The sequence below is a fragment of the Heptranchias perlo genome, chromosome 21, assembly GCF_035084215.1.
Source record: "Heptranchias perlo isolate sHepPer1 chromosome 21, sHepPer1.hap1, whole genome shotgun sequence".
NCBI lineage: Eukaryota > Metazoa > Chordata > Chondrichthyes > Hexanchiformes > Hexanchidae > Heptranchias > Heptranchias perlo.
In genome coordinates this window covers 45,818,247-45,962,425 of record NC_090345.1, presented here as the reverse complement: position 1 = coordinate 45,962,425, position 144,179 = coordinate 45,818,247, and the positions used below count along the sequence as shown (strand labels likewise).

At 45.3% G+C, this 144,179-nt stretch overlaps 1 protein-coding gene across 1 annotated transcript; it reads right to left on the bottom strand.

Moving 5' to 3' along the window:
* Window positions 1-88,939: 88,939 nt before the first annotated feature.
* Window positions 88,940-143,674, bottom strand: slc22a15 (solute carrier family 22 member 15). The gene is made up of 12 exons (XM_068002616.1): window positions 143,565-143,674; window positions 130,966-131,112; window positions 126,853-126,985; window positions 125,862-126,026; window positions 124,293-124,422; window positions 117,478-117,699; window positions 115,828-115,968; window positions 102,342-102,427; window positions 101,998-102,118; window positions 95,076-95,148; window positions 92,323-92,487; window positions 88,940-91,972 (listed from the first exon to the last, which is right to left on the bottom strand). Exons 1-12 carry the CDS (start codon window positions 143,646-143,648, stop codon window positions 91,940-91,942), a joined length of 1,500 nt encoding a protein of 499 aa, XP_067858717.1. The 5' UTR covers window positions 143,649-143,674; the 3' UTR covers window positions 88,940-91,939.
* Window positions 143,675-144,179: the final 505 nt, after the last annotated feature.

Genomic DNA, 144,179 nt, shown 5'->3' with positions numbered 1-144,179 from the left:
AGCTTTAGGATAATAACATTTTAAAGACGCAGTCAAAGGAAATGAATATATTAACTTTACATCAACATAAAACCAGCACTTTATATTCCTGAACAGATACCAGAGTGTTTCACAAAGCAGTTCGAAAGAAGGGCAGATTTGCATCATGCATTACTTGCTGAGTCAGTACTGACCAGATAGACAGCAATACAAGTCAATACATGACAATGAAAAGCATCAAGGAAATTATTTCACAAATATTAATTCAGTTAGTTCTGTGGGATTGTTCTTTGGTTCTCTAAAATAAGCTGAATAGCACGGGTTAAATCCGTTGGCAACATAGGCTCGGTGACAGCCCACAAAAGGTGGGTTACGATTTCTGTCTGAACTGAATTCTAACAAAAGGGTAAAAATTCGGTGAAGCTGCAGGTCAAACACGGAGCCTGGCTTGGTGGGAGCGCAGACCGCAGGAGTGGGACAGTGGAGGTCAGCGCACCTGATTGGTGGTTCACCCAATTTTCCGGTCACTCGATTAAAGACAGACTTGCATTTATATAGAACCTTTCACAACTTCAGGATATCCTAAAGCGCTTTATAGCCAATGAAGTACTTTTCAAGTGTAGTCACAGTTGTAATATAGGAAATGCAGCAGTCAATTTGCGCACAGCAAGGTCCCACAAACAGCAATGAAATACATGACCAGTGATGTTGGTTGAGGAATAAATATTGACCAGGACACTGGCAAACTCCTCTGCTCTTCTTCGAAATGGAATAACAGAAAGGTTACAACATGGAAGGAGGCCATTCGGCCCATCGAGTCCGTGCCGGCTCTATGCAAGAGCAATCCAGCTAGTCCCACTCCCCCACCCTATCCTCGTAGCCCTGCAAATGTTTTCCTTTCAAGTACTTATCCAGTTCCCTTTTGAAGGCCACGATTGAATCTTCCTCCACCACTCGTCCCTGGCTGTGCATTCCAGATCCTAACCTCATGCCGCATAAAAAAGTTTTTCCTCATGTTGCCTTTGGTTCTTTTGCCAATCACCTTAAATCAATGTCCTCTGGTTCTTGACCCTTCTGCCAATGGGAACAGTTTCTCTCTATCTATTCTGTCTAGACCCTTCATGATTTTAAATATCTCTATCAAATCTCCTCACAACCTTCTCTGTTCCAAGGAGAACAACCCCAGCTTCTCCCAGTCTATCCATGTAACTAAAGTCCCTCATCCCTGGAATCATTCTAGTAAATCTTTTCTGCACCCTCACTAAGGCCTTCACATCTTACCTAAAGTGCGGTGCCCAGAACTGGACACAATACTGCAGCTGTGGTCGAACCAGTGTTTTATAAAGGTTCATCATTACTGCCTTGCTTTTGTACTCTATGCCTCAATTTATAAAGCACCATGGGATCTTTAACATCCACCTGAAAGGGAGACAGGGCCTCAGTTTGACATCTCATCCAAAAAGACAGCACCTCCAACAGTGCAGCACTCCCCTGAAGTATCAGCATAGATTTTGTGCTTAAGTCTCTGGAGTGGGACCGGAACCCACAACCTCTTAGAAGCAAGAGTGCTTCCCACTGAACCACAGAACACTGGGAGTAGTGGGAATCAGGCGTGCTGACCTCCACCCCCCGATACTCCAATCTAGTCACGTGTACTGGCAGCGCGGCCTTGCTGAAAGGGTTTACACCCCCCAAAAAATGAATCTACTCTTTCTCTTTTCAGATGCTGTGTGTTTCCAGTATGTTCCGTTTTTTATTTCAGATTTCCAATGCTTGCAATATTTTTTTTATCCCCACAAATCTTAATTTTATTTTAATTTTAGAAGAACGGACACTTCAGTCAGACTCAGGAGATATAAATCACAGCTGCACCCCACATTATCTCCCAGTGGCTGCGTTTATTTTATCTTAAATGCCCAGCTCCCGTTGTCTGCATCTGATTTCCAATAATCAAATTAAGGTCACATGCTGGTTATCCTTTTCACCGACATCAACCTACATTCTGGATCGATTGGCCAAACTCTCTTTAGATGCTCTCGGTTGATGCATTTGTAGTGCTAAACTTCATTCCTTATTCAACAATAATATTTCACAGCCAAGGGGGCACTTTGTGAATCGACTGGATACAACCCCATCTTTTATCTTCTCTTTCATTTTGCTTCAATTCTTATCAGTAAATAGACAAACATCTCCATGAGAGATAACTCCCAACAAGGAGTACCTCATAACATTGTTATGTCCACAGCAAGCCAGAGGACATGTTAAACCTAAATATAGTCATCAACTATATTTATTAATATTCCAACAAATAAATCTTCTTCATAAAGTACAGTCGGAATTACTGGGAGGCTGTAAATATGCCTTTCAAGCAAACTGGGAAAATATGGTAGTAACTGTAAAGACCTCCAGCTGTCAACAGCTTACGGTGACCAGTTTAAACTTTACCCAAAATAATTTAATGGTTTTCTTGTCTATGGAAACAGCTCACAGCATGAACGATAACCCTTTGAAGCTTAATATGCAAGTGTTCCCTAAAGACAAAAGGGATTGTGAACTCTCAATTATATGGATCAGGAAGGGTCATTTGTCACATTTCAGCTCATCCATCTAGAAAAGCCCACATTTCCCCCCACCCCCATTGCAGCATCCAGCTGCTTTCTAAACAACCCCAAGGTTTTAGCTTCCATGACCCGACTGAAGTTTCCTCCAAGCGTTAATCATGCTCTGCCTGTAGAACAACTTCCTGACATTGGTCCGAAATTTACCCTCCACAGTTTGAACCTGTGTCTCTCTCCCAACCCACTTGTCCTAGCATTCCTTCAACTAGTGTTCCAGATTTACCTTTCCAAAATTGATTAATATCTTACATGCCTCTGTAAGGTCACCTCTCAGCCACCTCCTTTCAAGATGTGGAGATGCCGGTGATGGACTGGGGTTGACAATTGTAAACAATTTTACAACACCAAGTTATAGTCCAGCAATTTTATTTTAAATTCACAAGCTTTCGGAGATTTTCTCCTTCCTCAGGCAAATGTTTCAAGAGCTCCTTGAAGCCTACGCATTTATACATATTGAACAATACATGGTGTTTACAGACTGCCCCTGCAACTGCCCGTTGCCAAGGCAATCACCGTGTTCAGACAGAGAGGTGTCATCTGCAGAACCCCCGAATACACATTCAACAAAAAAACAAACAGGGAAAAAAAACAGAGAAAAAAAAACACAGAGAGAGGCAGAAACATCCGGAAGGCAGAGAGAGCCAGCAAATGACCCATTATATTAAAAACAGATAACATTTGTTCGCTGGTGGGGTAACGTGTAGCGTGACATGAACCCAAGATCCCGGTTGAGGCCGTCCTCATGGGTGCGGAACTTGGCTATCAATTTCTGCTCGACGATTTTGCGTTGTCGTGTGTCTCGAAGGCCGCCTTGGAGTACGCTTACCCGAAGGTCGGTGGATGAATGTCCATGACTGCTGAAGTGTTCCCCGACTGGGAGGGAACCCTCCTGTTTGGCGATTGTTGCGCGGTGTCCGTTCATCCGTTGTCGCAGTGTCTGCATGGTCTCGCCAATGTACCATGCTCTGGGGCATCCTTTCCTGCAACGTATGAGGTAGACAACGTTGGCCGAGTCACAGGAGTATGAACCATGCACCTGGTGGGTGGTGTCATCTCGTGTGATGGTGGTATCTGTGTCGATGATCTGGCATGTCTTGCAGAGGTTACCGTGGCAGGGTTGTGTGGCGTCGTGGACGCTGTTCTCTTGAAAGCTAGGTAGTTTGCTGCGAACGATGGTCTGTTTGAGGTTGGGTGGCTGTTTAAAGGCGAGTAGTGGAGGTGTGGGGATGGCCATAGCGAGGTGTTTGTCCTCATTGATGACATGTTGAAGGCTGCGGAGAACATGGCGTAGTTTCTCCGCTCCGGGGAAGTACTGGACGACAAAGGGTACTCTGTTGGTTGCGTCCCGTGTTAGTCTCCTGAGGAGGTCTATGCGATTTTTTGCTGTGGCCCGTCGGAACTGTCGATCGATGAGTCGAGCGTCATATCCCGTTCTTACTAGGGCGTCTTTCAGCGTCTGTAGGTGTCCATCGCGTTCCTCCTCGTCTGAGCAGACCCTGTGTATTCGCAGGGCCTGTCCATAGGGGATGGCCTCTTTGACGTGGTTAGGGTGGAAGCTGGAAAAGTGGAGCATCGTGAGGTTGTCCGTGGGCTTGCGGTAGAGTGAGGTGCTGAGGTGCCCGTCTTTGATGGAGATTCGTGTGTCCAAGAAAGAAACTGATTCTGAGGAGTAGTCCATGGTGAGCTTGATGGTGGGATGGAACTTGTTGATGTTATCGTGTAGTCTCTTTAGTGATTCCTTGCCGTGGGTCCATAGAAAGAAAATGTCGTCGATGTATCTGGTGTATAGTGTTGGTTGGAGGTCTTGTGCAGTGAAGAAGTCCTGCTCGAACTTGTGCATGAAAATGTTGGCGTATTGGGGTGCGAATTTGGTCCCCATGGCTGTTCCGTGTGTTTGGGTAAAGAACTGGTTATCGAAGGTGAAGACATTGTGATCCAGGATGAAGCGGATGAGTTGTAGGATGGCTTCCGGAGATTGGCTGTTGTTGGTGTTGAGTATTGATGCTGTCGCAGCGATGCCGTCATCGTGGGGGATACTGGTGTATAGTGCCGAGACGTCCATCGTGGTGAGAAGTGTTCCTGGTTCAACTGGTCCGTGGGTACTGAGTTTTTGTAGGAAGTCTGTAGTGTCACGACAGAAGCTGGGGGTTCCCTGTACGATGGGTTTCAGGATGCCCTCGATGTATCCAGAGAGGTTCTCACACAGGGTTCCGTTGCCTGATACGATGGGACGTCCGGGTGTGTTGGCTTTGTGTATCTTTGGGAGGCAGTAGAAGTCTCCCACGCGGGGATTACGTGGGATGAGAATGCGTAGGATGCTTTGAAGGTCTGGATCGAAGGCTAAGAGCCCGAGATTCTCTAGTCTTTCATCGGTCCTCTCTGAAACTAGAGATCAGTTTTGCGACTCTTCCCTGGACAGCCTAGAGGGCTTGAATATTGCCCTTGGGTGTTGGTGATGAAAACTGGATGGGTGAAGTCTGACCAGAGCACTGTGCCGTTTCAGCATGATGTCCTCTAACTTGTACTTCACTGATTTAGCAACATCATGAGGCGATATATTACTGTATTGTTGCTGCCCCCACAGTGACAGGCCATGTTTCAGGTTTCAGGTTCTTCGATTTCTCACCCGTGATCTTCGGCATGTTCACTTTAACGGGCAAAGATGTTGCAGGTTCTTGAACGCAGAAGCAGAATACCTTCTCCATTAATTTCACCCGTAGCTAGTTCATCGCCATTCAGCCTTGGCTCAGTGGGTAACACTCTTGCCTCTGAGTCAGAAGGTCATGGGTTCAAGTTCCACTCCAGAGACTCGAGCACAAAATCTAGACTGACACTCCCAGTGCAGTACTGAGGGAGCGCTACACTGTTAGAGGTGTTGTCTTTTGGATGAGATGTTAAACCGAGGCCCCATCTGCCCTCTCAGGTGGACATAAACGATCTCATGATATTTTCAAGAAGAGCAGGGGAGTTCTCCCCAGTGTCCTGGCCAATATTTATCCCTCAACCAACATCACTGAAAATAGATTATCTGGTCATTATCACATTGTTGTTTGTGGGATCTTGCTCTATGCAAATTGTGCATTTCTTTTTTACTTTCATGGAGTATATGCCTCATCTATTTTTTGTTCCAAAAGGCGGTACCTTGGACTTATCTATGTTGAAATATATCTGTCACTGATCCAACCATTTAAAGATTTTTGTAGATCATTGGATGATCATTCAGCCTTGATTGCCATCCCCATTCTAATGTTGTTCACAAGTCTGACCGATTTGTATTGAGTTCCTGAATCCAAGTTGTTGATGGATATTAGAAACAGAAGGAGGCTGCGGCACCAATCCCTGCGGCACTCCACTTCGAACTTCCAAAACCCCCAAACAAGAACCCACCGCTTCTTTTCCTTCAGTTATCCAGAGCCAGGTTTAACTCACTAAATGCTTTCTGCAAATTATAAGGTTGTTCAAATTCACTTCCTCCAAAAACTCAAGGAGGTTGGTCAGACAGGATCTCTCCCTTCTGAATCCATGTTAGCTGCTACTTATTAGGCTACTATTGTACAGATAGTCATGAAGTTTGCTTCTAAGAATTAATTCCATTTTTGATGCGAGACTAATGGGTCAGTTTTGTCACCTTTTTTGCTAGCTTGTTTCTAATCCATAGGGCCTCCCAAGCAATAACAATAACTTGCATTTATAACGCAGAAAGCATCCCCCAAAGCACTTCACAGGGGAGAAATGGATGCTGAGCAGTAGTGGGAAAGATGACTGAAAACATGCTTGAAAAGATAAGCTTTGCAGAGACTTTTAAAGGCAGATAGAGAAGTAACAAGATGGATGGGAGGGAGATCCAGGGAGTTATGTTGAGACAGCTGAAGGCTCTGGTGCTGATGATGGAGTAAAGGAAGGGGAGAATGCACAGGAGGCCAGAACTGGAGGGCCAAAGGACACAGACTGGAGGAGATTACAAAGGTAGGGTGGAGTAAGGCCACAGAGGCATTGGTAAATGAGGATGTCAATTCCGAATTCCAATTATGATTTGTTGGAGGACAATTGAAATCGGCAAGGCCATGGGTGATGGATGATCAGGACTTATTGCAGGATAGGGTGTGGGCAATAGTGTTTTGGATAAGTTGAGCTAAGATGGAGCTTAAGAACCTGTTGAGGTAGCTGTTGGAGAAGTTGGGTCTGGAAGAACTCTAGTGAACAAAGATTTCAGTGCTGATGGGGGTGACAGATTGGCGGAGGTGGGCAGCGATACAGAAATGGAAGGAAGTGGTCTTAGGGAGGAGGGGGGGTAGAAAAGGAGGTCCCGCAGACACTGGTCCGATCCAACAGGTACTTGTCGATAAGGATGAAGGCTGCAGGGAGGATGCCCAGACTGCTAACCATGGCACCGTGGTGCATGAGGCAGACCAAGGTGGGGGAGAATCAGAATAGAAAGGTTGTTGTCATAGGGCATATGGATAAAAAGCTGGCTACAAAACAGAAAACAGAAAGTAGGGGATAAAGGTAGTTACTCAGACTGGCAATAGGTGGGAAGTGGTGTTCTACAAAGATCGATGCTGGGATCACTGTTGTTCACTATTTACATAAACAAATTGGACTCAGGAATCAGAAGTACAATTTCTAAAATTTGCGGATGACACTAAATTGGAGGGTACAGTTAATACCGAGGAGGACTGCAACAAAATAAAGGAAGACATTAATAAACTTGCAGAATGGGCATGTAATTAGCAAATTAATTTCAATATAGATAAGTGTGAGGTATTACATTTTGGTAGGAACAATAAGGGGGCCACATACTGCTTGGATAATGAGGGTCTAAATGGGGCAGAGGAGCAGAGGGATCTGGGGGTATAGATACACAAATCACTAAAAGTAGCAACGCAAGTTAATAAGGCCATAAAAAAAAGCAAACCAAGCACAGGGGTTCATTTTTAGAGGGATAGAATTGAAAAGCAAAGAAGTTATGTTAAACTTGTATAGAACCTTGGTTAGACCACACTTGGAATACAGTGCACAGTTCTGGTCTCCATATTATTAGCACTTCTGGAGATGGGTCAGGGTCCGGTTGTACTCTTGCAACTCCGCCATTCTTCCCTGACCCACCTAACACTCAACGGGCTACAGTCCACGCATTACCACAACCCCAGCTGTGACAGTTTTGGAAGGTTTTTGGTCACAGTGAGGCATGGTCCCGCAAAATGGCAGTTCAAAGAACACACTCATAGGTGACCTTTGGAGATCACCTCCCACAGGAGGGAAATATAAAGAAAAAACTGAGGAGCTTCCTCATTCTTGGTTGGGACTGATCCGGGCAAACAACCTTCCCGTCTGATGGATGACAGCAAATCACAGACGAAAAGTGCAACTGCCAAATCGCCTGCCAACTCCTGAGCGCAAGCATAATAGGCCTCCAGTGACAAGATCCGAAGGAGGGCGACATAAAGTAGGAAGTACAAGCACCAGCTGTCTATAAATTGTGGAATACTGGACTGAATACCAGGGGACCGTGAGGAGTTGTCACTTCCACGCAAAGCATCTTTGGAAGTCACACTTTACGATTTACCCTCCTCGATACTGGACAACAGACTCAAAGACTCCATATTTTATTGTTTTACTCTAACAACAGATTGATTTAATATGGTTTGAGCATTATCATTGATCAACTGTATATTTTATATTCCAATTTTAACGTTTCATTTATTGTAATTATTTTAACCTTTGATTTACTATATAAAGTCCATATATGCGTTGTTTTATACTGTGAGCTGTATTGTCATGTTTATACTATTTTAAGTTTGTCAATCTCAATATTCGCAAAGGTTATTATTGTGGCTATCTTACCACAATATGTTTCATCCCATGGTTTTAGATACATTTCTCATTAAAGTCATTTTTTCTTCTGTTATTCCCCGAGAGGGTTTCAACGTTTGGTGAACCTATGCTTATCAATGATTTTTTTTTAACATCTTGGGCCCCTTAGCCCTCCCAATCCTATGGTTTTCGCTGGATAAGCAACTCAAAAACTCAGAATAGACATTCATTTAATGGGCCAATTATTTGATCCATGAGTGTATTTAAAATAGTCACTAATAAATCCAATAGGGAATTCAGGAGAAACGTCTTTACCCAGAGAATGGTAAGAATGTGGAACTGCTACCACAAGGAATAGTTGAGGCGAATAGCATAGATGCATTTAAGGGGAAGCTAGATAAACACATGAGGGAGAAAGGAATAGAAGGATATGCTGATAGGGTGAGATGAAGAGGGGTGGGAGGATGCTCATGTGGAGCATAAACACCAGCATAGACCAGTTGGGCAGAATGACCTGTTTCTATGTAATTGGTGATGCTTAGGATATGGGGTTTCAAAGCTCAGGATACTGAGATTAAGCACTTATTGGTTTGGCCTGAGTAAGCAGATGGGAAGGGGCATGGAGTAAGTGCCATGGGTACAGAATTTTTGGTGGAAACCAAGGGGCAAGAGCTCTTCATAACAAATAAAACAGCCATGGTCGACAAAAGAGGTGAGAGATAACATAAAACTAAAGGAAAGAGCATACAAAAGTGCAAAGAATAGTAGATCCAGAGGACTGGGAGAGATATAAAGAACAGCAAAGGAAGACAGAAAAGGTAAGAGCTGCAAAAAGGGAATACAAAAAGAAACTTGCAAGGATATCAAGATGAACAAAAAAATTTAAACATTATATTAGAAATAAAAGGATAGTCAAGGGTAATGTGGGCCCTTTAAAATCAGATGTGGGTAATATTGCAAATGAAAATAAGGAAATGGCAGACTTGTTGAATACTTACTTTCTGTCAGTCTTTGACAGTAGAGGAAGGGGGTAATATAACTGACATTCCAGGGAAACTAATAATGAATCAAGGACTGGAATTCACTAAAATTAATGTAAGCAAAAAAACAGTATTAGAAAAAATAATGGCACTGAAGACTGACATCCCCAGGATTAAAGGAAGTAGGTGAGGAAATTGCAAATGCTTTAGCCATAATCTTCCAAAGCTATGGCAGGTGGATTTCAACGCAGGTAAGTATGAAGTCATCCATTTTGGACCAAGAAAGGATAGATTTAAATGGTGAAAAGCTCAGAACAGCGGAGGTCCAAAGAGATTTATGGGTCCATGTACACAGGCCACTAAAATTTGGTGGTCAGATACAAAAAATAATCAAACAGGCTAATGGAATGTTAGCCTTTATATCGAGAGAGCTAGAATGTAAAGGGGAGGAAGTTTTGCTACAGCTATACAAAGCCCTGGTTAGACCACATCTGGAGTACAGTGTTCAGTTCTGGGCACCGCACCTTAGGAATGATTTATTGGCCTTGGAAGGAGTGCAGTGCAGATTCACCAGAATGTTACCAGGGCTCCAAGGGTTAAATTATGAGGAGAGATTACATAAACTAGGCTTGTATTCCCTGGAATATAGACGGTTAAGGGATGATTTGATTGAAATTTTTAGGATTTTGAAAGGAATTGAGAGCGTAGATAGAGAGAAACTTTTTCTGCTGGTGGGGGAGTCTAGGACAAGGGGACATAACCTTAAAATCAGAGCCAGGCCATTCAGGAGAGAAATTAAGAAACACTTCTTCACACAAAGGGTGGTAGAAGTGTGGAACTCTCTCCCACAAAAAGCAATAGATGCTAGCTCAATTAATAATTTTAAATCTGGGATCGCTAGATTTTGCTAGCCAAGGGTATTAGGGATATGGAGCTTTGGCAGTTAAATTGAGTTAGGATACAGATCAGCCATGATCTCATTGAATAGAGGAACAGGCTCGAGGGGCTGGAGGTGTGCTGGCTACACTGGGACAAGTGGGAGTGGAACCATACAAGGGCAAAGTGGACCACAGAGAAGAGATGGTGGAGCAGGATGGAGTGGTCAAGTGTTAAACATCTTGGGGAGACCAAGGAGGGACAACAGACTATGGTTGTAATCATAAACATTCTCATGGTGGCTGCCAGTAATTCATAAATTTCATCCCTTGTCTCTCTTATTACCTGAGATAAATACCACTATCGGGGGAATTTCTTTACTTGAAGCTTCTTGATTCTGGCGAGGACCTTCAGCTGATTGAGGTCAGAATTGCTAAACTCTATTTGGATTAACTCCAGTGAGGGAGGATGTGTTATTGGTGAATATTTGAAGGAAGTAATCTTCCTATTATAGTACTGGGAGAATTCCTTGTTATTTTGTGTAATGTCTGCAGCTGTGCTGATTTCCAGGTTCCTTTTTGCCCCTTTGCCGCCCCTTAAACATGTCTCTGAAGTTTGCCATATTCTTCTCTATTTTATCCCTCAGCTATCTCCTTGCAGGCTTTGTAAAATTTGTTTTTCTTTCTCTTTGAATTGCCTTGTTGATTAATTTATGATCATGCTTGTTTACTCCGCATTTGAAAGTCCTAGGTGTGTATTTCTTTCATACTCGGCAGTATGCCTTTAAAAGTGTTCTATTTGTCCTCAGCTAAAACAATTCCACCCAGGAAATTTGTTTCAGCTTTTCTGCCATGCCCTTGAAGTTGGCCTTGTTGAAAATCCTGTGCCTGGGCATTGGTTCACGGTAGCGCTGAATCTCAAATCATATCGAACTTAATCATATTATGATCACTATCACTCAGGAGTGAGATGCCTTTCATTCTCTGCATTCTATCTGGGTCACCTACCATCACCAGTAGACAGCTGCCTCTTGTGGCATGAAACAATCTTGCCTTACATGTACTAATTCAAACTCTAAACCTCTGCGACATTTCCAATTAATATTAGGCGGGTTGAAATCCTGCATTAATACGGACATACGAAAAAGGACAGGGGAAATAAATCAACTGGCCTAACCAGCCTGTTCCACCCCGACATAATGGGGTATAAATTGCTCACCCTAGGACGCCATTCATCAATGGCAACCTCTCTCAAACAGCCGGCGAAGACAGGGAGCAAGTTCGCGAATGCGCACAGGCGCACTAGAACCAGGAAATTGCAAACTTGCTCCCATTGGTTTGCTGGCGGTTTGACAGTTCCGAATTAAAGGGCCACCTACGCTACAATCAATGAAATCATTAAACATTCGTAAACTTCCCCACCTGCCCAGCTGGGACAAAGATACTTACACCACCAAAAGGTACGCTGCAAAATACCAGCCCTACACTACCTTTTAAAAGCGCGATGACTGTTAATGACCGCGAAACAACAAAAAATTTAATTTTAAAAATGTCGAATGTCATATCACTCTTATTTTAATATTTTTTGATCATTAAAAAAATTAAAAATTAAAAACTTTTTTTTTACTTTTAACTTCTGTAAGTTTCATTACATTAAATCATTTGCTTGGCTTTTTATAATAAGATATGTTAATTTTTTATTTAAACTAACATACAGAAGTTAACTGTGAAGGAATGATTTCTACGTACCTACTTGTGGCCGTGACTTCTCTTGACAGATTCTGTAGGCACAGCTTCCATTCCCACAATCTCTATCGGATCACAATAAACCTGCGCTAAAATCACAGCGCTGAACTCAGTAACAATTGAAGAGGGAGTAAGTGGACATCGAACAGCACGAGGTAAGGCTTTTCATTGTCTTTGTCCACAGGATATACGGACAGCCTTGCCACGCTGGTCGGAGATGTAATCTGCACCTGCCATCAACCCCCTCCCGCCATCACACAGCCTCCTGATAGAGACAAAAAAAACATAGGACAATTTAGAAAAACATCTCTGGGAAATTCCTTCCCGACACTCGTAGGCAATCAAAACAATTTCTAAGAGGCTGCGGTAACTGTTTTCACTCATCAGAGCTAACCCCCTACCTTTTATAACTCGAGAGGTCTTTCATTTGCAGGAACTCGTCCAGCTCCCTTTGGAAGACCTGTAGTGAATCCACACTCACCACATGTTCTGGTAATCTGTTCCAGAGGGACTGTGTGCAGTTTTAGGCTCCACACTATAAGAAGGATGTTAAGGCTATAGAGAGGGGACAGGGCAGATTCACGATAATGCTGCCTGGTTTGAGGAAATACAAATGTGATGAAAGATTTGAAGAATTCGGGCTGTTTTCATTAGAACAGAGGAGTTTAAGGGGTGATTTGATAGAGGTGCTTAAAATTATAAAGAAATGGGACAGAGTAGATAGAAACAGACTACAATACTTTAGAAGTTGAAAACAAGGGAATATAGATATAATATTAAGTATTAATAGATTTAGGACATACTAGGAGAGTCCTGTGAGGCTGTGGAACATTGGAACAGGAGTAGGTCATTCAGCCCCCCGAGCCTGTTCCGCCATTCAATGAGATCATAGCTGATCTGTATCTTAACTCCATTTACCTGTCTTGGATCTGTAACCCTTAATACCCTTACCTAACAAAAACATATTAATCTGTGGAATGCACTAATAGAATTAGTGATTGAAGCAGAGACCATGGGGGTAATTTTAAACCCCAAGAACGGGTGAGTTGGGGGCGGGTAGGAGGTTAAAATAACAGCTTTTTGGAGCAGGATCGCATCCTGGCTCCAACTCGCCCATTTCTGGGTTTAACCCAGGCAGGTTTGACACCCAGAAGTCCCGTTCCCACTTAAAGCCGGCGGGCCAATACTTAAAGGGGAAATGTACCTCATTGAAATATTTGAGGTACTTTTAATTCTTTGAATATTGGAAAACTTAAATGAATTTAGTCTTATCTGTTCGGGTTTCCCATCGCTTCCAATTCACGTCAGGTGAAAGCAGGTGGGAAGGGCCGGATCCATGAGGTGAGTGCCTTTATTGCACTGCTTGTGGGCCCAGAGGAGCAGGAGTGCTTCATCAAGGCCTAACAAGCTCACCTGGCTGTCAGGAACCCCGCGATCGTCCCCCCCCCAATGGTGGACACCCCACCCCAAGATGGTGGCCCCCCCACCTACCTCCAATTCTTCACCCGATCTCCAGCGACCTCCAATCTGCTCCCCAGCCCCCCCGATCTCCTCCCCTGCCCCCCCGATCTGTTCCCCAGCCCCCCCGATCTCCTCCCCAGCACCCCCCCTGATCTCCTCCCCTGCCCCCCGATCTCTTCCCTGGCCCCCCCCGATCTCCTCCCCAGCCCCCACCGATCTCCTCCCCAGCTCCCCCCCGATCTCCTCCCCTACCCCCCGATCTCCTCCTCTGGTCCCTCGATATCCTCCCCGGCCTCCCGATCTCCTCCCCAGCCCCCCCGATCTCCTCCCCAGCCCCCCCGATCTCCTCCCTGGCCCCCCCGATCTCCTCTGCCTGCCCCGCCCACCCCGATCTCCTCCCCAGTCGATGATCCCTCCCTCCCTCCTTCCCTCATATCTCTGGCTATTTCAAAGAAGAGCAGGGGAGTTCTCCCTGGTGTCCTGGCCAATATTTATCCCTCAACCAACATCACTAAAAACAGATTATTTGGTCATTATCTCAGTGCTGTTTGTGGGATCTTGCTGTGCACAAATTGGCTGTCATGTTTTCTACATTACAACAGTGAGTACACTTCAAAAATACCTCATTAGCTGTAAAGCGCTTTGGGACGTCCTACGGTCGTGAAAGGCACTATATAAATGCACATTCTTCCTCTCTTTCTTTCACATTCGGCCGGTGGGCTGAGATAGAAAACCAGCTCGCCCGGGCTGTCCATTGGCTCTGGGATAGAGGAAGGTAGGTCCGTCATGGGGTGGTCCCGAGCTTGGAGTGTAGGGGACCCGGACTGGCAGCGGCCCAGGCTGGTTTTGAGGAGCCCTGAGGAGTTCTGCTGCTCTTCCCGGTCCCACAGACTTACCTGTGGGCCCCTCTTAAGCCGGACTGCCGAGTGATAGCGGGCGGAGAGGGTGCACTCTGCATACTCCACATACTCTGCCCGGTACTGGCCTAAAATGGCAAGCAGGGTCCTATATAATAAAGCCTCAAAATCTACCCATGCAGTCTTGTGTGGATGGCTGTTGATCTAATGTAATCACGAGAGATGCAGTTATGCATTTGCCTTTCGTTTCTGTGGGAAATCCATAAACAGTGGGCCCGATTTCCAGCCCACAGTTAGAGAAGCAGACTGTGTTTCAAGTTTTGTTCAGCAAGAAAACCAGATTAAAGATACAGCAACTAATCTTCCGTTTAAAGGCGACAGGGCTGAAATTCCTCGATTATTCCGGTGGGCTCTTCCTGTAACATCGGCAGGAAATGCCGGAGCGAGTGCAAACATAGACTCAGTGCCAATCACGAGGCAAAGTTTCTGGGATGGATTTGTTGAAGAGGTGAGCCCCTGTTTGCCCCTATAAGGTCACTGACAAAAGGGGGCACAGGGTAGGGACCCCCTAGGTTGGGTGTTTCGGGAGTCCCTCAATCAGGAGCCGGCATAGTGTCGGTAGAGGTACACCAAATCTCACCAGGTTCACTTCACCAACAACTGGCAGAAGGGGAGGTTCCCCTGAAGATTCAGGCTGGGACCAGGGCCTAAACCCCTGAACACCAGGGGCTCATTTTGTTTTATTTTTAAAACACCCTTTCCCCCCCACCGCCCGTGTCAGGGGTCACTGGGGGCAACGTCATTACCTTTCTGTTGGGGGGAAGCGAAGGGAAAACTCAGTCCCCCTCTATCCTGGCAAGCTTCAGCCAGCTTTTGCAGCCTCTTTGGAGGGGGTTGGGGGAGTGGGCGTAGGAGGTGCCACAGATGTGCCCCCAACTCACCAAAGGCCAGTTCCTCCTGGCCCTTCTATCTGACCGTACCAACTTTGGTGAGGTCAGCAGCAGAGGTAACAGCCAGAATCACACCCAGGCCTATGCGTACAGAGAAGGTGAGTGGTGTTTTTTATTTTATGTATTGAGGAGGGTATTGGAGTGTATGATTCACTGCTTTATACCCTATACTGCTCATTCACCACTTCTATTTCATTCAGAGCCTGAGTCTCGGTCTGGTAAGAGTTTACTTTCAGCCTGCCTCTTGGAGAGGAGAATCAGGTGGCAGCACCTAAGAGGGCAGGCAGGGCCTCGGTTTGACGTCTCACCTGAAAGGCGGCACATCCGACAGTGCAGCACTCCCTCCGTACTACACTGAAGTGCTCAGATCTCTGGAGTGGGGCTTGAACCCACGACCATCTGCTACCACTGAGCCACGGGGCTACTGGTTGGTCGGTATCAGTTGGCTGCCTGAAGTCTGCTCAGTGGGACAATCTCGTCCCGTTTCTTTTACCAGCAGTGAATGGGTAGCCAATCTCCAAGCAAGCCTGTGATTGAATATGATGGCTCTGCCCATTCAAACGCCTTAGACATCCCATTGGGCTTACCTGAGCAACTCCCGCGTTGTGAAGTTCTCTGCAGCCAACCTGTCTGCTCTCCGAGCTGATACCTTTATTGGGGGGAAATACTCTGGGTGACCTTGGGTGTTAACCCCTACATGGCTGTTAATTCCTTCATTACAACAGTGACTACACTTCAAAGGTACTTCATTAGCCATAAAGCACTTTGGGACGTCCTGAGGTCGTGAAAGACACTATATAAATGCAAGATCTTTCTCTTCCCTATGGTGTTTCTAGCAATACAAAATATAAGTTAAAAATTCAACACAGACACAAATCCTTCGTGATCTAATGACTAATACACAATCACATAATGGGAATAATTAAACATAAATTACTCAAACACAGCCTTCTCTCAACAATGTGCAGTATGTAAAACATGGAAACCACAGCATTAACGCCACATGGCACAGTACCAAGGGGCCTGGGGAGTCACATGCTCCAATTGGTGAGATGTGATTGGCTCTTCCTGACCTATCTTTAAAAGGCTTGCAGGTCAGTTCATTTCTCCCCAGCTCCAGCCCTGAGTCCTCACTACCTGATGCTATTCGAATTACCATCGATATCTGACCTTGCTCCAAGACAGATTCTCGTGCTTAGGTTATTATCAAATCATCCTGTTCTTTCTATAAAACAAAGGAGCAAGTAGTCGAATTAGTCAAGCAACTTCAACAAAGGTGTGAAGCTGTCAACCTGTCAAACTGACAGAATAGCTGTGTCAGCTCCTGTCAAAGGTTTTAAGCACTGTGAAGATTGCCTAAGTCCATTCTCGCTGATGGACAGGCAAGATCTCTGAATCAAATGCTGTCTCCGGACTACAACATTAATAATTACCAACCATGCCGTGGGTTTTTTAGTCGTCCCCATAAGGATAAGGCTGTGGAACCTTCTGACCTCCAGTAGCAACGGTCAAACGAATCTAATAAATACAAAAACAGCACTCAAACTGATGAACAAGGAACATAGGAACAGGAATAGGCCATTCAGCCCCTCGTGCCTGTTCCACCATTCAAATAGATTGTGTCTGATCTGTACCTGAACTCCATTTACCCACCTTTGCTCCATACCCAATGATACCCTTACCCAAAAAATCTATCGATCTCAGTCTTGAAAGTTTCTATTGATCCCCAACATCCACAGCTTTTTAGGGAAAAGAATTCCAGATTTCTGCTCTTCTTTGCGTGAAAGAATGCTTCCTAATTTCACTCCTAAATGGTCCAGCTCTAATGTTAAGATTAAGCCCCTAGTAGATACGCATAAATTATCTGCTTCAAAGCAGAGAAAGAAAGAAGTTGCATTTATATAGCGCCTTTCATGACCTCAGGACATCACAAAGCGTTTCACAGCCAATGAAGTACTTTTAAAGTGTAGGGAAACTTCAGATTCCAACTCCACCTCAACATCTGCCGCTCCAACAGATCCAGCGGTGCCATCGTGACCTTCAACCTCTGTGGCGCTCGATGATGATGAATAAGTGAGCGTGAGGTAAATACCAGTTCTACTGACCTCAGGAACTCAACATTAAAGGATTACAGATTCAAAATCTCCCACCCCAAGTAGCAGCATGAAATGTCCCAACAACCTTTTCCTGCCTCCAAATCGCTCTTGGCAGTTCCAGCTGATCCCACGAGGCCTTGAGGTTTAATCGCACCAGGAAGTCGCCTGCTTCTTCAAACCCCAGCTCCAAACCTGCACCAACCTCTGCAGCCTCAGAACCAGCAGGAGACAGTCCTCTCCTGCTCCCACCCCCAGTTCAGTACTTCTAAGCCCTTCAAACCCTCCAGCACTGGATCTACTCACATCATCCTACTCTGAGGGCCCCACTGTATCATCAACATCAACAACTTGGACTTCTATACTGCCTTTAATAAAATGTCCCAAGACATGTCACAGATGGGTGCAAGGAAATTGACACCGAGCCAGGAAGTGAGAGAGTAGTGAGTGACTGGAAGATCACCTAACTGGAAATATCGAAGAGATCTCGTAAAAGACAGTGAAGTAAGTCTTTCTGATTGGTTCCTGAAAAATAGTGTTTTTCTCACCTACTATTGGAGAAATGAATAAAGTTACGGATTTGAGACTAGGACAAGGTTCTAAGCAGTCACTTGCCTGGGATCCTTTTTTTCTTATTCATTCATGGGATGTGGGCGTCGCTGGCGAGGCCGGCGTTTATTGCCCATCCCTAATTGCCCTTGAGAAGGTGGTGGTGAGCCGCCTTCTTGAACTGCTGCAGTCCGTGTGGTGAAGGTTCTCCCACAGTGCTGTTAGGAAGGGAGTTCCAGGATTTTGACCCAGCGACGATGAAGGAACGGCGATATATTTCCAAGTCGGGATGGTGTGTGACTTGGAGGGGAACGTGCAGGGTGACTTGGAGGGGAACCTTCCACACTTCTGGGGTGCAGGGGGGACCCTGAGAGTTGAGGCCCATTGTCTTTACAGAGTGCGTCAATACCAGATCTCTCACCCCTCAAACTCAGAAAATCAGCGAGGTGGACACCAGAATCTGGAAGCCTTTTTTCACTGTGCACAGTATCACGAGAAGCCAAATAAACTGATATATCTCCGTGCCTCTAACAACCTTAATGCATTGTCGTAGTTTCCACAGTTCCAGTTAATATGTTTTTTCACATTTCTCTATCAGCTAGTCAACATTTTACTGTGTTTTACGCTTCATCATAAACCTTAAACCATGTACCATCAAAATATAGTACGTTGTTAATCCATCTGTTTGACAAGTGTGAAGAGAACATTACTGAGGCCCAACTCCTTTAACTCCCAAGAAAGTGTAAAGAGGACGGTGTGGGACTTGGAGGACATTTAAAGATTCGGGACTGTCTCTTTGAAGTCAGGAGAGGATTGAAAATCATCCACAAAATCAGGAGAGCAGGTTCAAAGCGGAGCAATCGAGAGCAACGACCAACACTGCGAAAACCTGGGCAGCTGACCTCTCGGGAGACAATCTCCTGCCATGCTTTTAACTCTTGTGCCACCTAGTGTACATAATGAGGAGTGCAGTTAATACCTCAAATAAAAACAGTCATGTCCCACTGATATTTCTGTAATGATGCTAAGCACTACTGACGCGCCATTGAATCAATATGTTGCAATGTTAGGGATGTGCAACAAGCAGAGTATCACAACTAATGAATCTGAGCTTTTTCAAGCTTCAACGAGCTGGTCTGTCTATTCCTTAAAATGACATAGATAAGCCACTACACAAGAAAGATGATAGACTGTCACACATACTGCATGTAGGATTAGGAAGCGATAGTAATATCAAATTTGACCATCAAAGCTTCAGCTTTCAAAAATTGTCTGGTCTGCTCCTCCCTAAAATATGCACACTGCAGTCCGTCAGCTAGAAGTTGTTTCTGCTACTGACTCAACATCGTTAAACCACTTAAAAATAGGAAATGCCAATTTTCAATTTTTGTACAACATGTATATTTAATATTCCTTTAATAAAAGTTACCATAATTTAGGAAGACCAGTTAGTTAAGGACTGCCGATTTGAATGCAGCAAAGTACTCTGAGTAGCGATAATTCTGATCCACCTATTACCCAGTGAAGCCTCTTGTGTCCCACTAACCTCCTTCGGTCAGGAGAGAGAAAGGCCACTAACAATCAGCGTCCAGTTGAGGGAGTGCTTCCCTCCGGAGATCAAATTGGCGTCAATCTGACAATTTTTTTATCAGGTCACAGTCCTGTTAAGATATGAAAAGTCTTGCACGTAATAATGAAATGTTAGTCAGTCTGATTGCCACCCTGAGGAATCAATCAGCAGAAGAGAGTTATGAGGCAGAAGCATATTCAGGGTCTTTACAGGCCTTTCCACTTACACAATCCCTGCTTCTCACAGCCGCCTATATCAGGCAAATGGCACTGAACATTCGCCATCACCACTGGCGTCAATTACAAAGGCACAGCTTGAACGGTATCAAGCACGACGACTATTTTGTGCAGTTCAATACTTACCGACTTACTGATTTCAGAGAAAGTCAGATCTGCTAGCAGTTTCAATCAGCTGTTGGCACCTGGATAAAGTGTGATTCCCTTAGTGATGAGATTCTGGATTCTGGAATACAATGGGGTGGAAGTTATGTTACAGTTATATAAAGCTCTGGTTGGACCATGTTTAGAGTACAGGGTTCAGGTCTGGGCACCGTACCTCAGGAAGGATATATTGGCCTTGGAGGGGGTGCAGTGCAGATTCACCAGAATGATACCGGGGTTAAAAGGGTTAAATTATCAGGAGAGGTTACATAGACTAGGCTTGTATTCCCTCAAGTATAGAAGATTAAGGGGTGATCTAAATGAGGTGTTTAAGATGATTAAAGGAGTTGATAGGGTAGATAGAGAGAAATTATTTTTTCTGGTGGGAGAATCCAGAACAAGGGGGCATAACCTTAAAATAGAGCCAGGCCGGTCAGGGGTGATGTAAGGAAGCACTTCTTCACACAAAGGGGAGTGGAAATCTGGAACTCTCCCCCAAAAAGCTGTTGAGGCTGGGGGTCAATTGAAAATTTCAAAACTGAGACTGATAGATTTTTGTTAGGTAAGGGTATTAAGGGATGTGGAACCAATGCAGATAAATGGAGTGAAGGTACAGATCAGCCATGATCTAATTGAATGGCTTCAGGAGCTAAATGCCTATTCCTGTTCCAATGTTCCTATGTAACTGCTAACAATCAGGAGAGGCAGTTGCTAAGTGGAGATCTCCTGTTTTTTTACAAATGTTGGTTACTTTGCTTTTTGGTTTTATGCCCGAGTATAGCGGGCAAATCATGTTAACACACCAGTGCACCGCTAGAAACGGTCCAATTTTCTACTGTTTTAACTGCTCTGTTTTTTAAAATAATTTTGATGGTGAGTGGTCAGTGTGAGGGAATTAAATATTTCTTGACTTTCTGCACACTGTATCAGCACTGAGTGCTCCCTGGTTGGGTACAGCAGAGTAAATCTCCCTTTTCTCCACCTCCAACAAAAGTTTTAATCCCAGTGTCAGCCTGAATTGCCCCAACGTCACATTCCCATTTCCCATACTTTCCATCTTGAGGCATCTCTGACCAGCAACTAGACAGAGTAGGGTCAAACTCATCTCGAACCCTTGCAGCCCTCAAAGTGAGAACACGTCCATCCCATCAGTCCAACCTTGATTTGAACCCAGATCCAAGGGATGAAAGGACAGTGTTGTAATCCTCTGTTCCCCTCTTCACTTTAATTATGACTTTTAAAGTATTTATTCTTACTAGGTCTCCCCAAAATACACCCATCCCTTTGAGAATGAACAAAATACTCATTTCCTTCCCTCATGTGCCCTGTGACCAGCTGCTAAATGATGCAAGCAAGTAACCCAGCGTCACTGGAAACACTGGCTTATGGTCTGTGCCTCCAAGGCTCAGATTAGTAAATCATCATAACAGAACAAGGGGGCATAACCTTAAAATTAGAGCTCGGCCATTCAGGGGTGATGTCAAAAAGCACTTCTTCACACAAAGGATAGTGGGAACTTGGAACTCTCTTCCCCAAAAAGCTGTTGAGGCTGGGGGTCAACTGAAAATTTCAAAACTGCGATTAATAGATTTTTGTTAGACAAGGGTAGATTGAGTTAAGATACAGATCAGCCACAATGTAATTGAATGGCAAAACAGACTTGAGGGGCTGAATGGCCTACTCCTGTGCTCAATGTTCCTATCATCTGGGGAATGCAAGGCATCGATTTATATCCAACCACAGAACTTTGTTGTCCCAGTGAGTTCCATAACCATCCCTCCCATTGCATTCTTTCCCATCTTTATAATATAAACCATGGGACCTTTTACATCCACCTGGGAGGGCAGGTAGGACCTTGATTTAACATCTCATCTGAAAGACAGCACCTCTGATAGTGCATCACTCTCTGACATGTCAGCCTAGATTATGTGCTCAAGTATCTTGATGGGGACTTTGAACCCACAACCATCTAACTCAAAGGCAAGAGTGCTCCCACTGAGCCACAGCCGAGACTTAATGCACCAGAGGGGAAAGTTTTCACAATTGTAACTTCAAATTAGACTTTGTTGAATAGGATTTGATGGGCTGGATAATGAAGCAGTGTCAGAGTGTAGAACAGTAAAATGGTAATAGATACCTGGCAGATAATACAAGTCATGCAAATGAATCCTACTAGCTGTTAGTGGGAGCGTGAGTTAGGAGTAGACGTTTGATAGACTTGCTGCTTTTATATATAAAACTAAAGCATTAAAACCTAATTACATTGAATTATTGAGTCATGCAATTTGGCATTTGCACATTATAATCTCAGATTTTTTAGTATGCCTCTCAGAGTAATGAGGCAATTTTCTTAAGCAAGAATGAGTTTGCAGTTAGATTACATTATTATCCATAAGTTAAATAAACCGTATTGATTTTATTGTACTCAAATAATTTAATAAATCTATAACCTTCTGTGATGTGTACCTAGGACTATGATAATTTCTTAAACATGTTTCTTATTTAGTTATCACTTCTTGCAACTTCCTTTCAAGTCAGTGGCACAAAGACTTTCAATATTTAATTTGCTTTCTAAGGGCAATGGGTTAACCATTTAAGGCCTGTATTAGCAATTCACACTGTGAGCACAGCTACCATTGATTCACATAGTCCCAGTTTATTCAAGTGCTAATTAAGGGAAGATTAACATTTGTTGGTTTTGACACTGAGTGGTCCTGTATAACAGGTTGAATGTTGCAGGTATCAGAATGTAACGAAATGGAGGCATGCACAGTACAGGATGCCTGGGTAATAAATCATTATTTCTTAAGGGTTGAACTCCTGTATCAAGAGCTTTCGGTGTCAATATTTTCTTACAATTTGTGATAAAGGTCACTATATTTTGGAAACACTTGAAATCACACTATGGGATAACAGCTGAAATTCTGCTGTTACAACAGGGCAGTTAATCCATTTATTAGACTAGGTTTGTATTCCCTTGAGTACTGAAGATTACGGGGTGATCTAATTGAGATGTTTAAGATGATTAAAGGATTTGATAGGGTAGTTAGAGGGAAACTATTTCCTGTGGTGGGAGTGTCCGGAACAAGGGGACAGAACCTTAAAATTAGAGCTCGGCCGTTCAGGGGTGATGTCAGGAAGCACTTCTTCACACAAAGGGTAGTGGAAATCTGGAACTCTCTCCCCGAAAAAGCTGTTGAGGTTGGGGGTCAATTGAAAATTTCAAAACTGAGATTAATAGATTTTTGTTAGGGTTACGGAACCAAGGTGGGTCGATGGAGTTAAGATACAAATCACCTGTAATCTAATTGAACGGCAGAACAGGCTCAAGGGGCTGAATGGCCTACTCCTATTCCTATATTCCAATGAGTTGATTCCTCCTCTAAAGTAATGGAGAGAGACATTTCAGACCTGCATGCTAGCTATTTGTACACCTGTATCCCACGGCATCATTTCTGGCCCATAGTGTCCACTGCAATAACAGAAAATGCTGGAAACATTCAGCAGGTCAGGCAGTGTCTGTGGAGAGATAAACGTAGGGTTAACATTTCAGGTCGATGACTTGTCGTCAGAACGCGTTTAAATAATTTTTTAAACGGCATCTTCCGAGCAGGTGCAACGGAGACGGATAAACTGGGAGAGCGGAAATGGAGTCCTTATGGGAAGTGGGGTGGGAGCAGGGTATAATCGAGGTAGCTGTGGGAGTCGGGGAGCTTGTAATAGATGTCAGTGGACAGCCAACCCCTGCAGATGGAGATAGAGAAGTCGAGGAAGGGAAGATTTAAAGATTTGCTTCCTTCCTAGGATTCCAGCCCTAAACCCCTGAGAAAAAACTTGTGCTCAGGACAACTTGTCATGCACGATTTACTAGTGGATCTCTCTAAGCTGGGCACTTGTTAACTGTACAGCCAGCTGTTACTGTGACCCACTGGGTGAGTGAAGCAGAGCACAGGCATTGATTAAAGTGCCAAGGAGGAGAAACTGACTGTGACGGCAGAAAAAGTATCTCAGCAACTACCTGAGATTTTAGCCATTAACTACCCGTCAACTTGAGCTTTTTTTAATGCACTACATCACTTGCCCTAATTATAGTTCATCTCCAGTAACATAGCTCATGGACAATAATGAGAAAAATTGTCTATCCCCCTGAAACTCTCTCTACTCACCTCCCACTCTGTAATTCTTCCTCTTTCTCTTCTGTCTTTGCCCTCCACTGTTTCTCCCTTTTTGTCTCTCTCTCTCCATACCTGTTACATATTCATTTGTCGGTCCATCACTTGAGTTTGCCTCTGATTTTGTCACTCACTCTCTTTCCCTTTATGTAAGTCTCTTTGATTCAGCCTCCTCTCTTCTGTATGTTTCTGACACACTTTCTATCTTTATATATATCTACAGCGTGTCTCCCACACTGTATTCCACTCATGCACTTTCTCCCCCTTTCTCTCTTTATATTCTTTTCTTATGCACAATCTATCAGCCACTCGCAGAGTCTCTGGGAGTAATTTTCAATCTCACCACCTGGGGGTGGTATCCTGGTGGAGCGGGGGGGAGCGGAGCAGATAGCTCACCCATTATGGAACCCGCCCGATTTTCGTCCTATTGATTTCAACGCAACAAATATTGGGCGGGTTACTTTTTTTTAATTCGTTCATGGGATGTGGGCGTCGCTGGCGAGGCCAGCATTTATTGCCCATCCCTAATTGCCCTTGAGAAGGTGGTGGTGAGCCGTCTTCTTGAACCGCTGCAGTCCGTGTGGTGAAGGTTCTCCCACAGTGCTGTTAGGAAGGGAGTTCCAGGATTTTGACCCAGTGACGATGAAGGAACGGCGATATATTTCCAAGTCGGGATGGTGTGTGACTTGGAGGGGAACGTGCAGGTGGTGTTGTTCCCACATGCCTGCTGCTCTTGTCCTTCTAGGTGGTAGAGGTCGCGGGTTTGGGAGGTGCTGTCGAAGAAGCCTTGGAGAGTTGCTGCAGTGCATCCTGTGGATGGTACACACTGCAGCCACTGTGCGCCGGTGGTGGAGGGAGTGAATGTTTGGGGTGGTGGATGGGGTACCAATCAAGCGGGCTGCTTTGTCCTGGATGGTGTTGATCTTCTTGAGTGTTGTTGGAGCTGCACTCATCTAGGCAAGTGGAGAGTATTCCATCACACTCCTGACTTGTGCCTTGTAGATGGTGGAAAGGCTTTGGGGAGTCAGGAGGTGAGTCACTCACCGCAGAATACACAGCCTCTGACCTGCTCTTGTAGCCACAGTATTTATATGGCTGGTCCAGTTAAGTTTCTGGTCAATCGTGACCCCCAGGATGTTGATGGTGGGGGATTCGGCGATGGTAATGCCGTTGAATGTCAAGGAGAAGTGGTTAGACTCTCTCTTGTTGAAGATGATCATTGCCTGGCACTTGTCTGGTGCGAATGTTACTTGCCACATATGAGCCCAAGCCTGGATGTTGTCCAGGTCTTGCTGCATGCAGCCTCAGACTGCTTCATTATTTGAGCAGTTGCAATTGGAACTGAACACTGTGCAATCATCAGCGAACATCCCCATTTCTGACCTTATGATGGAGGGAAGATCATTGATGAAGCAGCTGAAGATGGTTGGGCCTAGGACACTGCCCTGAGCAGCAGCAATGTCCTGGGGCTGATATGATTGGCCTCCAACAACCACTACCATCTTCCTTTGTGCTAGGTATGACTTCAGCCACTGGAGAGTTTTCCCCCTGATTCCCATTGACTTCAATTTTACTAGGGCTCCTTGGTGCCACACTCGGTCAAATGCTGCCTAGATGTCAAGGGTAGTCACTCTCACCTCACCTCTGGAATTCAGATCTTTTGTCCATGTTTGGACCAAGGTTGTAATGAGGTCTGGAGCCGAGTGGTCCTGGCGGAACCCAAACTGAGCATCGGCGAGCAGGTTATTGGTGAGTAAGTGCCGCTTGATAGCACTGTCAACGACACCTTCCATCACTTCGCTGATGATTGAGAGTAGACTGATGGGGCGGTAATTGGCCGGATTGGATTTGTCCTGCTTTTTGTGGACGGGACATCCCTGGGCAATTTTCCACATTGTCGGGTCATTGCGAGTGTTGTAGCTGTACTGGAACAGCTTGGCCAGAGGCGCGGCTAGTTCTGGAGCACAAGTCTTCGGCACTACAGCCGGGATGTTGTCGGGGCCCATAGCCTTTGCTGTATCCAGTGCACTCAGCCATTACTTGATATCACGTGGAGTGAATCAAATTGGCTGAAGACTGGCTTCTGTGATGGTGGGGATATTGGGAGGAGGCCGAGATGGATCATCCACTCGGCACTTCTGGCTGAAGATGGTTGTAAACGCTTCAGCCTTGTCTTTTGCACTCACGTGCTGGACTCCACCATCATTGAGGATGGGGATGTTTGCAGTGCCTTCTCCTCCTGTTAGTTGTTTAATTGTCCACCACCATTCACGACTGGATGTGGCAGAACTGCAGAGCTTTAATCTGATCCGTTGGTTGTGGAATCACTTAGCTCTGTCTATAGCATGTTGTTTCTGCTGTTTAGCATGCATGTAGTCCTGAGCTGTAGTTTCACCAGGTTGGCACCTCATTTTTAGGTACACCTGGTGCTGCTCCTGGCATGCTCTTCTACACTCCTCATTGAACCAGGGTTGATCCCCTGGCTTGTTGGTAATTGTAGAGTGAGGAATATGCCGGGCTATGAGGTTACAGATTGTGCTGGAATACAATTCTGCTGCTGTTGCTGATGGCCCACAGCGCCTCATGGATGCCCAGTTTTGAACTGCTAAATCTATCCCATTTAGCACAGTGGTAGTGCCACACAACACGTTGGATGGTGTCCTCAGTGCGAAGTCGGGACCTTGTCTCCACGAGTACTGTGCGGTGGTCACTCCTACCAATACTGTCATGGACAGATGCATTTACGACAGGTAGATCGGTGAGGACAAGGTCAAGTAAGCTTTTCTTTCGTGTTGGTTCGCTCACCACCTGCCGCAGGCCTAGTCTGGTAGCTATGTACTTCAATGCTGAAAATTACCCCCTCTATATCTCTCTCACATAAGCCCCAATTTTCACCTAACCAGCCCAGTGAGAAAGCCTGCCCCATTTCATGCTCCATTGACTTCAATGAAGTGTGAAATTGGATGGGGTGAATAGGGACGTCTGATCCAATCCTGCCTCGTTCTCACTGGGTGGGTTAGGTTAAAATTGGCGTATAGTCTCTCTACCTTACGTCCTGCCTCTCTTTCTCTCCCCGGCTCATTAGTTCTCACAACTGTCTCTCAATCTCCCTCACATACCATCTCCCTCACAAACTGTCTCTCTCTCTCTCTCCCTCCCTCACACACTTGCCTAGACTTTCTGTTCAGCATTGTTTTATGCCACATTGTCTCTTTTAAAATAAATGGGTTAACGCTGGCATTAAAATAACATTGATCGGAAAATCTAATCCACTATCTCTTCTCTTATACACTGTGTGTCTTTCCCTCTCCTTTCTCCTTTACACCATTTCACACACCCTCTCTCCGTCACACACAGTGTCTCCCTCACTTTTCTGTCTCTGTGTCAATAAATCAGTAACTCTTTGAAAATGGCATTGTTGTCAAAACTTACCTCAAAAAAGTTCCAATGATCGTACTTTACCTTGTATTAATATATTAAGAAAAATTAACCCAATATTTGTTTATAGTTAGGGGTTGCCAACCTCCAGGATTGTCCTGGAATCTCCAGGAATTGAAGATTAATGTCTTGGACTCTGCTGGGAGCAACCTGGGACAAAAATCATAGGGGCATTAAACAAAACTTTTTCAACACGTTTTATTAGTTCTAAAAATGTTGGAGTTGGGAAAGAAAAGGCTGTTTGACTGACAGTCAAGAATCATCCAATCGGTAAAGGAGACTCAGTTCGCTTTCCAATTTGCATGGGAAGGCGGGCCGCCATGAGACGGGACATGTTGGGCGACCAATGGGAGCGGGGGGTTGGAGGGAGGTGCTCATGTGATGAAACCGCCAGGAATACATGTAGCCAGAGTTGGCGACCCTGTTGATAGCCCATCATTCCTCAGGCTCAGACATTTTAAACATAGGAAATGCTATTGGCTTGTTTGTTTATTTACCCGAGGAAGATAAGGAAAAGACTCATTATTTATTTGTTTTCCAGAAACCAATCAAGAAACACTTACTTCACTGTCCCTGCAGAGATCTCTTACAAGCTTCTTTCTAAATCCTTTCAGCGGCGTGTGCATGTCTCCCGCACTTCAACAACCCAACGCTTGAGCAATACTATGGAGGAGAGCTCGAACTCCAAATTAGGAGCCTAATTATATTTCTACAGATACTCCACAGGATGCTGAGTGAGTTGTACGGCAGCACGCGCACACCTTTGAATCAGTGTTAAAGTGCACTTTAAAAGGCTGTGGAATCTGGGACAATTGGAGCTTTCAAGACTGAGACCAATAGATTTTTGTTAGGTAAGGGTATCAAGGGATAGGGAGCAAAAGCGGGTGAACGGATTTGAGGTACAGGTCAGCCATGATCTAATTGAATGGCGGAGCAGGCTCAAGGGGCTGAAGGCCTACTCCTGTTCCTATGAAGCTCCGGTAGTAACACATTTAAATCTGACTTAATGCCCCTCAGATTTCCAAAAAACATTTTATTATCCATGCTGAGCGGCTGTTTGCCTCAGGCCGACCCAGCGATGTGCAAACACCATTTGCATACAGGGATTGTTCTGCACAAAATTCACCCAGTTGATACAAACCTACGCAAGGTCAAGAGTGTCACAGAGACTGCACTATGGAGTACGTGTCTTTATTTCAGTGTAGTTTAAGTATTAAGTACAGTTTGCACCACTTATAGCAGGTGAGTTCGTGCGAATGCGATTTGCCCGAATTGCCTGGTAGCGCCACATAACGAGAATGTTGTCATCGCTCATCAGCCTCTGCGGCTCCCTAAACCGCTACCTAAACAATCCCACTTATTGACGGACCCTAGACCTGACCAAGGACCCGGAGCTCCGCAGCACCCACCTCACCCTGGCCAAGGGTATCAGGGGACTGGAGGAGCAGGGCCTGTCATTCAGAAACAAGCCATTACCAAGTAGAGCATCACATCAAGATCCAGAGAGGAGGGAAAAACACACAAATCTTAACTCCTTCACCCAACAACCATTTAAACAACCCAAACAAGTAGACATAGAGAAGATGTTTCCATTTGAGGGGGAGTCCAAAGCCAGGGGCTATAAATATAAGATAGTCATTAATAAATCCAATAAGGAACTTAGAAGAAACTTCTTTACTCAGAAAGAGTGGTTAGAATGTGGAACTCGCTACCACATGGAGAGTTGAGGCTTAAGGGGAAGCTAGATAAGTACATGAGGGAGAAAAGAACAGAAGGATATGTTGATGGGGTTAGATGAAGTAGGGAGGGAGGAGGCTCATGCGGAGCACAAACACCAGCATAGACCAGTTGGGCCAAATGGCCTGTTTCTGTGCCCTAAATTCCATGTAATTCTATGAACACCGAATTAGGGCAACAAATTTTGGCTTCTGGGATTATTGTGCATGAAGTGTTATTTTTATTAAATATAGATATATTTTTTAAAACATGCACCAGTTTTTCATGTGTACTTCACTCCTGCAATGTCACAGGGATGATTCTGGAAACTGCTCTTTCTGCCTGAAATAAACGGAGCACTTAAGACACTGCAACCGGCAACTTTGAAATTGACGTTGGTGCAAATGGATGATGGTTATCGCTCTTTGGCCGATATAAGCGACTGCCTGTTTTAAATGTGGACGTTTTAAGTGGTGGAGACTGTATCGGCATTGTAGCTTGCATTTGGAAGATTGACACTTAAAGGGACCATGCAAAAGCAACCTGTCAGACCCAACACTTACAAGACTGTAAAACTGAAGAAGAATGTGAAACTCCAGGGAGGAGCTGATATGTGTACTCAAGTCTGTTACTTGTTCAAAATTTATTTTATTCTTATCCTCCTCCAAACTCACATCAAGTAAATAATTGATCAAAATCCAGGAGGAAGCCAGGTGTGGGCACAATCCATGGCCCTGGGGTCACATGAAGAGTTTCCTCCAGCACATCTTCCCATTGATGTATTGGTCAAGGATGTCACCATTATCAGCTCTTTGGTTAGTGCCTGTACAAATGTAAGGAATGTTACAACACCAGGTTATAGTCCAACAGTTTTATCTGAAACTCACAAGCTTTCGGAGGCTTCCTCCTTCGTCAGGTGACTCACCTGATGAAGGAGAAAGCCTCCGAAATCTTTGATTTTCAAATAAAACTGTTGGACTATAACCTGGTGTTGTAACATTCCTTACATTTGTCCACCCCAGTCCATCACCGGCATCTCCACATCATGCCTGTACAATGATAAGGGAAAATGTAAGGAATCTTACAACACCAGGTTATAGTCCAACAGTTTTATTTGAAACTCTATCAGTTTCTTTTTCAAATAAAACTGTTGGACTTGTTGTGGGAAAACACCACTCGGAGTCAGACTTAAAGATTCAACATGCAGTTTATTGGACAATGCTTTGGGAGAAACGCTTGACACTCCGCAGTGTACGCAGTCACCTTCTCAACTTTAAAATGGTCGTTGAGCTTCTTTTATACATTACAAGTACAGACATTCAGCAGTTTGTTACATTATTAGCCTTGGTTAGTTACACATTAGCCAATTAGACCCCGACAGCAACAATTGACCTCCAATCACATTAAAACAACTGTTATCAACTTAAGACAGTCTGGTCTTTGTCTGTCCTGTAGTTTTATCAGTTTGTTGTGCTAAGTCAGTATTTTTAATGTATTTTCACAGAGTCCATTTTGTTTAGCAGAGTCCATTTTGTTTAGCAATACACTAATTTGTTAATCATCATTTGTCATGTTTAAGCTTTTAATTATGGTTAGTCTGGTCCGCGCAAGGCGCATTTCAGTGTGGCCTCGGGGCAGTGACCGCAGCCACGCACACACTAGTCGCCTACGGTTATCTTTGCCTTTAACCCAACAGCTTAAATTTTACTTTAACAGTCCCCCCTTTTGGTCATGATTATGGCTTAATAATCATTTAGACCAATAACGATAGAGTCCATGCAACATTGGTCCGGCACTTAATACACAGCCTTTCGGGTATTTATCTTCCGTGATGTTCCGTTCATATGCCTAACCCGTAACTCACAGGTTACATGTTGCAGACTTTACAGCAGACATTAAAACATCCGATAACCAAGCATAATAAACTTTCAAATAACTCCCTTGTACATTCCTCCAGTGATACTGCCACCTCCCTAATGATTAATGGCCTCTAGGTGCTTATCAGCCACAGAGGCCTGCTCTTTTACAAGGTCGTAAAAAGCTTGTTTGATAAAAACAGCAAGCCCTTTATTCACAGCTAACTAACGTATATTTTACTTTAACATAAGGTTTACAATAATGTAGAAAGCTTGTATAGTTCTTTTCTTACATTCCCTCCTGTTCAGCCTACAGGAAAATTCCTTTTAGGTTCATACCTTGGTAAAACAAACTGAGCAAGGGTTAGAAGAGAATTCTAGCCCAGGGATGTTGTCCTTCATTTTATACTGTTTCCATGCATGATTCGAAAGGGTAGATGTCCCTTTTTCAATGTTAGCATTGCATTGTTTCATTTCAGTCTTTCAATCTTAACCTCCAACAACCCTGGGTGACCTCACATGGCCTTATCTAATGTCCTTATTTTGTCGGCATCACCTACCTATCTGAGCCATTTGCTCTTTTGGTCTAAATGGGCTGTGGACTTCCGACTGTCCCCAGAGGTTCTACTTTTGGGTGCAAAGTGCCCTATCTTTATGCTATTCGGCTGTTGGGGCTGCACATACGCATTTAAATTATCCCACCCTGTGCTTCTGGGCTGTGTCCAACACTATGTGGACATACAGTGACAGCATGTCTAGTCTGGGCCCCTCATAATTTTGTAATTTTGTATCCATCGTGTGGATATCTTCTAAGTATTGTTTCTCTCAATTTCATTGTTAACTGATGGGGACCTAACCCTGAATTTTGGAAATCCAAATTACTATGTCCCTCTTTACTTTAATTTCAGTCCTTCTGATTGGTACCAGTGTTTCCTGACTGTTTCATTAATTAGTCGGTTTCTCTATGGACCATGTGTCAGTGCCTTGTTTAAAAGGATTTCTCACTCGCCTGGACCACATTAACCATTTCATGTTGTGCTGTTGTCAAGTAACTGAGCCTGTCTGAGACTCATTCTTCAATGTATCTTCTTCATGTATTTCCGCATACTAGCAACATATCATAGGTAGTGTTCTTGGATATTAACTTTCTGCTGGCCAGTCTCTTTTTCCTCATGGTATTTCCGAACGTGTTTTCCATGGCACACATCATATGTCCAGTCGGATTCAGTCCTGTAAAAGCAATTGGTTTGTTTAAAGAGTGGTTCCACTAGCTCACCAGGCCATAGGCCTTTGTAATCATGTTCTTCATCCTGGTCTCCGTTTCAGATGATGGCAACATACATTTGTATCTTTTATGTCCACTGTAGCCATTCTTAGGTTTTCAGGTTATCTTATCAAAAAGATCAGGGGTGTCGAGAGTGCTTATCTCCCCCTGCATGGTCCCGATGTCAGGGTAGTGGCCAGGCTATTGAATGTAGCTTTCTCATTGTTCATTATAGGCAAGGACACAAATATCTCCACGAGAAAGCTATCAATTTACTATTCTCAACTACACTTTCCTGACTTTCACTAGATTGTATATTTATGCCAGATTGATATTTTTTTGTAAATCATGCCCAGTTCAATGACTTTAGAGAAATTCCCATTTGGTGTAATTTCTCTGTTTCTTTACTTTAATTCTCAATCACTTCCTCTCATCCAATTTTACATAACCCATTATATTACCTATCATGAGCCCTGGAGGAACGTTACTGTCCGATACAATATTTACAGTCAGGTCCAATATCCCAAAATTTATTTATTTTACGTAATTTCTTCTTGAACCGCTTTTCATTTCCCAAAATATCCCACTACATTGTGCCCGAGTCCCTTCTATCATTTCACAATTATCCAAACTTGAGAGCAGTATTGTTGGACTGACAGGACTTGTCAATGTAAAATTTTCTTCCCTCCCGAAAAGAATTCTTCCTTGATACACAGCATTCAATAGGAACCATTTAGACTGGACTTCTTTTATTTTAAAATATAATTTGATTATCCCCTTAAATTACAAGTACATTTTTCTTTCTCGAGTGCTTGAATAGCAACTCATATAAATTCTTCTTATCAATTCCAATTTCAGAAACAAATTATGTCCAGGCTTTGTGGTTTTATAGTAGAGATGAAGTGCTCGTAATTACTTTTGGATGTAACTCCCATATCTCCCCACCTCGAGCACTCTGTCTCGGAAGACAATAAATGGGTTAAAACAAAACAAATCAAAATGTTTTCAAAAGAAGAGAATCAGGTTGATATCACCACGCTGTGACATTTGGTATCTGCTGATGTCTGCAGCTAAAGTCTTAAATTTTTAACACCACTGGATCGTTTCCTGCACCAAATTTCTCCAGCAAAGGTTGCACATTAACTTTGTAAAGCCATTTTATGTCAAAGAACTACTCTTGGTAATCCTGCACCATCAACACTCACGTGGTCCCAAAAACCAGGGTCACCTGTTTTAAAACCTCTGCAAGACATGCCAGATCATCGACACAGATACCACCATCACACGAGAGGACACCACCCACCAGGTGCACGGTTCATACTCCTGTGACTCGGCCAACGTTGTCTACCTCATACGTTGCAGGAAAGGATGCCCCAGAGCATGGTACATTGGCGAGACCATGCAGACGCTGCGACAACGGATGAACGGACACCGCGCAACAATAGCCAAACAGGAGGGTTCCCTCCCAGTCGGGGAACACTTCAGCAGTCATGGACATTCAGCCACCGACCTTCGGGTAAGCATACTCCAAGGCGGCCTTCAAGACGCACGACAACGCAAAATCGTCGAGCAGAAATTGATAAGCCAAGTTCCGCACCCATGAGGACGGCCTCAACCCCACCAGCGAACAAATGTTATCTGTTTTTAATATAACGGGTCATTGACTGTCTTCCTTCTCTCTCTCTCTCTTTTTTTTGGGGGTTTGTATATTCGGTGGCCTTTTTAGGTGACACCTTTCTGTCTGCTCACTGTGATTGCCTTGGCAACGGGCAGTAATCACCAGGCATTGTTCTGTGATTTTAAAATGCGAAGGATTCGAAAATGTCATTTCCATACCGTTCACCTGACGAAGGAGGAAGCCTCCGAAAGCTTGTGGAATTAAAAATAAATTTGTTGGACTATAACTTGGTGTTGTAAAATTGTTTACAATTGTTTTAAAAGAAACACAGAAAATCCATTGCGGCTCTTCTTGAGAGCCGAAGGGGTTAATTTGTCAAATCATCATTTATTATTTATTTTGTCCAAAGGAATAATCCCTTTACCCGAAACAAATCCAGAAAACAAAACAGGAGAGAGAAATTGCCTAGTCCCTCTCTCTCTCTGGAGCTCGCACTGTCTCTCCCACATACAGATGTACGTAGGACTGCAGACTGGAATTTCCAACTCCAAGTCCTAATCTCTGTGTTTTCAAGATGTCAGATGTCATCAGCAGCTGCCTGCTAAGATACGTTATATTCCTCTTTTATTAATTTATTAATGGTTTGGGCATGTGTTTCTAGCACTGTAGCTATCCTTTGCAAATGTATGGTCATCATTTGATCCTCAGACAATTCCTTATCTGTATTTTCATTTATTTTTAAATATATCTTTAATGCGAGACCCTAAATCTCTGACCTTTTGATCTAATGTTGCCAAATCAATGGTGTTAACAACTGAGGCACCCGTATTAAAGGCAGTTGCTATATCACTTATAGTTTTCTTAGCATTCTCAATGCGAGTTATATAATTTGTCAGGGAAGGACTTCCCCCTTTGGTCAGATCTTGTATTGGAGCTGCTATTCGTGAATAGTTTCAAATAAAATTGAATAGACCCAGAACTTGTTGAACTTCCTTATCATACTGTGGTGGGGTAAAACTGATAGGCGTTTAGTACCATGTGTCAGTACATAGCTCAAGTAATGGACTTCCAATTGTCCAACCTATGCTTTCTCTTCATACGATTTGTTTTACATTCCTTTCTTATCAATTTTTTTTTCACTGTAGCATTGTCTGTGTGGAAACTTATATCTCAGTCAATTGTAGCCTTTGGCATTTCCGAGTAATTGGGTCAATTTTAATAATATAACCTATAACAATTGTTACCTCATGTTCACCTGTGTTCTGGGCAAGCCTCAGACAGTTCCCAACGGACTGGGTCATTTCTATCTGTTTGAACTGCTCTTGGCATGACAGTCTGGCTTCTTGGGATGGAAGGGGTTAACATTAACTGGCTCTCGTGGTAGCAGTAATTTGATACTTCTCCCTCTGAGATTAAGTTTCCACATTCCACCTTCAAAATTTCTCTTCACACAGGTTTGACTGATTTTTTTTTCATTTGTGGATTGCTTTACACTATATATTTTGAACTTGTAATTCTTTAAATCTGCACTTTATCTTTTCTTTTACAATTAAACCTCATTTTGTCTTGGTGAATTGAAAACAGATGTCGGTGTCCTTGGAAGGGGTTAACCTTTTTTTTCAGTAACAAAATGACGGAGCCAGATATCAGATTCACGCAGCGTTCTCAGCATACGTCAACGTAATTTTCATATAAATTCTTTTTTTTAAAAAGAATTCATACTAGGAAATAACATCTCCCATCGTACATTTTAGTTTATATCAACTTTTGTTTTAGGTACCCCTCAATTTTCACATTGCTTCGTAAGTTTTATAATTTGCTGTCCAATTCATTTTTTTTTTACATACTATTCATGGGTCTGATTATAACCAACTCTCCGAGCTGTTCCAGCTTTCCGACTTTTCCTATCACGGTGATACCAGATAGCTTTTTTTATCTGTCCCGTTAATTTTTCTTTAACCTCTTTTTTTAACCACAGCCAATCACAAGTTAAAAATTCAAAATGCCAATTTTTTAGAAGATCCCATGTCTGGAATTTGACATGCTCACATTTTATAAGAACCAGAATTTAATAGGTCACTTAACCTCAATAACTCCAATTTTAATTCAGCAATATCAGAATTGAACACAAGACAAAACGGATACATTACACAAAAGAAGAAAACACGTAAGACGCAGTAAGAAGGGGGCGTGGCCCACGACACCGACAGAAAACACTCACACTAAAAACAAAAGAACCTTTCTTTTCCGGGTCTCTGTCTTTTAAACATTTTAATTGATTCCTTTTTTCTAATTCCCTTACCCTAGATTCTAATTTCTTAATTTTGTCCTTGTCTTCGCTCCACTTTCCAGTGGAAGCGCCTACTTGTCCCATTAGTCCAGCTAATTGGTGGACCAGTAATACCCCTGCCTTTTTTGTTCTGTCTTTCTTTTCCCCATCTACCCACTTTTTCTGTTGTTCTAAGGTCTGAGAAACATCCCAGCCATCCTTTTGCATCTGCTTAATCAATGAGTGTCTGTCTGTCATATATTTATCAATAAGGGAACCCGCAGGTCCCCACCCAGTTTCCCCACTTGTCATCTTTACTTAAATCACCCTTTGCTTAAATCACCGGAGGATTACTCAACTTAACTCCCGGCCACTCACCGGATAACTCAACTTAACTCCCGGCCACTCACCGGATAACTCAACTTAACTCCCGGCCACTCACCGGATAACTCAACTTAACTCCCTGCCACTCACCGGATAACTCAACTTAACTCCCGGCCACTCACCGAATAACTCAACTTAACTCCCGGCCACTCACCGGATAACTCAACTTAACTCCCGGCCACTCACCGGATAACTCAACTTAACTCCCGACCACTCACCAAATAACTCAACTTAACTTACTCCGGCCACTCACCGAATAACTCAACTTAACTCCCAGCCACTCACCGGATAACTCAACTTAACTCCCGGCCACTCACCGGATAACTCAACTTAACTCCCGGCCACTCACCGGATAACTCAACTTAACTTACTCCGGCCACTCACCGGACAACTTAACTGAACTTACTCCGGCCACGACTACCGACTTGGCACCGTGTTTTCTCCCACCGGATCAACTTATACTCTACTTATACTCACGGCCACGATTACCGTTTTGGTAACGTGTTTCCTCCACCGGAGTCCGGCTCTAGGTCAGGGTGATCAGCTCCTTACCGCATCCTTACCACACCGCTTAAAACTTCGGACATTAAAACTTCAGACAGTACACATCGTGAATTCTTATGCTCTAATTATCTTTACGTTTGTTTGCCACTATGGAGTTTGATGCCGTATGGTCCTGACTACTTGTGCTTCACGATCCTAAGTGCCCTTGTGCCTCTACGCTCACTTCATGGTCCTGACCATCGCGTGGGGGATCTCCCCTCTTACCAACCGGTCTAAGGCTGTGCGTTTGAGACAGGCACTTCCTTGTCCTTAGTCGATCAGCACAAGCAATCAGTTCCTGTTTCTACCCAACAGTCCCATAACTTCCCCTAACTTTCCCCTGTTTTTAACTGCATTGTTGGCTCAGTCTGACTCCCACAGTTCAATAATCTCTACTCCAGTTCGCCGATCGAGGCCAACCGATCAACTCACCAGCAGTGAGATCCTGCCGACTATGCCAATTTGTTGTGGGAAAACACCACTCGGAGTCAGACTTAAAGATTCAACATGCAGTTTATTGGACAATGCTTTGGGAGAAACGCTTGACACTCCGCAGTGTACGCAGTCACCTTCTCAACTTTAAAATGGTCGTTGAGCTTCTTTTATACATTACAAGTACAGACATTCAGCAGTTTATTACATTATTAGCCTTGCTTAGTTACACATTAGCCAATTAGGCCCCGACAGCAACAATTGACCTCCAATCACATTAAAACAACTGTTATCAACTTAAGACAGTCTGGTCTTTGTCTGTCCTGTAGTTTTATCAGTTCGTTGTGCTAAGTCAGTATTTTTTAATGTATTTTCACAGAGTCCATTTTGTTTAGCAGAGTCCATTTTGTTTAGCAGTACACTAATTTGTTAATCATCATTTGTTATGTTTAAGCTTTTAATTATGGTTAGTCTGGTCCGCGCAAGGCGCATTTCAGTGTGGCCTCGGGGCAGTGACCGCAGCCACGCACACACTAGTCGCCTAAGGTCATCTTTGCCTTTAACCCAACAGCTTAAATTTTACTTTAACAGACTATAACCTGGTGTTGTAAGATTCCTTACATTTGTCCACCCCAGTCCATCACCGGCATCTCCACATCAATGATAAGGGAAGGCAATGCTTTTTGTATTCTGGCATCAGCCTATCTGGCCATCGACCAAGTCTCCTGCCCCAGGCTAATTCGTGGCAGTCTATCCCTGAGCAACCTGAGCGAAGGTTATTGTCTCCAACATCTCACCTTCCCTCCCAAAACCCATTCTCCGCATCCCACCTACTAAAATTCCAGAATTAAAGGAGAAACAGAGCATCAAACTACACACTCCAGTTTCCTTTTGACTATTTGATCATCTAACCTTTGAAATGCGGATCCACCCTATTTGAATTAAACAGCAGTTTGCCCTCTTTATAATCTCACATTAATACTTTCCCGGTATACAAATACACCAGTTTGTTATGTAAAGTTCACAATCTTGTTTGACAGCGATGCACAGGTCAGAGCAGGACTGGTTGGAAGCCATTCAGTAAAAAGGTCAGCTCTCTACAAAAACTGTTTTTAATTGAAGATTTTATTCTCAGATTAAAATGATTTTTATTTTATAAAGTTTCATTTTATTTCGGTACATTAGAAATGTTGCTTGATGTTTTCAGGGTTTTAAAAAAACTGTAAAATATGGAAGTGATGTATTAAGTAGTCAGTATAATTCAGGTGATGTGATAATATCGAGTCAAGACAGAGTCTATGAAGTTCTCCAAGGGGCCTTCATTTCAGGCTTCTTGTATTAAATCACAGCATTTCAAACATTTATTCTTCTGTGCTTGGCTGCTGGTTTAGCAAATTAACTGAAAAATACTGTACACACAAGAGATGTCATGGAGGCTAAAACACTAAATTGATATTAACTTTGTGAAATAGTTCACGAACGCTGTGAACCATCTACGGAAGTTATCTGGCCTTTCTCTCTTTGAAAGTTGCAGACAGATTCTCCAATTTGAACAAGAACAGACTGATAAACACCTTCAGAAAAGTGACTGGGACCAAAGCATATTTAAGTAATTGTCTGTTAAATTAAAGAAAAACTGCCAATCAAACATATGTTTGAACAAACCCCATAACACACTTGTATTTGAAATGAATAGCTTGGCTCCTTCCTCAGACAAACTGTTTAATTTTGTAACAACTATATCAAATTAAACTGGGACATGATGGCCACAAGTAAAGCTAATTTTTAATATCTTAAATGCCATGACAGATTTAAAGAAGCCGCTACTGTACTAAATCTCAGACAAAAAAAACACAAGGGGAAAAGAAAGTTAATTATACAATAAAAATGTTTCATTTTGTCACACAATCCCTAAACTTATTCTGTCTACCAATTCCATCATCCTTTCATGTAGTATTACAGTACAATTCAAAAGAAAATCAGGATTTATAATAATGTTGCAAAAAATAGATTCTGCCAATGGAAAAGGCTGAATTTGCACATTCCAGCTATTAATTCAGCTTCAGAAAGAATCATAGAATCATAGAAAGGTTACAGCACAGAAGGAGGCCGTTCGGCCCATCAAATCCGTGCCGGCTCTATGCAAGAGCAATCCAGCTAGTCCCACTCCCCCGTCCTATTCCCATAGCTCTGCAAATTTTTTCTTTTCAAGTACTTATCCAGTGCGGCACTTTATCAAATGCTTTTTGAAAGTTCATATACACCACATCAGCTGCATTGCTCTCATCTACCCTCTCTGTTACCTCATCAAAAACCTCTATCAGGTTAGTTAAACATGATTTGCCTTTCCCTAATCAATCCACACTTGTCCAAGCAACTGCTAATTCTCATTTCTAAAAGTTTCCCCACCACTGAGGTTAAACTGACTGGCCTGTAGTTGCTGGGTTTATCCTTACACCCTTTTTTGAACAAGGGTGTAACATTTGCAATTCTCCAGTCCTCTGGCACCACCCCCATATCTACAGATGTTTGGAAGATTATGGCCAGTACCTCCGCAATTTCCACCCTTACTTCCCTCAGCAACCTAGGATGCATCCCATCTGGACCGGGTGACTTATCTACTTTAAGTACAGCTAGCCTTTCAAGTACCTCCTCTTTATCAATTTTTAGCCCATCCAGTATCTCAACTATATCTTCCTTTACTGAGACTCTGGCAGCATCTTCTTCCTTGGTAAAGACAGATGCAAAGTATTCATTTAGTACCTCGGCCATGCCCTCTGCCTCCATGAGTAATCGGCCCCACCCCTCCTCTTACTACCCGTTTACTGTTTACATGCCTGTCGAAGACTTTTGGATTCCCTTTTATGTGGGCCACCAGTCTATTCTCATACTCTCTCTTTGCCCCTCTCATTTCCTTTTTCACTTCCCCTCTGAACTTTCTATATTGTGCCTGGTTCTCACTTGTGTTATCAACCTGATATCTGTTATACGCCCCTTTATTCCATTTCATCTTACTCACTGTCTCTTTTGTCAAACAGGGAGCTCTGGCTTTAGTTGCCCTACTTTTCTGCCTCGTGGGAATGTGCCTAGACTGTACCTGAACCATCTCCTCTTTAAAGGCCGCCCACTATTCAATTACAGTTTTGCCTGCCAATCTTTGATTCCAATTTACTCGGGCCAGATCCGTTCTCATCCCATTGAAATTTGCCCTCCTCCAAATGAGTATATTTACTTTTGAGTGGTTAGAGTCCTTTTCCATAGCTATTTTAAACCTTATGATACTGTGATCGCTGCTCCCTAAATGCTTTAATTAGGTCTCGTTGACAGCTTCTTTAAATGTATATTCCCAACAATGGTTTTGTATGATGCTAACAGCTGAGACGGTGGATCAGAGGAGAGGGAGCAGCCCATAAAAAAGCAGGATTCGGAGAGCGGAGATCAGCTGAGGAGAGGCGGAGCCAGAATCGGAGTGTGAGGGAGAGAGAAAAAACAAAGTGAAATCAGCACCAGATAAGGAGCTGATTGGTGAGTAGCTGGTGAGTGATTTTTTTAAGTCTTAAAGTTTATTTCTATTAAGTTTATTTAATAAAATAATAAATAGAGAAATCGAGGCATGGCAGGGCACCTCAGTCCCATCGAATGCACATCCTGTGCTATGTGGGAACTCCAGGACGCTTCCCGTGTCCTGGACAACCACAGGTGCAGGAAGTGTCATCAGCTGGAGGAGCTCGAGCTCCAGGTTTCAGAGCTTGAGCAGCAGCCGGCGTCACTGCAGTGCATCCGCGCGGCTGAGAGTTTCATGGATAGCACGTTTCAGGAGGTGGTCACCCCGCAGCTTAAGAGAGTGCAGGCAGAGAGGGACTGGGTGACTGCCAGACAGACAAGGAGGAGCAGGCAGGTAGTGCAGGAGTGCCCTGAGGGCAACTCACTCTCCAACCAGTATTCAGTTCTGAATACTGGTGAGGGAGAGGGTTCCTCCACGGAGCGCAGCCACAGCCAAGTCCACAGCACCATGGGTGGCCCAGCTGTACGGGGGGGAGGAGGAAGGTCGAGAGAGCAATAGAGATAGGGGATTCCATAGTTAGGGGAGCAGACAGGCGTTTCTGCGGCCGCAGACGTGATTCCAGGATGGTATGTTGCCTCCCTGGTGCCAAGGTCAAGATGTCACTGAGCAGCTGCAGAATATTCGGTCGGGGCGGGGCGGGGGGCGGGGGGGATGGTGAACAGCCAGAGGTCGTGGTCCATATTGGTATCAACGACATAGGTAGAAAGAGGGATGAGGTCCTGCAGGCAGAGTTTAAGGAGTTAGGAAAGAGATTAGCAAACAGAACCTCAAGCGTAGTGATCTCCGGATTACTCCCGGTGCCACGCGCTAGTGAGTATAGAAATAGGAGGATCGAGCAGATGAATGCGTGGCTGGAGAGATGGTGCAGGAGGGAGGGCTTTAGATTCCTGGGACATTGAGACCGGTTCTGGGTGAGGTGGGACCTGTACAAGCCGGACAGGTTGGACCTCAACGGGGCCGGGACCAATATCTTTGCGGGGAGATTTGCTAGTGCTGTTGGGGGGGGTTTAAACTAACTTGGCAGGGGGATGGGAACCTGAGAGGAGATTCAGAAGGGAGAGTAACAAAGCTGGAAGTGGAAGGCAGAAAAACAGTAAGTGAAATTGGAAGGCAGCGGAAACAAAGGCCAGCAGCAAATAAGGTCAAAATAGGAAAAAATGTTAAAAAGGCAAAATTAAAGGCACTTTATCTGAATGCAGCAGCATTCGCAACAAGGTTGATGAATTAATGGCACAAATAGAAATAATGGGTGTGATCTAATTGCCATTACAGAGATGTGGCTGCAGGGTGACCAAGGCTGGGAACTGAATATTCAAGGATATTCGACATTTAGGAATATTCAAGGATATTTGACAGGCAAAAAGGAAAAGGAGGTGGGATAGCGCTGTTAATAAAGGATGAGATCAGTACAATAGTGAGAAAGGATCTTGGCTCAGAAGATCAAGATATAGAATCAGTTTGGGTGGAGCTAAGAAACAGCAAGGGGCAGAAAACATTGGTGGGAGTTGTTTAAAGGCCAAACAGTAGTGGTAATGTAGGGCACGGTATAAAGCAGGAAATTAGAAGTGTATGTAACATGGGTAATACAATAATCATGGGGGACTTTAATCTACATATAGATTGGGCAAACCAAATTAGCACTAATACTGTGGAGGACGAATTCCTGGAATGTTTACGAGATGGTTTTCTAGATCAGTATGTTGAGGAACCAACTAGGGAACAGGCTATTTTAGATCTAGTATTGTTCAATGAGACAGGGTTAATTAATAACCTTGTTCTGAAGGAGCCCTTAGGGAAGAGTGACCATAATATGAGAGAATTCTTCATTAAGTTTGAAAGTGATGTAGTTCAATCCAAAACTAGAGTCTTAAATCTAAACAAAGGAAACTATTTAGGTATGAGACGCAAGTTGGCTGTGGTTGATTGGGGAACTACATTAAAAGGTATGATGGTAGACAGGCAATGGCTAGCATTTAAAGAATTAATACATAATTTGCAACAAATATAGATTCCTTTAAGGCACAAAAACCCAAGAGGAAAAGTGATCCAACCATGGCTAACAAGAGAAATTAAAAATAGTATTAAATCAAAGGAAGAGACATATAAAGTTACCAGTAAAAGCAGTAAGCCTGAGGATTGGGAGCATTTTAGAATTCAGCAAAGGAGGACCAAGAAATTCATAAAGAAAGAGAAAATAGAATATGAGAGTAAACTAGCGAGAAACATAAAAACGGACTGTAAAAGCTTCAATAGGTACGTAAAAAGGAAAAGACTGGCGAAGGCAAATGTGGGTCCCTTCCAGACAGAAAAGGGAGAATTTATAATGGGGAATAAGGAAATGGCAGAGAAATTAAACAAATACTTTGTGTCTGTCTTCACGGAACAAGACTCAAAAAACCTCCCAGAAATACTAGAGAACCAAGGGTCTGGCAAGAATGAGGAACTGAAAGAAATTAGTATTAGTAAAAAAATAGTACTAGAGAAATTAATTGGACTGAAAGTCGATAAATCCCAAGGACCTGATGATCTACATCCCAAGGTTTTGAAAGAGGTGGCTCTAGAGAGAGTGGATGCATTGGTTGTCATCTTCCAAAATTCTATAAATACTGGAATGGTTCCTACAGATTGGAGGGTAGCAAATGTAACCCCACTATTTAAGAAAGGAGGGAGAGAGAAAACCAGGAACTACAGACTTGTTAGCCTGACATCAATAGTAGGGAAAATGCTAGAATCTATTATAAAGGATGTGATAGCAGGACACTTAGAAAATAATAATAGGATTTGGCAGAGTCAACATGGATTTATGAAAGGGAAATCATGTTTGACAAACCTATTGGAGTTCTTTGAGGATGTAACTAGTAGAATAGATAAGGGGTAACCAATGGATGTGGTGTATTTGGATTTTCAGAAGGCTTTCGATAAGGTCCCACACAGGAGGTTGGTGAACAAAGTTAGAGCACGTGGAATTGGGGGCAATATACTGGCATGGATTGAGAATTGGTTAACAGACAGAAAACAGAGAGTAGGAATAAACGGGTCTTTTTCAGGTTGTCAGACTGTGATTAATGGGGTACCACAGGGATCGGTGCTTGGGCCCCAGCTATTCATAATCTATATCAATGATTTGGATGAGGGGACCAGATGTAATATTTCCAAGTTTGCTGATGACACAAAACTAGGTGGGAATGTGAGTTGTGAGGAGGATGCAAAGAGGCTTCAAAGGGATATAGACAGACTAAGTGAATGGGCAAGAACATGGCTGATGGAATATAATGTGGAAAAATGTGAAGTTATCCACTTTGGTAGGAAAAACAGAAATGCAGAGTATTTTTTAAATGGTGAGAGATTGGGAAATGTTGATGTTCAAAGGGACCTGGGTGTCCTTGTACATGAGTCACTGAAAGCTAACATGCAGGTGCAGCAATCAATTAGGAAGGCAAATGGTATGTTGGTCTTTATTACAAGAGGATTTGAGTACAGGAGTAAAGATGTCTTACTACAATTATATGGGGCCTTGGTGAGACCGCACCTGGAGTATTGTGTACAATTTTGGTCTCCCTACCTAAGAAAGGATATACTTGCCATAGAGGGAGTGCAACGAAGGTTCACCAGACTGATTCCTGGGATGATGGGATTGTCGTATGAGGAGAGATTGAGTAGACTAGGGCTGTATTCTCTAGAGTTTAGAAGAATGAGAGGTGATCTCATTGAAACATACAAAATTCTTGCAGGGCTCGACAGGATAGATGCAGGGAGGATGTTTCCCCTGGCTGCGGAGTCTAGAACCAAAGGTCACAGTCTCAGAATAAAGGGTAGGCCATTTAGGACTGAGATGAGGAGACATTTCTTCACTCAGAGGGTGGTGAATCTTTGGAATTCTCTACCCCAGAGGGCTGTGCAGGCTCAGTCATTGAGTACATTCAAAACAGAGATCGATAGATTTCTAGATATTAAAGGCATCAAGGGATATGGTGATGGTGCAGGAAAATGGTGTTGAGGTAGAGGATCAGCCATGATCTTGTTGAATGGCGGAGCAGGCTCGAGGGGCCGGATGGCCTACTCCTGCTCCTATTTCTTATGTTCTTATGTTCTAACAGTCAAATTTACAGAATGGAAAATGTAAGAAGTTTTATAAGAGGCACCGTCATTGTATCCTCCTCAAATCTTTTGCATTTAATTAATGTATCGCCATAAAATGTAACAAATGTTTGACGACTTTAAATTGAGTTCTTATTACGCTTTCTCACATACTGTTCTGAAAACTTATCCATCACTCCTTATTATTCAAGTCACTTAAAAATAAAATCAGAACAGTAAACAGTGCACTCAGATTCACTCAGCAGGATTATATGGTTCTAATCAGAAAAATTCATAAAACAAAATCCATCCAACATCATGAATATTTAATCAGTCTGTGCCGATTCGTGGACATGGTTTAGTATTCTCATCCTAATTAAACCGGCACTGAAAGCATTTAGGCTCAGTACTGTAACAAATTGGTAGATGACTGCACACTTAGTGTAAACTGACCCAGTTGATTCTGGCCTAAACTTAGGGCAATATTCTTTTTTAGATGGGTGCACTCTATGAAACCAATATTCAGCTTGCATAGAATTACAGAAAATTTACAGCAACTGGTCTATGCCGGAGTTTTTGCTCCACATGAGCCTCCTCCCACCCTACTACTACTACTATAACTACTACTACTACTACTACTACTACTACAACAACAACAACAACTTGCATTTATATAGCGCCTTTACCTTTAATTTAGTAAAATGTCCCAAGGTGCTTCAAAGGAGTCTTATCAAATAAAATTTGTTAGCGGAGATATTAGGACAGGTGACCAAAAGTTTGTTCAAAGAGGTAGGTTTTAAGGAGATTCTTAAAGGAGGAGAGAGAGGTTTAGGGAGGGAATTCCAGAGCTCAGGGCCTAGGTAGCTGAAGGCATGGCCGCCAATGGTGGAGCGGTTAAAATCGGGGATGTGCACTCGGCCAGAATTGGAGGAGTGCCGAGATCTCGGAGGGTATATAGGGCTGGAGGAGATTACAGAGATAGGGAGGGGCGAGGCCATCGAGGGATTTGAAAACAAAGATGAGGATTTTAAAATCGAGACGTTGCCAGACCAGGAGCCAATGTATGTCAGCGAGCACAGTGGTGATGGGTGAACGAGACTTTCTGCGAGTTAGAATACGGGCAGCAGAGTTTTGGATGAGCTCAAATTTACGGAGTTGTGCAAGGTGGGAGGCCGGCCAGGAGAGCATTAGAATAGTCCAGTCTGGAGGTAACAATGGCATAAATGAGGGATTCAGCAGCAGATGAGCCGAGGCAGGGGTGGAGACGGGCGATGTTACAGAGGTGGAAGGAGGCGATCTTGGTGACGGAGAGGATATGTGGTCGGAAGCTTAGCTCAGGATCAAGTAGGACGCCAAGGTTGCGAACGGTCTTGTTCATCTAACTACTTAATCTAACCATATCAGCATAACTTTCTATTCCTTTCTCCCTCATGTACCTAGCTAGCTTTACCTTGTGTGATATGTTTATGGATGGAGCATCTTTAAACAGGAAAAGTTACATACTTCTAACTCATACTTCTAATGCTAAGAATTTTTCAGAGTCAAGGGTCCAATTCCTCCCCTCACACAAAGGCTGGAGAAGTTAAACCTTTGCCTCCAGTACATCATATACTGTTGAGGCGATATGGAGAAAATCCAAAAGGTTGGCATCCGTTCTTCAATTCTTCGTTTGTTAAAGAGAACTCCTGCCCGCTCCCCTCAGTCATCCAGAGCTGTTGCTTGTTTTGTTACAGCATATAGTGACACCACTATTCCCAGCCAGAATGGAGATGATTGTGTAATTCCCCCATCAATCACAGCCTGGAGACCGCACTGCTGTAAGTGACTGGGATTGATTTTACGCACATAATTTGTATTGTGTAACTATCCTCCACTCATTGCATTTTGCTGGAGAAATCACTGCTTTTATCAGGAGAAGTTGCTGCGGTTAAGGTCATGCATGAGTTCTCCTCGCTGAAGTTTGTACAGATTCTTTTTAAATAGACTCTGTGAATGGTCTTTGTTTGACTTGCTGTTTGCTGACACTCCCTGTTTGGTTGTAGGATAGTTCATCCTTTTTGCACCATTTTCCTACTGTCCCCTTCTTTGACATTTAATAACTTTTCTGCAATGTGTTGCCATTCATTTTTGATCTTGATTTGAACTAATAGTCACTTCTCTTAATTATTGCTGAAGAGACAATGAAATTGTGTCAATTGTGGAATTATAAAGGGGTCCTAACAGTTATTTTCAGCTCTATAATCCAGGCACATTGGAACTATCACTCTATAAATAAATGATTTGGTTATTATTTGTACAAAAGCCACAGGGAGTGATGTCGCTATTTTCTGATCTTGCTGCCTGTGCACTATTCCCCAGTGGGCAGGAAAGCTTCTTCCTTCTAAAGGCTTCATTCAGATCAGGCAATTTTATCTCATTGCTGCTGACCCACACGGTTCATAACACTAACCAATAAAAACTGCTGACCCACACAGTTCATAACACTAACCAATAAAAACTGCTGACCCACACGGTTCATAACACTAACCAATAAAAACTGCTGACCCACACAGTTCATAACACTAACCAATAAAAACTGCTGACCCACACAGTTCATAACACTGACCAATAAAAACTGCTGACCCACACAGTTCATAACACTAACCAATAAAAACTGCTGACCCACACAGTTCATAACACTGACCAATAAAAACTGCTGACCCACACAGTTCATAACACTGACCAATAAAAACTGCTGACCCACACAGTTCATAACACTAACCAATAAAAACTGCTGACCCACACGGTTCATAACACTAACCAATAAAAACTGCTGACCCACACAGTTCATAACACTAACCAATAAAAACTGCTGACCCACACAGTTCATAACACTGACCAATAAAAACTGCTGACCCACACAGTTCATAACACTAACCAATAAAAACTGCTGACCCACACAGTTCATAACCAGTAAAAAGGCACCCACCACACCACTGATAGCAGTGGGCATCCACGTCCTCATGTGGCCTGCATTCTGAATCCAAACATCAACCTTCTCTTGTGCGATGCTAAACACGCTGAACCACATGAAACAAGCACGCAACTCAGTGTCAAACCCCCTGGCCCACTGCTCAGCATTGCGTCATCATGCGACATCCTCAGGCTTATCCCATGGAACCACTGTCTCATGGGCCATCATGAGGTCAAGAAGAAGGCAGCAACATACAAATCTGAGTGCAGCACACTGAGGTCACACTACCAGGCCTGCCGGATTTCCCTGGAGTCTCCAGGAATTAAAGATTAATCTCCCAGATACTGGGAGGAAAAAAACACAGGTATTTAAAAAAAATGTTTGTTGTTTGGTTTACTTTACACACTTTTGTTTCATGAGTTGCAAAAACTATTGGCGACAGGGTAAAAGGCTGTATGACCGACAGTCAAGAATCGTCCAATCGGGCAATGAAGATTCTGTTTGCTGTCCAGTTGCTATGGGAAGGCGATGTCGTGTGACCAATGGGGGGCGTCACAGAATCGTAGCCTTGTAGGTTACGGCATTACAAGTGCATAGCCAAAGACTTTTTTAATGAGTTGAGGGTTTCTGCTTCTACCATCCTTTCAGGCAGTGAGTTCCAGATCCCCACCACCCTCTGGTCAGTCACCAGACACCACACTAATACTACCCTTCACACTGTACCCAGACAGCACACTAATACTATCCATCGCACTGTACCCAGACACCACACTAATACTATCCATCGCACTGTACCCAGACACCACACTAATACTACCCTTCACACTGTACCCAGACACCACACTAATACTATCCATCGCACTGTACCCAGACACCACACTAATACTACCCTTCACACTGTACCCAGACACCACACTAATACTACCCTTCACACTGTACCCAGACACCACACTAATACTATCCATCGCACTGTACCCAGACACCACACTAATACTACCCTTCACACTGTACCCAGACACCACACTAATACTATCCATCGCACTGTACCCAGACACCGCACTAATACTATCCATCGCACTGTACCCAGACACCACACTAATACTACCCATCACACTATACCCAGACACCACACTAATACTATCCATCGCACTGTACCCAGACAGCACACTAATACTATCCATCACACTGTACCCAGACACCACACTAATACTACCCATCACACTGTACCCAGACACCACACTAATACTACCCATCACACTGTACCCAGACACCACACTAATACTATCCATCACACTGTACACAGACACCACACTAATACTATCCATCACACTGTACCCAGACACCACACTAATACTATCCATCACACTGTACACAGACACCACACTAATACTACCCATCACACTGTACACAGACACCACACTAATACTATCCATCGCACTGTACCCAGACACCACACTAATACTACCCATCACACTGTACCCAGACAGCACACTAATACTATCCATCACACTGTACCCAGACACCACACTAATACTACCCATCACACTGTACCCAGACACCACACTAATACTACCCATCACACTGTACCCAGACACCACACTAATACTACCCATCACACTGTACCCAGACACCACACTAATACTATCCATCACACTGTACACAGACACCACATTAATACTATCCATCACACTGTACCCAGACACCACACTAATACTATCCATCACACTGTACCCAGACACCACACTAATACTATCCATCACACTGTACACAGACACCACACTAATACTACCCATCACACTGTACACAGACACCACACTAATACTATCCATCACACTGTACCCAGACACCACACTAATACTATCCATCACACTGTACACAGACACCACACGAATACTACCCATCACACTGTACCCAGACACCACACTAATACTATCCATCACACTGTACACAGACACCACACTAATACTACCCATCACACTGTACACAGACACCACACTAATACTATCCATCACACTGTACCCAGACACCACACTAATACTATCCATCACACTGTACACAGACACCACACTAATACTACCCATCACACTGTACCCAGACACCACACTAATACTATCCATCACACTGTACCCAGACATCACACTAATACTATCCATCACACTGTACCCAGACACCACACTAATACTATCCATCACACTGTACCCAGACATCACACTAATACTATCCATCACACTGTACCCAGACATCACACTAATACTATCCATCGCACTGTACACAGACACCACACTAATACTACCCATCACACTGTACACAGACACCACACTAATACTATCCATCACACTGTACCCAGACACCACACTAATACTATCCATCACACTGTACCCAGACATCACACTAATACTATCCATCACACTGTACCCAGACATCACACTAATACTACCCATCGCACTGTACCCAGACACCACACTAATACTACCCATCGCACTGTATCCAGACATCACACTAATACTATCCATCGCACTGTCTCCAGACAGTTTCCTCAGCTCCCCTCTAATCCTTCTACCAATTACTTTAAATCTATGCCCCCTGGTTATTGACCTCTCTGCTAATGGAGTGTGGCTGGTTGCTTGGAGGAAGGAGGCCATGTGGTGGGACCGCCCTGAATACATCCAACGAGAGTTGCCAACCCTAACTCGAGCAAACACTGCCATGTTTGCCAATTTTCGAGACCCCATAACCAGCATTGCCAGTCTCCAATGTACAGATTTCATACAGCGGCACCAACCTAAAGGTAATACTGCAGTATACGCTAAGGCCGGGCCGTCAGCAAGGTCCAGTTTAAAGATAACTTGCCTTCTTGGCCGGTGCCTCTAGTGACACGCGATACGTGTGTCTGGATACAATGTGATGGGTAGTATTTCTGTGGTGTCTGGGTACAGTGTGATGGTAGTATTATTGTGGTGTCTGGATACAGTGTGAAGGGTAGTATTAGTGTGGTGTCTGGGTACAGTGTGATGGGTAGTATTAGTGTGGTTTCTGGGTACAGTGCGATGGATAGTATTTGTGTGGTGTCTGGGTACAGTGTGATGGATAGTATTAGTGTGGTGTCTGGGTACAGTGTGATGGTAGTATTATTGTGGTGTCTGGATACAGTGTGAAGGGTAGTATTAGTGTGGTGTCTGGGGACAGTGTGATGGGTAGTATTAGTGTGGTTTCTGGGTACAGTGCGATGGATAGTATTTGTGTGGTGTCTGGGTACAGGGCGAAGGATAGTATTAGTGTGGTGTCTGGGTACAGTGTGATGGTAGTATTATTGTGGTGTCTGGATACAGTGTGAAGGGTAGTATTAGTGTGGTGTCTGGGTACAGTGTGATGGGTAGTATTAGTGTGGTTTCTGGGTACAGTGTGAAGGGTAGTATTAGTGTGGTGTCTGGGTACAGTGTGAAGGGTAGTATTAGTGTGGTTTCTGGGTACAGTATGAAGGGTAGTATTAGTGTGGTGTCTGGGTATAGTGTGATGGTAGTATTATTGTGGTGTCTGGGTACAGAGTGATGGATTGTATTAGTGTAGTGCCTGGGTACAGTGTGATGGGTAGCACTAGTGTGCTGTCTAGGTACAGTTTGATGGGTAGCATTAGTGTGGTATCTAGGTACAGTGTGATGGGTAGTATTAGTGGTAGTATTAGTATGGTGTCTGGGTACAGTGTGATGGGTAGCACTAGTGTGCTGTCTCAGTACAGTTTGATGGGTAGCATTAGTGTGGTATCTAGGTACAGTGTGATGGGTAGTATGAGTGTGGTGACTGGGCACGGTATGATGGATAGTATTAGTGTGGTGCCTGGGTACAGTGTGATGGGTAGTATTAGTGTGGTGTCTGGGTATAGTGTGATGGGTAGTATTAGTGTGATATCTGGGCACAGTGTGATGGGTAGTATTAGTGCAGTGGCTGGGTACAGTGTGATGGGTAGTATTAGTGGTAGTACTAATGTGATGTCTGGGTACAGCGTGATGGGTGTATTAGTGGTAGTATTAGTATGGTGTCTGGGTACAGTGTGATGGGTAGTATTAGTGTGCTGTCTGGGTACAGTGTGATGGGTAGTATTAGTGTGGTGACTGGGCACGGTATGATGGATAGTATTAGTGTGGTGTCTGGGCACAGTGTGATGGGTAGTATTAGTGCAGTGTCTGGGTACAGTGTGATGGGTGTATTAGTGGTAGTATTAGTGTGGTGTCTGGGTACAGTGTGATGGGTAGTATTAGTGTGGTGTCTGGGTAAAGTGTGATGGGCAGTGTTAGTGTGGTATCTGGGTACAGTGTGATGGGTAGTATTGGTGTGGTGTCTGGGTATAGTGTGATGGGTAGTATTAGTGTGGTGTCTGGGTACAGTGATGGGTAGTATTAGTGTGGTGTCTGGGTACAGTGTGATGGGTAGTATTAGTGTGGTGTCTGGGTACAGTGTGATGGGTAGTATTAGTGTGGTGTCTGGGTACAGTGTGAAGGGTAGTGTTAGTGTGGTGTCTGGGTACAGTGTGATGGTAGTATTATTGTGGTGTCTGGATACAGTGTGATGGATAGTATTAGTGTGGTGTCTGGGTACAGTGTGATGGGTAGTATTAGTGGTAGTACTAAGGTGGTGTCTGTGTACAGTGCAATTGGTAGTATTAGTGGTAGTATTAGTATGGTGTCTGGGTACAGTGTGATGGGTAGCACTAGTGTGCTGTCTAGGTACAGTTTGCTGGGTAGCATTAGTGCGGTGTTTGGGGATAGTGTGATGGGTAGTATGAGTGTGGTGACTGGGCACGTTATGATGGATAGTATTAGTGTGGTGCCTGGGTACAGTGTGATGGATAGTATTAGTGTGGTGTCTTGGTACAGTGTGATGGGTAGTATTAGTGTGGCGTCTGGGCACAGTACGATGGGTAGTATTAGTGCCGTGTTTGGGTACAGTGTGATGGGTAGTATTAGTGGTAGTACTAATGTGATGTCTGGGTACAGTGTGATGGGTGTATTAGTGGTAGTATTAGTGTGGTGTCTGGGTACAGTGTGATGGGTAATATTAGTACAGTGTCTGGGTAAAGTGTGATGGGCAGTGTTAGTGTGGTATCTGGGTACAGTGTGATGGGTAGTATTGGTGTGGTGTCTGGGTATAGTGTGATGGGTAGTATTAGTGTGGTGTCTGGGTATAGTGTGATGGGTAGTATTAGTGTGGTGTCTGGGTACAGTGTGAAGGGTAGTATTAGTGTGGTGTCTGGGTACAGTGTGATGGGTAGTATTAGTGTGGTGTCTGGGTATAGTGTGATCGGTAGTATTAGTGTGGTGTCCGGGTACAGTGTGATGGGTAGTATTAGTGTGGTGTCTGGGTATAGTGTGATCGGTAGTATTAGTGTGGTGTCTGGGTATAGTGTGATGGGTAGTATTGGTGTGGTGTCTGGGTACAGTGTGATGGGTAGTATTAGTGTGGTGTCCGGGTACAGTGTGATGGGTAGTATTGGTGTGGTGTCTGGGTACAGTGTGATGGTAATATTAGTGTGGTGTCCGGGTACAGTGTGATGGGTAGTATTAGTGTGGTGTCTGGGTACAGTGTGATGGGTAGTATTAGTGTGATGTCTGGGCACAGTGTGATGGGTAGTATGAGTGTGGTTTCTGGGTACAGTGTGATGGGTAGTATTAGAGTGGTGTCTGGGTACAGTGTGATGGGTAGTATTAGTTGTAGTACTAATGTGATGTCTGGGTACAGTGTGATGGGTGTATTAGTGGTAGTATTAGTGTGGTGTCTGGGTACAGTGTGATGGGTAGTATTAGTGTGGTGTCTGGGTACAGTGTGAAGGGTAGTATTACTATGGTGTCTGGGTACAGTGTGATGGGTAGTATTAGTGTGGTGTCTGGGTACAGTGTGAAGGGTAGTATTATTGTGGTGTCTGGATACAGTGTGATGGATAGTATTAGTGTGGTGTCTGGGAACAGTGTGATGGTAGTATTATTGTGGTGTCTGGGTACAGTGTGATGGGTAGTATTAGTGGTAACATTAGTATGGTGTCTGGGTACAGTGTGATGGGTAGCACTAGTGTGCTGTCTAGGTACAGTATGATGGGTAGTATTAGTGTGGTGTCTGGGTATAGTGTGATGGGTAGTATTAGTGTGGTGTCTGGGTACAGTGTGAAGGGTAGTATTAGTGCGGTGTCTGGGTACAGTGTGATGGGTAGTATTAGTGTGGTGTCTGGGTATAGTGTGATCGGTAGTATTAGTGTGGTGTCCGGGTACAGTGTGATGGGTAGTATTAGTGTGGTGTCTGGGTACAGTGTGATGGGTAGTATTAGTGTGATGTCTGGGCACAGTGTGATGGGTAGTATGAGTGTGGTTTCTGGGTACAGTGTGATGGGTAGTATTAGAGTGGTGTCTGGGTACAGTGTGATGGGTAGTATTAGTGTGGTGTCTGGGATCAGTATGATGGGTAATATCAGTGTGGTGTCTGGGTACAGTGTGATGGGTAGTATTACTGTGGTGTCTGGGTATAGTGTGATGGGTAGTATTAGTTGTAGTACTAATGTGATGTCTGGGTACAGTGTGATGGGTGTATTAGTGGTAGTATTACTGTGGTGTCTGGGAACAGTGTGATGGGTAGTATTAGTGTGGTGTCTGGGTACAGTGTGATGGGTAGTATTAGTGTGGTGTCTGGGTACAGTGTGATGGGTAGTATTACTATGGTGTCTGGGTACAGTGTGATGGGTAGTATTAGTGTGGTGTCTGGGTACAGTGTGAAGGGTAGTATTATTGTGGTGTCTGGATACAGTGTGATGGATAGTATTAGTGTGGTGTCTGGGTACAGTGTGATGGGTAGTATGAGTGTGGTGACTGGGCACGGTATGATGGATAGTATTAGTGTGGTGCCTGGGTACAGTGTGATGGATAGTATTAGTGTGGTGTCTGGGTACACTGTGATGGGTAGTATTAGTGTGGTGTCTGGGCACAGTGCGATGGATAGTATTAATGTGGTGTCTGGGTACAGTGTGATGGGTAGTATTAGTGTGGTGTCTGGGTACAGTGTGATGGGTAGTATTAGTGTGGTGTCTGGGTACAGTGTGATGGGTAGTATTAGTGTGGTGTCTGGGTATAGTGTGATGGGTAGTATTAGTGGTAGTACTAATGTGATGTCTGGGTACAGTGTGATGGGTGTATTAGTAGTAGTATTAGTGTGGAGTCTGGGTACAGTGTGATGGGTAATATTAGTACAGTGTCTGGGTAAAGTGTGATGGGCAGTGTTAGTATGGTATCTGGGTACAGTGTGATGGGTAGTATTAGTGTGGTGTCTGGGTACAGTGTGATGGGTAGTATTAGTGTGGTGTCTGGGTACAGTGTGATGGGTAGTGTTAGTGTGGTGTCTGGGTACAGTGTGATGGGTAGTATTGGTGTGGTGTCTGGGTACAGTGTGATGGGTAGTGTTAGTGTGGTGTCTGGGTACAGTGTGATGGGTAGTATTAGTGTGGTGTCTGGGTACAGTGTGATGGGTAGTATTAGTGTGGTGTCTGGGTACAGTGTGAAGGGTGGTATGAGTGAGGTGTCTGGGTACAGTGTGATGGGTAGTATTAGTGTGGTGTCTGGGTACAGTGTGAAGGGTAGTATTAGTGTGGTGTCTGGGTACAGTGTGATGGTAGTATAATTGTGGTGTCTGGATACAGTGTGATGGATAGTATTAGTGTGGTGTCTGGGTACAGTGTGATGGGTAGTATTAGTGTGGTGTCTGGGTACAGTGTGAAGGGTGTATTAGTAGTAGTATTAGTGTGGAGTCTGGGTTAAGTGTGATGGGTAATATTAGTACAGTGTCTGGGTAAAGTGTGATGGGCAGTGTTAGTATGGTATCTGGGTACAGTGTGATGGGTAGTATTAGTGTGGTGTCTGGGTACATTGTGATGGGTAGTATTAGTGTGGTGTCTGGGTACAGTGTGATGGGTAGTGTTAGTGTGGTGTCTGGGTACAGTGTGATGGGTAGTATTGGTGTGGTGTCTGGGTACAGTGTGATGGGTAGTGTTAGTGTGGTGTCTGGGTACAGTGTGATGGGTAGTATTAGTGTGGTGTCTGGGTACAGTGTGATGGGTAGTATTAGTGTGGTGTCTGGGTACAGTGTGAAGGGTGGTATGAGTGAGGTGTCTGGGTACAGTGTGATGGGTAGTATTAGTGTGGTGTCTGGGTACAGTGTGAAGGGTAGTATTAGTGTGGTGTCTGGGTACAGTGTGATGGTAGTATAATTGTGGTGTCTGGATACAGTGTGATGGATAGTATTAGTGTGGTGTCTGGGTACAGTGTGATGGGTAGTATTAGTGTGGTGTCTGGGTACAGTGTGAAGGGTAGTATTAGTGTGGTGTCTGGGTACAGTGTGATGGCAGTATTATTGTGGTGTCTGGATACAGTGTGATGGATAGTATTAGTGTGGTGTCTGGGTACAGTGTGATGGGTGGTATTAGTGGTAGTACTAAGGTCGTGTCTGCGTACAGTGCAATTGGTAGTATTAGTGGTAGTATTAGTATGGTGTCTGGGTACAGTGTGATGGGTAGCACTAGTGTGCTGTCTAGGTACAGTTTGCTGGGTAGCATTAGTGCGGTGTCGGGGTATAGTGTGATGGTAGTATTATTGTCGTGTCTGGATACAGTGTGAAGGGTAGTATTAGTGTGGTGTCTGGGTACAGTGTGATGGCAGTATTATTGTGGTGTCTGGATACAGTGTGATGGATAGTATTAGTGTGGTGTCTGGGTACAGTGTGATGGATAGTATTAGTGTGCTGTCTGGGTACAGTGCGATGGATAGTATTAGTGTGGTGTCTGGGTATAGTGTGATGGGTAGTATTAGTGTGGTGTCTGGGTACAGTGTGATGGGTAGTATTAGTGTGGTGTCTGGGTACAGTGTGAAGGGTGGTATGAGTGAGGTGTCTGGGTACAGTGTGATGGGTAGTATTAGTGTGGTGTCTGGGTACAGTGTGAAGGGTAGTATTAGTGTGGTGTCTGGGTACAGTGTGATGGGTAGTATTAGTGTGGTGTCTGGGTATAGTGTGATGGGTAGTATTAGTGGTAGTACTAATGTGATGTCTGGGTACAGTGTGATGGGTGTATTAGTAGTAGTATTAGTGTGGAGTCTGGGTACAGTGTGATGGGTAATATTAGTACAGTGTCTGGGTAAAGTGTGATGGGCAGTGTTAGTATGGTATCTGGGTACAGTGTGATGGGTAGTATTAGTGTGGTGTCTGGGTACAGTGTGATGGGTAGTATTAGTGTGGTGTCTGGGTACAGTGTGATGGGTAGTGTTAGTGTGGTGTCTGGGTACAGTGTGATGGGTAGTATTGGTGTGGTGTCTGGGTACAGTGTGATGGGTAGTGTTAGTGTGGTGTCTGGGTACAGTGTGATGGGTAGTATTAGTGTGGTGTCTGGGTACAGTGTGATGGGTAGTATTAGTGTGGTGTCTGGGTACAGTGTGAAGGGTGGTATGAGTGAGGTGTCTGGGTACAGTGTGATGGGTAGTATTAGTGTGGTGTCTGGGTACAGTGTGAAGGGTAGTATTAGTGTGGTGTCTGGGTACAGTGTGATGGTAGTATAATTGTGGTGTCTGGATACAGTGTGATGGATAGTATTAGTGTGGTGTCTGGGTACAGTGTGATGGGTAGTATTAGTGTGGTGTCTGGGTACAGTGTGAAGGGTGTATTAGTAGTAGTATTAGTGTGGAGTCTGGGTACAGTGTGATGGGTAATATTAGTACAGTGTCTGGGTAAAGTGTGATGGGCAGTGTTAGTATGGTATCTGGGTACAGTGTGATGGGTAGTATTAGTGTGGTGTCTGGGTACATTGTGATGGGTAGTATTAGTGTGGTGTCTGGGTACAGTGTGATGGGTAGTGTTAGTGTGGTGTCTGGGTACAGTGTGATGGGTAGTATTGGTGTGGTGTCTGGGTACAGTGTGATGGGTAGTGTTAGTGTGGTGTCTGGGTACAGTGTGATGGGTAGTATTAGTGTGGTGTCTGGGTACAGTGTGATGGGTAGTATTAGTGTGGTGTCTGGGTACAGTGTGAAGGGTGGTATGAGTGAGGTGTCTGGGTACAGTGTGATGGGTAGTATTAGTGTGGTGTCTGGGTACAGTGTGAAGGGTAGTATTAGTGTGGTGTCTGGGTACAGTGTGATGGTAGTATAATTGTGGTGTCTGGATACAGTGTGATGGATAGTATTAGTGTGGTGTCTGGGTACAGTGTGATGGGTAGTATTAGTGTGGTGTCTGGGTACAGTGTGAAGGGTAGTATTAGTGTGGTGTCTGGGTACAGTGTGATGGTAGTATTATTGTGGTGTCTGGGTACAGTGTGATGGGTAGTATTGGTGTGGTGTCTGGGTACAGTGTGATGGGTAGTGTTAGTGTGGTGTCTGGGTACAGTGTGATGGGTAGTATTAGTGTGGTGTCTGGGTACAGTGTGATGGGTAGTATTAGTGTGGTGTCTGGGTACAGTGTGAAGGGTAGTAATAGTGTGGTGTCTGGGTACAGTGTGATGGTAGTATTATTGTGGTGTCTGGATACAGTGTGATGGATAGTATTAGTGTGGTGTCTGGGTACAGTGTGATGGGTAGTATTAGTGTGGTATCTGGGTACAGTGTGAAGGGTAGTATGAGTGTGGTGTCTGGGTACAGTGTGATGGCAGTATTATTGTGGTGTCTGGATACAGTGTGATGGATAGTATTAGTGTGGTGTCTGGGTACAGTGTGATGGGTAGTATTAGTGGTAGTACTAAGGTCGTGTCTGCGTACAGTGCAATTGGTAGTATTAGTGGTAGTATTAGTATGGTGTCTGGGTACAGTGTGATGGGTAGCACTAGTGTGCTGTCTAGGTACAGTTTGCTGGGTAGCATTAGTGTGGTGTCTGGGTACAGTGTGATGGGTAGTGTTAGTGTGGTGTCTGGGTACAGTGTGATGGGTAGTATTAGTGTGGTGTCTGGGTACAGTGTGATGGGTAGTATTAGTGTGGTGTCTGGGTACAGTGTGAAGGGTAGTATTAGTGTGGTGTCTGGGTACAGTGTGATGGGTAGTATTAGTGTGGTGTCTGGGTACAGTGTGAAGGGTAGTATTAGTGTGGTGTCTGGGTACAGTGTGATGGCAGTATTATTGTGGTGTCTGGATACAGTGTGATGGATAGTATTAGTGTGGTGTCTGGGTACAGTGTGATGGGTGGTATTAGTGGTAGTACTAAGGTCGTGTCTGCGTACAGTGCAATTGGTAGTATTAGTGGTAGTATTAGTATGGTGTCTGGGTACAGTGTGATGGGTAGCACTAGTGTGCTGTCTAGGTACAGTTTGCTGGGTAGCATTAGTGCGGTGTCGGGGTATAGTGTGATGGTAGTATTATTGTCGTGTCTGGATACAGTGTGAAGGGTAGTATTAGTGTGGTGTCTGGGTACAGTGTGATGGCAGTATTATTGTGGTGTCTGGATACAGTGTGATGGATAGTATTAGTGTGGTGTCTGGGTACAGTGTGATGGATAGTATTAGTGTGCTGTCTGGGTACAGTGCGATGGATAGTATTAGTGTGGTGTCTGGGTATAGTGTGATGGGTAGTATTAGTGTGGTGTCTGGGTACAGTGTGATGGGTAGTATTAGTGTGGTGTCTGGGTACAGTGTGAAGGGTGGTATGAGTGAGGTGTCTGGGTACAGTGTGATGGGTAGTATTAGTGTGGTGTCTGGGTACAGTGTGAAGGGTAGTATTAGTGTGGTGTCTGGGTACAGTGTGATGGTAGTATAATTGTGGTGTCTGGATACAGTGTGATGGATAGTATTAGTGTGGTGTCTGGGTACAGTGTGATGGGTAGTATTAGTGTGGTGTCTGGGTACAGTGTGAAGGGTAGTATTAGTGTGGTGTCTGGGTACAGTGTGATGGCAGTATTATTGTGGTGTCTGGGTACAGTGTGATGGGTATTATTAGTGTGGTGTCTGGGCACAGTGCGATGGGTAGTATTAGTGCTGTGTCTGGGTACAGTGTGATGGGTAGTATTAGTGGTAGTATTAGTGTGGTGTCTGGGTACAGTGTGATGGGTAATATTAGTACAGTGTCTGGGTAAAGTGTGATGGGCAGTTTTAGTGTGGTATCTGGGTACAGTGTGATGGGTAGTATTAGTGTGGTGTCTGGGTATAGTGTGATGGGTAGTATTAGTGTGGTGACTGGGCACGGTATGATGGATAGTATTCGTGTGGTGCCTGGGTACAGTGCGATGGGTAGTATTAGTGCAGTGTCTGGGTACAGTGTGATGGGTAGTATTAGTGGTAGTACTAATGTGATGTCTGGGTACAGTGTGATGGGTAGTATTAGTGGTAGTATTAGTGTGGTGTCTGGGTACATTGTGATGGGTAATATTAGTACAGTGTCTGGCTAAAGTGTGATGGGCAGTGTTAGTGTGGTATCTGGGTGCAGTGTGATGGGTAGTATTGGTGTGGTGTCTGGGTATAGTGTGATGGGTAGTATTAGTGTGGTGTCTGGGTACAGTGTGATGGGTAGTATTAGTGTGGTGTCTGGGTACAGTGTGATGGTAGTATTAGTGTGGTGTCTGGGTACAGTGTGATGGTAGTATTAGTTTGGTGTCTGGGTACAGTGTGAAGGGTAGTATTAGTGTGGTGTCTGGGTACAGTGTGATGGGTAGTATTAGTGCAGTGTCTGGGTACAGTGCGATGGGTAGTATTAGTGCAGTGTCTGGTTACAGTGTGAAGGGTAGTATTAGTGTGGTGTCTGGGTATAGTGTGAAGGGTTGTATTAGTTTCGTGTCTGGGTACGGTGTGATGGGTAGTATTAGTGTGGTGTCTGGGCACAGTGTGATGGGTAGTATTAGTGCAGTGTCTGGGTACAGTGTGATGGGTAGTATTAGTGGTAGTATTAGTGTTATGTCTGGGTACAGTGTGATGGGTAGTATTAGTGTGGTGCCTGGGTACAGTGTGATGGGTAGTATTAGTGTGGTGTCTGGGTATAGTGTGATGGGTAGTATTAGTGTGGTATCTGGGCACAGTGTGATGGGTAGTATTAGTGCAGTGTCTGGGTACAGTGTGATGGGTTGTATTAGTGGTAGTATTAGTATGGTGTCCGGGTACCGTGTGATGGGTAGCACTAGTGTGCTGTCTCGGTACAGTTTGATGGGTAGCATTAGTGTGGTATCTAGGTACAGTGTGATGGGTAGTATGAGTGTGGTGACTGGGCACGGTATGATGGATAGTATTAGTGTGGTGCCTGGGTACAGTGTGATGGGTAGTATTAGTGTGGTGTCTGGGTATAGTGTGATGGGTAGTATTAGTGTGGTATCTGGGCACAGTGTGATTGGTAGTATTAGTGCAGTGTCTGGGTACAGTGTGATGGGTAGTATTAGTGGTCGTACTAATGTGATGTCTGGGTACAGCGTGATGGGTGTATTAGTGGTAGTATTAGTGTGGTGTCTGGGTACAGTGTGATGGGTAGTATTAGTGTGGTGTCTGGGTAAAGTGTGATGGGCAGTGTTGGTGTGGTATCTGGGTACAGTGTGATGGGTAGTATTAGTGTGGTATCTGGGTACAGTGTGATGGGTCGTATTAGTGTGCTGTCTGGGTATAGTGTGATGGGTAGTATTAGTGTGGTGACTGGGCACGGTATGATGGATAGTATTAGTGTGGTGTCTGGGCACAGTGTGATGGGTCGTATTAGTGCAGTGTCTGGGTACAGTGTGATGGGTAGTATTAGTGGTAGTACTAATGTGATGTCTGGGTACAGTGTGATGGGTGTATTAGTGGTAGTATTAGTGTGGTGTCTGGGTACAGTGTGAAGGGTAGTATTAGTGTGGTGTCTGGGTACAGTGTGATGGTAGTATTATTGTGGTGTCTGGATACAGTGTGATGGATAGTATTAGTGTGGTGTCTGGGTACAGTGTGATGGGTAGTATTTGTGGTAGTACTAAGGTGGTGTCTGTGTACAGTGCAATTGGTAGTATCAGTGGTAGTATTAGTATGGTGTCTGGGTACAGTGTGATGGGTAGCACTAGTGTGCTGTCTAGGTACAGTTTGATGGGTAGCATTAGTGCGGTGTTTGGGGATAGTGTGATGGGTAGTATGAGTGTGGTGACTGGGCACGGTATGATGGATAGTATTAGTGTGGTGCCTGGGTACAGTGTGATGGATAGTATTAGTGTGGTGTCTTGGTACAGTGTGATGGGTAGTATTAGTGTGGTGTCTGGGCACAGTGCGATGGGTAGTATTAGTGCCGTGTTTGGGTACAGTGTGATGGGTAGTATTAGTGGTAGTACTAATGTGATGTCTGGGTACAGTGTGATGGGTGTATTAGTGGTAGTATTAGTGTGGTGTCTGGGTACAGTGTGATGGGTAATATTAGTACAGTGTCTGGGTAAAGTGTGATGGGCAGTGTTAGTGTGGCATCTAGGTACAGTGTGATGGGTAGTATTGGTGTGGTGTCTGGGTATAGTGTGATGGGTAGTATTAGTGTGGTGTCTGGGTATCGTGTGATGGGTAGTATTAGTGTGGTGTCTGGGTACAGTGTGATGGGTAGTATTAGTGTGGTGTCTGGGGATAGTGTGATCGGGAGTATTAGTGTGGTGTCCGGTTACAGTGTGATGGGTAGTATTAGTGTGGTGTCTGGGTACAGTGTGATGGGTAGTATTAGTGTGATGTCTGGGCACAGTGTGATGGGTAGTATTAGTGTGGTTTCTGGGTACAGTGTGATGGGTAGTATTCGTGTGGTGTCTGGGTACAGTGTGATGGGTAGTATTAGTGTGGTGTCTGGGATCAGTATGATGGGTAATATTAGTGTGGTGTCTGGGTACAGTGTGATGGGTAGTATTAGTGTGGTGTCTGGGTATAGTGTGATGGGTAGTATTAGTGTGGTGTCTGGGTTCAGTGCGATGGGTAGTATTAGTGTGGTGTCTGGGTACAGTGTGATGGGTAGTATTAGTGGTAGTACTAATGTGATGTCTGGGTACAGTGTGATGGGTGTATTAGTGGTAGTATTAGTGTGGTGTCTGGGTACAGTGTGATGGGTAGTATTGGTGTGGTGTCTGGGTACAGTGTGATGGGTAGTGTTAGTGTGGTGTCTGGGTACAGTGTGATGGGTAGTATTAGTGTGGTGTCTGGGTACAGTGTGATGGGTAGTATTAGTGTGGTGTCTGGGTACAGTGTGAAGGGTAGTAATAGTGTGGTGTCTGGGTACAGTGTGATGGTAGTATTATTGTGGTGTCTGGATACAGTGTGATGGATAGTATTAGTGTGGTGTCTGGGTACAGTGTGATGGGTAGTATTAGTGTGGTATCTGGGTACAGTGTGAAGGGTAGTATGAGTGTGGTGTCTGGGTACAGTGTGATGGCAGTATTATTGTGGTGTCTGGATACAGTGTGATGGATAGTATTAGTGTGGTGTCTGGGTACAGTGTGATGGGTAGTATTAGTGGTAGTACTAAGGTCGTGTCTGCGTACAGTGCAATTGGTAGTATTAGTGGTAGTATTAGTATGGTGTCTGGGTACAGTGTGATGGGTAGCACTAGTGTGCTGTCTAGGTACAGTTTGCTGGGTAGCATTAGTGTGGTGTCTGGGTACAGTGTGATGGGTAGTGTTAGTGTGGTGTCTGGGTACAGTGTGATGGGTAGTATTAGTGTGGTGTCTGGGTACAGTGTGATGGGTAGTATTAGTGTGGTGTCTGGGTACAGTGTGAAGGGTAGTATTAGTGTGGTGTCTGGGTACAGTGTGATGGGTAGTATTAGTGTGGTGTCTGGGTACAGTGTGAAGGGTAGTATTAGTGTGGTGTCTGGGTACAGTGTGATGGCAGTATTATTGTGGTGTCTGGATACAGTGTGATGGATAGTATTAGTGTGGTGTCTGGGTACAGTGTGATGGGTGGTATTAGTGGTAGTACTAAGGTCGTGTCTGCGTACAGTGCAATTGGTAGTATTAGTGGTAGTATTAGTATGGTGTCTGGGTACAGTGTGATGGGTAGCACTAGTGTGCTGTCTAGGTACAGTTTGCTGGGTAGCATTAGTGCGGTGTCGGGGTATAGTGTCATGGTAGTATTATTGTGGTGTCTGGATACAGTGTGATGGATAGTATTAGTGTGGTGCCTGGGTACAGTGTGATGGTTAGTATTAGTGTGGTGTCTGGGTACAGTGTGATGGGTATTATTAGTTTGGTGTCTGGGCACAGTGCGATGGGTAGTATTAGTGCTGTGTCTGGGTACAGTGTGATGGGTAGTATTAGTGGTAGTATTAGTGTGGTGTCTGGGTACAGTGTGATGGGTAATATTAGTACAGTGTCTGGGTAAAGTGTGATGGGCAGTGTTAGTGTGGTATCTGGGTACAGTGTGATGGGTAGTATTAGTGTGGTGTCTGCATATAGTGTGATGGGTAGTATTAGTGTGGTGACTGGGCACGGTATGATGGATAGTATTCGTGTGGTGCCTGGGTACAGTGCGATGGGTAGTATTAGTGCAGTGTCTGGGTACAGTGTGATGGGTAGTATTAGTGGTAGTACTAATGTGATGTCAGGGTACAGTGTGATGGGTAGTATTAGTGGTAGTATTAGTGTGGTGTCTGGGTACAGTGTGATGGGTAATATTAGTACAGTGTCTGGGTAAAGTGTGATGGGCAGTGTTAGTGTGGTATCTGGGTACAGTGTGATGGGTAGTATTGGTGTGGTGTCTGGGTATAGTGTGATGGGTAGTATTAGTGTGGTGTCTGGGTACAGTGTGATGGGTAGTATTAGTGTGGTGTCTTGGTACAGTGTGATGGTAGTATTAGTGTGGTGTCTGGGTACAGTGTGATGGTAGTATTAGTTTGCTGTCTGGGTACAGTGTGAAGGGTAGTATTAGTGTGGTGTCTGGGTACAGTGTGATGGGTACTATTAGTGCAGTGTCTGGGTACAGTCCGATGGTAGTATTAGTGTGGTGTCTGGGTACAGTGTGAAGGGTAGTATTAGTGTGGTGTCTGGGTACAGTGTGATGGTAGTATAATTGTGGTGTCTGGATACAGTGTGATGGATAGTATTAGTGTGGTGTCTGGGTACAGTGTGATGGGTAGTATTAGTGTGGTGTCTGGGTACAGTGTGAAGGGTAGTATTAGTGTGGTGTCTGGGTACAGTGTGATGGCAGTATTATTGTGGTGTCTGGGTACAGTGTGATGGGTATTATTAGTGTGGTGTCTGGGCACAGTGCGATGGGTAGTATTAGTGCTGTGTCTGGGTACAGTGTGATGGGTAGTATTAGTGGTAGTATTAGTGTGGTGTCTGGGTACAGTGTGATGGGTAATATTAGTACAGTGTCTGGGTAAAGTGTGATGGGCAGTTTTAGTGTGGTATCTGGGTACAGTGTGATGGGTAGTATTAGTGTGGTGTCTGGGTATAGTGTGATGGGTAGTATTAGTGTGGTGACTGGGCACGGTATGATGGATAGTATTCGTGTGGTGCCTGGGTACAGTGCGATGGGTAGTATTAGTGCAGTGTCTGGGTACAGTGTGATGGGTAGTATTAGTGGTAGTACTAATGTGATGTCTGGGTACAGTGTGATGGGTAGTATTAGTGGTAGTATTAGTGTGGTGTCTGGGTACAGTGTGATGGGTAATATTAGTACAGTGTCTGGCTAAAGTGTGATGGGCAGTGTTAGTGTGGTATCTGGGTGCAGTGTGATGGGTAGTATTGGTGTGGTGTCTGGGTATAGTGTGATGGGTAGTATTAGTGTGGTGTCTGGGTACAGTGTGATGGGTAGTATTAGTGTGGTGTCTGGGTACAGTGTGATGGTAGTATTAGTGTGGTGTCTGGGTACAGTGTGATGGTAGTATTAGTTTGGTGTCTGGGTACAGTGTGAAGGGTAGTATTAGTGTGGTGTCTGGGTACAGTGTGATGGGTAGTATTAGTGCAGTGTCTGGGTACAGTGCGATGGGTAGTATTAGTGCAGTGTCTGGTTACAGTGTGAAGGGTAGTATTAGTGTGGTGTCTGGGTATAGTGTGAAGGGTTGTATTAGTTTCGTGTCTGGGTACGGTGTGATGGGTAGTATTAGTGTGGTGTCTGGGCACAGTGTGATGGGTAGTATTAGTGCAGTGTCTGGGTACAGTGTGATGGGTAGTATTAGTGGTAGTATTAGTGTTGTGTCTGGGTACAGTGTGATGGGTAGTATTAGTGTGGTGCCTGGGTACAGTGTGATGGGTAGTATTAGTGTGGTGTCTGGGTATAGTGTGATGGGTAGTATTAGTGTGGTATCTGGGCACAGTGTGATGGGTAGTATTAGTGCAGTGTCTGGGTACAGTGTGATGGGTTGTATTAGTGGTAGTATTAGTATGGTGTCCGGGTACCGTGTGATGGGTAGCACTAGTGTGCTGTCTCGGTACAGTTTGATGGGTAGCATTAGTGTGGGATCTAGGTACAGTGTGATGGGTAGTATGAGTGTGGTGACTGGGCACGGTATGATGGATAGTATTAGTGTGGTGCCTGGGTACAGTGTGATGGGTAGTATTAGTGTGGTGTCTGGGTATAGTGTGATGGGTAGTATTAGTGTGGTATCTGGGCACAGTGTGATGGGTAGTATTAGTGCAGTGTCTGGGTACAGTGTGATGGGTAGTATTAGTGGTCGTACTAATGTGATGTCTGGGTACAGCGTGATGGGTGTATTAGTGGTAGTATTAGTGTGGTGTCTGGGTACAGTGTGATGGGTAGTATTAGTGTGGTGTCTGGGTAAAGTGTGATGGGCAGTGTTGGTGTGGTATCTGGGTACAGTGTGATGGGTAGTATTAGTGTGGTATCTGGGTACAGTGTGATGGGTCGTATTAGTGTGCTGTCTGGGTATAGTGTGATGGGTAGTATTAGTGTGGTGACTGGGCACGGTATGATGGATAGTATTAGTGTGGTGTCTGGGCACAGTGTGATGGGTCGTATTAGTGCAGTGTCTGGGTACAGTGTGATGGGTAGTATTAGTGGTAGTACTAATGTGATGTCTGGGTACAGTGTGATGGGTGTATTAGTGGTAGTATTAGTGTGGTGTCTGGGTACAGTGTGAAGGGTAGTATTAGTGTGGTGTCTGGGTACAGTGTGATGGTAGTATTATTGTGGTGTCTGGATACAGTGTGATGGATAGTATTAGTGTGGTGTCTGGGTACAGTGTGATGGGTAGTATTTGTGGTAGTACTAAGGTGGTGTCTGTGTACAGTGCAATTGGTAGTATCAGTGGTAGTATTAGTATGGTGTCTGGGTACAGTGTGATGGGTAGCACTAGTGTGCTGTCTAGGTACAGTTTGATGGGTAGCATTAGTGCGGTGTTTGGGGATAGTGTGATGGGTAGTATGAGTGTGGTGACTGGGCACGGTATGATGGATAGTATTAGTGTGGTGCCTGGGTACAGTGTGATGGATAGTATTAGTGTGGTGTCTTGGTACAGTGTGATGGGTAGTATTAGTGTGGTGTCTGGGCACAGTGCGATGGGTAGTATTAGTGCCGTGTTTGGGTACAGTGTGATGGGTAGTATTAGTGGTAGTACTAATGTGATGTCTGGGTACAGTGTGATGGGTGTATTAGTGGTAGTATTAGTGTGGTGTCTGGGTACAGTGTGATGGGTAATATTAGTACAGTGTCTGGGTAAAGTGTGATGGGCAGTGTTAGTGTGGCATCTAGGTACAGTGTGATGGGTAGTATTGGTGTGGTGTCTGGGTATAGTGTGATGGGTAGTATTAGTGTGGTGTCTGGGTATCGTGTGATGGGTAGTATTAGTGTGGTGTCTGGGTACAGTGTGATGGGTAGTATTAGTGTGGTGTCTGGGGATAGTGTGATCGGGAGTATTAGTGTGGTGTCCGGTTACAGTGTGATGGGTAGTATTAGTGTGGTGTCTGGGTACAGTGTGATGGGTAGTATTAGTGTGATGTCTGGGCACAGTGTGATGGGTAGTATTAGTGTGGTTTCTGGGTACAGTGTGATGGGTAGTATTCGTGTGGTGTCTGGGTACAGTGTGATGGGTAGTATTAGTGTGGTGTCTGGGATCAGTATGATGGGTAATATTAGTGTGGTGTCTGGGTACAGTGTGATGGGTAGTATTAGTGTGGTGTCTGGGTATAGTGTGATGGGTAGTATTAGTGTGGTGTCTGGGTTCAGTGCAATGGGTAGTATTAGTGTGGTGTCTGGGTACAGTGTGATGGGTAGTATTAGTGGTAGTACTAATGTGATGTCTGGGTACAGTGTGATGGGTGTATTAGTGGTAGTATTAGTGTGGTGTCTGGGTACAGTGTGATGGGTAGTATTGGTGTGGTGTCTGGGTACAGTGTGATGGGTAGTGTTAGTGTGGTGTCTGGGTACAGTGTGATGGGTAGTATTAGTGTGGTGTCTGGGTACAGTGTGATGGGTAGTATTAGTGTGGTGTCTGGGTACAGTGTGAAGGGTAGTAATAGTGTGGTGTCTGGGTACAGTGTGATGGTAGTATTATTGTGGTGTCTGGATACAGTGTGATGGATAGTATTAGTGTGGTGTCTGGGTACAGTGTGATGGGTAGTATTAGTGTGGTATCTGGGTACAGTGTGAAGGGTAGTATGAGTGTGGTGTCTGGGTACAGTGTGATGGCAGTATTATTGTGGTGTCTGGATACAGTGTGATGGATAGTATTAGTGTGGTGTCTGGGTACAGTGTGATGGGTAGTATTAGTGGTAGTACTAAGGTCGTGTCTGCGTACAGTGCAATTGGTAGTATTAGTGGTAGTATTAGTATGGTGTCTGGGTACAGTGTGATGGGTAGCACTAGTGTGCTGTCTAGGTACAGTTTGCTGGGTAGCATTAGTGTGGTGTCTGGGTACAGTGTGATGGGTAGTGTTAGTGTGGTGTCTGGGTACAGTGTGATGGGTAGTATTAGTGTGGTGTCTGGGTACAGTGTGATGGGTAGTATTAGTGTGGTGTCTGGGTACAGTGTGAAGGGTAGTATTAGTGTGGTGTCTGGGTACAGTGTGATGGGTAGTATTAGTGTGGTGTCTGGGTACAGTGTGAAGGGTAGTATTAGTGTGGTGTCTGGGTACAGTGTGATGGCAGTATTATTGTGGTGTCTGGATACAGTGTGATGGATAGTATTAGTGTGGTGTCTGGGTACAGTGTGATGGGTGGTATTAGTGGTAGTACTAAGGTCGTGTCTGCGTACAGTGCAATTGGTAGTATTAGTGGTAGTATTAGTATGGTGTCTGGGTACAGTGTGATGGGTAGCACTAGTGTGCTGTCTAGGTACAGTTTGCTGGGTAGCATTAGTGCGGTGTCGGGGTATAGTGTCATGGTAGTATTATTGTGGTGTCTGGATACAGTGTGATGGATAGTATTAGTGTGGTGCCTGGGTACAGTGTGATGGATAGTATTAGTGTGGTGTCTGGGTACAGTGTGATGGGTATTATTAGTTTGGTGTCTGGGCACAGTGCGATGGGTAGTATTAGTGCTGTGTCTGGGTACAGTGTGATGGGTAGTATTAGTGGTAGTATTAGTGTGGTGTCTGGGTACAGTGTGATGGGTAATATTAGTACAGTGTCTGGGTAAAGTGTGATGGGCAGTGTTAGTGTGGTATCTGGGTACAGTGTGATGGGTAGTATTAGTGTGGTGTCTGCATATAGTGTGATGGGTAGTATTAGTGTGGTGACTGGGCACGGTATGATGGATAGTATTCGTGTGGTGCCTGGGTACAGTGCGATGGGTAGTATTAGTGCAGTGTCTGGGTACAGTGTGATGGGTAGTATTAGTGGTAGTACTAATGTGATGTCAGGGTACAGTGTGATGGGTAGTATTAGTGGTAGTATTAGTGTGGTGTCTGGGTACAGTGTGATGGGTAATATTAGTACAGTGTCTGGGTAAAGTGTGATGGGCAGTGTTAGTGTGGTATCTGGGTACAGTGTGATGGGTAGTATTGGTGTGGTGTCTGGGTATAGTGTGATGGGTAGTATTAGTGTGGTGTCTGGGTACAGTGTGATGGGTAGTATTAGTGTGGTGTCTTGGTACAGTGTGATGGTAGTATTAGTGTGGTGTCTGGGTACAGTGTGATGGTAGTATTAGTTTGCTGTCTGGGTACAGTGTGAAGGGTAGTATTAGTGTGGTGTCTGGGTACAGTGTGATGGGTACTATTAGTGCAGTGTCTGGGTACAGTCCGATGGTAGTATTAGTGTGGTGTATGGGTACAGTGTGAAGGGTAGTATTAGTTTGGTGTCTGGGTACCGTGTGATGGGTAGTATTAGTGCAGTGTCTGGGTACAGTGCGATGGGTAGTATTAGTGCAGTGTCTGGGTACAGTGTGAAGGGTAGTATTGGTTTGGTGTCTGGGTACCGTGTGATGGGTAGTATTAGTGCAGTTTCTGGGTACAGTGCGATGGGTAGTATTAGTGCAGTGTCTGGGTACAGTGTGAAGGGTAGTATTAGTGTGGTGTCTGGGTATAGTGTGAAGGGTAGTATTAGTTTGGTGTCTGGGTACCGTGTGATGGGTCGTATTAGTGTGGTGTCTGGGTGCAGTGTGAAGGGTAGTATTAGTGTGGTGTCTGGGTACAGTGTGATGGGTAGTATTAGTGTGGTGTCTGGGTACAGTGTGAAGGGTAGTATTAGTGCAGTGTCTGGGTACAGTGTGAAGGGTAGCATTAGTGTGGTGTCTGGGTACAGTGTGAAGGGTAGTATTCGTGTGGTGTCTGGGTACAGTGTGATGGTAGTATTATTGTGGTGTCTGGATACAGTGTGATGGATAGTATTAGTGTGGTGTCTGGGTACAGTGTGATGGGTAGTATGAGTGGTTGTACTAAGGTGGTGTCTGCGTACAGTGCAATTGGTAGTATTAGTATGGTGTCTGGGTACAGTGTGATGGGTAGCACCAGTGTGCTGTCTCGGTACAGTTTGATGGGTAGCATTAGTGCGGTGTTTGGGTATAGTGTGATGCGTAGTATGAGTGTGGTGACTGGGCACAGTGTGATGGGTAGTATTAGTGTGGTGTCTGGGCACAGTGCGATGGGTAGTATTAGTGCCGTGTCTGGGTACAGTGTGATGGGTAGTATTAGTGGTAGTACTAAGGTCGTGTCTGCGTACAGTGCAATTGGTAGTATTAGTGGTAGTATTAGTATGGTGTCTGGGTACAGTGTGATGGGTAGCACTAGTGTGCTGTCTAGGTACAGTTTGCTGGGTAGCATTAGTGCGGTGTCTGGGTATAGTGTGATGGTAGTATTATTGTGGTGTCTGGATACAGTTTGATGGATAGTATTAGTGTGGTGTCTGGGTACAGTGTGATGGGTATTATTAGTGTGGTGTCTGGGCACAGTGCGATCGGTAGTATTAGTGCCGTGTCTGGGTACAGTGTGATGGGTAGTATTAGTGTGGTGTCTGGGTACAGTGTGATGGGTAATATTAGTACAGTGTCTGGGTAAAGTGTGATGGGCAGTGTTAGTGTGGTATCTGGGTACAGTGTGATGGGTAGTATTAGTGTGGTGTCTGGGTATCGTGTGATGGGTAGTATTAGTGTGGTGACTGGGCACGGTATGATGGATAGTATTCGTGTGGTGCCTGGGTACAGTGCGATGGGTAGTATTAGTGCAGTGTCTGGGTACAGTGTAATGGGTAGTATTAGTGGTAATACTAATGTGATGTCTGGGTACAGTGTGATGGGTAGTATTAGTGGTAGTATTAGTGTGGTGTCTGGGTACAGTGTGATGGGTAATATTAGTACAGTGTCTGGGTAAAGTGTGATGGGCAGTGTTAGTGTGATATCTGGGTACAGTGTGATGGGTAGTATTGGTGTGATTTTTGGGTATAGTGTGATGGGTAGTATTAGTGTGGTGTCTGGGTACAGTGTGATGGGTAGTATTAGTGTGGTGTCTGGGTACAGTGTGATGGTAGTATTAGTGTGGTGTCTGGGTACAGTGTGATGGTAGTATTAGTTTGGTGTCTGGGTACAGTGTGAAGGGTAGTATTAGTGTGGTGTCTGGGTACAGTGTGATGGGTAGTATTAGTGCAGTGTCTGGGTACAGTCCAATGGTAGTATTAGTGTGGTGTATGGGTACAGTGTGAAGGGTAGTATTAGTTTGGTGTTTGGGTACCGTGTGATGGGTAGTATTAGTGCAGTGTCTGGGTACAGTGCGATGGGTAGTATTAGTGCAGTGTCTGGGTACAGTGTGAAGGGTAGTATTAGTGTGGTGTCTGGGTATAGTGTGAAGGGTAGTATTAGTTTGGTGTCTGGGTACCGTGTGATGGGTAGTATTAGTGTGGTGTCTGGGTGCAGTGTGAAGGGTAGTATTAGTGTGGTGTCTGGGTACAGTGTGATGGGTAGTATTAGTGTGGTGTCTGGGTACAGTGTGAAGGGCAGTATTAGTGCAGTGTCTGGGAAAAGTGTGAAGGGTAGCATTAGTGTGGTGTCTGGGTACAGTGTGAAGGGTAGTATTAGTGTGGTGTCTGGGTACAGTGTGATGGTAGTATTATTGTGGTGTCTGGATACAGTGTGATGGATAGTATTAGTGGTAGTACTAAGGTGGTGTCTGCGTACAGTGCAATTGGTAGTATTAGTATGGTGTCTGGGTACAGTGTGATGGGTAGCACTAGTGTGCTGTCTCGGTACAGTTTGATGGGTAGCATTAGTGCGGTGTTTGGGTATAGTGTGATGGGCAGTATGAGTGTTCTGACTGGGCACAGTGTGATGGGTAGTATTAGTGTGGTGTCTGGGCACAGTGCGATGGGTAGTATTAGTGCCGTGTCTGGGTACAGTGTGATGGGTAGTATTAGTGGTAGTACTAATGTGATGTCTGGGTACAGTGTGATGGGTGTATTAGTGGTAGTATTAGTGTGGTGTCTGGGTACAGTGTGATGGGTAATATTAGTACAGTGTCTGGGTAAAGTGTGATGGGCAGTGTTAGTGTGGCATCTAGGTACAGTGTGATGGGTAGTATTGGTGTGGTGTCTGGGTATAGTGTGATGGGTAGTATTAGTGTGGTGTCTGGGTACAGTGTGATGGGTAGTATTAGTGTGGTGTCCGGGTACAGTGTGATGGGTAGTATTAGTGTGGTGTCTGGGTACAGTGTGATGGGTAGTATTAGTGTGATGTTTTGGCACAGTGTGATGGGTAGTATTCGTGTGGTTTCTGGGTACAGTGTGATGGGTAGTATTAGTGTGGTGTCTGGGTACAGTGTGATGGGTCGTATTAGTGTGGTGTCTGGGATCAGTATGATGGGTAATATTAGTGTGGTGTCTGGGTACAGTGTGATGGGTAGTATTAGTGTGGTGTCTGGGTATAGTGTGATGGGTAGTATTAGTGTGGTGTCTGGGTACAGTGTGATAGGTAGTATTAGTGTGGTGTCTGGGTACAGTGTGATGGGTAGTATTAGTGTGGTTTCTGGGTACAGTGTGATGGGTAGTATTAGTGTGGTGTCTGGGATCAGTATGATGGGTAATATTAGTGTGGTGTCTGGGATCAGTATGATGGGTAATATTAGTGTGGTTCCTGGGATCAGTATGATGGGTAATATTAGTGTGGTTTCTGGGATCAGTATGACAGGTAGTATTAGTGTGGTGTCTGGGTACAGTGCGATGGGTAGTATTAGTGTGGTGTCTGGATACAGTGTGATGGATAGTATTAGTGTGGTGTCTGGGTACAGTGTGATGGATAGTATTAGTGTGGTGTCTGGGTACAGTGTGATGGGTAGTATTAGTGTGGTGTCTGGGTACAGTGTGATGGGTAGTATTAGTGTGGTGTCTGGGTACAGTGTGATGGATAGTATTAGTGTGGTGTCTGGGTACAGTGCGATAGGTAATATTAGTGTGGTTTCTGGGATCAGTATGATGGGTAATATTAGTGTGGTTTCTGGGATCAGTATGATGGGTAATATTAGTGTGGTTTCTGGGATCAGTATGACAGGTAGTATTAGTGTGGTGTCTGGGTACAGTGCGATGGGTAATATTAGTGTCGTATCATTCTACAATTTGACAGGTAGTATTAGTGTGGTGTCTGGGATCAGTATGATGGGTAGTATTCGTGTTGTGACCAGGTACAGTGTGACAGGTAGTATTAGTGTGGTGTCTGGGTACAGTGTAATGGGTGGTATTAGTGTAGTGTCTGTCCACAGTGTGATGGCAGCATTAGTGTGGTGTCTGGGTGCAGTGTGACGGGGAGTATCAGTATGGTGTCTGGGCACAGAATGATTGCTATTATTAGTGTGGTGTCTGGGTACAGTATGATGGGTCGTATTAGTGCGGTGTCTGGGTACAGTGTGATGGGTAGTATTAGTGCAGTGTCTGGGTACAGTGTGAAGGGTAGTATTAGTGTGGTGTCTGGGTACAGTGTGATGGGTAGTATTAGTGTGGTGTCTGGGTACAGTGTGATGGGTAGTATTAGTGCAGTGTCTGGGTACAGTGCGATGGTAGTATCAGTGGTAGTATTAGTATGGTGTCTGGGTACAGTGTGATGGGTGGCACTAGTGTGCTGTCTCGGTACAGTTTGCTGGGTAGCATTAGTGCGGTGTCTGGATATAGTGTGATGGTAGTATTATTGTGGTGTCTGGATACAGTGTGATGGATAGTATTAGTGCAGTGTCTGGGTACAGTGTGAAGGGTAGCATTAGTGTGGTGTCTGGGTACAGTGTGAAGGGTAGTATTAGTGTGGTGTCTGGGTACAGTGTGATGGTAGTATTATTGTGGTGTCTGGATACAGTGTGATGGATAGTATTCGTGTGGTGTCTGGGTACAGTGTGATGGGTAGTATTAGTGGTAGTACTAAGGTGGTGTCTGCGTACAGTGCAATTGGTAGTATTAGTATGGTGTCTGGGTACAGTGTGATGGGTAGCACTAGTGTGCTGTCTCGGTACAGTTTGATGGGTAGCATTAGTGCGGTGTTTGGGTATAGTGTGATGGGCAGTATGAGTGTGGTGACTGGGCACAGTGTGATGGGTAGTATTAGTGTGGTGTCTGGGCACAGTGCGATGGGTAGTATTAGTGCCGTGTCTGGGTACAGTGTGATGGGTAGTATTAGTGGTAGTACTAATGTGATGTCTGGGTACAGTGTGATGGGTGTATTAGTGGTAGTATTAGTGTGGTGTCTGGGTACAGTGTGATGGGTAATATTAGTACAGTGTCTGGGTAAAGTGTGATGGGCAGTGTTAGTGTGGCATCTCGGTACAGTGTGATGGGTAGTATCGGTGTGGTGTCTGGGTACAGTGTGATGGGTAGTATTGGTGTGGTGTCTGGGTATAGTGTGATGGGTAGTATTAGTGTGGTGTCTGGGTACAGTGTGATGGGTAGTATTAGTGTGGTGTCCGGGTACAGTGTGATGGGTAGTATTAGTGTGGTTTCTGGGTACAGTGTGATGGGTAGTATTAGTGTGGTGTCTGGGTACAGTGTGATGGGTCGTATTAGTGTGGTGTCTGGGATCAGTATGATGGGTAATATTCGTGTGGTGTCTGGGTACAGTGTGATGGGTAGTATTAGTGTGGTGTCTGGGTATAGTGTGATGGGTAGTATTAGTGTGGTGTCTGGGTACAGTGTGATAGGTAGTATTAGTGTGGTGTCTGGGTACAGTGTGATGGGTAGTATTAGTGTGGTTTCTGGGTACAGTGTGATGGATAGTATTAGTGTGGTGTCTGGGTACAATGCGATGGGTAATATTAGTGTGGTTTCTGGGATCAGTATGATGGGTAATATTAGTGTGGTTTCTGGGATCAGTATGATGGGTAATATTAGTGTGGTTTCTGGGATCAGTATGACAGGTAGTATTAGTGTGGTGTCTGGGTACAGTGCGATGGGTAATATTAGTGTCGTATCATTCTACAGTTTGACAGGTGGTATTAGTGTGGTGTCTGGGATCAGTATGATGGGTAGTATTAATGTGGTGACCAGGTACAGTGTGACAGGTAGTATTAGTGTGGTGTCTGGGTACAGTGTAATGGGTGGTATTAGTGTAGTGTCTGTCCACAGTGTGATGGCAGCATTAGTGTGGTGTCTGGGTACAGTGTGACGGGTAGTATCAGTGTGGTGTCTGGGCACAGAATGATTGCTATTATTAGTGTGGTGTCTGGGTACAGTATGATGGGTAGTATTAGTGCGGTGTCTGGGTACAGTGTGATGGGTAGTATTAGTGTGGTATCTGGGTACAGTGTGATGGGTAGTATTAGTGCAGTGTCTGGGTACAGTGTGAAGGGTAGTATTAGTGTGGTGTCTGGGTACAGTGTGATGGGTAGTATTAGTGCAGTGTCTGGGTACAGTGTGAAGGGTAGTATTAGTGTGGTGTCTGGGTACAGTGTGATGGGTAGTATTAGTGCAGTGTCTGGGTACAGTGTGAAGGGTAGTATTAGTGTGGTGTCTGGGTACAGTGTGATGGGTAGTATTAGTGCAGTGTCTGGGTACAGTGTGAAGGGTAGTATTAGTGTGGTGTCTGGGTACAGTGTGATGGGTAGTATTAGTGTGGTGTCTGGGTACAGTGTGATGGGTAGTATTAGTGCAGTGTCTGGGTACAGTGCGATGGTAGTATTAGTGGTAGTATTAGTATGGTGTCTGGGTACAGTGTGATGGGTAGCACTAGTGTGCTGTCTCGGTACAGTTTGCTGGGTAGCATTAATACGGTGTCTGGGTATAGTGTGATGGTAGTATTATTGTGGTGTCTGGATACAGTGTGATGGATAGTATTAGTGTGGTGCCTGGGTGCAGTGTGATGGATAGTATTAGTGTGGTGTCTGGGCACAGTGCGATGGGTAGTATTAGTGCCGTGTCTGGGTACAGTGTGATGGGTAGTATTAGTGCTAGTACTAATGTGATTTCTGGGTACAGTGTGATGGGTGTATTAGTGGTAGTATTATTGTGGTGTCTGGGTACAGTGTGATGGGTAATATTAGTACAGTGTCTGGGTAAAGTGTGATGGGCAGTGTTAGTGTGGTATCTGGGTACAGTGTGATGGGTAGTACTAGTGTGGTGTCTGGGTATAGTGTGATGGGTAGTATTACTTTGGTGACTGGGCACGGTATGATGGATAGTATTAGTGTGGTGCCTGGGTGCAGTGCGATGGGTAGTATTAGTGCATTGTCTGGGTACAGTGTGATGCGTAGTATTAGTGGTAGTATTAGTGTGGTGTCTGGGTACAGTGTGATGGGTAATATTAGTACAGTGTCTGGGTAAAGTGTGATGGGCAGTGTTCGTGTGGTATCTGGGTACAGTGTGATGGGTAGTATTGGTGTGGTGTCTGGGTATAGTGTGATGGGTAGTATTAGTGTGGTGTCTGGGTACAGTGTGATGGGTAGTATTAGTGTGGTGTCTGGGTACAGTGTGATGGTAGTATTAGTGTGGTGTCTGGGTACAGTGTGATGGTAGTATTAGTTTGGTGTCTGGGTACAGTGTGAAGGGTAGTATTAGTGTGATGTCTGGGTATAGTGTGAAGGGTAGTATTAGTTTGGTGTCTGGGTACCATGTGATGGGTAGTATTAGTTTGGTGACTGGGCACGCTATGATGGATAGTATTAGTGTGGTGCCTGGGTACAGTGCGATGGGTAGTATTAGTGCAGTGTCTGGGTACAGTCTGATGGGTAGTATTAGTGGTAGTACTAATGTGATGTCTGGGTACAGTGTGATGGGTGTATTAGTGGTAGTATTAGTGTGGTGTTTGGGTACAGTGTGATGGGTAATATTAGTACAGTGTCTGGGTAAAGTGTGATGGGCATTGTTCGTGTGGTATCTGGGTACAGTGTGATGGGTAGTATTGGTGTGGTGTCTGGGTATAGTGTGATGGGTAGTATTAGTGTGGTGTCTGGGTACAGTGTGATGGGTAGTATTAGTGTGGTGTCTGGGTACAGTGTGATGGTAGTATTAGTGTGGTGTCTGGGTACAGTGTGATGGTAGTATTAGTTTGGTGTCTGGGTACAGTGTGAAGGGTAGTATTAGTGTGGTGTCTGGGTACAGTGTGATGGGTAGTATTAGTGCAGTGTCTGGGTACAGTGTGATGGGTAGTATTAGTGTGGTGTCTGGGTAAAGAGTGATGGGTCGTATTCGTTCAGTGTCCGGGTACAGTGCGATGGGTAGTATTAGTGCAGTGTCTGGGTCTTTTGTGATGGGTAGCATTAGTGTGGTGTCTGTGCACAGTATGATCGGTAGTATTAGTGCGATGTCTGGCTGTATTGCGATCGGTAGTACTCGCGTGGTATCTCGGTACAGTGAGTTGTGTAGTATTAGTGCAGTGTCTGGGTACAGTGTGGTGGGTAATATTCGGGTGGTGTCTGTGTACAGTGTGATGGTGGTAGTATGGGTCTGGGTACAGTTTGATGGGTCGTGTTAGTGAGGTGTCTGGGTACAGTGCAATAGGCAATATTAATGTGGTGGTTTTTGTTTATTTGTTCATGGGATGTGGGCGTCGCTGGCAAGGCCAGCATTTATTGCCCATCCCTAATTACCCTTGAGAAGGTGGTGATGAGCCGCCTTCTTGAACCGCTGCAGTCCATGTGGTGAAGGTTCTCCCACAGCGCTGTTAGGTCGGGAGTTCCAAGATTTTGACACAGCGACGATGAATGAACGGTGATATATTTCCAAGTCGGGATGGTGTGTGACTTGGAGGGGAACGTGCAGGTGGTGTTGTTCCCATGTGCCTGCTGCCCTTGTCCTTCCAGGTGGTAGAGGTCGTGGGTTTGGGAGGTGCTGTTGAAGAAGCCTTGGCGAGTTGCTGCAGTGCATCCTGTGGATGGTACACACTGCAGCCAGTGGTGGAGGGAGTGAATATTCAGGGTGGTGGATGGGGTGCCAATCAAGCGGGCTGCTTTGTCCTGGATGGTGTCGAGCTTCTTGAGTGTTGTAGGAGCTGCACTCATCCAGGCAAGTGGAGAGTATTCCATCACACTCCTGACTTGTGCCTTGTCGATGGTGGAAAGGCTTTGGGGAGTCAGGAGGTGAGTCACTCGCTGCAGAATACCCAGCCTCTGACCTGCTCTTGTAGCCACAGTATTTATGTGGCTGGTCCAGTTAAGTTTCTGGTCAATGGTGACCCCCAGGATGTTGGTGGGGGATTCGGCGATGGTAATACCATTGAATGTCAAGGGGAGGTGGTTCGATTCGCTCTTGTTGGAGATGGTCATTGCCTGGCACTTGTCTGGCGCGAATGTTACTTGCCACTTATCAGCCCAAGCCTGGATGTTGTCCAGGTCTTGCTGCACGCGGACACGGACTGCTTCATTATCTGAGGGGTTGCGAATGGAACTGAACACCATCTGGGTACAGTGTGATGGATAATATTAGTGTGGTGTCTGGGTACAGTGTGATGGATAATATTAGTGTGGTGTCTGGGTACAGTGTGATGGATAATATTAGTGTGGTGTCTGGGTACAGTGTGATGGATAATATTAGTGTGGTGTCTGGGTACAGTGTGATGGGTGTAGGGTGTTCTCACCCTATTGATCGGTGCAGATATCTGGTCCCCGGTCTAGCCAAGGAATACTTATACCTCACGGATCGGGGGTTCAGGAAAACGGGACTTATGCTAATGCACCCGGTGATGGATCATGCGGTCGAATAGCACAGAGAACACACAAACTCGGTGTTTGAATTGAATTGGAATGTTGGTTTTATTATACCGTCAACACAAAGAAAATAACAATACAAACGGTCCTACACAGTACATTGAGTTACTCACACCCACTTCAGTACTTTATCCCGCTGAACTAAGAGGTTGGTGGGGACCCTGGAGACACCTATCACACACACACACGTATGGTCGAGGCTCACCAATCCTTTGCACTTGCAGGTCTGGCTGACCGGTTCTCTCACATAGGGTTCGTTGGTTTCACTGGAAGCTGCTCTCCTCCAAGAGACAGGCAGAACAAGAGGAGCAGAACACAAAAGCAAGAGCCAGAGAGAGCACACAAGGGCAAAAGCAAGAGCTTTCCACTTATATACCCCTCCTCTTACAATGGTCTTCGTCACTTAAATGAGGCACTTGATGTCTGTTTAAACAGTTCTTACAAAGTCCCTCATCATGTTGCAATTGCTTTTCTCGATGGGCCATTGTTAATTCCGATTTATTGATCACCTGGTATACAGGGCTCCTTTTGTATCCAACGTCCTAGGTGTTGATCGGTTTTGCTTTAAAACAAAGACATGGCCCCACCATGTGTGGAGCAGTTGCCTCTTTCAATGGCCGACTGCCTCTCGAATTAGTGCTGATCGTTGACCACCTGCTTTAGGTTTTGCATTAAAACAGAGACATGTCTAAAGTAGTAATTCTCCCACATTCCACTGTGTGTGTTGTTGATTCATCTGGTGACCTCTCACCTATCCTTCCATCTTAGGATTTTAGTCAATGGCCAAAGTTTTCCATACTCAGGGAAAAGGTAGAATTCCCAGAATTCTTACACGGGTAGTATTAGTCTAGTATCTGGGTACAATAAGTGCTGCTATCATTCATGCATTTTTATCCATGGTTCAATGCCATGTTCTGATTTCTGTATAACTTACATTGGGGGAGGCTACTTATCAACATTAGGTATCTCGATGTTGAATCGCTGTGTCTATATTGTGTTGTGTTTGGACCTGGAGGGTAATTTTCCAGGCCAATCCATACACGGGGGTCTTGCCCTGTGCTCACACTGATTAGTAATCACTCCTCTCCTATCTTGGTTTTGTAGAATTATAATAAGGAAACAGGCTGTTTGGCCTCCATACACATCCTATCCCCTGTGCCCACCCTGTTCACATAAGCCTTTATCCCCCTGTCCCTCAACCACCTATCTAACCTATTCTTAAATACTGACATGGTCTCGGCCTCAATCACTAACTCCGATAGTGCATTCCACAGCCTCACAACCCTTGGTGTAAAAAGGTTTCTCCTGCTGTCTGTCCCAAAGCTCTTACATTTAACCAGATATCTACATCCTCATTCTCAACCTCTGAATCATTGGAAACAGTCTGCTTCTAACTACCTTGTTCGATCATTTGTAATTTTAAACATCTCGAATCAGATCATTTCGTCAGCTCATCTGTTCTAAGGCAATCAGCCCCAGTGATCTGTATTACCGAGTTTCTCTTCTTGGTGTGGCTCTGTTTATGGTCAAGTGGAAATCGGCACTGGCTTCATCCATCTCATCAGGCCAGTGGTCTTTGAATGATTTATCTATAATAACTGGGCCATGTTTATGGTCACTTGTGCTGTGTACGTGTGGCCTAACTTTTCTTACATTGCTGGGTTTTATCATTTTTGTCTGTCGTTCAGTGGAATCATGTCCATATTCTTGAGCATAGGAACACAGGGATTGCTAGACGAAAAAAGACCAAGGTCCATCTGGTTCACCTTCTACCATCTGGATAGAACGATAGCATGATACAACGATAATGGAGTTATTGACTAATCATGGCATCATTGTACAGTGTCACATGTCACACATTGCTCATTGACACTTCTCATATTGAAGGCATAAATGGATGTATGCTAGAAACCCTTACATAGAATGTACAGCACACAAACTGGCCTATGCCCGTCTTCATGCTCCACACAAACCTCCTCCCACCATACTTCATCTAACCCCATCAACATATCCTTCTATTCCTTTCTCCCTCATGTACTTATCTAGCTTCCTCTTAAATGCGTCTATGCTATTCACCTCAACTACTCCTTATGGTAGCGAATTCCACATTCCAACCACTCTCTGGTTAAGTTTCTCCTGAATTCCATATTGAATTTATTATTGACTATCTTATATTTATGACCACTAATTTTGGTACCCCCGCAAGTGGAAACATCGTCTCTGCATCTATCCTATCAAACCCTTACATAATCTTAACGTCCTCGATCAGGTCACCCCTTAGTCTTCTCTTTTCTAGAGAAAAGAGCCCCAGCCTGTTCAATCTTTTCTGATAGGTATAACCCCACAGTACGGATATCCTTGCAAATATTTTTTGCACCTTCTCCAGTGCCTCTGTATCCTTTTTGTAATATGGAGACCAGAATGTTCACAGTACTCCAAGTGTGATCTAACCAAGGTTCTATACAAGTTTAACATAATTTCTCTGCCTTTCAATTCTATCCCTCTAGAAATGAACCCCAGTGCTTGGTTTGCTTTTTTTATGGCCTTATTAACCTGTGTCGCTACTTTTAGTGATTTATGTATCTGACATTAATAACACAGAGCCACATAGGTTCTGCTGGGAGAGTAGGTCAATGCTTCTTGTAACAATTTATTTGCAGCAGTTACTTTGGTATGTTTCCGTTTGGTTCAGCTGTTTTCACAGCGTAAAATTATTTACAAGCAAATAGCGTATTTACCAAAGGTAAAGGAAAGAAAAAAGACTTGCCTTTATATAGCACCTTTCATGCCCTCAGGACATCTCAGAGCTTAATATCCAATGAGGTAATTTTGAGGTGTAGTCATGGTTACTGTGTAGGCAGCCACAGCAGCCAATTTGTGTATAGCAAGATCCCACAAACAGCAAAAAGATGAATAACCAATTTATCTAATTTTCTTTTTAGTGGTGTGGTTGTATTGGCCAGGACACCAAGAGAATTCCACTGCTCTTCTTTGAATAGAGCCATGGGGTCTTTTGCATCCACCTGAACACACAAACCCAGGCCTCAGTTTAACATCCCATCTGAAGGACAGCACCTCTGACAGTGCAGCACTCCCTCAGTACTGCAGAGATGTCAGCCTATATTATGTGCTCGAGTCTCTGGCTTGCGACTTGAATCCACAACCTTCTGACACAGAAGTGAGAGTGCTCCCCACTGAGCCAAACTGACAGCTTAGGAAGGCTCCTTTACCCTTGGAATCAAGTTCAACCTCTAAATAAGTTGAGGAAATAGCCGCTGACCTACAGGACAGTCATCAGGGAAATCAGACCCTTGGAGATTAGATTAGCTCTCCCATCCTGTTGCACTACCAATAACAAGAGTGATTGAGGTATAACTATTTATAATAAAAGTATAAAAATTGTAAGCAAGACTAGTACAAAATCTCATTCAATAAACCAGAGCTCTTGACCATTTCAAATCAGAAATAGAATGAGTCACAGGAGGTACATGGAGGCGGTCTGTTCGTGGAGGCGGTCTGTTCGTGGAGGCGGTCTGTTCGTGGAGGCGGTCTGTTCGTGGAGGCGGTCTGTTCGTGGAGGCGGTCTGTTCGTGGAGGCTGCAATTCAGAGATCCAGTGTAATGTAAATCTGTGTACAACAAAACTTTGGCAGTACGGAGGAAGTGCTACACTGTCAGAGGTGTCGTCTTTCAGAGGAAAGGTTAAACTGAGGTCCCATCTGAGGTGGATGTAAAAGAGACAAAACCAGAACTTGTGTGGGAGTTGCTGCTGTCAGCTCTAAAGAGTTCAGTTTTATTGTAGGTGAAACTTGGGGAGGGGGGGAAAAATAAGAAAGAATTTCCAATTGTTAGTATCTGTTAGATGCCTTCACTTGAAAAATGATCATTTGTAAGATTAGGTTAAATTAATTTTGTATTGTCTTTTGTGCATTCATAGAGTTTCTCTTTTTTACTATTTCCGCTGTACGTCCAAGTTCCTGAGAAATTGGATGTTTACCAAGTTACTTTGAGGCCATTTATAAAAAAAACTTCAAAAATCCCATGGCACTATTCGAAGAGGAGCAGGGGAGCGCTCCCCGGTGTGCTGGCCAATATTTATCCCTCAACCTATACCACTAAATAACAGATTATCTGGTCATTATCACATTGCTGTTTGTGGGACCTTGCTGTGCGCAAATTGCCGTGTTTCCTGCGTTACAACAGTGACTACATTTTTTTTCAAAATACTTCATTGGCTGTAAAGTGCTTTGGGACGTCCTGAGGTCATGAAAGGCGCTATATAAAAGCAACTCTTTTTTTCCCAACATCTCAGAGAATCTCAAGCACAGATTGAAACAGTTAAAAGAAACTCATGCCAAGAATCTAAAAATGCAGTTAAATATTAGCAGCAGCACTGGTATCCAACCCACCATTGGTGATTTATAAATGTAAAAATCAGGGAACACTTGCCAGGGGTAATCCGATTGGAAACATGGTTATAGAGTGAGAAGCATTTGAGTGACAAATTAGGATTACTGTGATATGAGATAGTAAATGTGAACTGATTTGGGAACATGCAGCCATTCAGCTGTGTCACAGTGCCTTCCTACTGTAACATTAGCATTCATTTCCATGCCTCAGAAACCCTGCTCCTGCCAGCGATCCTGCAGCTCTAATTAACGTTTGTTACAATGGCATGGTGCTTTTTATTGGAGTGAAAGAAAACAAGAGCTAAACACAACTCACCAGTTAGCCCTAAGATGGATTCATGTCGGTGTAGTTCTACTCATTGCTCATCAGTAACCTCGTGCTGCCACATCCTTTAAATGCAGCAGCTGCCTACTATAACCTATTCCCACATGTTGGTGCTCCAATGTGCAGTACCATTGCACAGTCCCCTTGATTAATGTTAATCCATTATCATTCATTTCCCTCAAAAATCTTGGAACATTTTTCTGGGTCTATTATAAATGTTTGTTAACTTCTAAGAATACTTCTAACATCCTCTGATAAGGCACTTGCTTTACACGTGCTTCTTGTACAGCTCCATTGGCAGCTTCAAAGACCATGATAGCGTTGAGGCTCGTCATAGTTCATCCTTCTAGAGAGACACTGAAGTCCCTGCATCATAGCATGCTATTTCTTAAATGATTCCATAATTGCCATCACTCTCCTACCTGTGCATCTATTCCCTGCATTCATAATTCTTTGAGTGAACATCTTCCTGACATCAGTTCCAGGTTTGCCTTTTGCCAGTTTGAACCCGTGCCCTTTCTCCTACTGTCAGGTTTAACAAAGCAGCGTTCTGGATTTACATTGTTTTAATATTATTTTAAACACCTCAGTTGTCTCCATTCAAGGATGTAGAGCTCAGTCTTCCTTCTGATGCTGGCGATTATCCTCGTGGCTCCTCCTTGCCCCAGGGCCTGAATGTCTCCCTTTGTGTCTCAGTGACAAGAACTAGACACAATACTCAAGGCGCAGTCTGATCAGAACATGCACAAGTTTAACACTCAAACAATGCTATCACAAACAGATTAACTGATCATTTATCTTATTCGCTGTTTGTGGGAATTTGCTGTGAACAAATTGGTTGCTGTGTTCGTCAACATAGAAGTGACTGCACTTCAAAAGTAATTCACTGACTGTGAAACACTTTGGGATACTAAGGACATGAAAGGTCCGATATCAATCCAAGTTCATTCATTCTATACAAATTCAAGTTCTTCACTTCTGCTTGTCTCTCTCCATTCTCACTTTTTTTCCTCCCATCCTTCACTTGTCTCTCTCCCTTCACTTTTGTCTTTTCTCTTCATTCCCCTTCTCCTTCACTCCTCATATCTTCATGCTTCAGAATTCCTCCTTCACTTGTCTTTCACTCCTCCCTTACTTACATCTTCCTCTCATCCTTTACCGCCTCTTTCTTGCACTTTCTCTGTCCTCCACTTCCCACTCTCTTCCTTCTCCATTTTTTCACGCAGTGAGTTGTTAGCATCTGGAACGCACTGTCTCAAAAGGTGGTAGAGGCAGTAACTTCCAAAAGGGAAGTGGATATATACTTGAAAAGGAAAAATTTGCACGGCTATGGGGAAAGATCGGGGGAGTAGGACTAATTGAATAGCTCTTTCAAAGAGCTGGCACAGGCACGATGGGCCGAATGGCTTCCTTCTGTCCTATAAAATTGTATAATTTCTCCCTCTCTCATCCTCTGGATCTAACAGAGCAGCTGTGCATTTACATCACTTTTTCCTTGTTGCAAAGGTATATAAAGGATCTAGAAGCAGTCCAGCACAGGTTAATCAGTCCTTTCCAAGCTTCAAGTTTTCTCCAAAAAAAGCAAACACTTCAGAAAAATATCCTCAAGCATTTTGTTTCTTGATTGTTTCTTAAAATGAAGCAGCCAGAGACTGTTTTCTGTTTACCAACAGTGAAGAAACTGCTCCATTTTAAGAAACAATCAGAAACGCTTGAAGATATTTTTCTGAACTGTTTGTTTTTAACAAAGAATACCCAAAGGACTGATTAGCCTGTGTTGGTCTGCTTCGAGATCCTTTATATACTTTTACAACAAAGAAAAAGTGCCTTTGGGTAACGATATTATACATGGTGTAAATGAGCCTTAAATGGTCTCAATTTTATAAATCCAAACGGAATTAAGCCCTTCGGCCAAACTGCTGAATTATGCGATTCATATATTTAATTCAACAACTTGCATTTATATAGCGCCTTTAACGTGGTGAAATGTCCCAAGGCGCTTCACAGGAGTGTTGTCAGACAAAATCTGACACATAAGGAGATATTTGGACTGGTGACCAAAAGCTTCCTCAAAGAGGTAGATTTTAAGGAGCGTCTTAAAGGAGGAGAGAGAATTGAAGAGGCGGAGAGGTTTAGGGAGGGAATTCCAGAGCTTCGGGCCTAGCCAGCTGAAGGATAACGGGCATTTCGGAAGAGGCCAGAATTGGAGGAACGCAGAGTTCTTGGAGGGTTGTAGGGCTGGAGAACTACACCACCTATGAAAACAGGGTTTCACAGGGATGTGTATTTCAGGTGTTATTAGATTTTGATCACACATCTACATCCGTAATAAACTGAAGTGTTATATTGTTTGGCAAGTTTATTTCAAAACCGATAGACTTCGGGCAGTAAACAGAGGAGCGTAATGCGCAATGTCACCATTCCATCTGGCATATAAATTTTAATTTGTTTTGAAGAAGCTTTGGTTTTTAAAAAGGTCATACTATCAACAAATCTACCATCTGCCTCAGAGCAAACCTGGCATGATGGTGGTGTAGTAGGTCCTGGAGCACATTGTTACGGGATGGCAGCCTTTCCCAGAGCTCAACACTGAGCCAGTAACATTACCTCAAACTTCAATTAGCCCCGTAATCGGCAGCACGTGTGTTGTAAGTTCATGCATTGCAAACCTCAGTCACTGTAACAAGGCTCTGTGTCAAAATAGTCAGTGAAAGGACTTAAGGTGTCAGCCGTGGCTCAGTTGGTAGCACTCTCGTCTGAGTCAGAAGGTCGTGGATTAAATACTCCAGAGATTTGAGCACATAATCCAGGCTGACACTTCAGTGAAGTACTGAGGGAGCGTTGCACTGTCGGAGGTGCCATCTTTCGGATGAGACATTAAACCGAGGCCCCGTCTGCCCTCTCATGTGGACGTAAAGGATCCCATGACATTATTCGAGAAAGATCAGGCCAATATTTATCCCTCAACCAACATCACTAAAACAGGTGATCTGGTTGTGTGGAGCATAAACACCAGCATAGACGAGTTGGGCCGAAAGGCCTGTTTCTATGCTGTAACTGTGTAATATATTTCATCGCTGTTTGTGGGACCTTGCTGTGCGCAAATTAGTTGCCGCGTTTCCTATACTACAATAGTGACTATACTTCAAAGGTAATTAATTGGCTGTAAAGCGCTTTGGGACGTCCTGAGATTGTGAATGACGCTGTTTAATTACAAGTTTTTTTTTTAAATTGTTGATCAACCAACCTCGTTAAAAATTGTTGTGCAATTATCAAAACCAGAAAGCCCATAGCAACTTTCCAAAGCTCGAGTCGTATTATGCCCAGTTCATGCATTTATCATCATTATACGTCAGACACACGTTACAAATTAATAACAAGTAAAGACTTTGCCCTCTCTGCTGGAAAATGTTGACAACATATTTTGGACACTGCTAAAATAAGCGAAGGTGACAGCAGCTCAGTGAGTATTTCCCATTTTATTTGGTATACCGTGGTACAGTTACGAGTGGCAGACTTTCACCATGTAAAAATGAAACACAATGCAATCAGGTCGTTAGACTGACCGACACCAAGCTCACAAAATCAAAGTATGAAGACGTCACATTTGCGAGGACTGGCGAAACAAAAATACCACAATAATTTTGTAACAGAAGAACATGAAACTGTCAGACTGTTTGAATTATTAGTCACGTCAGTCAGAGAGCTTGATTTTCAACTTGCCGTCGAAGGGCGGGTCCTATAACGGGCAGCCAATCCGCAACGTTGAAGGTCTACCCACCCCGCCCCCCACCCCACCCCCAATCCCCCCCACACTATCCCCCGCCCCCGCCCCCAATCCCCCCCACCCCCACCCCCAATCCCCCCCACCCCCAATCCCCCCTGCCCCCAATCCCCCCCCGCCCCCACCCCCACCCCCAATCCCCCCCACCCCCAATCCCCCCCCGCCCCCACCCCCAATCCCCCCCACCCCCAATCCCCCCCCACACTATCCCCCACCCCGCCCCCAATCCCCCCACAGCCCACCCACCCCGCCCCCAATCCCCCCCACACTATCCCCCGCCCCCAATCCCCCCCGCCCCCAATCCCCCCCACACTATCCCCCGCCCCCGCCCCCAATCCCCCCCGCCCCCAATCCCCCCCACACTATCCCCCACCCCACCCCCAATCCCCCCCCCACACTATCCCCCACCCCACCCCCAATCCCCCCCCACACACTATTCCCCCACCCCGCCCCCAATCCCCCCCCACACTATCCCCCACCCCGCCCCCAATCCCCCCCCACACTATCCCCCACCCCACCCCCAATCCCCCCCCACACACTATTCCCCCACCCCGCCCCCAATCCCCCCCCACACTATCCCCCACCCCACCCCCAATCCCCCCCCACACACTATTCCCCCACCCCGCCCCCAATCCCCCCCCACACTATCCCCCACCCCACCCCCAATCCCCCCCCACACACTATTCCCCCACCCCGCCCCCAATCCCCCCCCACACACTATTCCCCTACCCCACCCCCTATCCCCCCCCACACTATCCCCCCCCACACTATCCCCCCCCACACTATCCCCCCCCACACTATCCCCCAACAACACTCCCCCATCCCCTCTCCGACAACGTCTGTTGCCAGGCAAGATCTGGATTGCTGCTATTTTTAGCTGGCGGACGGGGTCTTTGACTGGTAGCTTGGTTATTGTCTTCCTGACCAAATAAAAAAATTACAACCTGCATTTTTGGCACAAATTACCAGGCCCAGTATACACACTGCAAATACCAGGCCCAGTATACACACTGCAAATACCAGGCCCAGTATAGACACTGCAAATACCAGGCCCAGTATAGACACTGCAAATACCAGGCCCAGTATACACACTGCAAATACCAGGCCCAGTATACACACTGCAAATACCAGGCCCAGTATACACACTGCAAATACCAGGCCCAGTATACACACTGCAAATACCAGGCCCAGTATACACACTGCAAATACCAGGTCCAGTATACACACTGCAAATACCAGGCCCAGTATACACACTGCAAATACCAGGCCCAGTATACACACTGCAAATACCAGGCCCAGTATACACACTGCAAATACCAGGCCCAGTATACACACTGCAAATACCAGGCCCAGTATACACACTGCAAATACCAGGCCCAGTATACACACTGCAAATACCAGGCCCAGTATACACACTGCAAATACCAGGCCCAGTATACACACTGCAAATACCAGGCCCAGTATACACACTGCAAATACCAGGCCCAGTATACACACTGCAAATACCAGGCCCAGTATACACACTGCAAATACTAGTTACTGTTCTCTATACAGCAGCACATTACAGAGATACGGAAAAAACATAATTTACAGTAATAAAATCACTAATAGTTTTATTACGGTAACATTAGCCCAAACTACTGAAGCACATATTATGTGCAAAATTGCATTTAAATAAGAAAATACTTTTCCTGTGCTCGTCCACTTGTCCCTTTTTCTCCTATTCTCGTTGACCCACTTTTATCAAACTTTACATCATAATCTTTCCTACCAATTCTAACCCGATTCTCCCTCTTGCTTTCACACCAATTTCCTCCCCTTTACTCCTCTGTCCTATTTTGGACTGTATTGCAATCGGGTCCAGCAGTCTTCCACATCACCACCCAAGTAGATACCAAGTGGACATTCCTCACATGTCAGCCCAAGCACTGAGCACTGCTCAGATATCCGGTCATGAAAGGCACCACGGCCGTCCACATCCAGTGTCCACTTGTGCACTTTTCAGCAGCAGTCACTGGGTAGCAATCAGGACCCAAGGCTAAGCTGAGATCAGTCTCATTAGCTCAGACTGAGACCTTCTCTCACATCAGACGTGTCTCTCCCCACTCTCTAACAATTTTTTTTAATCTTTCTTTTTTCACCTTCTCCCACTCTCCCTTTTCACGATCATAGCGACTTTTTTTTAAAAAAAGGTTTCAGTGGCTGAGAAAGATTCCTACCACAGAAAACACATACAGTTGATAACACAAGCTTTTTCCACGGAGTTTGGTCACCAGAGTCGGGAGGGGGGACTTTGGTCACCGAATTCACCCCCCGGACTTTGGTCACTGGATTCACCTGCCGGACTTTGGTCACCGGGTCTCAGCACAGCTCTCAAACGGAGCATCTGATATGTTCCACAGGTGCATCATGGGCAGAACGTGTGAACGAGAACACAGAATCGGAAGGCCCTTCCGCAGGAATATTTTCGTCCTTTGTCCTTGCAGGTGCGATGGTTATGGACCATTCCCACGTACCACACTACCCTGCCTTCAAAACTCAGAAGAAAATGCACAACTCAGAGAATGGGAGCAGAGGGAATGAAGATACCCTCAGACAATTCATAGACGACACTCAAGTGAATTAGTGCCCCGCAGCGCAGTGCTGTCCGACAACTGCAGTTAAATGCGGATAAACATTTTACATAAGTTTCTACGGTAAATATTGCACAAGAAATGTGGACCATCAGCAAAGCTATAAAATCACATTCGACACTTAGAGGGACACATGGAAAGGCATCACAATTTGGTGTTTACAGCGCACTGAACCCAAAGTGTAACAATACAAAGCCTGAATATGGAAGGGTGAACAGTTTTACGATTCCAGAGATAAAGTACAGTTGGAAAGATTTTACCTTAATTATCAATACTTAAAGCTTTACAGATTTATCTTTTGGTTTTGTTGAAAATGTTGGAACAATAAGTCATCAATCCAAACCGATTGAATCTACGCAACTTATGAGACTCAGAGAGCCAAGGAATGGGTAAAATGCTGAGACTCATAATGCACCTGCAATACAAAGCCATTTTATCCGGGGATGTTTTTTCTATAAACTAAAGAGTTGTAGCACCAGGATTTTGTGTCCCAATTAGGGGTCCTTAATACAGAAGTGCAAGATTGAAGCAGAGTGGAATGAATGGAAACAGAGGTCCTTAAAATGAGGTGCTTTCAGAAATGACCAGTGTCTAAAAAGGGAGTCTTCAAGGAAGAGAGTTGAAAGTATGTCCAATACAAAAAACTCTCTTTAGAGGCTCAGTCATAATGCAAGTTGTATTAAAAACCTGATGGAGCTTAGCTCCCAGGTTTTTGAAGTTAGGTTTTATGTTGGACGTCATAATTTGGCTCCTAAGGACTTATGAAAGTGAAAGTTTGTGAATAAATCCAATGTACCAACATTATGTCGAAGAGCTGATATCACTCAGAAAATGCAGCACTTGTAAACTTTAAACTGCAGGTCACAAAAGGTAAAAACACTTGCAAAACTGTACAATTAGAAATGTAAAAAATAGTAATTCTCAGTTCCTTGTTAGCCAATAAATGTTGGGAAATGAATAACTGAGGTAAATCTTTCGAGCTTAAGGATGTGCAATCGTCACCCTGAACAACCAACTGATCTTAAAATGCACCATTTCAAAAGCTCTATGAAGTGGTTACATAACCTTTTGTAGCATCTTCACAATGTCCATATGCAACTCTGAGGCCTCATCTCAAAAACCTTTCCTTAAGCAACCTTTCAGTCCCAGTGGTTCTTCACTAAGCCTCCGATCTTCATGACTGAGTGAATTCCTGTAAGCCCACTCCCTGTCAAATCAATGGAAAATACGTAGACAAGTCACTCACCAACCAGAATTTGACCAAGTTTACACTTCACTAGTGGGGATGCTGATACATAACACACAACAGTTTAAAAATCGAATGCATTTTAATTTAAATGCCAATAAATACCATTATTAATTTTTGACATTATTGAGGAGAAAAATCTGGAAACCTCTAATATACTGTTTAAACATTTAGCAGTTGCATGCAAAGAAAAATTCTGTGTTGAGAGTAACAAGGTTGATAGATTAGATCCTCTGCCAGAGGCACTTAGAAATGAAGGTTTCACTTCATCTAAAATTTGACAAAAAAAATGTAAATAAAAACAAACTCACTTTTTTCCTTTTGTTTTCAAGCCTCTGATAGGCTGGACAGTGAAGATCCTCTATCGACTCTGCGATTGGTTTATTTAATGTTTCTGGGAGAAGGAGTCCCAGGAATCCTCCTGACATCCCAGCAATCCCAAACACGATGAATGGCATAGACGGATTCAGAGACTTCTGTAACACAAGATTCCTCACTTCAATACAGGCTTGAATAAATAGCGTTAAGGAAAGACTGAGATACAATTAACGTAACAGGCTATTATATTATTTACCAAATTACTTTGTACGGTATAAATGCCTGGTGCATATATATAGAAAATAATTCTGCCATGAATGCTTTAAAGGAGACATTCCTCAATCAATGCAGGAGTTACAAAGCAACAATGAAATTTTACATTAGTGGTCTCACAAAGATCTTTACAAAAAGAATTAAACCAAAGAGATTACAAAGCAATGTTATTTCCCCTGCAAGACTAAAATCCAGTAATGATTACATTACAAATATAACACCATTATTTATCAACTGAATGGAACTTCCAAATCATTAACGCTGGTTATGGACACATTGCTGAGAGGGGGAGGGGGCCTTTGACAGATGGTAACTTAATTAATAAGCAACACTGCTGTGATTCCATAGATTTTTTTAAATAAAGCTGCGCGTGGGAGTGATTACAATAAAATTAATCTGCTCTCGAGCAACAAGTGTTCAGGTGGAATAAAATGCTCCAAGTTCACTCATGCGTTTTACAATGTTATCCAAATCACTTGAGGAAATTTTTGAGTTACACTGAATTACACTGACCCGGAAACTGCTCGTAAAATGATGGAGAGCCAAAACAACGCTCACCGTTATTTCAGAGAAAGTGGAAGAGCCAGTTCCGGAGAGCGAACATGCGCAGTAAAACGCAGAAATCCGGAAATTGCTCTTCTTAATTCCCTGCTTCTCTGAAAGCTTTGCGGTAAAGAGACCTCGCCGGCTGCAATCAATAGACCAGCGTGAACTTGCTCTCCTGCCCAGCTGGAAACTAACTAATCTCGCCAAAAAAAAGGTACGCTGAGTTATATCAGGTCCACACTAACTTTTAATGGCATGATAAGTATAAATAACTGCCAAACAACCTCACTGGCACTGAAAATTAACTTTAAAAAATGTGGAGTCTCATTCCTCCCAATATTAATTGTTGTTGGACATTTAAAAAATGTTCAATTTAGAATTTTATTTTATTTTACTTTTTCTTTCTGTCTCTTTTATCCCTGTCTTTTAATCTTACCCTCTCTTTATTTCGCTTTCTCTAACTAATTTTATAGTGAATTCACTGTTGTAGCTTTCACTTCCTGGCTCTGACTGCTTCAAACTGATTGGCTGAGGACAGAGCGCGATCCTTTCCCCACTCTCAGCTCAACGAAGTCCCCGGGAAAGATTCCGGCACTTCCTGCAGGTCTCCATTGAAGCAAGTTGGCGCCCAGAAGCCCACGAATAGTTTGTGGGTATATTATAACTAACAAATGGCGGTCGAGGTTCGTTCGCCGGTCAGCGCAATTTCTGGGCCTTTATCTGATTAAACTGCGGCATTGAACATGCAATGATTAACTTGTCCTGACTTAACAGATCTCAAATAAATAGGAACACTGGACCGGACTGGCGCACTCCACAAATGTTGCATGATCTGTGAAATAACACGGGGGTATAGTTGGGTGTGAACACAATGTATTTTTACGATATTCTTTGCTACTTCAACAATCATAGAATCATACAGCACAGAAGGAGGCCATTCGGCCCCTCGTGCCTGTGCCGGCTCTTTGAAAGAGCTATCCAATTAGTCCGATCCTCCAGCTCTTTCCTCATAGCCCTGCAAATTTTTCTTTTTCAAGTATTTATCTAAATCCCTTTTGAAAGTTATTATTGAATCTGCTTCCACCACCCTTTCAGGCAGTGAATTCCAGATCATAACAACTCGCTGCGTAAAAAAATCTTCCTCATCTCCCCCCTGGTTCTTTTGCCAATTATCTTAAATCTGTTTCTTTTTTTTTATTCGTTCACGGGATGTGGGCGTCGCTGGCAAGGCCGGCATTTATTGCCCATCCCTAAGAGGGCAATTAAGAATCAACCACATTGCTGTGGGTCTGGAGTCACATATAGGCCAGACCGGGTAAGGACGGCAGGTTTCCTTCCCTAAAGGACATTAGTGAACCAGATGGGTTTTTACGACAATCCGGTAGTTTTATGGCTATCATTACTGATACTAGTATTTTAATTCCAGATTTTTATTTAATTGAATTTAAATTCGCCAGCCGCCGTGGCGGGATTTGAACTCGTGACTCTGGATTTTAGTCCAGGCCTCTGGATTACTAGCCCAGTAACATAACCACTACGCTACCGTACCCTCCTGCCACTGGAAACAGTTTCTCCCTATCTACTTTATCAATACTGTACATAATTTTGAACACATCTATTAAATCTCCACTTAAACTTCTCTGCTCCAAGGAGAACAACCGCAGCTTCTCCACTTTCTCCACATAACTGAAGTCCCTCATCCCTGGTACCATTCTAGTAAATCTCTTCTGCACCCTCTCTAAGGCCTTTACATCCTTCCAAAAGTGTGGTGCCCAATTGAACACAATACTCCAACTGAGGCCTATTCACTAACCCCATTTATTTTAAAGGAAATTCATACAACTGAGCTCAATGCCCTTATATTAAAGTCCCAAAGAGCAAGCTCAAGGCAAGCTCTGCGTAAAGAAAAAAGTAAGTTAAGACTAACCAGCGATGGTACAAATGGAGCCAGAATCCCACCGACTCTGCATGACATAGAGCAGATTCCTAATCCAGCATTCCTGTATCAAAGAAACCAGATCAGTTCAGTGCAAGCTCAAAAATCAAATTATACAAAGTATCGTAGGTTGATTGCAAATCAGATGGTAGAGAGCACTGCCCTCCCCAGTCAGCGAGATCTCACAACCTAGAGGGCAACACATCATCTTTCTAGCTTTAGAATCTCATGAGTTAGGAACCTGATCAGTAATTCATGTTTCTAACCATGTACGGATACTTACTGTGGGTCATGTTTCAGGCATCTAGGCTTGGACCTCTGTATGGAATTAAAAGCTAGCTAAAGTACCTCCCTTGCCCCTAGTGTACGCCATGGCACAATCTTATGGTACACTTGCGGACTTCTTCTGACTTACTGCACTCGCAGGCTAGCACCATTACATTCTCTTATAAGTCCTTCCCCAACATAGATCACATGATAAAACTTTGAAGCCTGATAGGCCAACCAAAGGGAACCTGGATGAATTGGACTTAATGACAGTGACTTCTCAATAAAACCTGATCTACCGGTATTGTTGTTTGAAAAGTTGTTAATAGCAAACCAGGAAAAATACTTGGGGAACTGGAATGCCATTTTGAACCACTGGGAAGTACCGGAAAATTTAACATTTTTTTATTCGTTCATGGGATGTGGGCGTCGCTGGCGAGGCCAGCATTTATTACCCATCCCTAATTACCCTTGAGAAGGTGGTGGTGAGCCGCCTTCTTGAACCGCTGCAGTCCGTGTGGTGAAGGTTCTCCCACAGTGCTGTTAGGAAGGGAGTTCCAGGATTTTGACCCAGCGACGATGAAGGAACGGTGATATATTTCCAAGTCGGGATGGTGTGCGACTTGGAGGGGAACGTGCAGGTGGTGTTGTTCCCATGTGCCTGCTGCTCTTGTCCTTCTAGGTGGTGGAGTTCGTGGGTTTGGGAGATGCTGTTGAAGAAGCCTTGGCGAGTTGCTGCAGTGCATCCTGTGGATGGTACACACTGCAGCCACTGTGCGCCGGTGGTGGAGGGAGTGAATGTTTAGGGTGGTGGATGGGGTGCCAATCAAGCGGGCTGCTTTGTCCTGGATGGTGTCAAGCTTCTTGAGTGTTGTTGGAGCTGCACTCATCCAGGCAAGTGGATGACACTCCTGACTTGTGCCTTGTAGATGGTGGAAAGGCTTTGGGGAGTCAGGAGGTGAGTCACTCGCCGCAGAATACCCAGCCTCTGACCTGCTCTTGTCGCCACAATATTTATGTGGCTGGTCCAGTTAAGTTTCTGGTCAATGGTGATCCCAGGATGTTGATGGTGGTGGATTCGGTGATGGTAATGGTGTTGAATGTCAAGGGGAGGTGGTTAGACTCTCTCTTGTTGGAGATGGTCATTGCCTGGCACTTGTCTGGCACGAATGTTACTTGCCACTTATTAGCCCAAGCTTGTCCGGGACTTGCTGCGTGCGGGCACAGACTGCTTCATTATCTGAGGGGATGCAAATGGAACTGAACACTGTGCAATCATCAGCGAACATCCCCATTTCTGACCTTAATATGGAGGGAAGGTCATTGATGAAGCAGCTGAAGATGGTTGGGCCTAGGACACTGCCCTGAGGAACTCCTGCAGCAATGTCCTGGGACTGAGATGATTGGCCTCCAACAACCACTACCATCTTCCTTTGTGCTAGGTATGACTCCAGCCACTGGAGATTTTTCCCCAATTCCTATTGACTTCAATTTTACTAGGACTCCTTGGTGCCACACTCGGTCAAATGCTGCCTTGATGTCAAGGGCAGTCACTCTCACCTCACCTCTGGAATTCAGCTCTTTTGTCCATTTTTGGACCAAGGCTGTAATGAGGTCTGGAGCCGAATGGTCCTGGCGGAACCCAAACTGAGCATCGGTGAGCAGGTTATTGGTGAGTAAGTGCTGCTTGATAGCGCTGTCGATGACACCTTCCATCACTTTGCTGATGACTAAGAGTAGACTGATGGGGCGTATTTGGCTGGATTGGATTTGTCCTGCTTTTTGTGGACAGGACATACCTGGGCAATTTTCCTCATTGGCGGGTAGATGCCAGTGTTGTAGCTGTATTGGAACAGTTTGGCTGGAGGCGCGGCTAGTTCTAGAGCACAAGTCTTCAGCACTACAGCCGGGTTGTTGTCGGGGCCCATAGCCTTTGCTGTATCCAGTGCACTCAGCCGTTTCTTGATATCACGTGGAGTGAATCAAATTTGCTGAAGACTGGCTTCTGTGATGGTGGGGATATCGGGCCGAGGAGGCACTTCTGGCTGAAGACTGGACTCTGCCATCATTGAGGATGGGGATGTTCGCAGAGCCTCCTCCTCCCGTTAGTTATTTAATTGTCCACCACCATTCACGACTGGATGTGGCAGGACTGTAGAGCTTTGATCTGATGCGTTGGTTGTGGAATCACTTAGCTGTCTATAGCATGTTGCTTCCGCTGTTTAGCATGCATGTAGTCCTGTGTTGTAGCTTCACCAGGTTGGCACCTCGTTTTTAGGTACACCTGGTGCTGCTCCTGGCATGCTCTTCTACACTCCTCATTGAACCAGGGTTGATCCCCTGGCTTGTTGGTAATGGTAGAGTGAGGAATATGCCAGGCCATGAGGTTACAGATTGTGCTGGAATACAATTCTGCTGCTGCTGATGACCCACAGCGCCTCATGGATGCCCAGTTTTGAGCTGCTAGATCTGTTCTGAATCTATCCCATTTAGCACGGTGGTTGTGCCACACAACACGTTGGATGGTGTCCTCAGTGCGAAGACGGGACTTCGTCTGCACGAGGACTGTGCGGTGGTCACTCCTACCAATACTGTCATGGACAGATGCATTTGCGACAGGTAGATTGGTGAGGACGAGGTCAAGTAAGTTTTTCCCTCGTGTTGGTTTGCTCACCACCTGCCGCAGGCCCAGTCTGGCAGCTCTATCCTTCAGAACTTGGCCAGCTCGGTCAGTAGTGGTGCTACCGAGCCACTCCTGGTGATGGACATTGAAATCCCCCACCCAGAGTACATTCTGTGTCCATGCTACCCTCAGTGCTTCCTCCAAGTGGTGTTCAACATGGAGGAGGACTGATTCATCAGCTGAGGGAGGGCGGTAGGTGGTAATTAGCAGGAGGTTTCCTTGCCCATGTTTCACCTGATACCATGAGATTTCATGGGGTCCAGAGTCAATGTTGAGGACTCCCAGGGCCACTCCCTCCTGACTGTATATCACTGTACCGCCACCTCTGGTGGGTCTGTCCTGCCGGTGGGATAGGGCATACCCAGGGATGGTGATGGAAGAGTCTGGGACGTTGGCTGAAAGGTATGATTCTGTGAGTATGGCTATGTCAGGCTGTTGCTTGACTAGTCTGTGGGACAGCTCTCCCACTGTTGCCTGAAGGACACCTTTAATGGCAAATTCACTAGCTCCACCATCCCATCAGGAAGCTTTGCTCAAAATGGAGCATGGGACAGAGAATCGGTGCCAAAGTCATTCAGCGTAGTCCACGGCCCACAATGAGGGGGGGGGGGGGGGGGGGCACCTTCCAGCACGCCCCCCCCCCCCCCCATCCCCTCCCCACTGGGAAGGTGGGGTCAGCAAATTGACCCTTTAATTCCCATTCCAGTCTCCACCTGGAAAATTCACAGACTAATCACTGCAGGGAAAGAGGGGGGGGGGGGGGGGGGGGAGAAGAACAAACGTTGTCAGAATGTTCCATCCTGACCATTACGGAACGCTCTGCCCATTAGTACAAACTGTGCAGTTTTACCAATTAATATCCTTTTTAAAATTTGCTACAGAATTGTAGGTTTCTTGAAGCAAGTAAACGTCCTGGGTCGCAAGTGCAGCTGAAGAACTGGTTTCCCACCCTTAACCTTTCAGAAAGGTCGACAGAGGCATCACGGAGCTACCACTGAGCCGAGCTGGAACTTCAAAACAAAACCATCCTTCTAATCCTGGGGCCTCCTTCCAGTCTCCAGTTTCTACTTCTCAGGCCTCGACAGCTCGAAGCAGATGACTGAAGCGCCATAAGAAATAATCTTATCTATTTACCAAAGACCATGTGTTTGATGAGCTGTAAGTCATACAGACACTAACTGTTTAAAAATCAAGCCAGCTTGTATAGTGTGCGAATTTGGTCAGTGCACTGTACATTGATCTTGCTGCTTCTATGGATGGATTTATCTGTCGGAAAATCTGTTGAAGTAATTTCAACCTGTCTGGTCGGACGGTGAGATGATCTCCACCTTCTGAGATGATGGCAGAACGTGGCGGGCAGCCCATAATCAATTTACTGCGATCCAGGGCTACGATAACCCACTCATGGCAAAAACAGAGTCAGGTTTCAATTCATAAGGGACTCAGTCTGCCCGTGGAAAACATCACCCAGCCATTTGCAACAGCCAAAGCAATGGAAGAAAGCCAAAGCACGGTGGTGCCCAGAAAAATATAATTTCCTCACTGTTAACCAAGTTCCGTGCCCAATAAGGGCACAACAAGGTTCAGGTCTCTCCCCAACAAGGGCGTAAAGAGGTCAACTTCTCCATCTAGCAATAGATGCACCATGGGGTTGGATTTTTACTTTTGCTATTTTATCATCTTTGAGACAATTTGATTATATCGCTCATACTAAATTGATAAAAAGGAAGGTTCCATTCACTTTACCGACATTGCTCTCGTTTAGTGCTGCAAACTGGAAGGTGAGTCAGGAGCAAGTCCCAAGGTTTGCTGATGCCTCCCTGGAGGTTCTATTGCAAGAGGCAAGGAGGGACATTATCTGTCCCTCAAGTGGGAGGAGGTTTGCCGAGACTGATATACACCAGGCCTGGAGAGAGGTTGCAGAGATGGCCATCTCCAGGACCTGGATCCAATGCAGGAAACGCTTCAATGACCTGGCAAGAGCAGCAAAAGGGTGAGTACAGCTTTTCATCTCTCTCAGTAACACCCAACAGTCCTTCCCCCTCCTTCCAATACTCGGAACAATTCCCTTCCCTCCATCACGTCCTTCACCACCCAAACAGGGGCCCATTATACCACCTCCCATTCTCATTCTAAACACACACTCACCTCTTGCCTGCAGCCTACACAGCAGCCGTCAGCACCATCCAGTCTCAGATGTGTGTTGGCATCTCACATGGCATCAGCACTCTGCAGTCTACCTCGAAGCATGTGACCACCTCCAGCAGCCAGGACCCACAACAGGACCCCGAGGTATCTGCCTTGCTAGCTTTGACTGAAGCTCAAACGGCTGCCCTCAGGTCCCTACGAACTGAGTTCCTGCGCCTGACTACCCCTTTAAATACTGCTTCCAGTCGGCCTCTGAAACCAATCCCGTGAGGTTTTACTCAGTGGGTCAGGCGCTGGGTGGAACTTCTGAATTTTGGAAGTCGGGGTACCAATACCTCGATAGGACCCTGATTTGCATGTATTCGTGAGGCAGCCGCCGGCAGGTGTCTCGGCCACCTAAAAAAAAATGCGTGATGAAAACAGGTGGTAATCGAGCAGGAAGCGGGCGGTAAATTTTTGGAGGCGATTTTTTACGGCGTGCCCGCCCGGGAGGGGGGAGGGGGGAGGGGGGGGAGGTGGAGAGAGTCAGTCGCCACTACTGTAATGGCTGCCACGCCAGGGGCTCCTTCTAGCAGGACCCTTGCCTATTGTAGCAGCTTTGCTTCATGCTGAAGGTATGGGAGTGGCTAGAATCAGGCACCTGAGAAGCAGCAATTGCTTTGGGTCACTTAATTCACTGTTTAGGTCCACATTGAGCCAGAGCTGAATGGCACTTCAAACCCCATATATGGTGCATAACCTCAGCTAAAAGGACTAAGGGATCTCCAAACAAACTGTTCTGTTAAACTCAGAAGACAGTTGAAAGTTAAGTAATGGATTGCTGTCTAATCTTCTGACTGATTCTTAGTTCTGTATGATTTGCTTATTAGAATAAATCTGAATTCTTAGTTTTAGCTGCTCAATGTTGTCTGTCAGTTTGATGCTGATTCAGAAATGACAGGTGTATACTCGTCCTTTATCCCTTACAGTACGAGGGAGTTCCATCTAGCACACTACCCCAGGTATTGTATGTGGTCATGTTTCAGGTCATGGGATGTGCAGACCTGTCTCTGGAAGCAGACATACTGAGAACTTGAATAAAAAGTATTGGGGAAAGCGGCTGAGGTGTAACAGAGGCTGTAGGAGGTAAATACCACAAACAGCAAATTACCAGCTTTCAACGTTATCTTGGATTGTCACTTTGACAACGGGCAGTTTTGAAAGTATTCCCACTGACTGAGTTCCACAGTGGAGCCCCGTTAGTTCTACAGTTCCTCAGATAGAAGACTTAACGTGCTTCAGAGCATCAGCTGACAAAGATTCCCATTGGAATACGTCCACTTATCATCACTGGGGTCAGGCTGAAAACCCAGTTTCGGTGAAGACTGGGGAATGACAGCAGCCTGTGATCAGCTGCAAACCAAGATGGATTACCACCTGATTCTCTAATACAGCCAGTGCACCAACGTACACCTAGCTACATGCCAGTGACCTGAGGCAAACTTATAGTTTTTCGAACTCACCAAAATTCAACTTCTAACCAAGGGGAGTTCTCCCCGGTGTCCTGGCCAATATTTATCCCTCAACCAGCAACACCAAAAAAATATGACCTGGTCATTATCATATTGCTGTTTTTGGGATCTTGCTGTGCACAAATTGGCTGCCGTGTTTCCTACAGTACAACAGCGATGGCACTTCAAAAATACTTAATTGGCTGTGAAGCACTTTGGGACGTCCTGGGTCATGAAAGGAGCGATATAAATGCAAGTCTTTCTTTTTTTTAAGTCACAAAGGAAAATGCACTTATGTAATTGCCAAGAATGAAAGTGGGCTTACCTGATCACAGTCGGGTAAAGCTCTGCAGTGAAAACATACGCAATGTTAAAGGCAGCGCTGACGGCCAACTTTCCACACAATGCTAATGAAGTGACGTTCACCAAGAATCCCATGTCAAAGTCTGGCAGGACAAAATGAAACAATTTATATTTACGTATGACAGTGGGTGAACTTAACAATTATATTAATCTTCCAGCAATATATGAGACCTTAGAGACCAGATACAGAAGGCTAAACCCACTGTGAACAATCTGAAGATAATGTGACCAATTTTGAACTCCTTATATTTTATTCATAGTGAGCATTTGACTGCAGAGAATCAAAATTATGGGGTGTCCTCTTACCTGGGTGCCTGGGTAAAAACATGGTACTTATGCAGGCAACCCCTGCAGATAACAGGAATACTGTCATCGTCTTCCGTCTTCCTGACCTTGGGGTTGGTGGGGGTGGAGGGGAGGAAAGAGGGAGAGCATAGAATTATACTGGGTTATAATAATACAACCCACCAAATAACAACACATGGAGACACTCCTGTAATGGAGAAAAATTATCAATATGCACACATTTGCAGAGTAGTAAATATCATTGTTCAAACCACAAGCACTGTGGTGTAACCTCACAATCAGTACCAGACTTCAATCTACAACTGGCTCAATCATTCAATCCTTTAAAATCCTGCTGTATAATACAATACAGCAGAAAACCAACCACATCTGTTTGCCGCAAGCAAAATAGCTCCCATTCTTGGAGTGAGCATTTTAACATTTAACTGGCACAGTTAAAATCATCCATTGGCTCATATGCTCCAGACAAAGTTATTCCTTAAAAAGGGGGAGTATTTTCTGTTCAAAATACACCTCCTATCAGAGTGGAGAATAATTGTCTCACCATCAGCTTCTTTTACTTGTTTTTTTTTAAACCATCAATTTTCTTGCCTACATTTTCCCGTTCACCCCATCACCCCTGTGCTCACTGACCGACACTGGGTCCTGGTCACCCAACACCGCCAATTTAAAATTCTCATCCTCGTGTTTAAATCCCTCCATGGCCTTGCCCCTCCCTATCTTTGTAACCAACTCCAGCCCTACAATCTCCTCCTCAAACCCTCCATTCCTCAGATTCTGGCCTCTTGCACATCTCCCCCCGACACCCCCCCCCCACAAACGGCTACTTTCATCCTCCCATTGGCAACTGTGCCTTCAGCCACCGAGGCTCCATATTGTGGAATTCCCACCTCACAACCCCTTGTTCAGGTTCTTGTTCACCCCTCCTAATACCTCCTTCTTTGGCGCAGTGTCCATTTATCTCCGATTATTCCCCTGTGAATCGCCCAGAGGCGTGTTTCTTAAAGGCGCTGCATGAATGCAGGTTGTTGTTTCTGTGCACCGAACCCTTTCTGAGTGGGGTCTCCCTTCCTGCTCGGCTGCTGCAGTGACATTAAAAGGAATGACCCAGAGCAGCCCCAGACGAGGCCATGATTGCAAAACCAGTCTTAGAGCAGCTCAAGCATCCTCTGATTTCCCCCCACTCCCACACTGGAAATCAAGCAGCGGACTGCAGCATTCCAAGTTGCATCCACCACTGCTTGGGTCAGTCCCATAACCAGTATCGCCAGAGCAACTAACTCAGCAGAGAGAGGGGCCCCAGCTACTCAGTGAGTAACACTCTCGCATCTGAGTCAGAAGGTCATGGGTTCAAGCCCCACTCAAGACTTGAGCACAAAATCTAGGCTGACACTCCCAGTGTAGTACCGAGAGAGTGCTGCACTGCCGGTGGTGTCATCTTAAGGATGGGACGTTAATCCGAGGCCCCGTCTGCCCTCTCAGATGGACATAAAAGATCCCATGACACTATTTTGAAGATGGGCAGAGGAGTTCTCCCCGGTGTCCTGTCCAATATTTATTCCTCAATCAACATTACTAAAACAGATTATCTGGTCATTATCACATTGCTGTCTACGAATTATCTGCCACATTTGCTACTTTGCAACAGCGGCTACACTTCAAAAAGTACTTCATTGGCTGCAACGTGCTTTGGGATGTTCTGAGGTTATGAAAGGCACTAGATAAATGCAAGTCTTCTCCTTTTACTCAAGATCACCGTGTCAACAAGAAAGCTAAACATTTAAAATGTGCAGTTTTGGTCTCCTTATCTAGGGAAGGATATACTTGCCTTAGAGGGGGTGCAACAAAGGTTCGCCAGATTGATTCCTGGAATGACAGGGTTGTCCTATGAGGAGAGTTTGAGTAGAATGGGCCTATACTCTCTGGTGTTTAGAAGAATGAGGTGATCTCATTGAAATGTATAAGATTCTGAGACAGCTTGACAGGGCAGATGCTGAGAGGTTATTTCCCCTGGCTGGAGAGTCTAGAACTAGGGGGCATAGTCTCAGGATAAGGGGTTCTCCATTTAAGACTGAGATGAAGAGGAATTTCTTCACTCAGAGGGTTGTGAATATTTGGAATTCTCTACCCCAGAGGGCTGTGGATTCTCAGTCGTTGAGTATATTCAAGACTGAGATCGATAGATATTTGGACTCTAGGGGAATCAAGGGATGTGAGGATCAGGCGGGAAAGTGGAGTTGAGGTCGAGGGGCCGTATGGCCTACTCCTGCTCCTATTTCTTAAGTTCTTAAAAATATATATTTTCTGCTATAAAAGTGGAACTACTTCGAACAATACTTTCCTTCCCTTTTAATTAAATCCAAAGTCTATCCACACTCTTTATAGTGTCACGGTCATTTCTCAAGGCCAGTAAATGACTGCAGTTTTTAAACCAGAGGGATACCAACCAACCCTCTGCATCACAAGGCCAGCCCCAAATTCACACAAAATTGGGAAACAACTAATGCCAGTTGCCTAAAGAGGTTCATGCTACAGATGCAGAACCAATCTATTGGCAGGAAACAGAAACTGTGCCTGATTGTCCACAGTCCTGGTCAACTGAACAGTAACTGCTCAAGAGCTCCACCATGTGGAAGGGAAGATTATTGCTCCCGTAAGACTTCAAAACATAGAAAAGCTTCTTGGCAAGTATCTAAACTGCTGGATGTATTAAAAGTGTACAGTCAATGTTAAACAGAAACCTCCGCATTGTACTTTATTGACAGCTTTACTCACCTGGAATAAGGCCATGCAGTTCCACACTGGACCTGCACTTCAGGCCAGAGCCTCGAAGCTGCTGTTACTACTGATGTGAGTCCAGCATCACGAACAACACATTAAACTATACTAACAACCTGCACTTATACAGTGCCCTCTAACATCCCAAGACGCTTCACAAGAGCATAAGACGACAAAAATTGGCACTGAGCAAAAGGAGGTGGTATTAGGAAGGGTAACTAAAAACTTGGTCAAAAATGTAGGTTTTAAGGAAAGAAAGCCTTGCATTTATATAACGCCTTTCACCACCCCAGGACGCACTAAAGCACTTTACAACCAATGAGGTACTTTGAAGTGTTGTCACTGTTGTAATGTAATGAAGGAGGGTCTTAAAGGAGGAGAGCGAGATGGGGAAGTGAAGAGGTTTAGGGAGGGAATTCCAGAGATTAAGGCCTGACAGCTGAAGGCATGGCCGCCAACGGTGGGTGGAGAATGCGGAAGAGCCCAGAGCTGGAGGAACGTAGAGTCCTCAGAGGGTTATTCGGCTGGAGGGGGTTACAGAGACGATTGAATTGGGCCATTCTGTTGCATGTTAATGCAAATTCTAATAAGTAACCCGTTCCTTTCACTCAAAGAAACCAGGAGGCTGGACATGCGATGGAATTAATATTGTTCTAATTGAAGCACAACTAATAAATGACTTTGCTACAGGAGTTTTTTAGATGGCTGTTTCTCCATTGTGACTGAGACCCTAATATAAATACAATTCAAATATGACATCAGCAGTTAAACTAGACTCCCCCAATGGCTTGGTGGGTAGAGGCACCACCTTCGGTAGCTCAAAAGCATACAGAAAGCCCCAGGTTCGATTCCTGGTCAATGCTGAGTTAGATGACCTCAGTGTCCCTGGTGGAGAGGGCAACGTCACCCAGGGTTCAAATTCTTGAAAAGTGTACGTCCAGACATTGAATGTCACTTGGAAATGCGTTCATCTGTGATGGCTTCTACAGTCAAATAACCTGCCAGCACCCACTGTGTAAGCTCACACATGAACAGTGAGGTAACAGAAGGCTACTGGCACTCCAACACGACTCAGAAAGTTTAGGAGTGGAGTGAAGCAAATATCACTGTCATATAGAAAAAAATAGAAGACTTGTATTTTATACAGCACCTTTCACAAGGCCTTTACAGCCAATGAAGTACTTTTGAAGTGTAGTCACTGTTATAATGTAGAAAATGCTGCAGCCAATTTGCGCACAGCGAGATCCCACAAACAGCAATGAAATAAATGACCAGATAATCTGTTTTTAGTGATGTTGGTGAGGGATCAATATTGGCCAGGACACCGGGCAGAACTCCCCTGCTCTTCTTTGAAATATCGCCATGGGATCTTTTACGTTCACCTGAGGGGGCAGACGGGGCCTCAGTTTAACTTCTCATCAAAACAACGGCACCTCTGACAGTGCAGCACTCCCTCAGCACTACACTGGAGTGTCAGCCTAGATTATGTGCTCAAGTCTCTGGAGTGGGATTTGAACCCACAACCTTCTGACTCGAGTGGTGACAGTGCTACCACTGAGCCACGACTGACAACTAAGTAGTTACATGTTACATGTTCAGAGAGAAAATTGGGGGGATCCTTTGGGTCGAATATAAAAACCTTTGAGACACGTTGGAGAGACCAAGGCGAATGTGGAAATGAGCGTGGAATCACACAGCACAAAAGGAGGCCATTCGGCCCATCGTGCCTGTGTTGGTTCAATAGCGGCAGGAGCTAAATTATTAGGAAGATATTCCTCCCGTACTCTTCAAGAAATGAAAACCAAGAAGAATACTAATGGCCTGAAAATTAAATTAATTTGTGCGCGGTCATTATTTTATTCAATTATTCCAAAGTGAGAGGTAATCTAAGGAGTCTAACATTGTTAATGAAATGAGGGTCCCTAGTCAGACATAGCAAGATCTAAACAAATAAATCTCCAGCCAGAGGGTATGTATCCCAGCTTATTAAGCAAGATTTCTGAAGTGCTGATAGTCTTCATGAGGACATCAATGAGCATTGGGGAAGTCCTGCTAGAATATAAACTAAGTAACATAACACACACATTCAAAAAACGGTGACGAAACAGACCCAGGCAAATACAGGCCCATTAATCGACATCAATAATGGGTAAAATAGCAGAATCACTCAGGAGAAAGCTTGAGGATAACCTGGATGCTGGTAACCTAGTAAAGGGCAGCCGACACAGTTTCAGAAGGGGAAGATTCTGCTTGACTAATTTCTCCAACATTTAATTTTTTTTTTGAGAAAACAGTATTCCAAGTGGGATGTGGAAACCCTTATTACATGGTGTACTCGGACTTCCAGAAAGCTTCTGTCAAAGTTCTGCATGAAAGACTTCTGAATAAACTTAAAGCAGTGGAAACTCAAGAAAAGCCTGGAGACAGATCAGAATAAGGCCGACGCAAGGGCTGCATCAGGTTAATGTGAGGGAGAGAAATCGGGGTGCAGGGAATTACTGAGTCAAGTGTCCCAGGGATCAGTTTTCACACCCCTTCAAATTTATGTCAGCAACTTGAACTCAAAATCTTGTAAAATTCACAGATCAATATTAATGACTTAGATGAAGGGACCGAGTGTAATGTATCCAAGTTTGCTGACAATACAAAGCTAGGTGGGAAAGTAAGCTGTGAGGTGGACACAAACAATCTGCAAAGGGATATAGACAGGTTAAGTGAGTGGGAAAGAAGGTGGCAGATGGAGTATAATGTGGGGAAATGTGAGGTTATTCACTTTGGTAGGAAGAATAGAAAAACAGAATATTTTTTAAATGGTGAGAAACTATTAAATGTTGGTGTTGAGAGAGACTTGGGTGTCCTCGTACAGGATACAAAAAAAGTTAGCATGCAGGTACAGCAAGCAATTAGGAAAGCAACTGGCATGTTGGCCTTTATTGCAAGGGGGTTGGAGTACAAGAGTAAGAAAGTCTTACTACAATTAAGAGAGAGTCTAACCACCTCCCCTTGACATTCAACGGCATTAACATCGCCGAATCCCCCACCATCAACATCCTGGGGGTCACCATTGACCAGAAACTTAACTGGACCAGCCACATAAATAATGTGACTACAAGAGCAGGTCAGAGGCTGGGTATTCTGCGGCGAGTAACTCACCTCCTGACTCCCCAAAGCCTCTCCACCATCTACAAGGCACAAGTCAGGAGTGTGATGGAATACTCTCCACTTGCCTGGATAAGTGCAGCTCCAACAACACTCAAGAAGCTTGATACCATCCAGGACAAAGCAGCCCGTTTGATTGGCACCCCATCCACCACCGGCGCAGTGTGTACCATCCACAGGATGCACTGCAGCAACTCGCCAAAGCTTCTTTGACAGCACCTCCCAAACCCGCGACCTCCACCATCTAGAAGGACGAGAGCAGCAGGCACATGGGAACACCACCTGCATGTTCCCCTCCAAGTCACACACCATCCTGACTTGGAAATATATCGCCATTCCTTCATCATCGCTGGGTCAAAATCCTGGAACTCCCTTCCTAACAGCACTGTGGGAGAACCTTCACCACACGGACTGCAGCGGTTCAAGAAGGCGGCTCACCACCACCTTCTCAAGGGCAATGAGGTGAACGTAAAAGATCCCATGGCGATATTTCGAAGAAGAGCAGGGGAGTTCTTCCTGGTGTCCTGGCCAATATTGATCCCTCACCAACATCACTAAAAACAGATTATCTGGTCATTTATTTCATTGCTGTTTGAGGGATCTTGCTGTGCGCAAATTGGCTGCAGCATTTTCTACATTATAACAGTGAATACACTTCAAAAGTACTTCATTGGCTGTAAAGGCCTTGTGAAAGGTGCTGTATAAAATACAAGTCTTCTATTTTTTTCTATACGACAGTGATATTTGCTTCACTCCACTCCTAAACTTTCTGAGTCGTGTTGGAGTGCCAGTATCCTTCGCCAGCGACGCCCACATCCCATGAACAAATTTTTAAAAAATTGTACAGGGCTTTGGTGAGACCTCACCTGGAGCACTGCGTACAGTTTTGGTCTCCTTTCCTAAGGAAGGATATACTTGCCTTAGAGGCAGTGCAACGAAGGTTCACTAGATTGATTCCTGGGATGAGAGGGTTGTCCTTTGAGGACAGGTTGAGTAGAATGGGCCTATACTCTCTGGAGTTTAGAAGAATGAGAGGTGATCTCATTGAAACATATAAGATTCTGAGGGGGCTTGACAGGGTAGATGCTGAGAGGTTGTTTCCACTGGCTGGAGAGTCGAGAACTAGGGAGCATAGTCTCAGGATACGGGGTCAGTCATTTAAGACTGAGATGAAGAGGAATTTCTTCCCTCAGAGGGTTGTAAATCTTTGTAATTCTCTACTCCAGAGGGCTGTGGATGCTGAGTCGTTGAATATATTTAATGCCGAGATAGATAGATTTTGGATTCTAGGGGAATCAAGGGATATGGGGATCGGGCTGGAAAGTGGAGTTGAGGTCGAAGATCAGCCATGATCTTACTGAACAGCAGAGCAGGCTCGAGGGGTTGTATGGCCTACTCCTGCTCCTATATATAAACAGGATGAGGTCCTACAAGCTGAATTCAGGGAGTTAGGAGTTAAACTAAAGAGTAGGACCTCAAAGGTAGTAATCTCAGGATTGCTACCAGTGCCACGGGCTAGTCAGAGTAGGAATGACAGGATAGCTAAGATGAATACGTGGCTTGAGAGATGGTGCAAGAGGGAGGGATTCAAATTCCTGGGCCATTGGAACCGGTTCTGGGGGAGGTGGGACCAGTACAAATTGGACGGTCTGCATCTGGGCAGGACTGGAACCAATGTCCTAGGGGGAGTGTTTGCTAGTGCTGTTGGGGAGGGTTTAAACTAATGTGGCAGGGGGATGGGAACCGATGCAGGAAGTCAGTGGGAAATAAAGTGGTGACAGAAACAAAAGGCAGTAAGGGAGAGTGTACAGAACATGACCGGACAGATGGTCTGAGAAAGCAGGGCAAAGACCAAGGGAAGACTAGATTAAACTGCATTTATTTCAATGCAAGAAGTCTGATGGGCAAGGCAGATGAACTCAGGGCATGGATGGGTACATGGGACTGGGATGTTATAGCTATTACTGAAACATGGCTAAGGGAGGGGCAGGACTGGCAGCTCAATGTTCCAGGGTACAGATGCTATAGGAAAGATAGAGCAGGAGGTAAGAGAGGAGGGGGAGTTGCGTTCTTGATTAGGGAGAACATCACGGCAGTAGTGAGAGGGGATATATCCGAGGGTTCGCCCACTGAGTCCATATGGGTAGAACTGAAAAATAAGAAGGGAGAGATCACTTTGATAGGATTGTACTACAGACCCCCAAATAGTCAACGGGAAATTGAGGAGCAAATATGTAAGGAGATTACAGACAGCTGCAAGAAAAATAGGGTGGTAATAGTAGGGGACTTTAACTTTCCCAACATTGACTGGGACAGCCATAGCATTAGGGGCTTGGATGGAGAGAAATTTGTTGAGTGTATTCAGGAGGAATTTCTCATTCAGTATGTGGATGGCCCGACTAGAGAGGGGGCAAAACTTGACCTCCTCTTGGGAAATAAGGAAGGGCAGGTGACAGAAGTGTTAGTGAGGGATCACTTTGGGACCAGTGATCATAATTCCATTAGTTTTAAGATAGCTATGGAGAAGGATAGGTCTGGCCCAAAAGTTAAAATTCTAAATTGGGGAAAGGCCAATTTTGATGGTATTAGACAGGAACTTTCAGAAGTTGATTGGGAGAGTCTGTTGGCAGGCAAAGGGACGTCTGGTAAGTGGGAGGCTTTCAAAAGTGTGTTAACCAGGGTTCAGTGTAAGCACATTCCTTATAAAGTGAAGGGCAAGGCTGGTAGAAGTAGGGAACCTTGGATGACTCGGGAGATTGAGGCACTAGTCAAAAATAAGAAGGAGGCATATGACATGCATAGGCAGCTGGGATCAAGTGGATCCCTTGAAGAGTATAGAGATTGCCGGAGTAGAGTTAAGAGAGAAATCAGGAGGGCAAAAAGGGGATATGAGATTGCTTTGGCAGATCAGGCAAAGGTGAATCCAAAGAGCTTCTACAAATACATAAAGGGCAAAAGGGTAACTAGGGAGAGAGTAGGGCCTCTTAAGGATCAACAAGGTCATCTATGTGCGGAACCACAAGAGATGGGTGAGATCCTGAATGAATATTTCACATCGGTATTTACGGTTGAGAAAGGCATGGATGTTAGGGAACTTGGGGAAATAAATAGTGATGTCTTGAGGAGTGTACATATTACAGAGAGGGAGGTGCTGGAAGTCTTAACGCGCATCAAGGTAGATAAATCTCCGGGACCTGATGAAATGTATCCCAGGACGTTATGGGAGGTTAGGGAGGAAATTGCGGGTCCCCTAGCAGAGATATTTGAATCATCCACCGCTACAGGTGAGGTGCCTGAAGATTGGAGGGTAGCAAATGTTGTGCCTTTGTTTAAGAAGGGCGGCAGGGAAAAGCCTGGGAACTACAGACCAGTGAGCCTGACATCTGTAGTGGGTAAGTTGTTAGAGGGTATTCTGAGGGACAGAATCTACAGGCATTTGGAGAGGCAGGGACTAATTAGGAACAGTCAGCATGGTTTTGTGAGAGGAAAATCATGTCTCACGAATTTGATTGAGTTTTTTGAAGGGGTAACCAAGAAGATAGATGAGGGCTGTGCAGTAGACGTGGTCTACATGGACTTCAGCAAAGCATTTGACAAGGTACCGCATGGTAGGTTGTTACATAAGGTTAAATCTCATGGGATCCAAGGTGAGGTAGCCAATTGGATACAAAATTGGCTTGACGACAGAAGACAGAGGGTGGTTGTCGAGGGTTGTTTTTCAAACTGGATGCCTGTGTCCAGCGGTGTGCCTCAGGGATCGGTGCTGGGTCCGCTGTTATTTGTTATTTATATTAATGATTTGGATGAGAATTTAGGAGGCATGGTTAGTAAGTTTGCAGATGACACCAAGATTGGTGGCATTGTGGACAGTGAAGAAGGTTATCTAGGATTGCAACGGGATCTTGATAAATTGGGCCAGTGGGCCGATGAATGGCAGATGGAGTTTAATTTAGATAAATGTGAGGTGATGCATTTTGGTAGATCGAATCGGGCCAGGACCTACTCCGTTAATGGTAGGGCGTTGGGGAGAGTTATAGAACAAAGAGATCTAGGAGTACAGATTCATAGCTCCTTGAAAGTGGAGTCACAGGTGGATAGGGTGGTGAAGAAGGCATTCAGCATGCTTGGTTTCATTGGTCAGAACATTGAATGCAGGAGTTGGGATGTCTTGTTGAAGTTGTACAGGGCATTGGTGAGGCCACACTTGGAGTACTGTGTACAATTCTGGTCACCCTATTATAGAAAGGATATTATTAAACTAGAAAGAGTGCAGAAAAGATTTACTAGGATGCTACCGGGACTTGATGGTTTGACTTACAGGGAGAGGTTAGACAGACTGGGACTTTATTCCCTGGAGAGTAGGAGGTTAAGGGGTGATCTTATAGAAGTCTATAAAATAATGAGGGGCATAGATAAGGTCGATAGTCAAAATCTTTTCCCAAAGGTAGGGGAGTCTATAACGAGGGGGCATAGATTTAAGGTGAGAGGGGAGAGATACAAAACGATCCAGAGGGGCAATTTTTTCACTCAAAGGGTGGTGAGTGTCTGGAACGAGCTGCCAGAGGCAGTAGTAGAGGCGGGTACAATTTTGTCTTTTAAAAAGCATTTGGACAGTTACATGGGGAAGATGGGTATCGAGGGATATGGGCCAAGTGCAGGCAATTGGGACTAGCTTAGTGGTATAAACTGGGCGACATGGACATGTTGGGCCGAAGGGCCTGTTTCCATGTTGTAACTTCTATGATTCTATGATTCTATGATTCTATATCTTAAGTTCTTACAACACCATACTGGGGGAGGGGGTAATTGAGTCAGATTTGGTAGCCAAGAACCTACAATCCCTGTATGTGGGCAGATTAGTGACAGATAAAATTCAATAGGGATAAACGCAAGGAATGGGCAACATATCTACTCAATAAATGGTGAAAGTGCCATGGGTGAAGTCGAGAGATATGGACGGTAATAGACACGCTACTCAACAAAACAAACAGTATCACAGGGCATATACTCTATCAAATAGTAGCTATTGTGTGTCACGCAGTGTGACACCTTTAACATTGGAAATACCTATCACAGTGCCACCTGCAGAAGAATGAGGAACTTCAGCTGCTTCATCAATGACCTACTCTCCATCATAAGGTCAGAAGTGGGGCTGTTCACTGATGATTGCACAGTGTTCTATTCGCTATTCCTCAGATAATGAAGCTGTCCTTGCCCACATGCAGCAAAACCTGGTCATCCACTCCCTCCGCCACTGGCACACTGTGGTTACAGTGTGTACTATCTACAGGGTGCACTGCAGCTTCTTCGGCAGCACCTCCCAAACCCACAACCTCAACACCACCCAGAAGGACAAGGGCAGCAGGCACACGGGAACAACACAACCTCCAAGTTCCCCTCCAAGTCACACACCATCCCGACTTGGACATATATCACTGTTCCTTCATCGTCGCAGGGTCAAACTCCCTACCTAACAGCACTGTGGGAGAACTTTCACCACACAGACTGCAGCAGTTCAAGAAGGCGGCTCACCACCACCTTCTCAAGGGCAATTAGGGATGGGCAATAAATGCTGGCCTTACCAGCGATGCCCACATCCCATGAACGATCTTTAAAAGTGGGTGAAATTAAGGGTGTTATCACTGGTACAACCTTTTTTTTATAATTGTTCTCGGTATGTGGGCCTGGCCACATTTACTGTCCATCCCTAGCTCCTCTCAGACGGTAGCGATGGGCCTTCTCCTTGAACCGCTTCAGTCCTTTTTAACCCATTTTCCACCCGTGGGCCTGGTGCGTCGTCTCACCAACACACATGGGACTCCGGATCCCTCGATGAAGTCAGGTTCCTAATTGTTTTCTCATTGAGTCCATTATCGTGTTACACAGCACACTCGAGGTACTCGGACAAGTACTGTCCATTTAAGAGTGGCAGCTATTTCTGGTAAATCATCTGGGTGTTAAGAAGTGGCATTGTCTGTAATTTGAACAGCAATGATACGAGGACTTCATTGTATGTTACACAGTTTAGGTACCGTAGAGCTGTTTAAAATCACAGCCAAAACACTTCACAGGGTGCACATTTTTGCAAAAAAAATCTGTTTTCCATACAGCACAAAGTATATTTTTTGTGGTTGGATTTTATCTGGTAGGCCGAGTTTATGTGACATTGATAATTAGTTCTATGGTATGTTATAGAACTTACAGCACAGGAGGCCATTTGGCCCATCGTGCCTGTAGTAGTGCTAGCTCTTCAACAGCAGCTAGCTACTCTAATCCCATTCCCCAACCCTTTTCTTGTATCCCTTCATATTCTTTCTTTGCAAGTACTTGTCCAATTCCATTTTAAGTGATGTTACAGTCACTGCCTCAATAGTCCCTTGTGGTAAAGCATCCCACTGTGTGAAAACATCTTGCATTTATATAGTACCTTTAACGTAGTAAACGTCCTAACATTCCATCTAACTCCCCATTCAGTCTGCCAGGAATAATCCTCAGTCTGTGCCTTCTTGTTACTGATTCACCAGCCAGTGGAAACAATCTTTCACTGTTTACCCCGATACAACCTTTGATAATTTCACATTATGTGGGTTTCACTGTTGAACCTGTCCTGGAGAATTACTGTCTCTGAATTGGCCCATAATCTTTTAAGATGGCAGGTGCAGGCCTTGTGTTTTTTTGTTAAAATCAGGAGTTAATTCCAGCACTCTGACCACAGACACTTAGATAACCAAGCGTTGATCAGGCAGGATTTTGTGGAAATTATAATTCCCTAAGGAAAGGCAAAATGGGCATGGAATTCATATGGCAGACCCCTTTACACCAGTGGACTCCCATCACCATCATGGCTGATTCGGGGTTGGGGAGTGGGGGGGGGGGCTACAGGGAAATTCTCCGCTCACCAATATCTCCAAATTTCCCCCTCTTAAAATCTCAAATGTTATTTTGCTCCGACTTTAAAATAAATACAAAATGCTCACATTCCTTATGTGTTAAAAGCCAACTCAGTGTGTAAACAGAGGGAATTCGAGTCCACTGGACCTTGCTTTTCCCCCTCAGATATTAACCAAGACTGTAGAGGATCTGTTCCATTGTTGAGTTCACCGGAATGATACTGGGGCTAAAAAGGTTAAATTATGAGGACAGGTTGCATAGACTAGGCTTGTATTCCCTCGAGTATAGAAGATTAGGGAGTGATCTAATTGAGGTGTTTAAGATAATTAAAGGATTTGAAAGGGTAAATAGACAAAAACTGTTTCCTCTGGTGGGGGAGTACAGAACAAGGGGGTGATGTCAGGAAGCACTTCTTCACACAAAGGGTGGTGGAAATCTGGAACTGTCAGAACTGAGATTGATCAATTTTTGTTAGGTAAGGGTATTCAGGGATATGTAACCAAGGTGGGTAGACGGAGTTAAGATACAGATCAGCAACGATCTCATTGAATGGCCGACTCCTGTCCCTATGTTGAATGTTTGCAAAATTATTGCCACCGACATGTATCAAAGACCACAATCAGCCATTCAAAGATTAGGTGGACGGTTAAATTCTTACCAGGATTTGTCAATGAAGTAGAGGCAGAGGGGAAATGCTGGCACTTCCACAAGGCCATACAAAGCAATGTTCAGGTAGCGATTGCCTTTTAATTCCCCTGCATTCAATGTTAGGCCATAATACACGAGGCTGCAAACATACCTATTTAAAGAAAAAACAGAGGCTGATTACTTTCCTTTCAATCTAACGTTCCAACCATTTCTAACACAGGCTGAATAAAAGCAGGGAAAAAATAAACAACTGGCAAAACTACATTCATATAGACGGGACGGCAGTCATAAAACCGAGGCTAAGATTATCCAAGATTTTCCTGAGACCCCCACCCTAAATGCAGCCAACAGTCGCTCCTTTCCCCACCATACCACCCACCTCCTCCTTAGCTGAAAGCAAAGACAGAGAAGCAGAAGAGGGGACAGAAAGAGAGAGAGGGAATGAGCAACATGAAGACATCAGAGACAGGTAGGAGAGTGACCAAACTCTCTGACTTACTGTGTGCAATACCATGGGAGATCAACTAGTTATTTATAAACAGCAAAACCCTAGGGCAATTAGAGCAGCAGAGTTGTTGGAGCAGAAAACTACTTCTGCAGTACATGCTGAGCTGGGAGATGCAAATCTGAGACTCTACAGAGCCACCACTGGTAGGAGGATATAATTACACCGTGACAAGTTTACATAGACAGTTTTCATTATAAATGTGGACTCAGGAACTTATAATGGAAAAACAGGTGACAAGAAGGTGACAAAAACACGACAACAGGAAGTAAGGACAGGAAATGCCCACAGGCGTAAGATTGACATTATAGAGGCAGTCCCCCTCTCCCCCCACCTTACCGACACAGCAGGTGGTGGTGGCCATCCGGCACTTTAGGCAAGCGCCATGTGAACCTGGACAGCAACCATCAGCCAGCTGTTTGAATACGGGGTGGGTATATACAGGGTGCCATCCTGAAGATTTGGTGCTCACCGGCGTACACTGAGAATTGCCGACTGCCACCTTCTCCCCTTCGGGAGGGCGGGTAATGGATGGAGGAAAATGAGTCAGCTACAATGGCTGGTCTGTATCTTGCCATTACACTTTCAGCCTTTGATAATTACTTGAGTTTAAAGATGTTGTTACGAGCAATTTATAGCCGATGTACTCCAGCGGGAGCAAGGTGAGAGGCTCAAAGCGCCTTTTGCCGTTCTTTCCAGCTTCATTGAAACATCCCTGTGCAGGGATCACCAGCAGTGATGTCAACCGGGTTCTACTGCAAATACTTCAATACCAGAAAGAAATAACCAACAGCAATATTTCTTTTATGGGTTGCACTACGCTATGTATTGTGTAGTCCAATTTACTCACAGGTCCTTTGCTTAATTGACACAGTAAATTTCAAACGGGGCACGGGAAGAATTAATTAGCTTGGCGCTATTAGCAATACACGAGGTGAGACCTCATTTACATTCAATGAAAGATTACTTAGATTTATTGCGATCTTAATTTTCTCCTGCAAAATTATTTATAAAAACAAAAAATAAGGAGGGGGAGTTGTGGCCTGATAAATTATCCTCATGAGAAAAGAAGGAGAAGGTACCTTTACATTTGAAGGGTTTAAGGCATCCTTCAGATCCACTTGACTGCACAGAGTCCTTTTTATGATCACTTACCACACATACATCAAGATGGCAGTTCTCCAGCGTAATGTAGGATGCCTCACCAGGTCCATAACTCCATGAGCTGATCGACCAATTTTCGTTGTTCCTGCACAGGGTTTTAGTTGTATGAAGGTCTTCTCGTTCCCGTTTCTTTGTGCGATATATTGTAGCACCTCCACTGCTTCCTCAGTTCTCCCCTGAGAATATAACCACCGTGGCGATTCTGGAATTGTACTGCATCAGAAAATTGGCACCGTGAAACTCGACTCATATAACTGAATTGTACGTCACTTAATGGAGCTTTAGTCAGTTTCAACCCGCCCTATTGAATCTGCCTGCTCTTCCCTTTTGCCTTTTTGTCATTTCAACAGCACTTCATCAGTGATAATAATCAGTTTGCTACACACAGAAGCACATACAAGAGGAGAGCATTATACCACGGCATGTTAATAGGGAAAGGCATGTTAGCAGAGCTACTAGGGACCCTGAAGATAAAAATCGAAAATTGCAAATGGGATGTGTCAGGTCAAAAAAAAAATTACACTTTAACTGCAAATGCACAGACAGTTAATATCTGACCGTATCACCCTGAGAAACCCAATTACTGCCCTTCCTATTCTAGTTGGTGCAGAGAGAGACACGAGTGAAGTATGTGCTACTGGAGATCAAATTCCTTGAAACAAACTATTATCTGATGATTTAGTTTAATAAAGTATTGAATCTTTGCAGTGGATGATAACTTTTAGTTAATGTATCCAAAATGGATGCCGATTCCTTAAGATGAGGTCACCTTCTGCAGTTGTATGCCCTGGGCTATCCCTCACCCAACACCACCGACAGACAGATTAACTGCTCATTTATCTCATTGCTGTTTGTAGGTCCTTGCTGTACACAACTTGGCTGTTGTGTTTGACCATATGACAACAGTTATTGCATTTCTTAAGTAATTTGTTGTGAAGCACTTAAGGAAATCTCAAGTACATGATAAGGTGCTATATAAATGCAGGTTCCTTCCGTTAAAACAGATAGTTGAAGAGTTCCCACTGGGCTTACAATATAGACTACTTTAGAGGATTAAGGGGTGATCTAATTGAAGTGTTTGAGAGGATTAAAGGATTTGATAGGGTAGTTAGAGAGAAACTATTTCCGCTGGTGCGGGAGTCCAGAACAATGGAGCATAAGCTTAAAATTAGAGCTAGGCCGTTCAGGATTGATGTCAGGAAGCACTTCTTCACACAAAGGGTGGTGGAAATCTGGAACTCTCTTCCCCCAAAAAAGCTGTTGAGGCTGGGGGTCAATTTAAAATTTCAAAACTGAGATTGATAGATTTTTGTTGGGTAAGGATATTAAGGGATATGGAGCAAAGGCGGGTAAATGGAGTTAAGATATAGATCAGCCCTGATCCAATTGAACGGCGGAACAGGCTCGAGGGGCTGAATGGCCTACTCCTGTTCCTGCTCTTCCTAATTCAAAGTTTCTTAATTTAAATTGTCTAACACTTCAACTTTTTTAAGCTCTACATTCTCATTTTACTGTGTTATCCACATTGCTTATTTCACATTTTTGGATGGTTCATTTTTGTTTTAAGCACCAAAACCAATTTGGAATTAGAAAAGGAAGACTGGAAAAATCTATGGGAAAGAAAAATAACCACTTTAATCCGGCACGTGCGGATGGGAACTACTACCATGTATTGGACTCAAATAAGGTTCATTTTAGAAGCTAAAACAGTACCAACCACAGATGGAAATGTTTAATATTAAGCGTGGTCATTTATACAAGTCGCCATTTTAATTTTCAATCTGCTAATCAGAAGTGCCCTTGGCAGGTACCATTTTTTGCAAACAGAACAACAACAATTTGCATTTATATAGTACCTTTAACGTAGCAAAACGACCCAAGTTCAAATGGACACATTCTGAGCTGTTGATCAGATCGAGTTCAAAACAAACTTTGGCCTCAGAATCTCAAACTTACAATATACATTCTACCAAATGGAAATCCCGCTGACTTTAAACCCTTGGGGATAAACTGGGGAGAGGGAGAGGGGGAGGTGGAACCAACAACATAAATGGAGCTCTTTTAAAGATACACAGGTGTGAATTACATTTACACAATAAAGCAGCACACTATCAAATCGGAAACCCCGACCTAAATAAGGATGTTAAAACAACATAAGAAATAGGAGCAGAAGTAGGCCATACGGCCCCTCGAGCCTGCTCCGCCATTCAATCAGATCATGGCTGATCTTCGACCTCAACTCCACTTTCCCACCCGATCCCCATTTAGCATGAAAGGTTTAAGGGACATGTAGGTGACAGAGATTGCAAATATATAAAGCTAGATGAATGACTGTTAAAATAATCCAGGGATGGAAATTAGAAAATATGGCCACAATGTTAGATGGAATAAAAAAAACTGCTTTGGGTACATTTGTAACAAGCAAAAAACTAGAGGTGAAGTTTAATTTTAGAAGTACACTGCACAGAAGACGGTCACATTCGGGCCAGACAAGTGCCAGGCAATGACCATCTCCAACAAGAGAGAGTCTAACCACCTCCCCTTGACATTCAACAGCATTACCATCGCCGAATCCCCCACCATCAACATCCTGGGGATCACCATTGACCAGAAACTTAACTGGACCAACCACATAAATACTGTGGCTACGAGAGCAGGTCAGAGGCTGGGTATTCTGCGGCAAGTGACTCACCTCCTGACTCCCCAAAGCCTTTCCACCATCTACAAGGCACAAGTCAGGAGTGTGATGGAATACTCTCCACTTGCCTGGATGAGTGCAGCTCCAACAACACTCAAGAAGCTCGACACCATCCAGGACAAAGCAGCCCGCTTGATTGGCACCCCATCCACCACCCGAAACATTCACTCCCTCCACCACCGGCGCACCATGGCTGCAGTGTATACCATCCACAGGATGCACTGCAGCAACTCGCCAAGGCTTCTTCGACAGCAACTCCCAAACCCGCGACCTCTACCACCTAGAAGGACAAGGGCAGCAGGCACATGGGAACAACACCACCTACAAGTTCCCCATCAAGTCACACACCATCCCGAATTGGAAATATATCGCTGTTCCTTCATCCTCGCTGGGTCAAAATCCTGGAACTCCCTACCTAACAGCACTGTGGGAGAACTTTCACCACGCGGACTGCAGCGGTTCAAGAAGGCGGCTCACCACCACCTTCTCAAGGGTAATTAGGGATGGGCAATAAATGCCGGCCTTGCCAGCAACGCCCACATCCCATGAACAAATAAAAAAAAACTCAGCCCATCATATCTGTGTTAGACCCATTCTAAACTAATCCTACTGCCTCACCCTCTCGCCATAGCCCTGCATCTGCCTCTGCTGCAAATACTTATCCAACTTTCCCATAGAAGCAGCAATGGTCTCTGCCTCAACCATTTCCTGTGGCAAAGCACTACATGCTCCGACAACCCTCTGTGTAAAAAAAAAGTTCTCCTAATCTCTTTCCTCACTCTGTTAGTGACAATTTTAAATTGATGACCCCCTCGATTCCCCAACCAGAGGAAATAGTCTTTCCCTGTTCAATCTCTCCATAGCCTACATAATTTTAAAAACCTCTTATTAAATCTCCACTCCTGTGCGAATAGTCCCAGTATTTCAAGTGTCCTTATAGTTTCCCACCTCTGGCATCATCCTGGTCTTAATCTTAAATAAGTTGGCTAAGGTAATTAGATTAAAAGATATGACAGTAGATAAGCAGTGGCAGGCATTTAAAGAAATATTTTAGAATTCTCAACGAATATACATTCCATTGAGAAATAAAATGACTCAGACGAAGGGACCGAATATAATGTATCCAAATTTGCTGATGATGCAAAGCTAGGTGGGAAAGTAAGCAGTGAGGAGGACACAAAGAGTCTGCAAAGGGATATAGACAGGTTCAGTTAGTGGGCAAGAAGGCGGCAGATGGAGTATAATGTGGGGAAATGTGAGGTTATTCACTTTGGTGGAAAGAATAGAAAAACAGAATATTTTTTAAAATGGCGAGAAACTATTAAATGTTGGTGTTCAGAGAGATCTGGGTGTCCTCGTACAAGAAACACAGAAAGTTAGTATGCGGGTACAGCAGGCAATTAGGAAGGCAAATGATATGTTGGCCTTTATTGCAAGAGGGTTGGAGTACAAGCGTAAGGAAGTCTTACTACAATTGTTCAGGGCTTTAGTGAGACCTCACCTGGAGTAGTGTGTATAGTTTTGGTCTCCTTATCTAAGGAAGGATATACTTGCCTTGGAGGAGGTGCCACAAAGATTCACTAGATTCATTCCTGAGATGAGAGGGTTGTCCTATGTGGAGATATTGAGTAGAATGGGCCTATACTCTCTGGAGTGATCATTTTGAATGGCGGAGCAGGCCCGAAGGGCCGAATGGCCTACTCTTGCTCCTATTTTCTATGTTTCTATACTGAGAGGTTGTTTCCCCTGGCTGGCGAGTCTAGAACTAGGGGGCTTAGTCTCAAGATAAGTGGTCGGCCATTTAAGACTGAGATGAGGAGGAATTTCTTTACTCAGAGGGTTGTGAATCTTTGGAATTCTCTACCCCAGAGGGCTGTGGATGCTGAGTCATTGAGTATATTCAAGACTGAGATGGATAGATTTTTGGACTCAAGGGGAAATCAAGGGATATGGGGATCGGGCGGGAAAGTGGAGTTGAGGTTGAAGATCAGCCATGATCTGATTGAATGGCGGAGCAGGCTCGAGGGGCCGTATGGCCTACTCCAGCTCCTATTTCTTATGTTCTTATGATGAATCTATGCTGTACACTCTCAATGGCTTTCGTGTCCTTTCTATAATGGGGCGCCCAAAACTGGGCACTGTACAGAAAGCCATAAAATCAAAACATGAACTTGGCTGTAGAAAAAAGGCACTTCTTCGAAAAAAAAAACATTTCCACTACAGAAAGCCATTACCCCCCACCTTTCCATTAAATGGAGGGGAGGGGAGCTACATGGCATAGTTCAAGGGGCAAATAGAAAATAGCAATGAAATGATAACTAAAATTTTTTTAAAACTCCAGAACACTGCAATATTCTTAAATATGACAAGATGAAAAGCTTCTGAAAAATGTACTTGTGGAAATTCAAGTCAGCGAAGCGGTGTCAGAAATACGTCGCAACTCATTAAATACAAGACTGGAAAACACCAAACCTTGTTGCTATTTTTAATACAAGGTCTGAACCGTGATCCTGGGAACTACGGGTCTGTTGAGTTGATATTTATAGTACAGTACATACCAAACTTCATTATAAAATTCAACCCCAACGTAGCAAGAATAAAACCAACTGGGCTTAATAAAAAGCAGGTTAAATTTACTTAGGTTGAGGATGTGTCACAATTAGATATCTTGACCCTCAAAAAGGCACCTGACAATGTTCCTCACTGGAGAGTATTTTTGGCTGAAGTAAAAACTCTTGGGACAAAAGAGGAAATAGCGAATTGGATCATAAATGAGTAAATAGGAAACAAAGTGATTAACTGTCATTGTTGAAACCAGCAGAGTGCCCGAGAGAAAAAACCAGGGACCTCTTACTCACAGTTACAAATGATGAAGGTATGAAAAATAGGGAGTTACATTTGAAAATACCATCAAGTTATGTCGAAAAGCTGGATGCCTTGAGGGAAGTGATAAAACTCAGAGTGGTCTATTGACGTCAAGCACCTGGCAGAGCAATTTAATTCTGAGAAATGTATAGGACTAAAAATAGCAAAATTGATTTTCAAATGAAGTATATTTTTGGTATAATAACAGTTCCTTTGATCCATCATATCATCACTCCATATTTTTTTTTATTCGTTCATGGGATGTGGGCGTCGTGGCAAGGCCAGCATTTATTGCCCATCCCTAATATCATCACTCATCTCAACCATTCCAGGATTCACCTCCTCTCCAATATCCTTCTCTTTAGTAAAGACCAATGTGAAGTATTTATTAAATATCCCTGCCACTTTTTGATCATCTACCGATTGACAATCCTCTCGTCTCAGGGGTTCCACCTCACTTTTAACAATTTTCTTCTTACCGATATATTTGTAAAATATTTCACTGTTCCTTTTAATGTTTACTTTATTTTTTTTTCCTTATAGCTAGCTTTCCTTATTCCACTCTTAACCTCTTTTCTTATTTACTCACATTTTCCAAGTTCCCAAGCTCTGCATGTCCTCTGAGGAAGGTGCCGAGTGCTTTCCTCTCATTCCCGTTTTTGGAAAGAGAAGGGACAAACTCCAGCAGCCAGTCACCTTTTAGCGGCTGGGTGCAGGGCAGCGCTGGTGCGGGCCTCAAACCAGGTCTTCAGCCCCCGTGGCCTTTTCTTACCGAACTCCCCTCACGTCAGATTGTTGCTCTTCCCTTCTCCACATTCTCAATTATGCACCATCCTCAACCTCAGGGGAGCCGACTAAAGTTAAGAATCATAGGGAAATCTGGTAGTCCTACACTACACCCTGCAAGTCTCCCCATCTGCCTGGATTACCTGTGCTGGCTCTGACACCCTGGAGACTTGACTTGGAAAGCATGCTACGAATTACTCGATGTGCAGCGTATTGAAACCAGTGCAATCCACTCGAGTGTCACATGCACACTTTCCTGTACAATGCCCATGATAAGAAATGCCATTACTTACAAGGCCTTTAGACTGAATTACTTTTAAATGTGCTTTGTTATCAATGATCAGATTTACTCTAATTGTGCTTGTATTCAATTCACTCACAATCATTCCTCACTATACTACCAATACTTGCTAGGTTTCTCGGTAAAGTCCTTTTAAATACAGAAATAAGAACTTACATGAAAAGGAGGAAAAACAGCACTCCGGGACAATTGGCTACGGCAGCCAGGGTACGCCACTCCCTGATGTAATAACCAATAACAGAGAAGGCAGCAATTCCAACAGCAAACACTAAATTGGTGAGCGACCCTGAATTTTAAAACAAATTCCAGTTATTTAGAATCCGATGCAATTCTTTCCTGATATGAATTACATACAAAGCTCATTTGGACACTTCTGATGAGTGAGATAGCAATCTGCGAAAGCTTCTGCATATTACAATATTAATATTAAATAATTATTTTAAAATAAGAGATATCTGTAATGGTCCATCTGGATGTGCAAGTGCCAGGTCCCTTTCATCGTTAAGGCCTAATGATATACCTCCTGTTAAAAAAAAATCTGCCAAACTTATAAATTCAACTGTGTTCAATCATCATCAAAAATAAATACAACATGGAATGTGTTGAGTAAAATAAATCAACATTCTTCATCTACAAGTCAACCCAACTGTGAAGTGTTCAGAGAAAAAAAAATCCACGTTACAGGATTTTTTTTTTTAAAAAGTTTTCAGAAAGTCCAACTGCAGCGTTGCAGGTCATCTCACGTCAACTGTTACAGGGACAGGTCAGTTTACACACCTTCAAAGGACAATTGGTAAAACTACAAGGTAAAATGTTATGAGAGAGACAGGAATGAGTCGCAACAACTTCCCCACTTCTGGAACTGAAGGGAGACTGAAAGAAGCTAAACTATGGAGGTATAGACGGTGTGGAAATTGTCTAATCCCAAGTGAAATGATCGCTGTGAGACTATTCACAAATGTTGAAGATATGATCGATCGACTACCTGGGTCTTTTCTCTCTTGAAAAGGGAAAACTAAGAGAAGTGTTTAAAATTATTAAAGGTTTGGACAATCTGAATCTTTTCTGCCGTGTACAGAATTTAAACTCAAAGGGTCATATTTACAAATTAAGGGCAACAAAAGAAAGTAGGAAATGCAGGAAGAACCTTTTTTTTTTATTAAAAGGGTGGTCAGTAGGTGGAACAGATTACTGGTATAGGTGGTGGGACAAGAAACCTTAATGGGCTTCAAGAAAGAACGAGACAGGTTCTTGTCAACTAATGGGATTCAGGATTATTAGAAATGTTGGAAAAGGGAATACTATGGATAGGTGGGCTAGATGGGCTGAAGGTCTTCTGTCTGAAACTGTTACTATGCCTTGCTGGGTAGGTTTGATATGCAAGTGAGAACCATTCAATTCATAGCACAACTTTTGACATTGGTCAGGGAAACTCAAGTGACCATGAGAGGGCAATACATTTCAGAAATGTCTTGCATTACTGCCCTCTCGGACTCCCTTCTACTTCAAACAGAATAGCAAGCAGCCAGGTGAATTCATGTGGACCTGACTGACATGAGCTGCATTAAACAAAATTATTTTTATTGGGATAATCAGAGTTAATGTTAAAAATGGCAAGCTGTATTATGAAACGGTTAACGTTTCAATGAACCCCTCATTACACTTCACCCTAACGCTCCTCATCGACCATCAGACTCAATTGGCAGAGACCTGCAGCGCGCCCACCTGTTAAAGCCCAGTAGGATTTCCCCACAAACTCCTGCGTCAGTACAAAGGCCACCAGGGACATCCCACCATTCACCAGCCCAACAAGTAGTCGCGTTAGGGCAAAGATTTCATAGTTTGGAGCGACCGCTGTAACAAACCCGAACACCACGTCGAGGAACAAGCCTGGAAGAAATAAAAAGGAAGAGCGTTTCGTGCTTTTCACTGAAGAGACCAGTCGCCTTCAAAAGTCAAGGGGCCCGTTATTACATGGTCAGCCCAATTGCCACTCCATCTGTAGATGGATGTATTGTCCTGTGCTCAATACATCAATACTCAATGGTTATTATTGTTAACCTTTCTTGTGGTTTAAGCTGTCTCCCAATTTGTGTTCACAGCAGAAAGGTAATTTTCATAGAGTGACCTAGTCTTCTCTGACGCAAAACCTGCACCTATATGTGTACCATATAAGGTAGGGTGTGCCTAGGGGGCACTAACAGATACCCCTTAATTAAGGCATAATGCACCAAAAGGCCATCAGCATGTTCTCTCACCTAATCCAGTCAACCCATTTCTTTCAGGCTAAAACTAACATTCGATGTATTTATAAGTAAGATAACAGACAAATCGGCTGCTGTGTTTCCCTACATAATAACAGTGCCTGCACTTCAAAAGTAATTCATTGGCTGTAAAGCTCTTTGGGATGTCCTGAGGATGTGAAAGGAGCTACATAAATGCAAGTTATTTCTTTCTATCTACAATTACACAGGAGAAGACACAGCAAATTACTGATGGGAGAGTCAGGCTAGATTATGTGCTCAAGTCTCTGGAGTGGGGCTTCAACACACAACCTTCTGACTGGACATAAAGTCCCAGTCCCTACATTTAAATAAATTGATTGAATAGTACAAGTAAAATTAAATCTCATTTTTATACACACACGTGGTATAAATTAAATTATTAGGACATATTTAGAATTCCAAGTTCAATTACATTGATCACCTAACCTTACCTGTAAGGAAGATTGGTTTCCTGCCAAATCTGTCAGACAAGGGCCCAAACAAGATGTTACCAATGAGAAGTCCCACGAAAAATAAGGATCCAGCCAAGTTCACCTTGTACGCTTCGTGCCTGATTAAGTACCACTATTGGTATATAAAAAACTGCAAGTTATTCTTCTTGAAAATAAACAGCTTACCAGTAATTTAAATCAATAATTCCAAAGTCTGTCCGAAGGGGACTGTGGGGAGAGGAGGGGAGATATTGTCGAAAACGTGCCACACTGAGCAGGGAACAAGGATCTACCACAGCAGAAGTGTAAAATTTCCAGGAAAATCCTAGAACGTGCCACACACAAGGCTGGATGTGTTAGCCAGACTCGAAAGGGCTGATTTTAACCACCATCACTCGCCCGTTCTTGCCCGCAGGAGGCCTGAGATATTTAGAGGCATGGGCCTCATTTACGTTGCCCTGGCGACCCGTGGGGTCCAAATGGGCTCCCCACTGCAGCTCACACAGTCAACGCTGCTCCAACCTCCAATGGCACACGCGCCATTGCAAAGGACAACAGAACGCAATACATCACTGCGCACGTCAGGTAATGGAGTGTGTACCAGGAGGTTTAGTGACACACAGACAGGAGCATTCGCTGTCTCGACTTTTACCTGTGCAGGTCTGTGCCAACACTGCACGAGACTGTTGGACAAACATTGACAACTCCACCAGCCTTCAGCAGTAAAAGTATCTAACAACTGTTTAGGAACATAGGAACAGGAGTAGGCCATTCAGCCCCTCGAGCCTGCTCTGCCATTCAATTAGATCACGGCTGATCTGTACCTCAACTCCATTTTCCCGTCTTTACTCCATATCCCTTGATACCGTTGGTTAGCAAAAAAATCTACCAACTCAGTCTTGAAAGCTCCAATTGTCCCCCCAGCATCCACAGCTTTCTGGAGGAAAAGAGTTCCAGATTCCTACTATCCTTTGTGTGAAAAGTGCTTCCTGATTTCCCTCCTATATGGCCGAACTCTAATTTTAAGATTATGCCTCCTTGTTCTGGATGCCCCCCACGAGAGGAAATAGTTTCTCCGAATCAACCCCATCGAATCCTTTTAACAATTTAAACACCTCGATCAGATCACCCGTCAATCTCCTAAACTCGAGGGAATACAAGCCAAGTTTATGCAACCTGTCATCATAATGTAACCCTCTAAACCCAGGTATCATTCTGGTCAATCTGCATTAGACCCCCTCCAAGGCCATTGTATCCTTCCTGAGGTGAGGTGGCTTGAATTGAACACAATACTCCAGATGGGGTCTGATCAGGGCTCAGTATAACTGATGCATAACCTTCCGTTAGCCTTGTAAAAATTTAAAAGTTAGCATTAAAGGTTGGGACGGAAGGTGCAGTGAAACTCTGCCTTGACCACGGCCAGCCACGCTACAGAACAGCTGGCAGCCCACAGCTGCAAGCCTCACTTCCTGCCTGCCAGCTGCAGAGTGGAACAGTCAGTGACCCCTAATGGTGGGAGGCAGCGTTGCAACAAAAAGGAGCTGCACCACCCACTCCAGAATACACCTGCCACAATCTGGCTTCATTAATCTCATCCATCGTGTTTCTCCTTCCTGTTCCTGCCTCTTCCCTCCCTCCCGCCCCCGCTCCCCACCCCAAGTAGGCATTGATACCTCGCTGTGGTTCAGCTCCAGAAGTCTGTTTGACACTGACACTTCACTCAAGTGTCAGAAGGTTGTGGGTTCGAGCCCCACTCCAGAGACTTGAGCGCACAATCAAGGCCGACACTCTCAGTGCAGTACCGAGGGAGTGCTGCACTGTCAGAGGTGGCGTCTTTCAGATGAGACATTAAACCGAGGCCTTGTCTGCCCTCTCAGGTGGATATAGAAAATACCACAACATTATTTCGAAAAGGAGCAGGGGAGTTCTCCCTGGTATCCTGGCCAATATTTATCCCTCAACCAACATCACTAAAACAGTTGATCTGATCAATTATTTCATTGCTGTTTGTGGGAGCTTGCTGTGCGCAAATTGGCTGCCACGTTTCCTACATCACAACAGTGACTACACTTCAAAAAACGACTTCATTGGCTGTAGAGCACTTTAGAACGTCCTAAGGTGGTGAAAGGATCTGTATAAATACAAGTTCTTTATTTTTTTCACTTCCTGTGTAAGCCCATGACAGAGAGTTCTGGAAGGCAACCCAGCCAGCCCGATCCTAGCCACACTTTGCAGTAACAGTGGGAACATCACCCCATTCTGTCCCTCCTCACTAACCCAAACATCTTGAGGTCCATTCAGTCATCCCCGGAATCCAACCTGGGACATCCTGGTCTTCATGGCTTTGCACTTCACTTGGTCGTCGGAGATACTCTAACACGCCGATTCTCAAATTCACAAGCGTTAACATCTTGAAGCAGTTAATAGGCTAAGAAAAGCAGAGCTTCCCTCGCACACATTGATTGGTTAAAATACCTGTCAATCAGGGCTGAAGGACAGAAGAAATAACCAACTAGCACGTGAGAGAGGGGCAAGAGCTGCAAAGACCCAAAGAAACGTGTCAGATGAGATTGGAGTTGCTTGAAACGATGATTCAATGATTATGCAAAATGTTCAGGCCCTGGGGGGTGGGAAAGAGAGGTGGGAAAAATTTGAGCACCTCTTGTTTAACCCCATCAATCCAATTCCCCTGTAAAACTTTGGGTGCATAACCACATCTGACCAGTTACCTGTCTGTATTGCCTTTCCTACTTCTTTTATGCTGATCCTCTCTGTGTTCTTCCATCCATTGCTCATCGCCGTACAATAAACACACGCACACCTCCCAAAAAAAAAAGCACAATCGTGGTACTGAGCCACTAATAGATCAGGAATATCCCTGGATCAATTCCTATTCTGTGTTGAGTTTGCTAATCTCAGCCGTGGGGGCAGTGCAACCAGCCCCAGGGTCTCTGGACTGAGGGAAGGGAGGTTTCCAAAAATCAGCCAACATTCCCACTGCCTCTTCGCGAGGGTGAACACCGACAGTACAAGATCAGGTCTGGCTGTAAAGCCACTCACATTCCAAAAACCTGCTGACACTCACTACTCCAGGCTCATAGTTTTTAGTACAGATCAGTGCCTTAAGAAAGGTGGGAGTGAGGGCAAGAAGAAAACGTCACCAGACAGAGCTGACTCGACTTACTGAGGCACATTACACTACTCAAACAGGAGAAGTCAATGAATGTTCGAGCCATGGTAGTTAACGTAGAATTCACACACTGACACTGTTCAGCTGAACCTCTATGGCCACATCATATGAAAATCGCTACAAGATATGGAAAAAATAAAGGCAACCTTTTAAAGGCATTTGCCCAAACTGCACTCAGTGTCCCAATCCTGTCAAATCCACAGATCTCGCCTCCTGCCAAACATCCATTACTCAGTTAACAAAAACTCTCACGTAAGACCCTATAAACTGTTAGACCAAGTCTGGCGTGGATTCGATGGGCCGAATAGTCTCCTTCCGTGCTGTCACCTTTCTATGATTCTAAGTGGCCTCCCCTGATGCCTCTGCAGGTTTGCAGAGTTATTAGCTGAGCTGTACAGGCCAAGTAGGCCACAAGTCTGTGCTCCAATTGACCTCAGCACCCCTGGATTAGGGAGGAGATAATCGGCCATGGTTCCTGCCTGTTAGTTACCCAGTTACCCCCTGCTGAAAATTACATTGAACGTACAGCACAGAAACAGGCCATTCGGCCCATCTGCTCCACACCAGCCTCCTCCCATCCTACTTTATCTCACCCTATTAGCATATCCTTCTATTCCCTTCTCCCTCATGTTCTTATGTAGCTTCCCCTTAAACGGGCAGGTGGGCATCACATGAGAGCAGGGTCCGGATCAGCTACGCTGCCTCTGCAGTCAACTAGCCTGCTGGCACTCACTGCAAAAGAATAACGGAGAGTTGGGCGAAGTGCCGGAGGATGGCCAGCAAGATGTGGAAATGCACCCCCGGCCAGCAAGGAGGAGAGGGCAGAAAGCTGGCCAGGAATTCAATTTTTCTAATAAATCACTCCACAAGAGGCTCGACTATAAAAGCACGAACAGCCGGTGTGAGTCACGCTGCTCACTTACCTCAGTTGCAATGGAGGTGAAATCGTCCTCAAACGTAACGTGCTTGACAAGTTCTTCATGCGTGCTGGGGACTTCCTGTGTGTTTATCTTGTACTCAGGCTGCGCTCCCACAAGTACAATCAGCATTGACTGGCAGGCCACGTAAATCTGCAAAGTAAACACTTTACATGAACTTCTTATATTGACCGCAATTAATGTTACCGCCCACCAACCTCCAGGGCAAAAACTGAATAACCGTCTGCTGATGTGGCTTCTTAAACTTCAGATGTGGCAGGGATTCTGTGACCGAATGCAGCCACAAAAATTTACTGCCGAAATAACTCCCTGCAAAGTAATGAGTTCAGAAGGCTGAGGGGTGATCTAAGAACATAGGAACAGGAGTAGGCCATTCAGCCCCTCGAGCCTGCTCCACCATTCAATTACATCACGGCTCATCTGTATCTTGACTCCATCTACCCGCCTCGGTTCCGTAACCCTTACCTAACGAAAATCTATCAATCTCAGTTTTGACATTTTCAATTGACCTACCAGATTCCCACCACCCTTTGTGTGAAGAAGTGCTTCCTGACATCACCCCTGAATGGCCTAACTCTAAATTTAAGGTTATGCCCCCTTGGTCTGGACTCCCCCCACCAGAGGAAATAGTTTCTCTCTATCTACCCTATCAAATCCTATAATCATTTTAAACACCTCAATTAGATCACCCCTTAATCCTCTAAATTCAAAGGAATACAAACCTGTCCTCATAATTTAACCCTTTTAGCCCCGGTATCATTCTGTGCTGCACTACGCCCCCTCCAAGGCCAATATATCCTTCCTGACATGCAGTGACCTCTAATTGAGGTCTTTAAAATGATAAAGGGATTCAATAAAGGTTTTTTCGCCTTCCTCCAAGGAAAGGGCATGGCCTCCATTTGGCTTTCTCTTACAAATTTGGATGAGACTGAAAAAAAACAGCATGCATAATTACAACGTATGAAAGAAGCACAACCAATAGTTGCATCATCATCACATTACTGTACAGGCAAGAGGGAAGGAAGGAATTTGCATTTATATGGATGTCCCAAAGTGCTTTACAGCCAATGAAGTACTTTTGAAGTGTAGTCACTGTTGCAACATAGGAAATGCAGCAGCCAATTTGTGCACAGCAAGGTCCCACAAACAGCAATGTGATAATGACCAGATAATCTGTTTTTAGTGATGGTTGAGGGATAAATATTGGCCAGAATGTTACACACCACCTGATTATTCCGTATACCTTTGAGTACTGGAAGCAATGAACCTGAATTCCCAGCCGGTCTACCAGAACTCCATAAAAAGCCTGACCAGCCAGTATCCGTGACAACGTGGTGGAGAGCCACTAGCCTCAACCTTGGCAGCAAGAGCAGGCCAGCTGCCCGACACTACTGTAAACGTGAGTGCAATTCTTTCAGCTATGAGCATGTTCCAAAAGAAAGCTGATCTATTCTCTCAGATTCTAGAATCTTCCTCACTTTGACCAGAAGAAATATCCAAACATCTGTCACCGAACGGCTTGTGAACTCAAGTCTCCATCCTCAGGCCCACAACTGTCAGCTGTCAGCCAGCGTCACTTGTAGCCTTCTCGTGTCCTGATGGAGCACGGCGTGCCCTGTGTAGGATATTAAGTTGCAATAAGTTCAAGTGAGCACTTGCGCTGGCAGAATGGGATTTTACCAAGTCCCGTTCACCCATCACCCGTGCTCACGGACCTACATTGGCTCTCAGTCCGATTTTAAAAATTCTCATCCTTGTGTTCAAATCCCTCCATCCCCTCCCTATCTCTGTAACCTCCTCCAGCCTTACAATCCTCCAAGATCTCTGCGCTCCTCCAATTCTGGCCTCTTGTGCATCCCCTATTTCCTTCACTCCTCCAATGGCAGCCGTGCCTTCAGCTGCCTAGGCCCTAAGCTCTGGAATTCCCTCCCGAAACCTCTCCGCCTTTCTACCTCTCTCTCCTCCTTAAAACCTACCTCTTTGACCAAGCTTTTGGTCACCTGTCCTAATGTCTCCTTATGTGGCTCGGTGTCAAATTTTGTCTGATAATCGCTCCTGTGAAGTACCTTGGGACGTTTTACTACGTTAAAGGAGCTATATAAATGCAAGTTGTTGCTGTTTATATCCAGACCCACCCTCACGTACATTGCTCAATCTTTCTGTAACCACCCCGGACACTCACACTATGGGTATTTATTCTTTCTCCTCATAGCCATTTACCCTGCCCCACACCTGTCAACACTTCCATTAATACAATCATAGAATGTCACAGCAAAGAAACAGGCCACTCAGCCCGTCAAAGCCTGTGCTGGTGTTTGCCTCTACGACCCACCTAGTCTAATCCCATCCTCCAGCTCACCACCATGCCCTTCACTAGTCCTCTTTTTCAAGCAACTATTTATTCCTCTTCAAAAAAAACTCTCGGACTCTGCTTCAACAGTGGTTTGTGACAGAGAATTCTTCACTTCACCTCCTCCCCTTTAATTCATTTTGTGATGACCTGAAAGTTGTGTCCTTCTCAGCTCCAGTGAAAAAAGCTTAACTTCAATTTTATCATAACTGTAACCCCTCATTCCCTGGTAACGTCCCAGTGACTCTACGCTGCACCCTCCCCATTGCTTTTATACCCATCTTTTATGGAGTGCGCAAAATTGCACACAGTTCTCTTCTGGCCTAACGCGTGCCTCTAGATAGAAAACTGAGGATTTGTTCAACTTTATAGGGTCTTTTCTACTTGTCTTTCGGATGAGATGTTGAACCGAAGCTCTGTCTGCCCTCTGAGGTGCGTGTAAAAGATCCCAAGGCACTATTCCTAAAAGACCAGAGGAGTTCTCCCAGTGTCCTGACCAACGGTTATCACTCAATCAACATCTGGTCATCCATCTCATTGCAGTTTGTGGGATCTTTCTGTGCGCAAATTGGCTGCTGCGTTTCCTGCATTATAACAGTAACTACATTTCAAAAGAACTTCATTGGCTGCAAAGTGCTTTGGGATGTCCTGAGGTGGTGAAAGGTGCTATAGAAATGCAAGGTCTTTCTCTTTCTTTGTGCTGCCACCTTTATTGTTCCTTGTGTCTGCACATCAAAGTCCCTCTGCTTCAATACTCCATTTAAAATCTTCCATATATGGTGTTCCCCCTTCACCTATTCTTACTTCCATAATGTATTACATCATATTTTTCTACATTGAACTCCATCTGCCCATCCTACGAGCCTATCGAAATCTCCTCCAGTCTTTCACAGTCTGCATCACAATTGCTATACCACTCCCCCGCCCCACCCAATTTGGTGTCATCAGCAAATTTCCATATTGTCCCTCATAAATCCAGATGATTTACGTATATAGTAAATAAAAGCAGCCCTAACACACACCCTGAAGAACGCCATTCACATTGGTCCAGTTCAAGAAACTTCCTTTTCCCCCAAACCTTGCCTTTACACCCTCCAACCACCTCTCTATCCATTTGGCCAAAGTCCCCTTAATTCCATGCATCACTATCTTTGCCATCCTCAATGATGGCGGAGTCCAGCACATAAGTGCAAAAGACAAGGCTGAAGTGTTTGCAACCATCTTCAACCAGAAGTGCCGAGTGGATGATCCATCTCGGCCTCCTCCCGATATCCCCATCATTTCAGAAGCCAGTCTTCAGCCAATTCAATTCACTCCATGTAATAGCAAGAAACGGCTGAGTGCACTGGCTACAGCAAAGGCTATGGGCCCCGACAACATCCCGGCTGTAGCGCTGAGGACTTGTGCTCCAGAACGTACTTGTGCTCCAGAACTAGCCGCGCCTCTAACCAAACTGTTCCAGTATAGCTGCAACACTGGCATCTACCCAACAAAGTGGAAAATTGCCCAGGTATGTCCTGTCCATAAAAAACAAGACAAATCCAATCCGGCCAATTACCGTCCCATCAGTCTACTCTCAATCATCAGCAAAGTGATGGAAGGTGTCGTCGACAGTGCTATCAAGCAGCACTTACTCACCAATAACCTGCTCACCGATGCTCAGTTTGGGTTCCGCCAGGACCACTCGGCTCCAGACCTCATTACAGCCTTGGCCCAAACATGGACAAAAGAGCTGAATTCCAGAGGTGAGGTGAGAGTGACTGCCCTTGACATCAAGGCAGCATTTGACAGAGTGTGGCACCAAGGAGCCCGAGTAAAATTGAAGTCAATGGGAATCAGAGGGAAAACTCTCCAGTGGCTGGAGTCATACCTAGCACAAAGGAAGATGATAGTGGTTGTTGGAGGCCAATCATATCAGCCCCAGGACATTGCTGCAGGAGTTCCTCAGAGCAGTGTCCTAGGCCCAACCATCTTCAGCTGCTTCATCTATGACCTTCCCTCCATCATAAGGTCAGAAATGGGGATGTTTGCTGATGATTGCACAATGTTCAGTTCCATTCGCAACCCCTCAGATAATGAAGCAGTCCATGCCCACTGCAGCAAGACCTGGACAACATCCAGGCTTGGGCTCATAAGTGGCAAGTAACATTCATGCCAGACAAGTGCCAGGCAATGAGCATCTCCAACAAGAGAGGGTCCAACCACCTCCCCTTGACATTCAACGGCATTACCATCGGCACATCCTCTACCATCAACATCCCGGGGGTCATCATTGACCAGAAACTTAACTGGACCAGCCACATAAATACTGTGGCTACAAGAGTAGGTCAGAGGCTGGGTATTCTGCGATGAGTGACTCACCTCCTGACTCCCCAAAGCCTTTCCACCATCTACAAGGCACAAGTCAGGAGTGTGATGAAATACTCTCCACTTGCCTGGATGAGTGCAGCTCCAACAACACTCAAGAAGCTTGACATCATCCAGGACAAAGCAGCCCACTTGATTGGTACCCCATCCACCACCCTAAACATTCACTCCCTTCACCACCGGCGCACAGTGGCTGCAGTGTGCACCATCCACAGGATGCACTGCAGCAACTCGCCAAGGCTTCTTCAACAGCACCTCCCAAACCCACGACCTCAACCACCTAGGACAAGGGCAGCAGGCGAATGGGAACAACACCACCTGCACGTTCCCCTCCAAGTCACACACCATCCCGACTTGGAAATATATCGCCGTTCCTTCATCGTCGCTGGGTCAAAATCCTGGAACTCCCTTCCTAACAGCACTGTGGGAGAACCTTCACCACACGGACTGCAGCGGTTCAAGAAGGCGGCTCACCACCACCTTCTCAAGGGCAATTAGGGATGGGCAGTAAATACCGGCCTCGCCAGCGATGCCCACATCCCATGAATGAATTTTTAAAAAGTGGTATTTTATCAAATGCCTTTGAAAATCCAAATATACCACATTCACTGCACTGCACTTTTTTAAGCTCGCTTATTCATTCCTCCCTGGTTGTAAATGGGAAACTTGTTCTTCCAGGGCACCTTCATAAATCAGCACTGAGACACTAACCTGCACACACGTGGTATCAGGCCTCACATGGTGCATGCACAGCATCATCTCCTCATTTCAGTGGCCAAGGATAACAATCCCCCTCAGTCAGTGCAGTGATAGAGAGCAGCAAACTCGACATGGATCTCTCCCCTCAGTGCACCTGATGTTCAGAAAGTGAGTGGAACAGTTTCCTTTGGTTGAAATGACTGGCTCAGGAATGCAGAAAGCAATAGATAAGTGCGAGGGAGTTATAAACCTGTAATCAAACCCAGAGAATTTCTGCAAGAATGATCTGAACCCACTCCACTGTACTACAGACTTCAGGTTCCTCCCACACATTACTGTATGATTAAAAGTACAGTTAGCCATATTATTTACTTTTGTGGATCTTAAAACAATATAAAATGTACTTCCTTGTCCAAGGGTCAAAGAACAAAGTTTATAAATCGGAACCACTTGTTCTCTGGAAAAGTCCATCGAGTGTTTTTTTTGTGATCTCAACTTGTACAAGATTCTCACCCAAGGATAAAGCAAAAGTGTGGGTCAGAAAGACTCGCCTTTAAACAGGGCGATTACACACTTTTACACAAGCAAAATCGATTCTGAAGAAATGAGTGCATTAACACAAAGAATGTTCAATTAAAACGGCAACATTAAAAGCAATCTCTCTGAACAAATATTGGGTACACAGATTTTTACAAGCAAAGAAATTGAACCACCGAATGCTTTCTTAATCTTAATTGTTTTAAGTTCAAAGCCCGTTGCTACGTGGCTTAATAAGCAAATACTCCACCCAGAGCACTAGTGAACCATTACAGGCCAGAAGGTCCCAAGTTTAACCCCCAATCGTTGCTGGGTTAGCAGATCTTAGCCTGGATGGCAATCAGGGCATTGCAATGGGCCTCATCTCCCCTCAGTTAGTGAAGGGAATAAAGGATCACTCAGAGCTCGTCACTGATCGTTAGCCATTGTAGACCACGCACTCTACTGAAAACCGCAAGGTATACTTATATGGGCATCCCTATATTAAACATACGTGGGCATCCCTATATTAAACATACCCGGGGCATCCCTATATTAAACATACATGGGCATCCCTATATTAAACATACAGGGGCATCCCTATGTTAAACATACATGGGCATCCCTATGTTAAACATACATGGGCATCCCTACGTTAAACATACATGGGCATCCCTACGTTAAACATACATGGGCATCCCTACGTTAAACATACATGGGCATCCCAATATTAAACATACTTGGGCACTCCAATGTTAAACATATGTAGGCATTCCTTTGCTAACCATTACTGGGCATTCCTGTTATGATATTCACACTTAGCTGTTAATCCACGATTGGACGGCTTGGTGCCCTGTGACCCTCTGATCCACGGCTGTGTCTGCTCTATTAACTTGCGAGCAGTTTTCTTTTTCTGTTTATATACATTTTTAAATATTTTACTACCGTTCCAGCTTAAATGTGACTTAGGAATAGGGGTGCCATGTACGTTCAGCCCCTCGAGCCTGTTCCGTCAATCTGTTAGATCATGGTTGATCTGTCCCTCACCTCCACTGACCCGCCTTGGTTCCATATCCCTTGATACCCTTACTGAACAAACATCTATTAATCACAGCCTCGACAGCGCCAATTCTCCCCCAGCATTCCTTCAAATTTGCTCAAGCTTTCAGTTTCCATCCCACTTCCAGCCCCCACCACTGACTGGCCTTGGTGTTTTAGTAGGAAATGGCCACCATTTAAAACTGTATATTTTACGGTACAATTTAATTATGCCTTTGATTGGTCCAAATCTGTTGCCCCCACAACATATGCTGGACCAGGCCCCGGCCCGGTACCTCCCACATCCTGCAGCCTGGGCACTGACCCGACCTCACTGCCTGTCCTCATAAGCTGCCACCTCAGTGGTTTGCAGGTCATGATATAATGGCCTTTTAGCTGAAGGATAAAAGCGAGATTATTGTAACGCGAAGTTAGAAAGGCCTCTGGTATTCCTCAAAGATCCATCCTTGGCTCCTTCATGCTCCTCACTAATGTTGTTTCTCAGCGACATCATCCACAGGCACAAGAGTCAGCTTGCACACTTACACTGATTACATCCAGTTCCACATCTCTCCACCCCACTGTCCTCTCTGCCTGATTGGCATTAAGCTGTGGATCAGTGAAAGACTCCTCCAACTGCACATCGGAAAGACCAAAGACATTATTTTCAGCCCCTGCACCATTGTCACTGATTGCTTCTCCTCTCAGGCCTCTCACTGAGGCTGACCATGATGTCCTGTATGGCCCAGAGCTGAGCTCCAAATCCTATCCATCAAGACTGCTTACTTCCACCTCAGCAATATTGTCCATCTCCACTATTGCTGAATCCTTTAGCTACACTAGTCTTACCTTTGGACTCGATTTCCCCTTGATAGCCTCTTCATAAACAGCAACTTGCTCAAAACTTCTCCACTGAACTAAAATTAATATCCTCGTGCTCATCTTCAAAATTCTTCACAATCCCATCACACCCTAGCTTTGTAACCTCCTCCAAGTTGACATTCTTCCTTCGTCCCTCCAACTCTGTCCTCTTGTGCATTGCCCCCTCCTTTCACCCCACTATTGGCGGCTGTCCCTTCAGCCACCTTATTCTTGATTCCCCCACCAGAGGAAATATTTTCTCGGTATCTACCCTATCAAATCCTTTTAACAATTTAAACAACTCAATCAGATCACCCCTCAATCTTCTAAACTCAAGGGAATACAAGCCAAGTTTATGCAACCTGCCCTCACAATTCAATCCTCTAAACCCCGGTATCATTCGAGTGAATCTGCTTCTAATCAGCTTGTTTTATTCCTTATGCCATGTGCATTTGTGTAGAGGACTCTACTTGGCCAACAGCCCCCACCCTGCCCATATGCATAAATGGTGCTTTTCTCAGTTTTGAACTTATCAAACCTTTTCCTGTTTTTCAACGCTCCTGTTTATTTATTCATGAAGTGCTCAATCTTTGCTGAGTCTGAGATCATTTGGTTACATGTCACACTGGCAGACTACCATCATTGTATTGTTCTCTCACACATGCGGACAATCTACAAATGCAGTAGGTGTCCTGCACAGGAGCAAGTGACCGCAATGATGTGTACGGCTGTCCATTTTATGTACAGGCTGCAGAGTCTGCAAAGTTAGGGGAACCCCCGAAATCTTTTTTTTTTAATTCGTTCATGGGATGTGGGCGTCGCTGGCGAGGCCAGCATTTATTGCCCATCCCTAATTGCCCTTGAGAAGGTGGTGGTGAGCCGCCTTCTTGAACCGCTGCAGTCCGTGTGGTGACGGTTCTCCCACAGTGCTGTTAGGAAGGGAGTTCCAGGATTTTGACCCAGCGACGATGAAGGAACGGCGATATATTTCCAAGTCGGGATGGTGTGTGACTTGGAGGGGAACGTGCAGGTGGTGTTGTTCCCATGTGCCTGCTGCCCTTGTCCTTCTAGGTGGTACAGGTCGTGGGTTTGGGAGGTGCTGTCGAAGAAGCCTTGGCGAGTTGCTGCAGTGCATCCTGTGGATGGTACACACTGCAGCCACTGTGTGCCGGTGGAGAAGGGAATGAATGTTTAGGGTGGTGGATGGGGTGCCAATCAAGCGGGCTGCTTTATCTTGGATGGTGTCAAGCTTCTTGAGTGTTGTTGGAGCTGCACTCATCCAGACAAGTGGAGAGTATTCCATCACACTCCTGACTTGTGCCTTGTAGATGGTGGAAAGGCTTTGGGGAGTCAGGAGGTGAGTCACTCGCCCCAGAATACCCAGCCTCTGACCTGCTCTCGTAGCCACCGTATTTATATGGCTGGTCCAGTTAAGATTCTGGTCAATGGTGACCCCCAGGATGTTGATGGTGGGGGATTCGGTGTTGGTAATGCCGTTGAATGTCATGGGGAGGTGGTTAGACTCTCTCTTGTTGGAGATGGTCATTGCCTGGCACTTATCTGGTGCGAATGTTACTTGCCACTTATGAGCCCAAGCCTGGATGTTGTCCAGGTCTTGCTGCATGCGGGCTCGGACTGCTTCATTATTTGAGGGGTTGCGAATGGAACTGAACACTGTGCAATCATCAGCGAACATCCCCATTTCTGACCTTATGATGGAGGGAATGTCATTGATGAAGCAGCTGAAGATGGTTGGGCCTAGGACACTGCCTTGAGGAACTCCTGCAGCAATGTCCTGGGGCTGAGATGATTGGCCTCCAACAACCACTACCATCTTCCTTTGTGATAGGTATGACTCCAGCCACTGGAGAGTTTTCCCCCTGATTCCCATTGACTTCAATTTTACTAGGGCTCCTTGGTGCCACACTCGGTCAAATGCTGCCTTGATGTCAAGGGCAGTCACTCTCACCTCACCTCTGGAATTCAGCTCTTTTGTCCATGTTTGGACCAAGGCTGTAATGAGGTCTAGAGCCGAGTGGTCCTGGCGGAATCCAAACTGAGCATCGGTGAGCAGGTTATTGGTGAGTAAGTGCCGCTTGATAGCACTGTCGACGACACCTTCCATCACTTTGCTGATGATTGAGAGTAGACTGACGGGGCGGTAATTGGCCGGATTGGATTTGTCCTGCTTTTTGTGGACAGGACATATCTGGGCAATTTTCCACATTGTCGGGGAGATGCCAGTGTTGTAGCTGTATTGGAACAGCTTGGCTAGAGACGCAGCTGGTTCTGGAGCACAAGTCTTCAGCATTACAGCCGGGATGTTGTTGGGGCCCATAGCCTTTGCTGTATCCAGTGCACTCAGCCGTTTCTTTATATCACGTGGAGTGAATCGAATTGGCTGAAGACTGGCTTCTGTGATGGTGGGGATATCGGGAGGAGGCCGAGATGGATCATCCACTCGGCACTTCTGGCTGTCAAAAGCTATCACACTTATTGATCAATTTCACGAAGGAGCCCAACCTCAGAGATTCCACGCAACCCTTGAAAAATATGCAGTCAAAATAATGTGGAAAAGCAGTAACTCGAACAGCTTTTATGCAAGGAAGTGCTAACATAGGTCATGAGATATTTGCGACTGACTCCCCAATGGAATGTGCTCTGTCTAAATACTGTACAACGCTGCTATTGATGGAAGTATACACAAACACACATGGACAGAGGTGCCCAAGTAGATTTCATTAGGAGCAAGGGACAGGAGAATTTACAGGAATCTACAGGGGCGGGGTGGGGGGATAAGAGGGGTCCAGACGGCGGGGGTGGGGGGCGGAAGAGGGGTCCAGACGGCGGGGTGGGGGGCGGAAGAGGGGTCCAGACGGCGGGGTGGGGGGCGGAAGAGGGGTCCAGACGGCGGGGTGGGGGGCGGAAGAGGGGTCCAGACGGCGGGGTGGGGGGCGGAAGAGGGGTCCAGACGGCGGGGTGGGGGGCGGAAGAGGGGTCCAGACGGCGGGGTCGGGGGCGGAAGAGGGGTCCAGACGGCGGGGTGGGGGGCGGAAGAGGGGTCCAGACGGCGGGGTGGGGGGCGGAAGAGGGGTCCAGACGGCGGGGTGGGGGGCGGAAGAGGGGTCCAGACGGCGGGGTGGGGGGCGGAAGAGGGGTCCAGACGGCGGGGTGGGGGGCGGAAGAGGGGTCCAGACGGCGGGGTGGGGGGCGGAAGAGGGGACCAGACGGCGGGGTGGGGGGCGGAAGAGGGGTCCAGACGGCGGGGTGGGGGGCGGAAGAGGGGTCCAGACGGCGGGGTGGGGGGCGGAAGAGGGGTCCAGACGGCGGGGTGGGGGGCGGAAGAGGGGTCCAGACGGCGGGGTGGGGGGCGGAAGAGGGGTCCAGACGGCGGGGTGGGGGGCGGAAGAGGGGTCCAGACGGCGGGGGTGGGGGGCGGAAGAGGGGTCCAGACGGCGGGGTGGGGGGCGGAAGAGGGGTCCAGACGGCGGGGTGGGGGGCGGAAGAGGGGTCCAGACGGCGGGGTGGGGGGCGGAAGAGGGGTCCAGACGGCGGGGTGGGGGGCGGAAGAGGGGTCCAGACGGCGGGGTGGGGGGCGGAAGAGGGGACCAGACGGCGGGGTGGGGGGCGGAAGAGGGGTCCAGACGGCGGGGTGGGGGGCGGAAGAGGGGTCCAGACGGCGGGGTGGGGGGCGGAAGAGGGGTCCAGACGGCGGGGTGGGGGGCGGAAGAGGGGTCCAGACGGCGGGGTGGGGGGCGGAAGAGGGGTCCAGACGGCGGGGTGGGGGGCGGAAGAGGGGTCCAGACGGCGGGGTGGGGGGCGGAAGAGGGGTCCAGACGGCGGGGTGGGGGGCGGAAGAGGGGTCCAGACGGCGGGGTGGGGGGCGGAAGAGGGGTCCAGACGGCGGGGTGGGGGGCGGAAGAGGGGTCCAGACGGCGGGGTGGGGGGCGGAAGAGGGGTCCAGACGGCGGGGTGGGGGGCGGAAGAGGGGTCCAGACGGCGGGGTGGGGGGCGGAAGAGGGGTCCAGACGGCGGGGGTGGGGGGCGGAAGAGGGGTCCAGACGGCGGGGTGGGGGGCGGAAGAGGGGTCCAGACGGCGGGGTGGGGGGCGGAAGAGGGGTCCAGACGGCGGGGTGGGGGGCGGAAGAGGGGTCCAGACGGCGGGGTGGGGGGCGGAAGAGGGGTCCAGACGGCGGGGTGGGGGGCGGAAGAGCGGTCCAGACGGCGGGGTGGGGGGCGGAAGAGCGGTCCAGACGGCGGGGTGGGGGGCGGGAGAGGGGTCCAGACGGCGGCGGGCGGGGGGGGGAGAGGGGTCCAGACGGCGGGGGGCGGGGGGGGGAGAGGGGTCCAGACGGCGGGGGGCGGGGGGGGGAGAGGGGTCCAGACGGCGGGGGGCGGGGGGGGGAGAGGGGTCCAGACGGCGGGGGGCGGGGGGGGGAGAGGGGTCCAGACGGCGGGGGGCGGGGGGGGGGAGAGGGGTCCAGACGGCGGGGGGCGGGGGGGGGAGAGGGGTCCAGACGGCGGGGCGCGGGGGGAGGGAAGAGGGGTCCAGACGGCGGGGCGCGGGGGGAGGGAAGAGGGGTCCAGACGGCGGGGCGGGGGAGAGATGGGATCCCGTCCCGGCCCGGGGAGGCTCCGCTCGGTAATTAACTCGATGCTGCGGCCCAGGCGGAGCCGGACTCGCTCCGGCATCAGAGCCACCCCCTGCCCCAGGACCTGGGACCCGGCACCTCCGGAGCGCGGCCGCACCCACCTGCAGCAGCACGAAGGTGCACGTCAGCCGCTTCTGATACCTTCCGAACTCGCCCACCGACAACAGCGCAGCGTCCACGTCCATCGCAGGCGGCCCGGCCAATGCCCACCCGAAACCCCGGGACACCGCCGCCCCCGGCCGGGCCCGGTATTACACCCACCCCCGGGACACCGCCGCCCCCGGCCGGGCCCGGTATTACACCCACCCCCGGGACACCGCCGCCCCCGGCCGGGCCCGGTATTACACCCACCCCCGGGACACCGCCGCCCCCGGCCGGGCCCGGTATTACACCCACCCCCCGGGACACCGCCGCCCCCGGCCGGGCCCGGTATTACACCCACCCCCCGGGACACCGCCGCCCCCGGCCGGGCCCGGTATTACACCCACCCCCGGGACACCGCCGCCCCCGGCCGGGCCCGGTATTACACCCACCCCCGGGACACCGCCGCCCCCGGCCGGGCCCGGTATTACACCCACCCCCCGGGACACCGCCGCCCCCGGCCGGGCCCGGTATTACACCCACCCCCCGGGACAGCGCCGCCCCCGGCCTGGCCCGGTATTACACCCACCCCCCGGGACAGCGCCGCCCCCGGCCTGGCCCGGTATTACACCCAC

What these genes read in the sequence shown, in the direction of transcription:
- slc22a15 (XM_068002616.1), bottom strand. Translation starts at nt 143,648, where the DNA reads ATGGACGTGGACGCTGCGCTGTTGTCGGTGGGCGAGTTCGGAAGGTAT. An exon ending in GCACCTTCGTGCTGCTGCAG is followed by an intron (nt 131,113 to 143,564) that starts GTGGGTGCGGCC and finishes TTTACTTTGCAG; the next exon opens with ATTTACGTGGCCTGCCAGTC. An exon ending in ATCCTACTGGGCTTTAACAG is followed by an intron (nt 124,423 to 125,861) that starts GTGGGCGCGCTG and finishes TTTAAAATTCAG; the next exon opens with GGTCGCTCACCAATTTAGTG.